Here is a 144179-nt window from a genome sequence, read left to right as displayed (position 1 = left end):
ATTTACACTTAGGTAGTGTTACATTACACTACCTCAAATTTCACAAATTAGGATGCTAAAATCTCTCTAGGCAGCATCGTCTGACTGTTCAGCAGCAACAAATATTGATATAATCATCTCATCTTATTAAAATAAGCTCCAGGGAATTTATGATTTATGGACATTTTGGCAAGATGTTCCACTGGCACCCCTGAGAGGATCAGTCTGTTAATCAGAATATTTCATGTCAGGGTGTGATTTAGAGTACTTTGTATATTGAATTTTAACTCCCTCTCCTTCTGTTCTGTGTTGTCATTAACAACATCTGTAAGTTACAGCTGTATTTTTTGCGTCCATTAGTTCCTGTTATTTTTTATAATCGTTTTGATCGCATTCAGGATATGATACAGATTAGGAACTCAATTATTCATAATCTTGTGCGATTCTAAGATTATCTGTGTTAGATTTTATATGTGCAGGAGTATCTTTGCTGCCTCCACATCACAGAAAGTATGTGAGCAGATGTTATTTAGATTAAACTTTCACTTATAGTAGTACTGTCCAATATATATCTTTACCTTTTTTATTTTCTTTAATGGTATACTATTTACAGATCATATACTGGCCCCCCACAAAGCTACAGTGGAAAGGTTAAGCATTAAAAAAAGAAATACACTGGTAACCTCCTGTATTTTCATTAGCATCCGTATGATTTTGTAGAATGTTTACTGATAGAGGATGTAAGTGTAAATCTGCAATATTTTTTTATGTTTCGTGTTATTTAGGGAATAACAATGAGCAAACAAGACCGAGATTTTGATAGAGGTGGACATTGTGATTTTGTAATAATTGCATGGGTTGCTTAGTGACCAAAAGGAATTCTGCTTATTAAAATTACTTCAGTAAACCGCTGTAAAGCCATAGCTTGGAATTTTTAGCTTAAAAAAATGCTTGCCTTTATTATTGCTGCTAGGCTAAGTTATTTTGAATATACAATTTATGTGCAAGGGAGATTTTGTTCACTTATGTAAATTTTCAGATTCTGCAAAAGTAAACTGCAGTCACGGTTTTTATGTCAATCTTCTCAATAAACTTAACAAAGAATTCTACTTAAAATGCTTAACTATGCCTTAAAAAACAAATCTTTCTTCGCGTTTAGCACAGTTTGTCTGTAACTGGGACCTGTAGAGAATCCAAGTCCAGTAAATAGTCGCCTATGATTGGCCGGTTAGACTAAACTGTGCTGTGATTGGTCAGATTATCAAAGGTACCGGGGCGGGCTCCACAATGCCTTTTTTTATGACAACTATAACTTCGTTTGCTGGTTAATTGTTCAACAGCATGTTTATCGGTTTTCTTTACTTAAGAGACATAGTTTTAAGGAGTCCAGTTGTCAGTCGTCTCATAATATATTTTAAATGAAATGTTACGAGACATTTACTTACTGTTGTAACAGAGTGAGCTTTTTTAGCTTAGTTAGCTAACTTCCCACTGGAATCACGGCTAGTTAGCGTTAGCAATCAGGAGCTACAACAGAGGCAGCAACTCCAAGAGACAAGGTATTACTAGAGGAATTGAGGAATTTTTAACTTAGATGCGGTTTAGTACCTGCTTCGCTGGTGTAATTAACCCTGGGACGTTAGTGTGACTATTGGTAATTCACATAACCTGTACAGGGTTAGTCTAACTAGCTGGTAACCTCCTTTTAGCTTAAAAATGACCTAACCTGATCTTCTTGAAGACCTTAAATGTCACTCAATAGTGTTTATGATCAGAAAGCAAGTCTGAGGTGATTTGATTTATGTTGCTGTTTTTGGTTTTAATTATTCAAGAGTATAAGTCAAGAATATTTTATTTGATGGGAATCACATATGTATTTTAATGTTTAATAATTTAAACTTTAATATTTAAATTTAATCATTTAAACCTTTAATATTTCCTTAATAAATTATTCGTCAATTCTACTTCAGGTTGGTTTAATAACCTTCGGATATTGTGATAATAATAATGTTTTGTAAACAACTTAATGAAATATCTCTTCAACCAATAATATATTTGTAATGTGATATGAACAGGGTGACAAATCTTTTTATCATCTTATGACAGATTTTGAGTATTTTAAAAATACACTTTTTATTGCATGCCTGCTGGTACAAATAGCCGTTTGTGAGTGACTAAAGAGATCTTTGCAACTGAAATATTTGGGACAATTCCCATGGCAACATTCGTGAATTTTTCATCAAGCAAGTCATTCTTACAGCTTGGACATCAAAAGATTTCAATTTTGGTGGTAAATGGAAAGTTAGGTATTTGTGCAACTCTTCCCTTTAGTCAATAATTTCCAACACATCAGAGCTTCTGCCTCTGTTCATTCTGTTGCAGAAGCACATATATAGAGTGCATTTGTTAACAGGGACCTCATTATTTTGTTAATAAAGCAACAACTAAGTCCAAAATTATTTTTATCTTATCCTGTTCCTGATGTAATGCAGAAACCCAAGTTTTTAAGAAACCTCTGCTTTAGCTCCCATAGCAAGTAATTTGTACAAATATATTCTGTCATAATATATTCAAATCAGTTCTAATTAATCTTGTAATCCATCATCACAGGCTGCATTCATGCAGTTTGCTTTTATTTGAAATGGCTAATGGATTTATGTAGAACATGCACATATACACATCTCACCCTAAAGATGTAGCCTTTACTATGAGAATATCCAGTCAGTTATTTCTGAGCTTTTAGTACATGACACTTGATCAATATGGGTAAAATTATATAGTTAGAAATTGTAGACCAGCAGGTATTAGGTTCCAATCAGTTTTCCAGTTAGTTAACCTGCCTGTGCCTCTGCTCTTGTTCCCTCTCAGCATGAACCGCCCCCCTACGAAGCGCCTCAGAGGCCTGAACCAGGATGTTGTGACAGCGGTGGCCTATGATGACCCTTTTGCGGATGATGAAGAATTCACCCAGGATGACTTGGATGAAATAGACATCATCGCCACACAGGCTATCACCTCAGCAGCAGGAGGGGCAGGAATAAGGTCTAAACCAGGCACCAAACCGAATGAGGCAGCCCCTGGGTCCAGCTGGTCATCGTCCGCCGGGCAGAGTAAACCTTCGATCAGAGCTTCAGCTGATCAGAGCAGAGAGAAAACATTTGGGTTCAACAGGGAAAATGCTGGGAAACCTAGCAGGGAGCCTCTTGGTGAGTCCAGGGCAGAATGATTTATTTACCTACTTATATCTGCATTTTGTCTGCTTAATTCCCTCTGTTAATGTACCAAGTAATCATTTTTACAGATTAATCTTTGTAGGCTGCCATAGAGTTTATTTGATTTGTATTTAAATTAAACCCAGAGAACATTGTTTCTACCCAAACTATCTTGCTGGTAAACTAGAAGACAGTAATTTAGGTAGTCACTGTGAAGCACATACCTAGTTACCCTTTTCAGATTTCCACATAACTATGGATTCCATCTCTTCTGCCCCTGTTGTTTTTTGTTTATCACATTAAGTAAAGTACAGAATTCCAACTCTTTTTCTGGCACAGAGTCTTGTCCTTTGTGTGTGATTAAAAAGCCTTTGTGGAAAACACATTTGCAAACACTAGCAAGTCCAACGTCTTTTCATGGATAAATAATAGACAGAATTTTTTTTTCTTCACTTTAATCACATTTTAACATTGTACAAACACCGTAGCTGTCTAAAAATGTCAGTTTAAAAAAAATTAATGAATATTTCTCTGAAACAAAATTATGTGAAGATTAAGGAGTCATAAATCTGTCATTTTTAAAACAGGATCTGAAAGAGAAGTTTGCAGAAGGCAAGAAAACGAAAAAGTGTGTTCCTGCTCAGTTTGTAAATCACATTATATAATGATAGTAGGGAAAGTGTGTTAAAATGCACATAAAGAGCTGCTGCATGCGTAAACAAGCAGATGTCCAAGTGAACATCCAACAGATATTGATAGTTTCTGTGTTTAACATGTTGGCAAAGTACTGTTGATTTTTTTTTGTCCAGGTAACATGCAGCAGCAGTTTGGGCCTGACAGAGAGGACTCCTACAGACTCCTGGAGGCCCAGCAAGCAGAGCTGAAGAGAAAGGTGAGACTCACTTTATTAAACAAAGAGTCCAACAGCACATCAATAAACAAAATTTGAATTTAATGAAGTTCATTAATTTGTATAATCCCACATTCCCTAATCTTTCTGTTAGCAGAATGTTCATATTCAGTATGGCATAGTTGAAATATATATAATATAATTTTTTTAAAAGTTGGGTAATGCAAAAAACAAACAAAAAGGAATGGAGAGTCTGCCACATGATAGGGTTAACTGGAAACAGTGCCCATGTCAGTAACATGGTGGCATCTAAAAAGGGCATCCCACAGAGGCTGAGTCTTCTAGTAATAAAGATTTAAAGGACTTCACTGTGTGCTGTGTGTCTGTTATTAGCTGAAGGAGGTGGAGGAGGTGATTTTGTTGAAGAGTGGGGAGATCCGGGTCCTCAGGGACTCTCTGAAAGCAGCTCAGCAGGAGAAGGAGGCCCAGAGACAGAACCTGATCCTGCTGGAGACTCAGAGGCAGAATGAGCAGAGTGACAGGGAGAAGGAGCTCAACAGAAAGGTGGATGGAGATAACACACTCACACAACGTACACAAAATGCTAGTAATCCTTTAGAATAACTCTGACTTGTTTCCTGCACACAGGTTCAGTCTCTGCAGTCTGAGCTGCAGTTTAAAGAAGCAGAAATCAATGAGATCAAGACCAAACTTCACAGTTCAGACAAAAGCAAGACAGCTTCTCCACTGCCAAGAACCAGGTCTGACATCCTCAGCATTAATAACAGCAGGTTTAATGGTCACTTTTCTGTTGCTTATCTGCACAAACATGGAATTTGGTTGGATTGAACTGGACCTCACCTTGAACTCTGTGAACTGGTAAAATATGGTTCAGTCAGACAGCCACAGATTGGGAATGTTTGTCCACTTGAGAAAAGCGATTCAGAATGACTTATGACCTAAAGGAAATGTCAGGTATTTTGTATTTACAGTTACAATTTATTTCAATTTTCTGTTTTTTATATCTTGACAGAACTTAGCTTAAGACAAAGGTTAATTAAAATGTGCTATAAGTACTTTGGCTAAAGTTTGACTGGGTCATTGTTAAAAAATACTTAATGTTTACTGTTTTAGCTTTCTTGGTAAAAAAGTTGGGAATTGAGAAACTGTTTCTATACAATATTCTTGAATATTGCAGTGACAGTTTGACTTGCGATTTATAAATAAATGCTTCAGACTTGTGTTCAGCTCAGGTGCATTAACGAGGGGAGCATTCAACGTCTGCATCCGTGCATGCTGGTTAGTTGTAAAGCTTTTGTTAAATGTAAGCACTCCATTCTTAAGTGTAGCGATGCCCTCATTAATTTATCTGAGTTTGTGCTACGATTTCAGCTCAAAATGTCTGCCGTTAGATAAGCTCTAAAGGCTGCCATTTACTGCAGTCTAAGTAATCTTTTACGATGCTGATATTGCACATGCTGATGTTGCGACAACTGTAAATTTTCAATATATTGTGCAGCTCTACAGGGAAGTCGCAGTTAATTTCATGTTGGTGCATATGTTGCCTAGCAACAGAGGGAGCAGGGTTTGCTGTAACCCAAGTGCACAGAACAGGAGAGGACAGCCAGAATGAGACTACTCCTTATCTGAATGCTTTACTCTGCACATGACACTAAATTAGGTCTCCAGCAATAATGTAAACTCGCCAAACTTGTAACAGATCAAAGGAAGAATCGAAGAACTGTTACTTAGAGATTCTGGGATTTATTAGAGTCATATATACATTTGGGCTATTGATGAAAGAAAAATGTATTCAATTAAATTTAAAAATACTTTATTAACGCCAAAGGGAAATTATGTTCATGCAGTAATTAATTATTTATTTTCATGAATCATCTTAAGCTGTCATCACTTATGGTTATTGCTGCTGGCAGGGATGACCTCCTGTACTATTGTGTCGCAGCAGAGCTGAAGAAGCCTCTGACTGAACACATTCCATTATGCTGTGTAGAGGGTGCGCAGTATCGTGCCCATTGTGTTCATCAACATTCTTCTTTGCACAATCAGCTCCAGGGTCCCCAGCACAGAGCCATCTTTTTTATCATTTCTTTCTTAAATAAGCCATGGAAGTATTTTTCACTGGCAAACTACAGTTTGCTAATAAGTGGAATTACTTAATGGTATGTATTATGGGGTATGTGGCCAAATGAGCATGATCGCATTCTAATACTGTCACCGAATTTACACTGATGACCAGTCAGTGTGTGTTAAGATACTTTTTTGGGATATAGATAATTAGATTCATACTGTTCCATGCGTCATTGCACCTCACAAGCCTGACATGATGAATGATAGTCTTAAAGCAAAGCATGTCATTTACAAATATACAGCGTTTGTCAGAGCTGCAAAACAACATCAAGACCCCTTAATGGTCAGTTTTATTATCTTTGTCTTTTCTTTTCAGCTTCCGAGCATGTTAATTGTAAATATTCAACAGCTAAAAATGATTAGTTATCCCTTTCAAAAGTTTTGTTGGAGCAGTTCCTCTCTTTATATCTGCCTTTGTCATGAGCTCACTCGTGCAATTAAAATGTGTCATGCCTGCAGTCTTTTTATACTCTTAAATCTAAAATCACCATCAAGTGAGCTTCATTCAGCTAAAGTCACACATATAATGTTATCTGTTCACCTCTTATGAGATTGGCCTCTTTCTTTCTCTCCTCTTAGTCCTAAAGTACTCAGCACTCTTGCCCAAATGCATCATGGAAACAGCAGTAGCTCCTCCTCCTCTCCAACTGGAAATGCTTTCATCACCAAGGAGGCCTTTGGGGCTCTGATATCATCCAGAACAACACCAGTGAAAACACCTGCAAAGACACGGAGAGATGGTGGGTCATGTGATAAATGGTGACACCATGACGATAGTTTAGGTGTTGAAACAGTTATTACTAAGGGCTACCAAACCCTTCTCACTGTTAAAACTCCATGTTTTTGTATGTAACCGTGTGTGTTGTAGCAGACAGAGGAGCGTCCAGCAGTAGGCATGAATTATCTCGTCCAGACCCCTTCCTGTCTGTGAGACCTGCTCATCTGCAGCACAGAGGTCAGTCACTCAGCAGCGTTGTGAAAGGGCAGATTTACTTGTGTTTGTAAACCTTCAGATATTGTTCAGGCTGTCTTTGACTAAATGTTAGTCTTCATTTCTGTGACCTAATTTCTGAGTCCCTAAAACAGTGGACATCTTTAAAATCCAAAGCAATTTTTTTTGCATTGTGTCCCTGATTCTTCTATCGTGGAGAGAGAAAAATGAAATGTGTGGGTCACAAAAAAAGCACCAGCCTTCAGCTTCAGTTGATAATATATCTGCTATCTGTAAACACCACAACTCAGGAAGAGCTTATGTTTTAATTTGGCCACAGTTAGGCATTGGATATGTTTACATGATAAAATGAATTTGTGTTATTCTGTGTTGTCCTGCAGGTGGTGTCCTGCTTGGGTTGTTGTTGCAGCAGCCTCTGTCTCCGAGCAGCCTCGGCCTGTCTCACCTGCTGTCTATGAGTTTGACTGACTTCAGGTACACGTGTTGCATTGTAACCATGACAGCATGGACAGTAGCAATCAGTGTGCTTTACAAAGCTGTAGTATTTACAGCATTACTGTATTTATTTTGATATTTTCAGGCAACTTTCAGCAGGCTTTCAGCTCCACTCTGATAAACTTGCTGCTGCCAGCTTTGATGGAACTGGAGCAGCTTCGAGTCTGGTCCAAAGTTTAGCTGTGAGTGGACTCAACATGCTGAGTCAGAGCCAGCCAGCATCTGCAGCCAGCAGTGGCAAAAAAAGGTAGACCAACAAACTCTGACCTCTACAACCTTTTTTTAAAAACGTCCAACTGGAGAATCCAGAGCAGCAAGCACAGACACAGCTCAGCAGTTCTGTGGACTGCAGTGTCCTCTAGTGGTCAAGAATTATAACAACAGCGTTGAAAGTACCAACATTTTACAGATAATTACCGCATGAATCTTCTCTAATGATTTGTCAGCTTGTTGTAGCCTGTAACACCACCAGATTTTAAATAAAGTTGTCCTAGAAAATGAACACCTTCAAATTAAGAGCACATTGAGCTGTATCTTTCATAGTAGGTTCCTTAAGGCTGGGCCAAAGATGCCACACTTTTATATAGGTTTTATTTTTGTATTTGATTGTAAAAAATGCAAGTTTACGTCTACGTTGACTACATTTGTATGCTTTACATATCAGCAAAAAAAGAAATCCGCATACTCCTGAATATTGATTAAAACCCATTTTAAACTTCTGTTAGATTTGCTGTAATTTATTAATGAGAAGTTTAGGCACTATGTATGATGTGGGCATTGATATGGTGTTACATAACATCAGAGACCACCATCTGAGCTCTAAAAAACGCCCTGTGTGTGCAGGTCATGTCCTGGAGCTGTCCTTCTCCTGCCTCTGTTGGACCTCCACCTGTCCCAGCTCTGTCGGGCTCTGGACTCACTCCGCTCCTCCTCTACTGGCCCCAGTAGGTCAGATTCTAAAGCTACCAGCTCACTCCCAACAGGTAGTCCTGTTTCTGCCTCTTCTGGGCTGGGGAAACTGGAGGAGGCTGGTTTGTCTGGTTTTAGCATGGAGGACACGGGTTTGGCTGCTCTTAGGATCCTCTATCTCCTGCTGGCCCACAGTGATGAGGTGATGGCAAAAATAACAGAATTCAAGGGTTTATTCAAACTTACCAAGATCAAGGATGTTTTTTTCTGACTGAATCTCAGAGCTGTTCAAATATTTGTGAACAGATCATTTGTTTTTGAGCATATTTTGAATCTGCTGTTCAGGTGGTGGAGGCTGTGTTGTTAAAGGAGAATCAAAGTACACACAACAAGGTACAGAGACACTTCTCATCTTGTTTCTCTCACAAATAGTTTTTTATTATTGCAGAGAATCATTACAGTATCTGCTCAGAGATGTAAATCTACACATAATTTATGCTAATCCTAACATCACAATGATCTCTGAGCAGATCATTTCACTGTTTTAACCTAGCATGACATCATTTGTGTGCCGGTCTCCTTTCTCATTAAAATCCTCCATGTTGTAGAACGACCACCTTGCTGCACATCTGGGTCTCTCCTCCCAGAATGCATTGCTGCAGTCAATGCTGCGGTTGTGTGACATCCGGCTCATTGGTAGCAGCTCACAGTGGGAGGAGCTTGTCCACTATGCAATGAAGACACTTTGTGTCCTAATTGAAAAGACGCCACACACACATTCTGACAGGTACGCACACGTTAGATTGTTTGATGTTGTTGCCAATGTGATATTTAACTTGAACTTTTGTGTGATTCATTTGTTGAAGACTAAAATTGTCATTGGCATCTTTGTTACATCACCATCAGACTGCTGATACTAACCTCTTAGATTTAATTTTGTATTTTATCTACTTTTAGATTATTTATTTGAAATTAACAAAGAGTTTATCGTGTCAAGCTCTGACATTAAAAGCATCATTTTCAAACTCATGATAATATAAATGTAGAGAAACCAAAGACTTTTTTCTTAGACTTCTGAGACAAGCAGAGGAAAACATCTGTCAGCAGATAAACAGCCATATCTCCCTTAAAATGTTTAAACTTGTGTGATGAAGTGATGTTGACTTTTCACATCAGCTCACATGAGTCTGTGTTACGTTTTGCTATTTTCATTCCACAGTTTTAGGCCCTGTCCACATTAACTTGGCTATTTTTCAGAATAAAGTCTTTCCTCTGTGCTTACACTTATTCCAAAAAACAGCTTTTTTTTTCTTAAAAGCTTCCCAAAGTGAAGATCTTTTAAAAACTCATTTTCAGTCTATCTGTGTGTATGTTACAGACCAAGATTTTGGGCAGCTCAGCCTACTTTGCGCATTCTCTGCTTTCTCGTCTGGACAGAGATATTTTTCAATCGTCTCAGTAAATTTTCATTTAAAGAATATATATGTAGCAGTGTAGCCAAGATTAGTTTCTCCCCTCTTCTCTGTTTTACTGTGGGTTTATTATTTTTTCACTACATGTGAAAGAGCGCCTTAGCTCAGCAGATAAAGGCAGGTCAGGTGTAAAGTAGATGTTGTTAATATGTTGTCATTACCTGACATGGGTCACTGCCTGATCTGAGACGTGCACAATAGCATGATATGATAACTTAGATCTGTAAAACCTAGATACTGGTTACACATTGTTATTATATTTGGTTACTAATGGTTTTATTGATATAAACAATGTTTGCAACTTTTTTTTGTAATAGCATCTTTCCAGACTGCAGAAATGAGTGTTGGGTGTTCCGATTTAGTTGCTGACTGAGCAGCCAGCTGGTACACTCTACATATTTGAGGGAACTCCCTGAAGAGCCCGAATACTAAATAAATGCTGTTACGAGCTGAGCCAACCCACAGATGTGGTTATTAGAAGGTGTATTGGATCCACCCACAGTAAAGGGAAATGACTACAAATCATAACCAGCATCATCTCCAGTGTCTGATATTCATAATAATTCATGTTTGATTAAACTCTGTTAAGAATTAAGAGAGCTGTAGTTTAATTTGGGGACTAGATGCTGAGTGTTATTGTTTTTTTTTTTGTATTGTTGTTGTCAAATAAATTTAGCTCAGCCACCTTGTCCTACAGAGGTTAATCGGTGACTCTAGATTGACCCTAGGCGTGAGTGTGCTTGGTTGTTTGTCTCGTTTGTCTCTGTGTGGCCCTGTGATGGACTGGCGACCTGTCCAGGGTGTAGCCCGCCTCTCGCCCAATGACCGCTGGGATAGGCTCCAGGCCCCCCTGTGACCCTTAGTTGGATTAAGTGGCTATAGAATGGATGGATGGATGGATGGATGGTTGGATGGACCTTGTCCTACAGTCTTAACCAATCAATAAACTAGCTCTAACCTTTCCTCTGAGTGGAGGGGGACAGGCCGTTTCGAAACCTTCATTTTCCTCCAAGGTTTCATGAAAATTGCCTTTTCATTTATTTTTTAAAAAGAAAAACTTCTGCTGATATGTTTGGCATTCTCTGGATAAACAGAGGACCATTAGTTTCCCTCTGTGATTGATGAGTTTAATGAGCTGATAATGAAATATAAAAACCTACTAAGAGTGACCTTCAGAAAGTTTAGTTGTAGAGGTTTTTGTGGGAACTATTAAAATCTTTTTTTTGACAACAACTCCCACCGCACGGGGCTTAATCCTCTGAACCCAATGTAACGTATTTAGTTAGAAGTTTCATCACTTCTGAATGGCGGTAAAGTCTAAACAAATTTAATACACGAACTGAAAGTCACTCTCATGACTGCACAATCGCAAGTATTTTGAGGATAAATGGACATGGAAGTCATGGTTGTTATATTCATTAGACATATTATCAAATTTCGGCTAATGCCACATGACTCCACTTAATACAGAGTAAAGACTTTGGTTTCTCCTGCAAAAATAACTGAATTATTTGATCATTTTTAGAAGACTTATCCAATGTCTGAAGGATGTTTGGACAGCACTGACTCAATTTAAGTTATTTTATCTTAAATATGATGCTACAGTTGTCACATCTGATGATTGTATTGTCTCTCACTTTCCTTCAGGTTGCAGTGTGTGTTTCAGGTGGTGTGCATGTGTGTGTCAGCAGACAACCGGCTACAGACAATTTCAGAGTGCGTTTCTGTCCTCACGTCGATGGCCGACCATCAGACACTGGCCAAGCAGCTCTGCTCGCAGCACGGTGAGGCTCCGCCCCCTGCCACAGCACAGTTAATACAGTAACTTCTCTGTGATTTGATTTTAACTAATCACTTATCTACTGCATAATTACCCATTTATGTTTGTTGCAGTGTTTCAGTTATTTTGTCTCAACTGAAACGGCTGAGATTCTGATTCTTTCTTGTTTTTCTTTAGATCCCTGTGTTTTCCTGAGGTTGTTCCAGTTGATTAAAACCAAACCAGATAACCAAGCAACACACACAGACTGGATTTTACTGGACCTGCAGGTAAAACACACAGATATATAGATTATGTCTTTAAAAATGAGCAGTTTTTTATGATTCAGTCCTCTTTTGAAGGCCAGATTAGGAGGCTGGATACAAGCCTCGACCTTTCTCCACATAAGACTTCACATTCTAACCTAAGAAAATAAACTACAACAGATGAACCCACATTGAAGCTGGTCTCAGTTAAAACGATAAGGTTACCTGTCAACAAAGATGATCCTGATGATCCAGATAAATGAAAGAACAGGACTGTACAGTATGACGTGTCTGTTGTTTTGATGAAAAAAATGGGTTTAACGTGTAAGTTGGACTTAAATTATCACATAAACAATTGCAGGACAGGTAAGAATGAGCCTTTCTACACACTAGTGCATCTAATGTTTGGTTTTTATTTGAGAATTTACCGTCATGTTTTGGTCTCAGGTGGTTCGATTGCTGAACAAACTGAGTCAGAGGACAGAGAGCTGGACGGCCAATGTGCAGATCACCTGTCAGTGTTATACTGAGGTAAACTCCTCTGCCTGTCTCTTGTAGAGAAACCAGGCTTTATATTGCGTCTCAGAGCATGAATATCTCTCTTTCTTTAACAGATGGTTCAGACTGTGGTGATTATTTTCCATCGCCAGTGGCTGGATCTCCGTGGTTCTCAGGACCCAACAGACTCAACAGGTCAGGTTTCAGCTGTTAAGTGTATCTCAATAAACTGTCAATAAAATCACTATTCAACTCCCAGAATTGGTTTGTGTTATTCCCCCAGGTCTGTCCACATCCCCGCAGCAGTGCTCCACCTCCTGCTCACCGTGGTGGAGCAGCCCGAAGGCGTCTCTGCTCAGGGAGTGCCTGCTGCTGCTGCACTGGCTGCTGCTGCATCATGGCAGCTTCTCAGAGAGCTGCCGGCCGCTGTTGCACATGTATGACCAGGTGATCCCAGCTGTACGAGACACACTGAGGAAGATCCCCGAGCTGAGCGAGAGCGAAGGTACACGCATACAAAGATCCTTAAAGGTCATCTTGTGATTGCAGTAGACCTTGAGTAGACGTGGAATAACATTTACAGCAATGGTTGAAGTGCTATGCTAATCTCTGATAGTACAGTTTGTTTTTTTCTCACACTCTGATTATGACCAATTTTTATTAGAGCACGGTTAAAAAAAAGAATAACGTTCATGTCTTGGGATGATAAAGTCAAAGTCTTGAGCTTCATACAAGAATGGTGTGGAAGTGAGCAGTTTATGGGTGGAAGCCCTCCAACTTCCCTGAAGTGCAGCTCCTGTGAATGTGCTGAAATTCTTCCAATCAGATATTTAGGACTCATCAACGGTTACTGGGAATTTTTTTAGTTGGACATTGCAACTCATAACTCAAAGAGCTTATGTCAAAACCTGCTGATGATTTTAGTCATGTTTATGCATAAATCCTCAAGCAGCACCTGTTTGTGCAGTCATTATAACAAAAAATGTCAGATTATTGTTGTTGGCTTCATGTCACAAACTTTTACATTTTCTCTGCCAGCTGTATTATACTGTTTTGATATAGAGTGACATTACATCTTATCCAGATTGTTTGTGTCTGTCAGAGCTGGCCTTGGAGGAGATCTGCCGCTCGGAGGGCGATGACACTGATGACATGGACACCGACACTGCCTCCTGATTGGCTGTTATTGAGTCCACCAGTGACGGCTGAGCAAAATGGTGCGAGAATTTACAAACTGCTGATACGATATTTCCGGAATGAAGACAGAACAATGACTGTTTCTGTCAAATGTTCATTGTAATTGGCTGAAATGACAGTTTAAAGGTGAGTCAGAGGTCTGACTGAAGCGATGGACACTGACACCGGAATCATTCTGCTTTCTAATGACATTTAACAATAAAACATGAAGGTGAGAAAACTGAAGCTGTCAGCACTCATGGGTCCACTGTTTTCTCTGTCCTGTCCCCTTCATTAACAGTCACGGTTGAGGTTTGGAGTGTTAGTAACTCCACCGACAGCTACAGACTGTAAATATCCCAGAATAATCAACAGCTGTATCAATTCTTGGAACATTTAAGACGCCATTGAAATTTAATATTTAATGAAAAAATGTCATGGTACTTTGTTCTTTGTATATTAATAGAAAACTGAATAAATAGAAAATATTCTGTGCTGATGCTGCTATTAACTTCCTGGCCAAAAGTTTGTTGGCATTCGGTATGTGTGTGTCGTGTCTGTAAAAGAAGCTAAAGCCCAGTTAGCTTTGTGCTAACTGAAACCGGTGGAATGGCTACTTTCCTTCCACCAGATGTCTCTAATTCCTACTAATTTACTTGTTTGATTTTTGTACAATTTAAAACAAACATGTAAAATCAGAAACTGGCCATATTTTAAACCATTTTAATCCCAAGAAAATACTTAAGTTATACAAAAGTGCAAAAATAGATGACATACACAATGTTATTACATTGTTGGCATGTGATGAGCTTTCAGGTCAAAACACAGCAGAAGTTTACAATAATGCCAATTAAAACCATTTTTATTAATCCCCCAGCTTTAACCGAGGTCAGAATCACATGGTACACTAGAAGGCATCCTATTGGCTGTCTTCAGGTTTGTTGGATAGCGCTCAATTAGTCAAGTGACTCAAGACGGAGTGTGAGGAGTAATTTTAGTCCGGTTATCTCCAGATCATTTACTCATGATTATAAGTCAACAAGTGGTGCTTATAATTCATCCCTATCCTGAAATTGAATTATACACTTACACTAACGTACCAGAAATAGTTTTCTCGTGATCAGAAATAAACTGCTGTCATTTCTGGATGAAGGCTGAGCCACAAGTCTTCAGGTTATACAATCCATCATTTAGGTTCCAGGACAAAATGTCCCAAAATAGATAAGCCTGTTACTGCTGATGTAGCCTCTCAAGAAAACTATTCATTAATACCATACTTGTCTTTATTCAGTTTATATCCAAGCAAACCTAATTAACAGAAATTCTGAAAACTTTTTTATGAGAGTCACAAAAAACCAAAAGAAATGGAAATCACAAAATTAGTTTTGATCTTGAGATAACGTGTTGCTTTCTGCTCGTGTTTGCACATCGGAGGAGGATGGGGATGCCTGTATTTTCTTTATGGAGTCATCTTCGTTTTTTTGCTGAGTAATTTCTCTGGTTATTTCTGTTTTTCTGAAAGACTCCCAACAGTGTTTCACCACTGCTGGTGACTCTTTCATCACTGCAAGGAACGAGAAATGTAAACACTGTAAATGTAAAGGCTCCTTCTGCTTCACAGTCTACATTATTTATTTTCAAATCAAATGGTGTGTTCAGGTGGTCTTCGTCAACTTCTTAAATAAGCATCATTAAAGCAAAAATATTGAGGGCTGACTCATGTTCACACAATAGAACGTACGTCGGGACATTTAAAACATAAACTCACTTGATTTTGAAATTTAAGAAATCAGCCAACAGGGGAAAAATGTTAACTTGCTTCTTAAGTACAAGTAAACACTCTGACTGCTTGATGTCAAATTAGCAAAGTTACCATGACGTACCACTCTGAATGTTTAACTAGACACTTCTGTGTTATATTAGTTGACGTGATGCACCTGAACACATATGGACGTGTGAATCTTTTGCATAATGTATGACGCGTGAAAGCGAAGCAACAGCTTCAAGGTGAGTCAACTTCAGAGACCACACAGTCCAAAAGAGGCGGGGCATAAATGGAGACAAAGCTACTGAGAGGAGAAGGCACCTGAGGTTCAAGTAATCCAGGATTATACTGTCTGTGTTGTTTATTTGCTCTTCTATATTTGTGAAAACCAATCGGTTCTTGACTGAGTGGAGTAGCTACTTTTTTCTGAGCTTTTTATTTTTTATGGGCCATTTTATGTTTGAGATGTGCTGTATGTTTGACTGATGCTGTCTATGAGGATTTAATATGTCAGTGCAGGTTCTCACAAGTATAGAAGCACAAATGTTAACCATTAGTGTTTTTCAGTCCATGTCGGCACCACTTGATCATCGTCCTCTTGTTTCTTCTGTAGTGTTATATACTGGTTGTCATGCGTTTTGTGTATATTGTGGTGCGGCATATGGAGATCGGTCATCCAAGGGTGCATCTGCAGCTCGGATGCCTTCAGTCTCTCAGCAGGCGACTTCCTCAACATGCAGCAAATCAGACACTTAGCCTGCGGTGACAGCCAATCAGGCAGGCTGAACACCCCACGTCGGATTTTGGTGAACAGCGCAGCAGGCTGTGTGTCCTGAAAGGGATATCGTCCAATCAGCATGGTGTACAGAGACACACCCAGGCTCCAGATGTCTGCAGCAAGACCTGAGTAAGACCCACGTCCATTGGTTAGCAGCTCAGGACCGACGTAGGCGGGACAGCCATGTCTGTCTGTTAGAGAGTCATCATCACGGTCACCTTGCAGGACAATGCAGTCATTGAGGCCGAGAAGGGCAAGATGTGTCCTGGGACAAAAAAAAAAAGAAAAGACCACATCAATCAGACTATACTTTTACTGAAGTTTTTCGGCAGTAGTAATTTTACTAATGGCAAAGTCAGGGGAATTGTAATGTTTGAAGTAATGTTTATCTGTTTTGTTGATACTTCCATTGATCATATTGATGCTGCTACTTTTAGCACTGTTGTAACATTCATTTTAATTTCAGCAGCACTAGCAGCAGAGTATTAGTATATCTATCTGAATCTCACTTGTATCAGTTTTTTAAGGACAAGCTTTCTGAAGCTTTACAGTATTAGTAGTATTTGTATACCCGTCTTCCTTGGAATTTGTTGTAGTACGAGGTACTACTATGTTATTACTGATATCAGAGCACTTGTTACTGACTCTCACCTGTATTTGTCCGTAAAGACGAACCGGCGAAGCTTCAGGTCTCTCAGAATCACTCCGTGACAATGACAGTGTGTCACCGCATTTAGCATTTGAGCGAACAGACGCCCCGCCTCCTCCTCATCCAGGCGCTTCCTGCTGCGCACATATGCATGCATGTCGCCGTGGTGAGCGAGCATGAAGACATACACTTTGTCTTGTTGGGTCACAACATCCAGCAGGCCGCAGATATTGTCATGTTTCCCAATGCGGTTATAAGCTGCCAGCTGTTCCTGGTAACCATGCAGAGACAGCACCTGTAACCATGACAACAAGATTGTATTGTTTATGTGAATTTAGCAATAAAAGAAATTCATTGAGCAGTTATTTATAGTACTTTTTACAAAGTCAGCAGCATTTTCAGCACTACAGGCATTATTGCCAACAATATCAAACTTACCTGGCAGGTGTACTGCTGCTGTGTGTGCGAGTGCACAGCCCTGTAGGTCTCTTCCCTCTCACAGCGTTCAAAAAGAAGGTACGGTCCAACTCTGGACGGGGGTTGGCTCTGGCTGGACTTGGGCTCGGAGATCGCGGGCCCAAGGCAAGGTGACAGGCCGGTGGAGGGAGGAGGCGGTGCCAGACGAGCTTGTTTACATTTCAGTAAATTGTCTTGAGGCTCATCCAACAGCCTTTTAAGACTTGGTTGAGACCTGGTTGTAGCCACACCCATACTCATCTAAGACAGAAGACATGTGACATCCGGTTAGTTCATGCTTATACATACTGTTACAGGTTATACTTTACTGTTTTTTTTTTTTTGGGGGGGGGGTTCTACTCTTTCCTTGGATATCATTAGTACTCATTGTGCATGCAAAAGGTCTGTAAAGGCCACACACTCCTACAGAGCAGACAAACACCACTCACATATAGTCTAGGCTTTTTCCCCACTGGTCTACATCACATTGAATCATAATTATTATGTCCGCATAGTGGCTAATATTAGGATTCCTTGAAGAGTGAGGGACTCCCTCTCTGACCAGCTGTCCAATCGGCACCTCTTCTGGTTTCAGAAGAGGCGCCACACACACATTATCACACATCAGCACCCTCTGTAGGTGACACCACCGCTCAGCCTCCACCTTTCACAAATCCTTCTTTATTAACGTTCTCACATATAGAGCTGTATTAGTATCACATCTTACTGTGTTCTGCATCCCTGCTGCTCACATGTTACTCAGTTGGCGTCTATAGGCTTCATGATGCAACTTCCTGTAAGCTGACAGGCTCTTCAGTTTTCAGATCATTGCATCAGAGCACAACAGTTTATAGTTTAAAAAGGCTTTAAATATCGTCAACAACTACACACACGCTCTCAGGGCGTGTGTGTAGTTGACAAAGTTTTTCATGACTTGTGGTCACCTTGGTGATACTTGGTGGAAAAATGCTGTGAGCCAACCCCGCTTTCACTCCTGCTGAAACACCCTGAGTCACCGTGTCACCACAGCAACATCAACCACCCCCAAACAGTGAATCAGGCCTTTTTGACACCCTTGATTGGGAAACTACTACTTTCAATAAAACTATAAAAGGAATCCTCAGATCTGATAAGCAGCTTAAAATAAACAAACCTGAGGGCAGTCCACTGACTCCTGAGTGATTTTGAAACTTAAAGTGAAGCAACCTCTCATTGGGCATTTCATTTGTCTGTCTTTGAGGACAAAAGAAGCTCCATTCGTGAAGTTGACACTTAGTCTTATTAAGCAAAATTAGAAACTAAAACCAATTGTTCGTGTCCATGACTTTCCTCAGTGCTCTTACATCCTTTCTAGTTAAAAACACACACACCGTAAAAATAGAGCACAGAAGACTTGGGCCTGTGGGAAATTAAGTTTCCTCAGCAATTAAAACAAATACACTGATAATAGGTCTTTTTTAAGAAGAATTACTGTGCCGGTCAAAGCATCTGGTTAAAAATAAACTCAATTCAACCGTTGGTGGGATTCTGGATGTGAAAGTTAGGAGTTATGCTTTTACCTTAACAAATTCAAAACGTTTCAAACTGATATGACATCCGTTGCAACGCCTCGCTGTAGTTTCACTTTCAAACAGATCTGGCATTCATGGGGAAATCTGCTCCCTGATTTTACCGTTGCCGCAAACAGAAAAAAAGCAAATATTCTTCTGAACAGGTAGCTAGATCCAGCAGATTTATGGCACATTACAAACTGATCATCAAAATAATGCTGTCACACTTTTTGTCAACCAACTCACACTTATTTTCAAACTCTCAGCTCCTTTTGATCTTTTGATGAAGACCGACTGCTGCTAACATTTATTAAAATGTTGTTTTTTTACTCCTAGTTCTTAGATTTTAGTCTGTCAGGTCTGTCTAATTGTGTCAGAACTGCTTCATCTGAGTCTGCAATGTTTTTAAGCTCTCGTGCACACTCAAGCTGCTGTAATCCTACAAGTATTTAAATCAGTTTGTAGCCTCAATTTCAGGGTAGATAATCCATCTATGCACCTGACACTGTTTAAGTGAAGCATTCAAGGTCCCCTTGTTGACTTTTTTTCCCGGAACCTCCAACCATGTCACATGATGTTCATCAAAGCAGATCAACCGTTAAAAAAGAAAAAGAAACTGTCATCTTATGGAGAAAGCAAGCAAGTGGACACTGAGTTGGATTTAAAAAGTTACGGATGAAGTTTGCTTGAAGTGGAGTCACTTTCAAACCTAACAAAACTAATTTTACTGAGTTAAACTTCATGTTCAGTTATCAGTGAACATATTTTAGGTACATTTCAAACTTTGGTCTTCCCTGCATTAGTCTGATTAGTTTATAACTCTACATTATTATTATTTTTCATCGTCTCGGGACAAGAACAATTAACGTACAACAGGTACAACGTGAGGATGCTGCTAACACGTAAATGCACCAGTAAACGTCACCCATTATTTAATATCCACATGTTCATAAGACACTTGAAGAAGTGGGTGATATCAAGAGTTGCTAAAGTTACTTTAACATTCATTCCATGGTTGTTTAAAACGCTTTTATCCTTGGACCAGAGGACTGTTCTCAGGTCAGTTTCTTACCTTCAGAATGAAAGTGATCCGGACCGCAGGTCAACAGGAAACCAGTAGAAACCCAGCAAAGTGGAACCGTCGATCACTTCTCTGCGTGTGCAGGAGACGTTGCCTCGTAATTAAAGACGGTTAAAAAACAAACCCTTTTTTTTAGGCTGAACTGGAGTGGGACCAGTGGCTGTGATACTGGGAGAACTGGTGATGACGTCTTTGCTCCTTTTTATTGTCCCGGTTGCGCAACCTGTCGTCAGTCAGTCAGCTGGTAGTTTTTAAAAGCCTCTTCTGTGCTCTCAATTAAAGAGACTAACACAATAAATCGACAAACAAACAACTTGAAACTGCTGAGTAAAAATGAAAATGGAAGTGGGTTTTTTGTTGTTTGTTTTGCTCTTTTAATCCGGAGATAAAGTGAACAAAGCGAGGGTTTGAAGCGAGTCCTCCGGTCCGTCCGTCTCCGGGTTGAAATTGAAATAAAGTCGGTCTGTTTTTAGTTTCCTTCTGGTCTCCGCTGGCCCTGCTGGTCTCCAGAACTTTCAGCCGGACTGAGGACTGACTCCGGGTCTGTTTTCTTTCGTTGTTTCCTCTCGAGCTGTCGTCATCCTGAGGGGCGGAGCTTCGGTGTTGCAATCCTGTGCTGATCAGTCGTCAGACAGGAGCCGAGGTTAAGGGTGCGGGACATACCTCACGTTTATTTATATGTCCCACAAAAGTAAACACAGCCTGAATGTCAGGCTGCATTGGTCCTGACACATTTCCTCAGCTTTCTTAAAGGAAACATCTGGGTCATAACTTACATAAACATAGTTTTAAAGTTAGTTTCACTAAAAGTTCCCTCATTCGAACGTAGCAAAACATTTTATGATACGACAGTATATTGATGGATCATTTTATAGGTGAAATTTTGCTGTTTTCCTTTTTACCTTGCATTTCAAACAATGTCTGTTACACTGTGAAGAGGAGATAACAAAAAGAGCAAGTTAATAATCAGTTATGTAGCACAAAGGCTGTCTGTGTCATGTATTTATATTTAGACAATAATGTTTGTCCAGAATTACAGGATTGATTGTGTAAAGTCGGCTTTTTTTAAGACTAACTGTCTAGAAAATCCTGCAAAAAAGTTTATTTCATTTAGTTTACTTGGCATGGCATAAAAAACAATGTTACAAGTTACATGCAACCATTTTAATGTATGGCTAGAAACTATCTAGCCAAGACTAATTTGCAGACTTTGTCCCTAGTAAGGCTTTTAAGGAAAATATTCTAAAACAAGCAAAATAACTAACAATAAAACTGTGATGCAAACCATCAAGTTCACAAGTAAAGCACGTTTAAAACAGCTAACGATGACCAAGGGACTGTACATTAAAAGTAAGAGGTAAGGCAATATAGAAAGAAATAGAAATATCAAATAAAAGACCAGAGCTTTAAAACAATCAAATAAGTGAAAGCAGTAAAGTAGTCTCATACAGAGCTGAATGCTAAGAAATGGAAATGTGTTTTAAGAATAGATTTAAAAACAGGTGTGCTGGACCAACCTAACATGTGGTGGCAGTTTGTTCAATAATTTTGAGGCTACAGCAGCAAAGATCCAGATTCTACTGTTCCTCAGCCATGACCTAGTAACAGCAAGCAAATGATCAGCAGGTCTAAGTCATCCGGAGCAGTCTTTTCCAGCCCTAGTCCTTAGTGCACACATCCCTGCATGTTTTCCATCTGTCCTTGCTCCAGCACACCTGCTTCAAATAACTGGATCAGTTCTTTAAGCTCTACTGAAGGCTGATGAAGATCCATTCATTTGAATCAAGTGTGTTGGAGCAGGGAAACATGGAAAATGTGCAGTGTGCCTTGAGAACCAAGGTTGGGACATACTGATCTAAAGGGCACATATACAGTAGAGTAAGAGTGAGGTACAACAAATCTAACCCTAATAATAAGCCAACAATAAAGATCTGTCCTAAAACGTACAGGGAGAGGGTGGAGAGAAGCAAGAACCCTTCTGTGTTTGTGTTAAAAGACGAGCTGTGGCGTGCTGAACCGACCGCTTCTGCCACCGGGAGGCCTGGCTAACACTAAGGTACAGGGTATCATAACTGTCCGGTGGGATGTGACTAAATACAGAGTGGCATTATAAAACTAATAACTAATAACAAAGACACATGCAAAGGAGGCAAAAAAGCCAAGCTAGGTTCAAAGATTTTATTTTGTAAACTCTAGTAGCTGCTCTTTTTGTGGAGGCCTATGTGCCTACAAATTTTAAAATAATTTGGCAAACTTACTCTAGAGAAAGGCCATAGAGACAATTGTTTGTATAATATCATTAGAGGTTTTAAGACTGACTGGTCTGCATAGCCCTATCATTACAGTGAGAAAGGTGTGAAATATTCAAACTGGGTGGCGTCAACAAGTAAACATGATCTTATTGAATGGAAATTACTAAGATTGTTTTGTTATGGTTCAGGACACTTTTAATGTAATGTTGGAGTTGGGAACTCAAAACAACACCCAAATACTTTTTTCAATTCCCCTCAGATCAATAACCCCTCCAAATCCAACACATTTTGCATCCGATTGTAAAGCACACAGAAACCATTTATGTATACTTCAACAGGAAACAGGAACAGGAAATTTTCCCCAAGTTCCCTCAGAAACTCCAAACATTACTCTGCAACTTCAGGCTGTAAACCTGACAGTTTGAATTAAGAATCAACATTAATAGACTGCAGATCTGATTGATATCAGGCATCTTGTTTATAATTCAGTTGTCATTCAGATTGTTATTCTTGGAATAAATGTAATTCTTGAATTCATAGAAAGTCACTGCTTTTAATATGACAGAGTGAAAATGTTTGAATCTGATTTCTCTTTATTAATATTGGTTGCAGTATACTGTATGCATCATACTGACTTTGAACCTTTTGTTTTTAGAGGGTGTTGGTTAGAAAATACGTATGACACAGCCGCATCATCTGTCAATCATGTATGTTTACTTTTGTGTAAGGGATACACCTGCATGTCCTCATAGCGTCCCCGACAGCGCTCCTCTCTCCTTCAGGCACATTTTGGGAACTGAGGCATTTCTGTGATTTCTGTGTAACAGGCAGGTTGACAGAGAAGAGGAGACATAAAGTGGCACAAAACAGAGGAATGAGACCAATGGCAGTTGCTTCATATTTACAGACATGAAAAATGAGGGCAGCCAAGCAAAGTCAACATCAGCCAGAGCAGTATGTGTTATACTGCTGCAAATGGAAGGTTTATCTCCAACGGAAACAAAACAACAGCGTGTCCGCTTAATTTAAACTCATTCAGACAAATATAACTGCAACCACCTGCTGACCTCAGACCTTAATCTGTGTTCAATCTGCAGTTGGAGGCTCAGCAGTCACACCTCTTCACATCTGTTCAACTCAGTTTGTTCCGTATTCAACCACACAAGATGCCTGTCTACCCTTTGACCCATTAACATCCAAGGTGGCCTTTAAAAAAGTACGATGAAACCAAGACAGATTTTAAAATGGCCTCCTCACACCGAAGGGCTTTCTTAAAACTTGACATAACTGTTATAGTCAACTAAACCCTTCAAATCTCAGCCTCTAAAGAGGTTTAGAAACATGAAATGCAATCTTTGTAATGCAGGAAACTGCAGCTTTTTTTGTAAATCATTTAATTTTCCTGTATATTCATTAATATTTTAAAATCTCTTTCCGTGTGTATTTATATCATATAATTCATATAATTCTTGTTACATTAAGCTTTTAATGGGTTAATGAATGAAATGATCATGACCCTCACTTTTGATAGTAAAATTCTACATTTAACATCTCAAGTCTCAGGTATCTTCATCTAAATGTGCCATTACACTTAAAATGAAAAACCATTGATCAATATTCTGGAAAAGTTATGAAGACAGAAGATATTTGAATCATGAGGTTGACCTGTTTATAAAGTATTATTATGCTAAATGTTTCAATTATATCATACAAAAATATTTTTCCCTCATTTGAAATCTGTAAATTTTACAATGCAAGACAGGCTTGGGGAGAATAAAATTGGTCAAAACTTGTCGGAAAGTAACAACGGGAACATGTCTATTTTTTGTGGATTGATTAACAGTTAATATGTTTGTCAGGTAATCAATATTTGTCTAAGAATAAAACTGCAGTGCTTCTGGCCTACTGGGTGGAACACGTGCCCTATGTATTGGAGTCCTAACTGCCGCACTTTTAAAGTGCCCTTGGTGAAGAAGTTCTGCCGGATTGAAAAAAAACAGCTTCCCCCTTAGCTGTTACACATTAACATGTTCACACCGAGTGCAGTACTGCAGCCAAACATGTATGTAAACCTGTGAACCAACAAATGCTCTGAGTTCTGCTAAAACAGAGGAACAGTTACAGTCACAAGTGCACCTCTGTGTAAAAAAACACAGAAACATAAAATAGTTACATGTAAATTTTCTCAATAACTGCATTGTTTTTAAGTCTACAAGTGGGATATTTCCACTTACAATCTTAAAAGGGCTTAATTGAGAGCAACAGTTTTCAACAAAGATAGATTAGCTGCATGAACCTGGATCACATCTTCACACATTTGATAACCAGACACTTCTGGCTTATTCAGGTTTACGGTTTCATGCTTCAACTGCCCGGCGCCACTGCCGTCTACATCCTGACAATCAGCTCTTAAATGGGATTTTCTCAAGTTGTGATTACTTCTGTCCTCAGAAACACAGAGGTTCATTTTAGGGCTATGAAATGTAAGACATTTTTGATCATTTTCAACTACTTTATGTAAATACATATATATTTTTATACAGCTGAACATCTCTCTAGAAATGTGTGCAACAGCAGTGTATTTTATACTGAAGAGGACCATGAGTGATATTAAAGATGAAGGCGAAAATAAAGAATCGGGTTTGAATTTCAGCTAGAATTTTGGAGCAACATGGTAAATGGAATTAAACTTTTATTTCAGCAGATACCCTACTGTTCAACATAAAAAACATGCATATGGTGTAAGGTGATGCAATTCTGAATTATTTGACATTAAAGGAATATTGCACAGCGGTGGGTTCTGATATATACTGTAGCTCGACACAGACTGAACTGCATATGATTTGAAAATTAGTTTCTCTGCAAAGGCAAAGTTGAGTCAGATGCGCGTGATTGTTGCTGCTTACACAAAACCACCCAGCCAAATTTAATCAAACACTTCAACTCTTTCTCAGGAGGTGAATTAAATGAAATACTGTTTTGTTGCAAACAACCAATTATTCATAAGAGCATACACATTATAGTGGATTAAGTGGATTAGGGCACAGGCATCAAGACATAGCATAATACAGTTTTTTTAAATCTATAATTTCTCAATTCAAATCCCAGATTTTAGATTATTTCTAAAATGATTTTGCACACTGCCTTCGCTTCACAGCCAAGTGTGAACAGGACAAACAGACACATCCTGTAGGTGAACTTGTCTTTTAATCCATGCAGGAGTCACAGACAGACATCTGCTGCTCCACAGGAAATGAGGTCACATCTTCATTATGCAGATTTCCTGTGTGTGTCGTGACCTTTGGCCTCTGCACGCACGTGTGTGCATCCAGCACTCCTGATTCTAAGCGACAGGTAAAGAGCCTGACTGACCTGGTTACACACACGTTCACACTAACACACTCACAGCAGGTTATCTCCACATGGTTAGCGTGTTTTTACGCCACATGATGAAATATTGAAGAAACAGAGTAGGAGGAACACTGTGCGTGTGTATGCAAGCATGTGTGTGTGTTAAACTTTACTGTCTCTTTCATAACCGATGTGATGAAATCAGAGGCCAAGTGTCTGACTCAACTACGGCCTGCCTCGAGAACTCACACAGACTGAGAGCAACACTTGCAGCACACACACACACACACACAGTCAGAGTATGCACATTTGTTCCCTCTGCTCTCACACTCGTTGTTCTCGTTCTCAGGATAATCACCTGTCTTCTGTCTTCTGCTGCTGTGACACGGAAGTTCTGATCTCCACCTGAATCTGCAGTCTGGCACTCTGAGTGTGTGTGCACGTGTTACAGCTTTAAATCCAGTTCCTGTATTCCCGACCTGCTGTCTGGCTCAGGCTCTGTTCCGGTGGTCTCTCTTGGCTCCTCTGCGTTTCGCTTCAGGGCATCCTGATCCAACGAGCCTCGGGGAAATGCTCAGTTTAAAGTTTGTCAAACAGTGGGAGTTTAAGAGACTGTTAAAGCCCTGCGGTGGTTGAACGATGAAACACCCTAGAGCATGTTCTCTGCCTGATCCTGCTTATTCTGTGGTCTGCTGTAAGTGCTGATTATATCAGTTAACCTCGTATGTATTTAAGAGCTCCAGTATTCCTGCAGGTTAATGTTCGCATTGTCTCTGGTCACTTGTTTGTCTCCACACACACACATCTTGCAACTGTTTCTTCACATTTCTCAAAACTCATATGGTTAAAATTTACTTTAACTTTAGTTCTTTGGGGCTGGGAGTTTTTTTTCCACCTTTGCTTCCATCTATTTTGGATTGAATTACAGTATGTAAAATAGTAATTATATGAAGTCAGAGAAGATAGTTATAGCAGGTGAAAAAAACAATGGTGCATCACAGCAGCAAAGCTGAGGCTGCCAACAGTATGAAAATATATGGTGTCCTGCACATCATACTGATTTGTATGCATCACATACACTGCTGTAACACTGTGTCCATCAAACGATGATATCATGTGCACAGAAAGCACTAGACATAACATTTTCCAATATAGCTTATCTGAAAAGTGACAAAATAGAATTAACAAAGAAATAATAACAATATTAACTAAGCTGGATGCATAGGTGTTAGGCAGATGAGACCTTTCAAGACTTGTAAGATTTAAGAATTTTTAGATAAACAGGTGTAAACAGTGAGGATGCTGAACATCTTATTTTAAATATTGGTATTTTGCTCTGAAGAGTTAAATATTGTAAAAATTCCTTCCGCACAGATTCAACAATAAGCTGAAACACTTCAAATCAAATGAATGACTAAGAGACCCATGATACAATCAAACTTTTTGCTGTGAATAGTCTACAGCAGGGATGTATACATCTGGTCTTCGAGGGCCTCTGTCCGGCTGGTTTTAGATATTTTCCTGCTTCCTCACCTGATTCAGATCACAGTATCAGCAGGCTTTTACAGAACTTAACAATCTTTTGAAGAGATCCATTTCATTTGAATCAGGTGTGTTGAAGAGAGGAAAAATCTAAAACCTGCTGAAAAGCGGCCCCTCGAGGACCGACTTTGGACATCCCTATTCGACAGGGTCACAAAAGAGCGCCTGCACAAGAAAAATGTGAAAACGACTAACAGAAAACCTAAGATGAATACACTAAAATTATCCCATTATTCTTAAATGTTGCCTCAAATATTCAGGAACTGCAACGCACTTGAAGTTACCAGCTGTACAAGGAGTCGGGTGCTCAAAGACATGGCCACTGTACAGAAGGTTGAAATGTGACCTCCACTGGGTCTAGATATTTTTCAAACCCATAGACAATCACAGAAAAAAACTTTTACTCTTTTCACAAAAAAACACCCAACCTCACAGCAAAGTGTTAAATGCACCTTTGCAACAGTATCTAAAAACACTCAAACACAATCATGTCACAGTGGATGAAGTTACTGCTTTTCCATCCAAATTGCCTAAAGCTACAACAAGCATGCAGCTTTAATTATTAACAGTTCATTCATTCATTTAAAAAGCACAGCTTGTGTATGTTCAAATGGTGTATTACTGTACTTTCAAGGCTAAATACATTACAGAAATCATGTATTTTTTTCTGACTTTCTAACTTCTCCGTCTCTTTGTAAAATACCTTTTTGGTGGTTCCAGAATAATGCTCCAGCATGGCAGGGCCCCACATACACAAAAATGCACACTTCATAGCACAGAGCAGAGAATCTCAGATCAAAAGACAAACAGCAGGAGTGTGACTTCATTCTCTGGTAAGGAGGTCATCATTCTGCCATTATTTTAGCTGCCTGGAGTTTTCTGGAATTAACTACAGCTAAAAACATTAAAGCGCCACAATTATTAGCGTTTTTCTGTTAAATGAAACCTGAGTTTGCCTCAGACTGGCTCACTGTAATCCCCAAACCACACACACATATACAACAGACACTCTCAGAGGTCACCAGGGATGATGTAAAACTGAGATAAGAAGACACTTAAATACTGTATGTGTGTGTGTGCGGGTGTTTGAGTGTGTGAGAGGGGATAGCTCGATATAAACACACACACCGAGGCCAGCCTGGGATTGTCTCCGTGATGAAACCAGCAGTAATGTCTGCTGTTGGCATGACGACTCCATACTGCATCCTGTGTGACATGACGGTGTGTGTGTGTGTAAGTGTGTGTGTTTAAAGCATTGTTGAGAGTGGGGGAGGGGCGACCTTTGACCTCTAGAGAGGTCCAGGAGAAAAGATGCAGAAGATTCTTTTAGAGTTAACTTAATATACTTTATATTTTATCAAATCAGCTGCGGATCAGTTTTTTCCTTTTTCATTAAACAGAAATCCAGTGATTACACAGTTTTTTTAAAGTTTTGTTAGAATTTTTTGAGAGTCAAAGATCATCATCACGAGCAACAATATAAAGATTTCACAATTCGCTTTTTATTTGGGAGTGAAACTTTATTTAATGTCCATCGCTATATTTTTATTTGATTCTTAGGGAACAGGGACCTATACCATTATTAGCTCAACATTAATTCATGCTTGTTATCTGACATGACAGTAATACCTTGTTTCCACATGGGTGTCAGCCAGAAGTCCATTCATTTCAATGAGAATCCCCGTAATCTCAGTTTTCTTCAGTTTTTGCCCCCTTTATTGATTTTTTAAAAGTTTTGTAGAGTAATTTGGAGAAAGGACTGCACTTTGTGCCAGGAATTTGGATAAACAAAATAACAAACAGGTTTACAAACTTGCAAACTTGGCAATGAAATCAGTGCTGGTAAGAAATGCTGGCAAGATGAGTAATGTATAGAGTATTGTGGTTCATTCATCTTATAACAACACCTGTGACAAAAATGACTACCATGTAGACCAACCTTTTTTTTAACGTTGCTCTGCTGTGGTCATTTCATGTGGAAATGCCTTAAAAGTGGATGTGACAACTACTCAAATTGGCTAAATTTTTTTGTTTCCTTCCACCTGAAAAAAAATGTTTCTTTACGTGAAAAATTTATCCGTTTTTCATATAAGATTTCTGACAAAACACAAATGTATGTGGAACTGAGGTGTAAAACCTGCATGTCTGCCGTTTCTGTCTAACCAGAACCGAAACGTGTGCAGTTTGGTCTCAGTTTATGATGATTTTTGCTCAAGTAAGTAGTAAACTTTTTATTTATATTTTATTTATAGGTCATTTCACATTTGTTCTTAGTTAAATATACCTTTAATAAATACATTTTAAACAGTAAATACATGTATTTATGTATTGGTTATATCAACTACATTCAACAATGGTGGGATAAGGATTCAAATTCTTCCAGTCGAGGCATTAATACAAAACTATTATCGAGATGTTTAAAAAACATTTTGTCAGGGGCAACAAAATGCTGGAAAAGTTATTTATCAAGTGGAACAACTAACGATCAGTTAGGCCAATGAGTATCAGGTCATTAAATCTAGTACAAGTATAAAACGAGAATTCAGAAAGGGTGAAGTGAATATCAGGAATGTTTCTCAGTGTAAATAAGAACAATAATAATACGGTCACCTACCGACAAATACTAGCAATAATAATCATAATAATTTTATTTCTAAAATGTATTTTAAATTAAAACGATCAAAAGACAAACATATAAATCAGACATTTATGGAGAAGTCAGTGGTTCATGTTCAGTGCATTATTCACAAAACTTTGTCTCGAGCTGCTGCTATATAGAAAAACACTGTTATCCCTAATGACATGTACCTAATAACTGTAAGCAATGCAAGGCTTCCCACACACATCGGTGTGACATTTGTGCTGCTCGTATGAAAAATGATAAAACAAATGGGCAAGTTCAAAACAGTCATTCCTGATTTTCTATGGAAATCTGGGAAAGTTGGCCTCTATATCTGTCATTTGGGGGCATCTTGCTAAAAGAAAGATAGGTGTGTGCTTAAAGGCGAGAAAGAAGACAATTATTCCTATTTTATCTTTTCCAATCTGTTGAAAGTTGAATTCCAGCGTTCAGTGTATCCATTTTACATTTTGAATGGGGGATTTTATTCCTGATAAATGATCAGTTATTTCAGAGATTGTACAACTCTGAGAAAAGTCAAAGCCATATCACAGTTGAGCCAGTTATTCTGGTGTTTGAACAGCAGTTCTATGACAAATATATATATATATTTTTAATAAAAACATTTACTGTGATTGTGCTTTATGGCAGTCCTCTCAAATGCTCCCACAAATGATGATCCGATTAAAAAGGACCAAGGAGAAGTCAACAGAACGGTCTGACCCATAAATTTCAAAGTCCTCTGAGCTAAGGATGAGTCCACCTGGTTTGTTGTGGTCTTGTTCGTCTGGCTTGTTATCTGCATGCAGTTCAAAATCTGCCATCAGTGAAAGTAATTAGTGCACATGAGTAACTTACATATATTTGAAGGCAACAACAAGGTACATTATGAACAAAAGAATACAGCGTAAAGTTTTGTGTAGCCAGAATAAATTAAATCCGGAGCCTTTAATTTTAAGTCCAAGACAATGAAAGAAACAAATGAAGAGCTCGTCTCCCCAGGTGTGTTGCATCAGAAGCTAATTAGGAGTCTGACTCTTCCTCCCACAGGACCCTCAGATCTCTCTTTCAGTTACCAAAGTAAAACACGATCATGGAGTGAAAAACAGCAGAGAAGGAGAATTGATGTTTATCTAAATGATTCAGATTAGCACTCTGATGTTTTCACAAGAGAGCTGATGGAACTCAGTTGGTGTTCAAGCTGCTTCCTCACATGTCAGAGCTGCTTTGGTAAGTCTCTGATGAGATTTTTCCTTTTTTTCAAACCATACTGACTATGTTTGAGTTATTCAATAAAGGAGATCCATGTTTGGTATATTTTCTATTTTTGAATTATTAATTTGTGGTTTTGAAATAACATTTTAGGAGAGGACCTTGAATGAGTTCTTTTCATGCAAGCCTAACAAGAGCAGAAGAAAAGATTTTGGGTATAGAAAGGGAATTTTAGTGTTGTTACGCACTTGAAACTTAATCACAGAAAATATGTTGTTTTGTTGGTTTAATAAGCTGCAAAAACAGTGTTACACGACAGGTTCACTAGTTAAAATGTGTGACTAAATTCACTGTATCATAAAATACATAAGAGCTAAAGATGCATATGAACGCTAAGTGGAATTTATGAATCACCAACCCGCTTTATACACATCATTTTGAGTGGGATATAACTGACAATATCAAAACACTCAACAATGTTTATAAATGTAGCAAAAAAATGCAGCTTAAACAGTGTCTGTGAATGTCACGCTATACGGTGCATTAGATAGCATTCACAGACATGACTGGTCATATAAAAAGAAGCAGGACCATGAGAGCAACACCAAGCTGATGTGCTTACACAGCTGCTTCGACCTCACATCCACATTGCAGCTGATTTTCAGTTATCTCTGAGGGAGACTCCTTGAGTAACTAGAACTCCCTTCCAAAATGTTGTCAGTCATCCACAACAGTCAGTCTTTCAGGTATCAATGCAAATGCGTGTAACTTGCCTCGTGTTTTCATATTGTATACTATAAGTTGACTGTTCATGAGAGCAATTTAAAGCACGGGGAGGTTGGGCTTTCACTGTGGCATCACCTCAACTTTGGAACAGCCGGCCTCTTCACATTAGCTCTACAGCATCACTTTGTATTTTCAAAACCCACTGTAAAGCTTCAAATCGGAGAAGATCTCAGCTTGAGCCTTTTTGTACAGAGTTTAGAGTTCCTTTTTCATAAATAACAGCTAACATCAGCCTCAGAGTAAGGGGAATTAGGAGTTTCTCACAGTGAAATCATTCTAAAACCAAATATCCCAATATTATCAATATGCGAATCAATCCATTCAGCTAATAGTTAGCTAAGAGTTACACACTGTTTAATAACTAGTCTCAAAAGTGTAGCTATTCTGTATGAAACTTCATAAGAGATTCTAAACTCTGTAGAAATGTGAGAATGAAAGGGAAGGTTTGCCCAGATGTACTGCCTCCTCGCCGGGATTAGCAGGATGAGAGAAATCCACTGAAATTGGAATGTGGCATACATGACGCTCAGGGGACACTGTGCTTGGTCAGTTGGACTGAAGGGTAGACTGTCATTTCATGAAGCTGAAAGGAAATGTCGACTTCTAGATGTTTGGTTATTTAAGAGAAAAAGAAACATTTTACAGAAGTGTTTTTCAGACAGAAATTACATGATAAATGTTTGAGGTGTATGAATGTTAAAGTTTTCAGCATCATGGAAACTAGATTAAAAAGGAGCTTTAAAAACCAAATCAAATATAGATGTATATGTAAATATAGAAGAACCTGTAAATATCTATTCTTATCTCTTATGTTAACCGTGTTAAAGTGTGCTTGTCTGTGTCCGTGGTTTCATCGCTCTCCTGCGCAGCTATCAAATGCAACTTGAGGCAATACCCTACACACACACACTCTACACACACACTCGCCCATCCGCCTTCGACTGAAACAAACAAAACAAACAAACACGCGCCCGCTCCATCACCATCCGTCTGCTTTCTGCCGTAACGAGGTGCAATCAACACGCAACGCTGACCAACACACACACTGAGGCTGGTTGAAGGATGAAGTCAGCCTCTGATTGCAGAACAGTTACAGAAGTGTTGACTTGTTTCTGAGCGTCTGTGTTGACCTCATACTGCCATGATGTCACATCTATAACGGTTGCATTAATAGCAGCAGAAGTCTTCAATTTAACACACTTTGAAGTTTTGAACATGTAACCAAAATATCCCTTCAAAGGTAATCAGGCTTTTTAAACATTTTCCAAATAGTTTAAATTATTATATGTTCCATTATTTCTCTTTAGCTATGAATAATTTTCATGGGGGGGGGTTAAGACTTATTAAAGAGTCTTAAACTTAAACTAAATGTACAAAGTTATTACTGTGGACTCTGAAGTGGTGTTGTTCTGAGGATTTGCGGTTAGTTCTTTGTCGATACATTCTAACATCATACAGCTTCCCCTAAACTAAACAAATTCAAAGCTGATCAATATAAGACCAACAAAAGCAAATAAAAAATAGTGTTTACTATATGTTCAATTTCTGCTCAAAATGCACATAAAACTTGTGCACCGATGATGGTAAATGCTATTCCAACCTTTAGTCATTCACGGGCAGGTTAACTTTACATTGGGTAGCTAAATAGAAGAGAAAAACATGCACGGGCCATGAGTAAGCTGCAATTTGATTAGATGTTGCGACATTTATAGACCGTTTAAACCAGGTTGTCTGGAAGCTGCTTATCATCGCACCAAATGTTTTAATGACATGTTTCTGTAATAAACCATCCCAGTTATCTCACACCTGCTGGCTCTTCTGTATGTGTGTGTGTGTGTGTGTGTGTGTGTGTGTGTTTGTACCACTGAGATCTGTGAAGAATGTCAGCATGATGTAACACATACACAATCGCCGAAGTGGTGATGGATCAGGGGAGAATTCCTCATTCTGACACTGAGACAGTGAAGAAGTGCAGTCAGACAGGGCAGACAGTTAACTGACTCCCAACACTGTCTCTTAGACTACAGTGTGATGTCAGGACCCGGCTGGTTTATTGTTCATCTGCTCTTATGTGTCGCAGGTAGGAAAAAGGCAGCTGTATGATTTATTGTTCACAGGCAGTTTGTTGCTGTCATCAGAGGTGATGAACAACCACTTCTAGCCACCAGAGGGAGACAAACTCTAACTCACCTCGTCTGTTTCATCCATTATCTGTCATGCTCTATCAGTTGAATTTTTAAATGTACTTGTATAACTAACAAAATGGCTTTAAAATGCCCTAATTTAGATACTTTGTTTTACTGCAGTCAAGTAGTTTAGGTTGTGTTTAAGTGTCCACTGAGCCCTGTAAAGTCAATTATTATTTGAGTTTTAAAATGGAGTATGAATTCAACTTAATCTCATTTTATTTCACTCCCAGGATAAATTATATCTGACAATTCCTTGTCCTTATTGATTAATTTGGCCACTTAAAATTCTCAGTCCAAAACTCAGAATCATATTACTAAGTAAATTTGACATAGTTTTATTTCTGTTACAGTTGTAACTGCTATACCTTAGGAGCATGTCACTCGGACAGCAAAGGCCTTGTTGAGTGGAAAACCTTGTGCTTTTTACTGCGGTGAAATCAGAGGCCAGCTGGTATCCAACTTGTGACTGTAGGCCGAAAGTCACAAGTCACCAGCAGACGTAATTTTGTTTGTGATATTGAGAAGAACCTGCAGGCGTGAGGAGTTTTATTTTCAGGACAGATGAAGGGTGTGTAAACTAAGGGAGATCTCCGGGAGAGTTCTTATATTGGAAAAAAGAGCCAGCATGTAACCATTAATACATGTAGAAATATATTAAGATTAATTTATTCATCCAGGGAGCAACTTCTGTAAATGGACTGCAAAATGTGGTATGTGGTCTTCTTATTATGCTGTCAGATGATACTGGTTTAGACCTAAAAAGTTCAGTTCCTCATTTATTCACAGAAAATTCTGTTCTCCAGATTGAAAAAGGTCATTTAGAGGTAAAATTCTATACTATGGTTTATTTTCTCACATGATAACACCATCAAATTTCAGCATGACATAAGACTTTATCTACCGTTCCCTAGGCAACAACAATGAACCACACCAAACTCATAAACCACCCTGTGTACACTTGTCTATGAATATGACAAGGTTTGTTAATCGGTGAGCTTTAGAAGTAGATTTTGTCACCTCCAGACAGACATTAGCTGTCTCATGTCTTAATGCTAAGATATACTAACCACCTCCTGGCTGCAGCTTTATATTTAAGATCCAGGCAGTGCTGACGGTGTCAACATTTCCATCTAATTCTCTACAAGAAAACAAGTGTTGAAATATTTTCATTCATTCTTTTTGCTATAGGCTTCTTCTTTCTGAGATTGTGTCTTACATGCAGTGCTTCGCTGAGGTATGTCGACAGATTTTCAACGAGGAGGTCAGGATACCGTAGGTCAAGACAAAAACTGTCGGCTCAAATCTCTTGAGCCCCTTGTGGGGTTGTGAGATGTGTTTAGGACCATGTTTTGTTTTTCCTGTTCCTCAGGAATGTTCCAAACTTAGTGAAATAAGAGCTGGTTGAGTTCTACAGGATGGGAGCCTTAGTTTGTCCTCATCACCTTTTCAGCAAGAGGAACACTAGACCATCCTAAATGGAAAAAAGAGACGATAACATCTCATTTCTTTTGCACACAATTTTCAAAGTGACACTTGATCATCTTCATATGGTTGTTCTAACTGGGATTGAAAATTAGTATTAGCACAGGAAATGGGTTAGTTTTTTTATTTCTTAACATTTTTTAACATTGATAATGACATCAATATATTTTATTTATAAATTTGTCAACCAATGTACTAAAACTGCAAAAGACAAAGTATTAAAATTCCTTTTTAAGTCTTTATTCATCACCTGAACCTGTAGACTGTAGCTGGATCAGTGCTGCAGACCCACATCACAGCTGTGTCTAAGAGCGGTCAGAATGTCATTGCAACACAACTGTCTTTTCCAAAGTCCTTACAAAGTTTTCCTTCCATCATTCTTAAAACCCTGTGTTTTCAGATACAGTCAAAGAAAAGAGCTTGGGAAACACAGAGGCAATTTTGAGTATTTAACCACATCCCTTGTTTGAGTTACTGGTTGCAACACTTGCATTTTTTTTTTAGTCATTACCTCCCTTAATTTAGCTTTCCTTTGTTCATAGGGAATTTGCTTGTTTGTTGATTTCCTTCAATGCCCTGTCAAGACCCCATCTTCTCTTTTTGGGATTGCTGGATCACCTGCCACAGTAGCACCTCAAGTTTGTTTTTTGTGAGAAAGGAATAAAGTCCATTTTACTTCTTGACTCTGCCTGTGAGCCCACAGTTGGGTCTACAGCTGAAAATTCTCACACGCCATGACACATAGAACTTATTTATATTTAAATGAATTATTCTTCTGTTCTGTACTATTCTGTAAAGCATGTGTACTGTTATATAAATCAAACTGCATTTTGTTTTCTCCTTTATCTTGCATTTGATACATCGGTGGAGACAGAAGATCCAGCCAAAAAATAGAATCATCACAAATACTTGAATTTTCAACCAAGCAGTTGGGTTTGTAACATATGCCAGATATCAATTTACTATATACTCAATTAAACTTTAGAAAAAAAAAAAAATGGATTCTCGTACCAAAATACTTGGCTTTATGCTAAATGAACGTGCAATAAAACTAATTGTCCCACAGATGCAGCTGAGGATCCCTGTGACTCCATGGGAACACAAGACGTTATGAAGGAAGTCCGTTTCACTCACTGGTGCGTAACCTCCGACCCTTGTCCACCCCTGTAGGTCGACCATGTCTGAGCATCCCCATGGCTGATATGCTACAATCACGGAGACATTACTTATGCCACTGAAAATGTTTCCATGGTTTTCCAAGAGCTGCAGATGGTCTTGTCTGAAATGAGATATACCTTTTTTTTTTTTTCTTTTTTTCCTCATAGAACTGGAAAAGAAGCTTTTCATTGAAAGTGTTAAAGCACTCAAACAAAACTTTATTCAAAAATGAACAATGCATCACCCCTACACACATATCGTTCACCATTTGAGTTGGCTCATGTGGCATCTCAAGCTCATGACTGTCATCGAGTCTTATGTTCTGAGGGGGGTAGAAAACTCTGTTTAGCCACGTTATGTAAGACAGCACAGACATGATTTTACAAATCTTCTCTGGCTAATATAATAATCTGCCCTCGGATGCATATAGACATGGCCATCATTCTTTCAGAAAGGCTATGTCTCTCCACAACAGAGTGAGAATGGAACTTTTTTTTCTGCTCTGTGAATTTATAAAGGGAGGGAAAATGGGCTGAGGTGCAAGAGTTGTAGTTGCTACCCATAAAAAGAGAAGCACTAGATATTTTAAATGTCACACCTTGAAGAACATGCTTAAGTATTTGGCCAAACAGCCATTGCTGTTTTTCTCTCTGCTGTGACGGTACAAAAATGGTATGATTTGAGCCTGGTCATTTAGCCAAAGCATTTATCAAGACTATTTGTGCATCACAGCAGATTTCTAGAACTTTATTTTGTTTTCATTATCAGTAAATACTTAATCTTCCCAAAAGGTCCTAAATTCAGTGTGCGAGCAGTCTGTTGTTCTGATTACATTTTGAAAACCACAAATTGCATTTTGATGTTTGCTTATTCACCTGCAGTGTGTAGGAATCTGAGATTAGTGATGCTAATTTCCTGTCCACGCATAAACATTAAAGTCAAAGTCAGTGAAAACCTGCATTCTGGTAGGCGAAACAGTTTTATCAGGCCAAGCCATGTTCATAAAACAGGATTTGTGAAGCTTTCAGGAAGCTTGGTTTAAGTGGTAATACCATTTGGATGGAGAATCTGTGTGGTTTTACATGCACGGCACATAAAGTTTCTTTCGTGATCGCACCAGTGTGCATGCATTTCCCGTTCACGTTAGGTCATGTCTGTCTGTGACCAGACACATCATCACATGGTCCGGTCCGCACAGCATCTCTCCGATTAGTGTTAACTGGGCACATCACTTTCACACTTTTACGCACCCATCAGTGAAACAGTTTGGATGAACTCTAGCTTTTGGTACACAGGATTATGTCCTGACTTCAGTTTTTAGATTTGACTCCTACACACACACACACACTGTATCGTGGTTCCATGATTTCTTTTCCTGCACGTTGGTTTTCAGTTAGATCTTCTAAATCAAATCACCAGCGGCATGCTGCATGTTAGTAAAACTCGGGCGGAATGCAAACACACAAAGAGGCACGTGAACATTAAATCACATAATTACCGTGTGTCTCTCTCTTGCTAATGATGGTTTCTGTCTATGTTGCCCATTTCAGAGAAGAATTTAAAATCTGAATAGGAAAAACCCTGATAAATAATAGGAAATACACTGAGACCCTCCTCTGTCAGTAATTCAGATCTTTTCAGTGTCATATCCTGCCGCATAATCCAGAAGAAAGTCTGAGTCAACTCACACAGACTGTGAAATATTCTTTACACACTCACTTTGTGTTAAGAGAATGACACACCGCTTTGGGTACTATTATTCTGACACAGCTCAATGACGACTAAATCTAACTTTAAAAGAAATGGTTTTGTTGGTTATCTGACTAAATGTTATGTAGTTTATTGGAAATGTAATAACACATTTTCAGGGTAATAGAAAATACATTTAAATTAAGGTTTTGGCTGGCCTTGAGAAATTAATACGAAATTGTTTGTGCCTTCATCTCACAGCAGTTCACCAGAATTTCCCAAACTTAATCTATTGATTGGTGCTTTAAGATAACACTCCCTCTTCTTTGTGTGTATATAGACATTAGAATGGTTATCTTTAGAAATGTAGTCTCTTTGTATGTAATATAATGCTAGCAAAAAGACTAACAGTTTCAAACTATAGTTTGAAATGGGTCTTTTTTTTTTTTTTTAATGTGAGGTTCAGTGAGTCATATGTATCTTTAGTTTGGAGTACAACCCGATTTCAAAAGAACTGACATACCCCATTATTTTACAAAGGGGAAAATATGGCCTGATGGTGGCATTAGATAGACGATTATTAATGTGTCAGATTTTGTTTGAGTTGTACTTAAACATCTACTAGTTCAGACATTTCACTAAACCACTAACATCACCCTTATGGTGCTATAGCAAAAGGCAGCGTTTCACCAAAATTTCACCTTGTCAGCAATATGAATGTGACTGTGGCATCATGCAGCAGTTATTGAAACATTTAAGTCTGTCAAACTGGTTTTCTGCTACTGATAAAGTTACTTATAGTTATTAAAGTAACTATAGGTATTTACCAGTATGTCACATTATAATGAACAGGCAAACACTGATAAATGAATAAATGTGTAGTTTGATCTCAGCATTGGACAATAAGCCACAGTTGCTTACAAGGTAGTGAACAACACTTAAACAAAACAAACCTTTCAGACATTTTTGGGCCTCACTGCTAGAACAGCAGGAACGAAAAAGGCAGGAGTGGTTCTTGTATGTCACATATGTCCAAGAATGCCAGATATCTGAATGACGTTTTAATGAACGGGGTCACATTTTTCACATTTTGACTGAAGTGAAGGATCGCTGTAATGCTGAGCGTTCAGCTGATCATTAAAAGCTGGGAGGTAGTTGGATCCTGACCACAGAGTAAAAAAGGAAAATAAAAGTGGAATATATCAGTAAATTCAACATGTGACAGAAGTTAAGAGTCAAATGACACAAATTTGCCAGTTAAAACCTCTGACAGGAAGAAAGGAACAAATCTTCACCTTGGATCTTATTATTGTGCAGAGTGAGTCCATTGCACCAAAAATAATTGAATAAATGTATTAAAATATAAACTTTTCACACCTACACGATTCATGCTCAGTGTGCAGTTTTCACTCGGCATGATGAATCTTTCTGAAGGGGGCGGTGTTCCCAGATTTATTTTCATTAATTAGACTGTGACTGCACCAAGGCCCAATGATAAACTGCAGCCTAATCAAATACATACTACAACATGTTAGCGATGCTGAAGCCACCTTAAAATATCCAGTAGTAGTTTGGATTGTTTATAATTCTATTGTAATGTCCAGTATCAATAAAGCGCCTTTGAGATTACCATTCCTGCTACTATTCAAGAGTCGGGTCAAAATGAGGGAAATTGTTTGCTAAATAAATGCTCAGTGATTGGTCCAAAAACAATAAGGTAATTGTTTTAATGATAGAACACCAGAACTCACCATTACCACAAAAAATACAAACAAAAAAATATTTTTTTTAACTGCATTTCAAAGTTTATTTAGCTTATAAGTGGTGGAAGAATTACAATTAGGAAAAATTATTCTCATTCCTCTATCACCACCAGCTTGTCTGTTAAGGCTTAAGCTTTCCCATCAGTGGTGTAATCATCAAGTAAAAAGGTCCTTGAAGGTCTTTGGAGAGCTCCCCAGACTCCAGAGCAACATCTTTCTCTCTGGAAATATCTACTTTGACGTTAGTGCTAAATGCAGCGCAATACTTGTTAAGGTTTGTGTGTTGAGTATTTTTAAATGCGTTATCGTGAGTGGCTTAGGTCGTCCCCTTACAATATTCCCATACTTGCAAACATGTAAAGTCAAAACCATCAGCATTGGACTTGGGTCTGATTGTATTTTAAAAAATGATTTATCTATATTTTTTGCCTGCAACACTAAAAACTTTAGCTGTCGCCAATTCATTATGCAGGTATGTGCAGAAATTTTTGTGTATTATTTAAAATTTCTGAATTTTTCCTCAGTATCGAATAAAATTAGTGTGTCCCTCTGTCTTTGTCTCTAACATCCAGCTTTGCTCTCTTCATTAACCTGTTAATCAGTGTCCACAGGGCTCCTGTTAAAATAACATGTGCACATCCACACATTTAGTGGCACATGTCATTAAAAAAAAAAAGACAGGAGGTTTGATTAATAAAGGACAGAGACAGACAGAATAATAGGTTTTAGTTTCAGACAGGACACCAGTCATGTGACAACTTGTATTTCTGAAATATGTGGTTGTTTCTCTTTTTTTAAAGTGAATTTTATGTTTAATTTTGGGAGGAAAATTTGTTTTTCAATTGGTCCTTTGAGGTTAAAAACAGGCATGTTTGCAATTTAATATACTCAGATACACAATTATGCTGTGGACTGACTCCAAAGAAGACCTCGTTAAAGCTCCCCCTCAGTCAGTTCACCTGGACCCTCTGATCCCAGACCATCTGTGGCCTGCTGGTTCTAGTTCAGCTCTGGTCTGCATCCATTTAACTCACATGAGCCTCATTAGCAGCAGCTGATCAGCACAGTAGTGGAAGAACATGTGAAGTGTGTTAGCGTTCATGAGTTACTAGCTGCTGCTCGTTAAACTGCCAAATCTCCGAACTTCCGGGGCCTGGACCTGATCGGGTTTAGATGGACAAATGTAACCTCGTAGTTATATTCACAGACTGCAATTAAAAACTGTCTGTCTGGAAGAAAATAGCCGACTGGAAGTTTTTACTAATTAATTGATATTAAGCTTCATCTGAAATTAATGAGATATGTTTGGGATTGTAACTTTCTGAGTAGACATGTAAACATAGTTTTATCAAACCTCCTCTTCAGCAACCTTTTAAATGTAAAGGAATGCTATGTTTAGCTGCGTCTGTCCAACGTTGGTATGTGTCACGCACCTCAAGCACTTATTAGGCTACTATGTTCACATCAATATAACTACAAGCTCATGCGTCTTTTCATATGATCTTTTAGATATGAATGTGGTTTGACAAGTTTCTGTACAGTATGAGTGACTTTGCTTTCTTCAGCACACGTCCAATTTTTGCAGATGATGTGGTTCTGTTAGCGTCGTCGGGCCGTGACCTTCAGCTCTCACTTGAGCAATTCGCAGCCGAGTGTGAAGCGGCGGGGATGAGAATCGGCGCCTCCAAATCCGAGACTATGGTTCTCAGCTGGAAAAGGGTGGAATGCTCTCTCCGGGTCGGGAATGAGATCCTTCCCCAAGTGGAGGAGTTCAAATATCTCGGGGTCTTGTTCACGAGTGAGGGACGAATGGAGCATGAGATTGACGGGCGGATCGGTGCAGCGTCTGCTGTGTTGCGGGCTCTGCACCGACCCATCGTGGTGAAGAAGGAGCTGAGCCAGAAGGCGAAGCTCTCTTTCACTGGTCAATCTACGTTCCCATCCTCACCTATGGTCACGAGTTGTGGGTAGTGACCGAAAGAACAAGATTGCGAATACAAGCGGCCGAAATGGGTTTCCTTCGCAGGGTGTCTGGGCTCCACCTTAGAGATAGGGTGAGAAGCTCAGTCATTCGGGAGTTGGCTCGGAGTAGAACCGCTGCTCCTCCGCATTGAGAGGAGTCAGATGAGGTGGCTCGGGCATCTGGTTAGGATGCCCCCTGGACGCCTCCCAGGTGAGGTGTTCCGGGCACGTCCCACTGGGAGGAGACCCCGGGGAAGACCCAGGACACGTTGGAGAGACTATGTCTCTCGGCTGGCCTGGGAACGCCTCGGGGTCCCCCCAGAAGAGTTGGAGGAAGTGGACAGGGAAGTCTGGGTTTCTCTGTTAAAGCTGCTGCCCCCGCGACCCGACCTCCGGATAAGTGGTAGATGATGGATGGATGGATGGACGTCCAATAAGTACTGCACCATACAGCAATAGTATGTAGGGCTTGACTAGTTGAACCGCCCTAATGTATTCCACAATGGAGACTAAAATGGTGAAAACAGTTATCAGGCTAGCAGGTACAATTTAGAGTCACCAATTAACCTAACATGCATGTTTTTAGGCAGTGGGAGGAAGCCAGAGTACCCGGAGATAACCCACGCATATATGGGGAGAAAATGCAAACTCCTCACAGAAAGGACCCAGCTGGGAATTGAAGGTATACTATACCTTCTGCCATAATTGTTTTTTTCTTTAGTGGCCTGGCAATGAACAATAAACATTCTTTTCTGTGAGCAGTGACATTTCAGACTATTCGGCCATATTTAGTATTGTCACATATCTTCAGCTTTCTGACATCAGAGTTGACATCAGTACAAAATTAATGTCCTAAATCTCATGCTCAACCCCAACAAATCCATTCAATTGAGGTAACCAGTATTGTCCAGTAAGAGACAAAAAGGGACTGCTCATTCCTTGCCATTCTTGAAAACATTTGGACTTGCGGCACATGGCTGAATGTGATGTAAATAAGAGGGGTTTCATTATTCATTAAGGTTTCATTCAATATATTCAGAGTTTCATTCCATATATTCAAGGTTCATTCAATATATTCAGTTTCATTCCATATATTCAAAGATTAATTTCCTTAACGGCATGTCATAAAGTATCTATAAATAACTATAAATTATACATATTTACATGGATTTAAATATGTGGTTTTTATTTTTTTGTAATGTCTACAAAAAAAAAAGTGAACTACCTGGAAGCCGGACAACATTTTTGGCCAACGCAAAAGAAACCACTGACATTCAAGTGAGGTGTCACCTTCTTATAACCTTCAACCATTTACAACTTTTTAAACAGTAACATTTTATCATGCAGTTACACTGTTGTTGTGATGAAGACTTCGGCCTTTAGTGGGTGATATCAGTACTGCAGAATGATGGTTGTAGCTTATACTTGTCTTCAAATTTGTCATACAGTATTCATAGGGTAAAATCTAACTGTGTGAGTCTGTGCTCTGAGGCTTGGGAATTAATTCTTGAATTAAATAAAAAAACTGAGAGTGGGCGTGATGTGAAACCAGACGCTGGTTGCACAACTAAAACTCGCACACACACGTTTACAACACTATGACGCCATTGGCTGCTGCTGATGAATGGACAAGTTGTTAACCAATCAGGAGCATGTGACTAGTGAATAAGTACGCTGATCAGCATCGGCCCGGCTCACTTGCACTCTCTCCTCATCTAACGCACATACGCACACACATCTAGGAACCGAGGCTGCTCGAGAAACACACTCACACCAGTCAGCTTACATTCTCTCTATCATGCACAGCAAAGAACAGATCAGGTAAGAAGATGTCATTATTGCATCCTGCCTTATTCTAACATTTTGTTTTTGTTGGGGATTTTTTGTGTTGTAACTGATTTGAATGAATTTTTCTGAACATACAAGATCAGTGTTTACTAATTTTCTGGTCTTACCATTGTACATTTCTCCTGTGCATTATTCTATGTTTTTGGATGCCTGAAAATGTCAATTTGTTCAGTAAATTAAGGTATTTATTCAGATTTTCCTGTTTACTTGTCCTTTTAATCAGCTTGCAGCCACTTATTGGGTTCTTGACCTGAATTGGACTTTAGTAACACTTGATAATACAGCCCACAATTCACAGTGTAACCTAGTTGCGTGAAAATTAAGCCCACCATGAAATACAAACCAGTGCCCTCAGCTGCTTAGGATGTAGGTACAGTGGAACAAAACAAGTCTATAACAACCAAAAGAGTATTTTAGAGGAGATGACAAACAAATGATACAATATATTTTGTACATGCTATAAGAAAAATGGCAAGGTACAGTAACAGGAAACTGGTGTTAACAACACAAATAAGTCCAGATCATTTCATTCAAAATGGTCGTTATCATCATGGTCCAGCTGGTCTTTGGCATAACAACCTGCTAACTGTTTTGTATTTGTTCATTTGTTTTGTCTGCTCTGAAAAATCACATTTCTATAGTAGTTGGTATGATTAAGGTGTATTGCACAATAGTTTCTTATAATTTGTTTATAGTTAACTGTAAAATTGTATTTTTCCTCATGTGTAGCTTTCCTTTTTGTCTCTAATAATTCCTGAGAGAATAATTGAGGGGATTTTTTGTTTATTTTAACAGCTTCTCCTCAGTTATGTTGGTCAGCTGTTCTGTTGTAAGAAATCAGGAGTTTTCTTTCAGAAATAGCAGCCTTCAGCAGTCAAAGTACAAGAGGTTGGAGGTTACACAGAAGTTTCTCTGAGAATTAAAATTACAAATGGTCCAATCAAAATTTGGTGAAAGAGAAATGTGTGGGGGATTTGAAGCTATTTATAATCTACTACAACCATACCTTTTATGAAACATTAAATTGCTTATTTATGAAAAAAAATGTCTGAAGAAGAGTCAGACCTTGCCCAAAATAAACTTTATGTTATCAGCTACAATCAGAATGTTTGGAACTCCAATAGAATCAAACTGAGAGAAAACAGCACTGGCATGAGGTTCCAGATGCCTGAAAAGATGTGATGATGGTGATGCTACACGATCAGAGGCAGCTGTTTTGCCCAGAATGAACTCCGCCTGATAACATCCATTGCGTTAAAACAGATTTTGCTATTCATTCAAGACAGATTCTCTTCTTTTATTCCTTCTTCATGTTGGTAGTCATGACGAATACCAGAAGACAGCTGATTGGTTGATGTCTCAGACGCAGCACCGCCCTCAGGTGGCAATCATCTGTGGTTCTGGACTGGGCACGCTCGCTGACACTCTCAAATGTCAAGACTCCTTTGCTTACTCTGACATACCGGGCTTCCCTCAGAGCACAGGTATAGAGCTGCTAACTACTCATTTTACATTTGATTTATTTGCTCAACACAAATTAACTATCTGTTTGTACATTAGGTTTCATTTAAGGGTATTGTTTATAATTTTGGATGAATTTTTTGGTTATTTATTGACTGGCTGATTGTTCCATCTCAGATTTTTGTTAGCATAGATTTATTCTAACAGTCATATTTAAAAAAAAAAATAAAACAAAATAAAATCTTGGACTGAAGTATGAAAAAGTTCAAATACTTTTAGTTGTCAAACTAATGTGTGTACAAATTATTGAAATTAAGCCTTTCACATGGACATAGCAGTCATCTTAAATGCCCTCCACCAGGAATCTAGAAAGAAAGTGACTCTATAACTGGAGTCTAAATTACCCAAAACAGAGCACAAACACATCAGTGCATGTAGCAAAGCTAAGATATTAACTGAGGAACTGTTTTTTACGTGGTGTTTTTTCTTTTTTTTTTATTGATACACACCGTGTTTTTACATATACGTCAGATTGTAGATTTACAATTGCTTTATTGATAAAAATGAAAATTATATGCTGCTCTTATATGCTGAGCAGAGAAAATTATTTGAGACAAATAATACGATATTTCAATGAATCACTTCCTACAAAAAAAAAAATCAGCGCATTATACACTCACAAATCAGGCTAAATTCATACAGTGTCTGAACAGCTAATCAATCTGAACATGAATATAAACTGGCAAAACAAGAAGAAAACACAAACTTGTTGTCAACTTATAACATCTGTGTGTGTTTATGTTGCAGTTCAGGGTCATGCAGGCCAGTTGGTTTTCGGGGAGCTTAAAGGGAAGTCATGTGTCTGCATGCAGGGTCGCTTCCACATGTATGAAGGACACCCACTCCTTAAGGTACATATACGTTTGCACTGTATCGTGCATCGTGTCAGGATCCTCACTGACACGATGCATTCACTGACACCTGGATGTGACATTACCCTTAAACTCAAAGGAAATCTAGATCCTCTAACTGCTCTGTGATAATTTCCCAGATGTTTATTGTAATATTGGTTATATAATGTCATCTTTTTCAAAACTTGGCGTGAAGATTCCATTTCATAGTTTGTCAGAATTAATAAATGTGTGTCTAATTTTATAGTAAAAGCAAAAGGAAAATGTGAAGATTGGCATCAGTTCTGTCAGGAAATTTATGAACGAATGAGTGTGACCAAAGGATGACATAAACAAAAAACTAATACACTGAGTGGAGATAGGCACACCAGCTGATGGGCAGGAGTTAATATAGCCAATTCTACTCTGCTCTGCTCACACACAGCGAACCACGGCAAACAGGACCTGCTTCCGTCACAACCATAAACACAAACAAATTCCACTGTTACACACACAAAAACACATACAGAGCTGATTAAAAAAAGCTCAGTCACGCAACCTTGATACAACACACATATGACTGTAATCATCAGCATGAGACTGAACCTGTGTGTGAGTGGGATGTGTGTGTGTGTGTATGTGAAGCAGCTCAGGTCATGCATTGATTCAGTCACATGCAGCCTTTTAGCAGACGGTTCAATGCTGCCATTGTTCCCGTCTATATAAGAAACATTTGGTCACACACAAACGTACTGTCAAACAGAGGCTGCCTGACTCACCTTTAGGTGGCGCTCTGTTGAAGCTCCTTCACAACAAAACCTCTAATTACAAAACCTCTTCTATTTTTAACCCATTGCAATAAATCAACATGACAGGTCGATTATGTAACTATCAGCTGACACAGCCTGAGAGTTTTATCTTTCTGGGTCACCTGACCAACCACCATACCCATGACAACGGGATGTTTCTTCTGTTTGAAATCCAAATGATTGAGGTTACCTGACTTTCTGTCTGTCCATCAGACAACATTTCCAGTTCGAGTCTTCAAACTGATGGGGGTGGAGACACTGATTGTGACAAACGCTGCCGGCTCATTGGCTGACGGACTTCAGCCTGGTGACATCATGCTCATCAAAGATCATGTCAACTTCCCTGGACTGGTCGGTCTGAACCCTCTATGTGGACCCAACGATGACAAGTAATCACAATAGTGTATACATTGTTTTTGTATTGTTGTTGTTGGTGCTGCTGCTGTTGCCTCACTTGTTGGTCATTTTGGTTATTAATGCTTTTTGTTTGTTGTTTACAGGTTTGGGCCTCGCTTCCCAGCTATGTCAGGGTGCTATGACAAGGGGCTGCGTTCCCTGGCAATGGAGATTGCCAAGCAGCTGGGCGTTGCTGACCTGGTGCAGGAAGGCGTGTACGCCATGGTAGGCGGCCCCAACTTTGAAACCATCGCTGAGGCCAGATTGTTGCATCGACTAGGGGTGGATGCTGTTGGTACGAGACGCACAGACACTATACTTACAGTCTTGCTTATACTTAATGCTCCAGGGTTCAACATCTAAGCCTCAATTTTGTCTTATGAAAAAGTGTAACTCAAAAAACCATCTTTTTCCTAATGAAATATAACGGGGTCATTAGGATCTTCTTGAGATCTGGAGTTAGATCAGTGCTTTCTGTCTGTATCTTGACTTCAAAACAAGCACTTAACAGGTCCCGGAACTAGTTCTTCTTATAGACTATACATTAAATAATCAGATACCTTGGAAAAACCCCACTTCCCGTCACCTTTCAGCATGAAAGCAGTGTTTTGTCTTACTTTTTCTGTAAATTTCTGAAAAACACTGTGATGGTCCAGCTGTGTAGACAGAAGACGGATTTACTTCCTCTGAGTAAGTCGGAGAAATTTTTCCCCACAACTCATTGTGTCGTCAGCCAGATTAATTCCTTCTAATAAGAGTGCCTGTTATTTTTAAGAATTTATTTTTAAGAATTAGATAATTACTCGATGTTGGGCTTTAAAGATACATACTTTTGTCCATCTGAGTTTCATGTATCACTCTCTGAGTTCCACCCAAATCAGCTTCAGGTTCCTAAAAGACCCAGACGGTGACAGCCAAATGCCAAAATTTCAAAACAGCAGCTCAGAAAACAATGAGCGATGTTTTCCATCTTCTATATACAATCTATGCTGGAAGCTAGGCATTTTGATACTAACTTAATCAACCTGTATCACATTATATTCATCAGATATTAGAGTTACATAAGCTGAGGAACTAGACAGTTCCCCCTGCAAAAATGTGATTGGACATTATAAGTCTGTGTCTAAAACTAAAACTGTCTAGTCTAAAACTGTGAGCAGTCCATTGGTTAGTGTAGTTTTATCAGTTTGCATGATCAATACTCCACATGAACAACTCTACCATAGCACCAGCAGTATCGGTAGTGGTTCTGATTTGACCCACTCTGCTCTGTTTTCAGGTATGAGTACGGCTCCTGAGGTTGTCGTGGCAACTCACTGTGGCCTGAGAGTCTTTGGCCTCTCTTTGATCACAAATAAGGTAACAAAAATAAGACACACTGATCAATACATCCATTTGTTAATTACATTTGAAAGACTGACTGGCTGCTTATTGTTGGATTGCTTATTGACTGATTTAGGATTGACATTTTGATTAAAAGTGTTATTGATTAGGTGGCAGATTTATTGAATGTTTGATTTGTGGATTCAGTAGTTGGATAATTAGCTTGATTTGACTGGTTTAAGACAGGTTTAAAATATGTCAGAATGCACTGACTGATTGATTGACTTATTGAATGGTCTGACTCAGGTGGTGAAGAGTTATGACGACTCTGACAGCGTGAACCATGAGGGCGTCCTTGAGGTCGGCCGGTTGCGTTCTCAAACTGTGCAGCAGCTGGTGACCGAACTGGTCAGCAGGATGGAGATCAATAATAATGACACTAATAATGCTGTCTGAACACACACAAACACACACACACACACACATACTCAGTGTACATATCTGATTGATGTGTTTACATCAGTTTTGCAGCTTTCTTCTGTGTTGTTTTACATCTTTTGTATATTTTTTTAATCTTTGCTGTACTGAAAACTTTTATTTATATCACTATGGTGCCTAATTATTGTTATCAGGATAAATCGGAATGTAAGTATTTATTTCTGATATTTCATGTTAAACGTAGAAATTTATTTAACAATAACAGCTATGTTTGATGGTGCTTTATTACAAACAACATATGACCAGTGTGTACATTGGCCATGTTTAAGTGTTATATTATTTTGTAAAGGATTTCGCTGATTTCCTGATCTGATTAAAACATGCTGCCAAACCTTCTACTTCCTGTTCCTTGTTTTTGTTGGTCATTGTTTAACAAAAATCCGGCCCCTTTTTCATTTACCAATTTGCACTTTGTTGATTCCTCCCCTGGATTTCTCCTTTTGTCCTAATTTCTCCCAAATGTGATGTAAGCAGAGGAGATGGGACAAGGAGAGAGGAGGGAAGGCAACAAGCATTTAACAACAAGTTGTTACTTAGGTAAAGGATACATCTGTGCATCATTGCTTCTCTCCTTGCTCCTCTTGGTGCATTTTAGAGCTAAGAAGTCTTACAAAATGTGTTATTGGCATCAAGTATCAGGTCACAGATAGGAGGATGACCAGAGAGGAGACCAGGATACCCAAATTAGACAAGTGGGGCGACTCTATTAAATTCTCCTATTGTCTGCTAGATACTCTTGTGAAAAAAAAAAAAAACTCTGATTGAACTGAACTGAAAACCACTGGAACTCTTATTCTTCACTAAAATGAAATAAGAAAATGGATGTTAAGTTTAAAAAGTCAAATAATGAAGTGTTAAATTCAAATTAAAGGTATGCATGATATAAAGATGGAAAAAGCAAATGATGATGAAGCATTCAGAAGAGGTTTTATGGTCAATACCAGGTTTTCCAGGAGGAATCAGAATCCTTTAGGAGCAGGATAAGTGAGAAGAACATGTAGCTAAAGGTGGGATTTTTATTTCTATTTACAACTGTACAACATAAGAATGTATTCTAACTGAAGACCCTTAAGAAATTATTTGCCAAATTACGGTAAACTTAAGACTGTGTGAAAATGATTTGCCTCCTTCTTTCTCAACAAGTGAGAACAAAAATGAGCATTTATGTATAAAATGTGTACAAAATAAGTGTGAAATAAAAACTTTACCCCTAGATGATGATAAGTCAATTTCAATATGTGTGATCACCATTTCAAAATCGCTGAGCCTCAACATATGCAAATATCTAATGTTAAAATGACAAATATTCTTGTTTAAAAAGTTCCAGCAGAGTGTTTTCTTTCAAATTTCTGAGAATCAGAAGGTTAAATGTTAGTTTTTGAACAAACACTAAATTTACAGTGAATCACAGAGGCAGGTATGTGATATTAACTCGTGTTTGAAAACTGAATGTTTTAAGAACTTTGTTAAATCAGACTATAAACAGAACATTTTGTTCGCATCACCGAGCAGGCTTAGTTACAGTAAGTTTATTACAGCCACAATAAGTTTTTTTCTGGAGTTTTATTATCCTCAGGACTCAATCATAACCAGCTCATGAGAAATTAAAACAATGTGAGAAAGTTAGTTAGAATATAACAGAGTCCTTAAAGCATGTTTTTGTTGCCATAGCGATCTCCCTGCTTTTGTGAAAAAATAATTATTTCTTCAAATGTCACCACCTCTCTGATTTTTTTGTGTACCTATAATCAGTTCTAACAATCTTTATCAGTAAACAAACTTTTGTTAATTGTCATGAATGATGTTTAAATTTCCTTTCCTTTAAACCTCTCATCTTTCTCACCTGTACAGATGTGTAGTGGAGAAGGATGCTGCCTCAAGCTACATTTCAAGGATCTGTTTGAAAATGCTTGAGCAGTTGTCTTTTCCCCTCTTCATTATATCACTTCTGGTTCTGGTGGTGGTTCTGGTGGTTCTGCTGCTTCTGTGCTGGATTGTCAAAAACAACAGAGACAGGTTAACCATTTAATGACAGTTAACGTCTGCTTTTTAATCAATTTCAAACAATCTGTCCATTCTGTGGAGACTTTTGCCTGCAGTCAAACCATAATCTGACCTCTTTGTTTGCAGCTGACTTGCCCTGAAGTATGTAGATGTACAGTTTTGAAACATTTCTGTGCCTTCTGTCCCCTCAGAGACTTCACCGAGCTTCAGCTCTTGTCAGGACAACCCCCAAGGCGACTGACTATCACAACAAAGTCAGACAATGCTCGACAGCTTCTTGATCACCTTCTGAATAGAGTCTTTCTCCTGGAGGAAGCCGCACCAGAATCTGGAAGGAAAGCTACTGAACAACTTGAACCAGAACTTGCAGAACAAAATTAATCAGATGGTACATCACCCCCACTGCAAATTCAATACTCTGACAAAGGTTAAAGATAAAAACAAAACCTCTCAATCAAACCTAAGCAGATGGTGAACAAATCAATAGTAATTTTTATAGAGAAATCTGCTCTGTATCAAGTGGGCAGACTTGTTGTTAGTGCAATCGGAGCATCGTTGTGAAAACTGCCCTCTGAGTAGTTTTTGGTGTTTTAAAAACATTTGAATTGACCATGGTCCTGCCTCTACAGATGGCTGCAATAAAATATCACTTTCCACAGCAAGCTAAGAGATAACGCTGTATCCATCATCTTGATGCAGACATTGAAAGACCTAAGCCTCTACAAAACACAATGCTAAGACTGAAAAGAGTTACTCATCAGTTGATGTTTGCGCACTGTCATTGTAAATGCTTTCATTTGAGTCCACATGACATAACAGAAAGAAAATAAATGCAAAGATGAGGCGAGTAAAAGCAAAAATACGAGTGATTCATAAAGAAATGTTAATCTATATCTACACAGGATAATGTGGTCCTTCTTTAATGCTATTTCTTTATATCTTTGTCCCATTAAGACTTTTTGCTTGTTTGTTGTTTTTTTTTGTGGACATTTCTGTCATCTCAAGTCAACAGACTTCAAGATTTAGTTGTTCAGCTTTAAAGAACTGAAACAAGAAAAAGCTCCTTACAACAAAGTGTCCCAGTCAGTGCTAAACAGTTCCTCCTCAACACCAGCAAGAAGGGAATTTAAAAAGTCTGGATGAGAAACCGTTGAGATTCATTTAAGTGTGTTAGGGTATTTTTCAAATGTATGCAATTATTGGCTTATTCTTCTTATATATACTTATATTATTATTTTATCACAAAACTAAAGTCCTTTTATGTTCATATTCATCTCTCCAGCTGCTCAGGCTCCTCCCACCAGTCAGGATCAAACTGACGACCTCCCTCCTCAGCAGTCAGATACATCCCAGCATTCCTCAACCACCCGTCAGGAAACATCCAACTGCGCGTGAAGACAACTCGCAACATAAGACACATCATTGAAATAAATAAATAGATATTCAATATTATCTTTGAGGAAATCAAACTTTTCTTTAAATGTAAATAACACCTTCAGGCTACAGACTGACTGACCTCTGTAAGATGAACCATTAGATGAAAGAAGTTAGGAACAGAACATTTTGTCTCTACTTGTGTACTTTTTTTTTCTACATCTTTTTTTTTTAACCATGTAAGTAAAATTGGTGATTTTGTTTAGGTTTTCTTACAGATATGTCCACATATTGTAAATGTAGCGGCAGGGAGAGTTATTAAGCTCCTTCACTTGAAAAAAAGAATTATAAACACACTAAATAGTATAGTTATTATTTAGTATCATATGTATAAATATAATTCTACCTGCCTGCAAATACATTCAGACGCATGATAAAAAGGGAAATTATAAACAGTTATGTACCAATCAGCGATAACACTGTAACTGTATAGAAATGCAACACATTTTCTTAATTATGATCAACTTACTGATTGAATTTGAATTTTCAAAAAGATCAGACATGTCCCCAGTAGGGTCTTCACAATATTTTTTTCAACCAATCAACATTACAAATTTTAAGGTTATTGAAAATCATATAAAATAATTATAAAGAGAAGCAGCAAATTGTTATTTTTACTTTAGATATGACTTATCATCTTTCCACTATTCATTTAACAAAGTTTTGTATTCCTCATTTTTTTAAGAGGTATGCGAGAAAATGAAACATTGATTTGAAGTAGTACCTTGCCCTACAATTAAAAAGGTTCTGTTCATTTTAAAATATTGGCTCCTTTTCAAGTTTATTCTGTTTTTCATGTTTACTTAAACACTTGTTTGAAGTATTTAGTTACATTAAGTAAATATTAAGATATTTGTATATTTTCAAAATTCATTGCTGTATTTACGATTGCTTATTAATTTTTCTGAGGAATTTGAAATGCAAACACTCCACAGTCACAAGAGATGAGTTCTGAGCAGGTTGTGAGCATTATGAACACGAGCATTTCAACACATACCTTATCCATAAACTGGAGATTTTCAGCAGGTAGATTTTGGTCATCAAGGAATTGGACCTTCGTATCCTCAGTGAGGATGACTTTATGACTGCACCACTGGAGAGACATGTCTACGACACACCTTCTCACATGTTAAGGCAACAACATCACACGCACAAAAAAAGGTATTATTGGTGTTTATTGCTATAAAAGTTTCACAACAATTAAAATGTTGGTGATAAAACTCAATATATATTACACATCATAGCTGCTGGTTTTGTGAGTGTTGTCAAATGTTAATGAAGTTTGATTAAACATTTGGCCAATTATCTATAGATATTGAATACCAATGTGTCCTAATGGTTTGACACGTGAGCACCATAAGAAATATCTGATGGCTAATATCCAAAGAATATCTGTGTGAGATTTATCAGATTGTTACGTTTTTCATGTTACCACAAGGGGGCAGAAGTAGTCAACATTATACATAATACCACAGCTTGTGTGGAGACAGTGGCACAGAAACATGCTTGGACAAAGCAGAATGAAATTTAGAAAACTAAATCTATTCATTTAACGGATATTATAAACAAAAATCCTCTATCACCAGAATAGCAGCAGGTTTTCTTATTGTACCGTTAGAGATTATTTAATGTTCTGTAAAAGCTGTTGAATTAGCTGTATTTAAAGTTCAGAATAAGTATCTTTGTTTGTAAGTGATGACATGTGGATGACATATAAAATATCTCTAAAAGACAAAACAATGGAGCGAGCTGTATTTCTGTTGTCTCCAGTAAGTTTTACAATAACAATAATAATAATAAGAGTTATACGATGAACAACTTAAAAATAGGCTACCACAAAATGACACGAGCAAATCTTCGGTTTGTATTTGATTTAGCAAAACAACAAGGAGATCCAATAAAAAACGCATGATTTAGGTTTCACATTGAAATGTATATTGGAAGTGTGATACGTCATGCACATACTGTTTATATACAGTAAATCATTGTTATATGTTAAATTCCTGAGGAAGTGCATACAAATTGCGTACACTCCAAACTGTGCGAGGAATGATTGGCAGTTTTTCTTGAAAAGTTTATCTAAAGTGCACTAAGCTCTACATACTGCACTCTCTGAGGGAATGAATTAAACACAGAGCTCCGTATATCAACATCTTTGTCTAACCTACTTACAAACAATTAAAGCAAGCATTACTAGCAAGACCTTGGCCCTGGTGATTCATGTGGGATTCACTCTTTCTTAGATTATTGGATTCGATTTGAGGAATTCCTCAATCCAGCATTTACTGTACGACCCTTAAGCACTTTCTGAGAAAGCATTCATTTGCCTCAGAGACCCTTTCACTTGTAACACAGACACTGAGACATACTGAGCAGATCTTTACAGGCTAATCAAGCAGCTGAAAATGATTATATGATAAACTGAAGGCTCTTATGTTTCCCTTTAAATCAAGTTTTATTCTGCAGACAGTATCATTCTGTCTTTATTTCCATGGTTTGCATATGGATTATAAACCAATAAGGATGGTGGCTTTTCACATTTATGTATGCTTTGGCTTTTTATGTGACTCACCTTTTATGTTTTTGGACCAATGGAGTTCTTCTTCAACAAGCATTGACAGTTCAAGTTTTAAATCAACTTTTGTACTTAATTAGGTTGTCAGTTGCAATTTTAGCAAGCTAAATCTGAATAGAAAACAAAGAGCATGTTTTTTGTACATATATGTAAGATTAGATTGATGTGAAGTCATGATTATTCGTGATTAGTTTCTGTGACACTTAAGAAACTGTATTTCAGGCTTAGAGATTGTAGATGGAAACTCCTCCTCTTACATTGAAACCTTAAAACTGTGGGGGTGGAAAATATTTAAACATCTGTGATGTGTTGAGTTTCATTCAGGACACTCACACTGACACAAAGGAAGTGATGTGTGCCCCTCCATAATCTAATTTTCCATCACAGCACATGTGTAAACTATGGAAATCCATTTGTGCCAAAAAAAAAATCCCATAAAAAGATTTGAATGATAAGCAGAAAAACTCCAAGTCAAAATTTAAAAGTCACATTGTCTCCACCAGCATAAACATGTGGACTTAAAACCTCATAGTTTTCTCTGTGTTTTCATTTGCATTATCTTAAGAAATTCTTTCTTCTATAGCAGAATAAATCTATTGATAAAACTGTTTATATACAACAATACACATTCAAAAGAAAACATTTTGTGAATATATATGCAGCTGTTTCTTATTAGATTAACCAACTCGCTCGTTGCACCTCTTTTGTTCACAATTCGGAGTAAAACAGACTTTAAGGGAAACCATTGAAACAATGGAATTGTCAACAAAATGGATGATTTAAAATGTAATAACCTGACAGTATGATTCGCTCGATTATGTAAGGTTAACTTATGTTAAATAGGAAACAACAGTTTACATGTATGATATCAAGAGCTTATAAAGACACTGACCACCCTCATTATTATAACTCATGCTTCCTGCTGCCAGGCTATGCAACTAACATAGGGAAACTAACAACTAACTAACTTGGGAAAGTCTTAGTGCAGCCAACAAGCTGCCTCTGAGCAGCATGAATAAGTATATATTTCAATATTATGGATTTTAGGATATCTCTAGCTTTGTCTTTGGCTGGTCTCAGAACAGATGTGTTGCCTCTTGGTCAGCTGGCTTGTAATTAAACTCTTAGGGAAGAATTTGAACCTTGATAAACCCATAAGAGTTTGTAATATAAATATCAATGTATTTTGTGAACCAATAATAAGCTCAATAAATCTAAAACCCATTGCATATACAACAGACGTCTTTTACACAGAAAAACTATGAAAATATAAACAAACGATTAGTCAGGGCATTTGATTGGCTGGCACCTTCACTGCCACTGGAAAAGTTTTAAACTTACTTACTAGTTGTAAACTTAGAATCAGTTCACTAGCAAGTACTTCAGTTTTTAATCTGCTGTTAAGAATCCAGAATATCATTTAGAAGGTAGCTTATTAATTAATATACTGTTGGTTAAGAAACAGGTTTTTTTAATGACCAAACTGGAATATGTTTCAGTTAGTTTGTCTATCTGGTGTCTTCAGTTGCCAATTAAAACCTGGTAGTGACAACAAGATATTTCTGGTCCTTTGTTCATTAATTCTTTGTGAGCTTTAGTTTGTAAAATGTACTCAGGTCTAATAAGCTTTTTAATAATTTAATCATGAAATAGGTGCTTGTGTTAATGACAATACAATTTACAGTTTAATCTCACTTTAATCCTAAACAGACAGTGGAAAAAACATGTTTCCATATCATATCTGAAGCAGGCTGTCCGAAGTGAGCTGTTTCATTAGGTTAAACTGTGTCTTTTAGGTCAAACAGGAAGTGACCAAAATGTTTCCTCAACCAGCTAGCCCTCCACACTGATAAAACTCACACACACACAGACTCCCTCCTCAGATATCTGTTTCTCCTCTGCTGTCGCTCTGACACACACACTGCAGGGAGGTAGATAACTGTGATTCCACTGCTGAATTTTTAACGCTGTTGTGGAACTTTTTTTTTTTTTTCCAGGAGGGTTACTGTGGCACCAGGGTACTGTTACACTGACAGACATAGGGAGACAGGGTTCAGTTCATTTCTGTTGTTTACTGAGGCTGGTGAGAAACAGACTGCGCGTGGCATGTATGGTAAGTCTACATACTTATCTACAGTATTGTATATTTTCTATTCAAAGCATGAAACATTTATGTTTTACACTTTTTAAAAATACACTTAAAAAACACATCTATCAACATCATGTCAAATTACTAAGATATTATCAAGAAAACTCATGTTTTTGCACGTTAGGTATAATATATTTTACACAATGTCAGTTCATATTATTTATGAAGTTTTTATACTATTTATACTATTCATACTTTTCTACACAGAAACTTTTGAAAGACATTTTTAGAGATTTCTCATGATGTGACGAGATACGTGTCTTAGGTACTTTAGAGAAGTGAAAACATGCATGTCTCATCTTTTTTCTTCTTTGCTGTTGCTTTGCTTTGACTGAAACTGAAAGATGTGGTTCATTACGCTTTGGCAGCTAACTAAGTAGGGGTCATGTACAATATGGTGTGTTGTATCAGGGTGCTGTGCCTGCTGATCCCTTAGAGAATGTCTGATGTTTGTATTTCTGTTGTCCAGAAATAAACCAAAATTCCGTAAATCACAGCTAATTTTGAAGGATTTTGTGGGATTGTTCAGCCTTTGCCTTTTGATTGTAACTATGAGCTTTTAGCTGATCTAACTGTCCCTCCCTAACCCCTCAGTATCATTTTTGGCAGCTTTAAATGCTTGAATTATTAATTGCAGGAGGTTTGTTTGGGTGTTGTTGCTGTCTCACACATAGAAAAAGTATCTGCAGGTACCATTAATTTACTTCTTACTTCTTTAAATATTTTTTTTATTTCAGCATTTTCTCATTCTTCTCTGTTTTGTTTATTATTCAAACTGAATTTGTTACACTACTGTTGTTTCTACAGATAAATCAAACTATAAGAGGGCATGGGTTGTTTTTCAAAAAGGACTCAATTTTACACTAAACAGACATGAGTGGATGTTGTGCCCTGAGGTAGCGCATTGATTGAGGACAAACTCTAACAGACTCCATTAAAATGTAGTCAAAGTTTATATCATGGCTTAAATTTCACTGTGTTGTCATATTAATTAAATTTTTATTATTAGCTACAGTATGTAGTTTGTTTTCTTGCTTCTTAACTCAGTTGTTGTTTCTGAATATATCATACATTATCACGCATCAGCATTAAATCCGCCCCTACATGTAATGCAGATTCATACTGCCATCAGTATGAGTAGTATGAAAAGGAAACTCATTAAAATAGTATATTTTCCTTTCCAGAGCACCGTTTTCTGATGTAAATATCTCAGCATCAATGTGTTTCCAAACATATTGATCACATGATTGTTTCTATGGCTTTGCAGTATTTTAATAAGCTCCATCTCCAAGTCCTTCTGGAAAATAAACAATCTTCATATAAATGTTTCAGAATAAGAGAGGGTAGTTACAGAGCAAGACAAACCTAAACTGTAAAATTTGACACCATAATAACCTTCTCAGCTGTTGACGCTGTTGACGCTCTATATGCATGGTGGAGGTCAGCATAACCAAGCACAAAATCAAGAGAACGCAGCAGTTCACTGTGTTGGAAATTAATTTAACATTTATCAAGGAAATTTCTGGAGATTTTAACTGGACTTGGACATTCCAAAACTGTAGTGTGGAGAAGTCACATAAAAATAGTTGCATTTACATGTAACTCAACAACAGCATAAGTAGTATTGTACCTATACTTATGGTTTCACTTCATTCTTTGGTCAACCGTCTGTAAACACACCCAGCAGTGAGATTACAGCATGCTGACATCACTGCAGCAAGGACTGTTTGATTGTCTGGTGTACAGTTAAATCATCTCGCTGAAACAAGTTAAACTTATTATATTTTTCCAGACTCATTCCGTAACCAAATTTTTTGTGTTTCTGCCCCTTAGGCCGGCCCTGTCCTGATGCCGTCACGATAGCAATATGACCCTCAACACCCAGAGAGAGAAGGAGCCCCTGCAGCGGCGAAGCAGCACGCCGATTTCTCCCCTCTACCAGCACCCATCCTGGACCCAGGACGCTCGAAGCTCCAGCAGCACTCAGGCTGACCCGGAGCATTCTCGTCCACTTCGCCGCCATCCTCCTCTGGGACAGTCAGCGTCCTACCACCCGGGAGACACATCCCTCCACTACTGTGCCCATTGGAGCTCAGACTCTGATGACGATTCGCAGAGTGACTCAGACTGTGTTTACAGAGTGGTGTTGCTGGGTGACCACGGTGTCGGAAAGACCAGCCTTGCAGGAATCTTTGCTGGAGTCACAGAGAAAGATGAACAACCTGGAGGTGGGATGTTATTTGTGTTCCTCTTTCATGTGTTAGTTCTCAGCTGTCTTTTATGTTCCTACCAACTTTTTAACAAATTGCTTTTTCATCAAAGTTCAATTCATTACACTTTTTGAATGCTTCTCTGAACTCTGGATTCTATCAGTCCTGACAGGATCCAACTTTCCCAGCATTGTTCAGATTTAAAGCAGGGACAGGAAATGATACACAGTGGAAACAATGAATGTCTCATTTGCACAAGAACACCAACAATAAAGAAATCATTTTAAACTAAAATGATAATCCTTTATTTGAATGATGAAATGTGCATTTATACCATCAGTCAACATCATACAAAGTGCAGTGATCATTAAAAAACTGAGTAAAATCAGTATTTTGTCCAAGAAACTTTTGCCCATTAAAAAAAAAAATCCTGAGTACACGTTTTTTTTGTCAAGATTCTTGGCAGGTAAGTTGCTCCCATTATCTTGGAGAACTAGCAGCTCCTCCTATGAGGATTTCGCCTGTGTCAGCGGCCTCTGCTTTCTCATGCATTCCCAGACTGACTCCACAGTGTTAAGATCAACACTCTGTAAGCCGTTCTTACCACTTATGAAAGACTTTTTGTTCTTCTGGCTGAGTGTAGTTTGTCATGACACCTGCTCTGGACCTGTGTTTCGACTGGTTTTATTAAAAGTTGTCATGCAGGTTTCAGAGTGTTGAGATTTTCTTCACTGTATGGCGGATAAGAGGTCAGCATATCTCGGCCACTGTTTCTGTTAAAAGTCTGCAAGTTATGGAAAAAGAAAATGACAAAAAAGGGTAGGGATGGATCACTCCCATCTGTTTCTCTTTTTTTTTCAAAGTTATCCTAAAAGTTGGGATTTCCCATCTACAGCAAACATGATTCAACATGATGACAAGCATGATTCAAATATAGTCTGTATTTTAAACATATTTCTTTCTATGCACGGTATCTTTGACTTTGTTGTGACATTGCAACCTTGACTGGCTCACCATTATTGATCAGCACTCGTGTCACGTGATGCTTGGCCTCTGGCCATGATTGGCAACCTTTATTGATCTACTGATAGTCTGTCATGCTGTGCAGGCAGGGTCTGTCTGCTGTTAGTTTTCAGCTTGGATGAATTCTGTCTGGGTTTGCATGTTTTTATTCTTGCTGTTTACTCAGAGTCTGAGTGAGTTTGTGTTGTTTTTTGTCAGTGGTCTGTTGTTGGCCACAGTTGTAACAGCCATTGGGATTTGGTTTTAGCTCTCCATGCTGTTTGTTTTTTCTAGCCTGTGCTTGAAGAACATGGCTTGTGGGATCAATGTTGGTGTCTTGGTGGTTCCCTCGTTTTTGCCAAAGTGAAATGTCTGAAAAGATTATTGGATAAATTGCTAATGAAATTGTGAATGTACTAATTATGCCTTTCTTAATAGTTATGATGATAAATGTAACAATGATGATAAATATTGAACAGTCACTCAATTAGTGTGCCAGATGTTTATCCATTGACTTATTGACTAAATACTATCGTCTGTTGTATTTGTCTGGTAGGTTCCCAAAATATTTATGCATTTTTGTTTTATTGGTCCATCTGTTTATTCAGGCAATTCTGCTACTTTGTTTTGCACTCCAATTCAAATATCTGAATATTCGGAGGAATTAATTAATTATTTTTTGAATGGCATCCACAAGATCATGACATTAAGGAAAATTTTTGGAAGTCACGCAGTGTTGTTTGTTCTTGTGAAAAGAAATTTATTAGGCTAACAGTTTTCCCTCAGTGTGCAGCAATGAAAAGATAATAATATGTATATCAAGAGTAACTTTGTTACAGTATAGAAGAATATGTAGACAAAAATTTTGAAAAATGTGGTTTAATTTTCATGTAATCACCTGTCAGGGAACTAAAATGTCTTGTTCTTGTAGGTTGTGAAAGCTCATGGAAATGACATCATTGGACCATGAGTTTTGAAGAAGTTTTGAAATTTCCTTTGTGGGGAACTCAGTTTGAAAGGGTGATTTATTTAATCAGTTATCATAATTATAATGTTGTTAAATTACCATCACATCAATAGGATAAAATAGCCTTAAACTGACAACAATATTGCTTATTAATGCATATACCATCCAACATATCTAACATTACATGTTGAATAATAACTTTCAGATCTCCTGACATTTCCTCCACAATCACAATCAGTTCAAACTTTAAATTTCCTCAACAGTTTGACTCCAGGTAACATTCAAGCAAAGCTCATTTCTAATGTCTACATGTTAGTGCTGTCATAACACAAATAGTATTTAAGACATGAGCAGAAGAAACACAACAGGTAAAGCAGGCCAAGACACATAAGAAAATCCCTCCAAATCTAACGGGAAACACAGATTGATAGCTGTAAATGCAAAGCTGAAACCCAACAGCATGACACAGCTGGGCCTAAGCTCCTCCTCATAGAGATGTAAACGTGTCTGGAACATGTTTATTTGTCCTGTTGCTCAATGTTTGGGTTTATTATTTGTTACAGAGGACACCTATGAGCGGACACTGACAGTCGATGGAGAAGAAACAACACTGATCGTCATGGATACGTGGGAGAATGACAAACTGGTACAGTGTGTCTGTTGATGGGGTACAGTGATGGAGCATGAGAAGCTGATTAGTTCCTGCTGATTGTCATGTTTAGGTCCATCTGAGGAAAAAAAAACACTGTGTTCTCACTGCCTTTAGTTATTACAACAAGATTATAATTAACAATAATCATATGGTAATATACATCCTGATCAAAAGGTACCTTTTACCAGAACAATAATGATAATTTTCTCTGACAAACATGCTATTTGTATATAGAATACAGTCATGAAGTTTGATAGAAGCTCTAAGTTTGCCTATTTTTTATTTCTCACAAAGCACCTAACAAAAATGTTAACGGTTCAACAAAAATCAGATCAGACTTTAATGTCTTCATATTACATGTTGTGTTTCAACAAAAACTTTTTGGATAATTGCAGAAATGGTGTTTACATATTTACAACTTCTTCTTAAATACAATTAAGAACAGAAATTTTGTAGAAGATTTCTGATGGTTGCATATGGACTTATGTATCTGTTAGGCATTCATTAAAAGTCTGTCTACTTGGCTGTAAGATCTTTCAGTTATATATAATCACATGATCCAATGTGAAAAAATGGATATAGAAAATAACTTATTTCTACTTCAAATTATTTTATTGATATTGTTTCTACCAATGGGATTTTATAGATTTTTACTGTATATTTTCATCCATCTTATTCAGAATTACTGGCTCTGTTCATCTGCTTAGTCACGGTTTGACCACTGATCTCAGCACAGGCCTAAAACTCAGTGAAGAGACTCAATCTCTGGCAAGCCATGCAAAATGAAGAGATTTTTTAATTAATCTGCTGCACAACGTTGATCGGGGCAAACAGCTTTAGAAAATGATATAATCAAATCAGTCTATATGGCTCTAAGCTAACTTTTCCTAAAAAATTAGGAGCACCACAAAATTTTGAAACATCACTTTAAATTACTTTTAAGACATCTTCTTTTACTAAGAATATGTAAATTGACTTAGTTCCTTTAAAAATTCCTTTTTAGTAATATCTCTGCCCAGGGCTGCTCTGGCGTGCATCTGTCCATGCAACCTATGGTCTGAAGGCCTTACAGACACTGATGTCAAAGTTTCCAATTATTCAAACAAATTTCATACTTTGAGGAAAGGTGATAGCCGTAGCTTAATCATTAACTACTTTACATGAGCCAGTCTGAAAAAGGTATTTGCCTGCTAATTCCTCATCTTAGCCTTTTCAAGAACAGTTGTCCAACAATTGGCAATGTATTGATCGAATACAAGTAGCTGACAACCAGTGCAGCATTGTTTCCAGTGCCCAATGGTATTTTGCATCAGTGCTCCTGTTGTCTTTTATTCACACACATACACTAGACATGAGCACAAACATTCCAACTCTTTCTGTCTTATTGTTCACATATGATATGGTAAAAGATGGGTGCTACATTTGCAAGTTGCACTGCTGCTCCTGTTTATAAAGGTTGGTCACATTCTCCACAAAAAGTGCAAAATACAACAAAATGGTCCCAGTCTGAAGTACTAGATAGCAAATCAGTTGGTTCAAATTTTAATTCATTTAAATTAAGATGTTTCTCCTTCTGTGTTCTTTAACAGGAGGGGGAGGACCCATCCTCTCATGTGGACTGTCTTAAGGTGGGGAGTGCGTATGTGATCGTCTACTCCGTCACTGACCGCTCAAGTTTTGACTCTGCTGCTGAGCTCCGCATCACACTGAGGCGCACTCGCCAGGCCGAAAATCTTCCCATCATCCTTGTTGGAAACAAGAGCGACTTGGTACGAGCCAGAGAGGTCGCTGTGGAAGGTGGGGTCAAAGGTCACAATGAGGAAAATACACAGTACCAAATAGTGCAGATGATCATGTGATGTTAGTATAACAATTATCTATTTGACAAATCTCTAGAAGGCCGAGCATGTGCAGTGGTGTTTGACTGCAAGTTCATTGAGACGTCAGCGTCTCTGCAGCACAACGTGGCCGAGCTGTTTGAGGGCGTGGTACGACAGATCCGCCTCCGCAGGGATGGCAGCGAGGTCTCCAAGCGCAAACACTCCATCTACAAGCGCAAAGAGAGTCTTACCAAGAAGGCTCGGCGCTTCCTGGGCAGACTGGTGGCGCGTAATAATCAGCGCATGGCGGTCAAAGTGCGGTCCAAGAGCTGTCACGACCTTGCCGTCCTTTGAAGATATGAAGAGTTTTTTTGTTTTGTTTTGTTTTTATTTTGACTCCTTCAAGTTTTCTCTGGTTGTGATATTGTGGACAATAGGGTCTGCTTTATCTATCACAATCAGCGAGATGACAAACTCAGATGAAGCAATCAGCATTGAACTGAGTAAACAAACAATACGTTCTCACTGTGATCAGTGTGACCAACTCATTCCAGTGTTTTACTGTTTAATTTTAAACTGTATGTGGTTTATTTCCTCCAGATGTCCTGAATATGAATATTCCAGATGAATGTAAAGTATCATCACTGTAGGGTTTATAAGTTGTATGAGTGCTTAATTTTCCGTGTCTATGGGTTTGTGTGCGCGAATGGCTGTTGATACTCTCCTTCATGGAGGACGTCTTGTGGTTTTCTGAGTCCACTGTGTTGTTGTCCTGAGATTTCTACTGTTTTCAGCTCACTAAGCAAAATAAAGTTTCAAATGAACAGTCATCTCAAAATCATGTTTCAATGACTACCACTGTGACCTATGTATGTATATACTTTTAACTTCTTGTACTTTTATCATTTATTGTTGTGAAACTGAAATTATTCTCATTATTTAAAACTAACCATCTACTCAACTCCTTCAAACAGTTGTTGGCAAACATAGCTAGGGCAGATATAATATGATTTTTTCTACATTGAAGCACAGTACACAACGTTTAAGTAAGAGATTGGAAAGAAATAACTAAATCTCTTAAATTGAATAAATATTAGATATTGATACTCCAATGTAAGCCACTAACACGTCCTGCAAGCATGGCTACTAATTACAATAACCTACCATAAGGCCAACATTAGCATAACTAACCGATCCTAGCTAACGTTTGTTGTTCTACAGGTTTAATTATATCCTACAGAAGAAGCTCCAGGTCAGCTTCTGAGCAGGTGACTTGTACTACCTTTTCATCCAGGAATACTGGTTATCATAGCACCGATTCTCCTGGTTTGGTACAAAGAGCCACTTTTGTCAGGTGCTCTGGATGACACTATTGAGCGAAACCTAAATATTGTTATGTGTCTGTTGTTTCCAAAAAAGAAGAAATAAAAAGAGAACTTCTGAATGAGAACTTGACATCAAATTTGGTAGGTTTAGATGTCAAATTGAATTCCTGGTTAAGCTGAGGGTGTTTTTTTGTATGCAGAGACCCTGAATTAAATCTTCAGGATAGTGTTTTGACATTTAAACTCTGAATCAGCCTCTAAAGTCTTTACTGCAGTCTATTTCTACTCATCATAACCAAATGATAAATATGTATGGCCACTAATCCCTAACCCTAACCCAAGTAAAGAGAAAAATAATAAAAATGAATATATATATATGTATGTTTTAATAAGTTTCTATTATGTCACATCTTTAGTATATTTAGTATGCATTCAGCAGTTAAAAGTTCTCCTGGTCAGGTTCATCTCCTTTCATATTTGCCTTGCTCCATCTCTTCCCTTCTCCCCGAGATTTGGCCTTTTTTGGCAAAACAAAATAGGAACTATTAGGGAAAAGCTGTAATAGGCAGAGGAAGAACAATCAAGATGGCCCTCTTTCCCACCATGCAACATGGAATGCCTTCACATTCTTTATTGGAGCAGTAATGGATTGTACATATACAGCATAAACACCTTTATTTTATTTATTTTTATGTGATTTGATTTAGCTTATTAATCTAATCTTGTCATGTGCTTTGCTTGTTTTATTCAGTTTTAATCTTCTCTCCACAGGAGCTGAACAGATCAAACACCTCTAATCCACTTCACATAAACACACTGTCAAGACTCCTGGATGTTTGTTGCCATGGTGACTTACGGTCCTAGCTACCCTTAAAGAAGAGGTTGTTTACTGAGCGGTTGTAATGACAACACAGTCCCATGCTGACACTTGTGTGTAGTTGACAGAAAACAGGCAGAGTGTTTGGGACAGTGTCTTCTGATGGGGCTTCCCTGCCGTGAGTTTGGACCCTCAGGCTGCAGACAAACTATGATCATAGCATCTGTAACAAATGGAACTGTTAGTGTTAGTGGCTTGAAGTCTACGCAGCCAGAATGGTCATGTTACTGGATACATGCTAATTCTTTAGCAGGTAATGTTCACTATCATTGTTTAATGGGATTGTATGCTAACATCTTCTACTCCGCACTAAACACAAGTTATATTTCAAACAAGATGGCGTTACAATGCCAAAGCATCACCAGTTTTTACTCATTCTGTGGGCAACGTGAATGTTACATGTCATGGCTTAGTAGTTGTTGACATTTCACTCAAAGCGGCTGATGTCAGCCTGCTGGCGACACTCGAGGAAAAGTCAAGAGGAAGAACTGGTCGCAGATTCTTTGAAAGCAGTGCAATGAAGCTGAGCTGCTTTAAAATAACTGATTCAAATCAACAGGATTTATTGTGAGCCCACATCAGACCGCCTGGTTGCCCCACTTTTTAACAGATCAAATATCCTATCTGTTTATTGATCAGACATTTTGGTGACACACATGTACAGGCACATTCACACAAACACACACAGACACGCACTGTGCTTTTGCAGAGACAGTAGATGGAGGAGGAGTGTTGAACATTGATTTGATGAGGGTAATGGAAAGAATGCCTGACTCTGCTCAACCCGGATGACACACACACACGCACACACACACAGAGTGATGTATAAACATCCTCTCAGTGGAGGAGGACCAGAGACTTAGAGCTGTGAGTTCAGCTCCCTCCTGAATTTGTTAAGAATAGCAACATTAGAAAAATCACTCCTCTGTGATTCTTCTTTGAATCTGAGGTGTAAAACTTGATCAAACTAAATTTTACAATAAGTGTTACAATAAGTACAATAAGTTTACAATCACCTTTGGGGGGCAGGACTTTGGGCTATTCCTCTAAAATGTAGTTTAGCTCATTCCAACTTAAGTAGTGATTATTTTAAGCAGGGGATTTGTAGCCATGATGGCTTCAAAACTGGCTAAATAACTGTTCTAAATAAAAAAAGTGAACTATTTTGTTAAACTATGCTAATGAAAATCATATAAACCCTGGTTTTCACTTAATAAGGGACTCCTATAAGTATCTAAGAGAAAAAAATGTTTTTGTAGGCTTCATTTGAAGCTAGCATGAGTTATCATCTTTGCATCAGATTTTACTGTTGACAACATCCATTAATCGACCTGAATTGTTTGGTTCAGTTCAAGCTATCATTGTCTGGTGTGAAATTTGTAGTTGTCATTTTAGTGAGGGATTTTGAAAAAAGCACATGAGAAAACCTGAAAATTATATATACTAAAAAAAGTTTTAATAAGTTCAAACGTTGCCAACAGTATAGTGTCCAACATACTATGGTGAATAATGTCATATATGTTTAGTAATAACTACTAATTATTCCAAAAGGCTCCATAATACCAGATTTATAACCTTTTAGCCTCCAGCCAATCAAAATTGTGTCATTTCTGTGAAAGCAAGGCAGACCAACCATGAGTTTTTATGATGTGAAATTCTAGTCGGTAAATCATGATCAAATCCCTTCAACTGAACCAGATGTGTGATTAACTCACCTAAGCCAGTTAAAATAAAACAGTACAAAATACCATTTTTCCCTGTACATCCCTGTTTGGAATCCTTCAGGTGGAGCATCAGTCAGGTCATCGGGTATTTCTTTATATGTATTTATCAGTTTAGTAAGTTTAGTTTTAGTCAGTTTTAGTCAAATATAGTCAGTTTAGTAAAGTGTTGCATATGAATTATTAGAATGAAGAGGCAGAACCAAAATGTCATTATTTTATTCATTCATTCATTTTATCCAGTATGAACATGAGCTAGAGCAGAGCTAACAGGCTAACTTGTCTTCTTCTCATGTTAAATCCAGCTCAACACCAGGAAAATAAGTTCCCATTTTAAATCTTTAGAAACCAAGATTATATGTCATACGCACATTCCTCAGCCAAAGGTGCCCAGTGTGTCTGTCACTAGGTCACAGTGATGGTTTGTGATTCAGGTTATGTGAGATGTGTTATTTTAATGCGAAACCAGCAAATATTTCTATTTCCTTATCTTACCCATTTATCTATGTATTTTCTTTTCTAAATCAGATAGCTTTTGTTTATCCAAAAAAGCACAGAGACTGAGTGAACCAGCAAGCATTTTTACATGGCACTCAAAATAACTCATTATTGTGTTAGTCCAACCAAAACTGTACTTTTAAAATGCATGTCAACATATTAGTCTGACTGAAATCCTATAAGTAGTAATGGTCAAAGGTAAAACATGAGGAGAAAACAAGTTACCTGCAGTCACCTGTTCTACCCTTTAAAAAATGGCTGTTTGTGTTGGTTTATTAAAACAACTGCTGCACGTGACTGAAAAAGCAAACAAGCAAAAAGAAATGTCCAAAGAGAAAAACCTTACAATAGGTATATGCATCCTATGTCTTGCTACTGTAGGTCATGCATCGTAGACACAGTGAAAAAACAAAACAGTTACATAAGGTAGTAGACACTGTGTGTTAATCGTGTTTTCCTCAGAATGTAAAATGTGAACATATTTTTCTGTCTTATACCATCCATCCATTTCCTATACAATCCGTCAGTCGGGTAGCGGGTGGGCTGGAGCCTATCCCAGCAGTCATTGGGCGAAAGGCGAGGTACACCCTGGACAGGTCCTGTCTTATACCTTTTCCTATAAATAAGTGAGAAAAAAGCAACATCCATTCATTTTCTATATCCGCCTAATCCAACTCAGGGTTGCAGGGAGGCTGGAGTTTATCCCATGTGTTATTGGGCGGGAGCAGGGTACACCCTGGACAGTTCAAAGCAACATACAGGTTATCAGAAACTCTTCTCTTTTTTTCAGAGTTATTTCCATGTAGCAGTCTGGATCATTTGAGCAAAAAGTCCAGAACAAATTATCATTTCTGCATGGTTTAAGAATGCGGTTACGTGTTCTCACATGCAGCCCCTTAGGAAAATGTTGGTAAGTTTCAGGGCTGAGCTAAAAACAACTTAGGTGAAAAACAAGGGTGTCACATGGGTGTCAAACCTGGAGCGACCAAAATGAAGTCCATAGATTTGTTCCACTGCTGCCCCTTCAGCCTCCTAATGAAGATTTTTGTTCATGGGTTCATATTATAATTCTTGATTTCAGCACAAAATACCACTTTGGCTGGGGCATCACAGCACTTATATCAAATAACAGTGTATGTGCATCCCAGTGATGCAACTGGCTGTGAAAAAAAACAAAACAATGTCAGTATTTAACACCCTTTAAATTAAAAGGGATTGGGTGAAATTGATTCTTGCTCAAGGCTAGAGATTTCAGCTCTTGTAAGAACTTTTTTACCTACATATAAAAACATACAGTGATTGTGCAAAAAATAGTAAACGCTGAAAATACTGTATATGGATAATTGCTGAATTGTAAACAAACCAAGAAGCTTCAGGCTGAGAGAAAGCCTCTGTAAGTCGTTCTGTGCCCGAACACACCATCACTGACCTGAACATTATTCTTAACAACATTTCAAACATTTCAGCCCGTTTGAGATGCGTTTGATTTACGGGCACAGAGCAGAGAACACGGAAAATCAAACACGCTGCTGTGTTTATTTAAACTGTGCAGTCTTTTCTCTGCCTGTCTCTGTCTCTGGTTCATTGTTCAGGCATCAGTAAATCTGCTTCTTTATTCACAGTCGGACACCACCCACATGAACAACAATGTAAACTCACCAGTTTAACTGTGTGACGCACTGGTCTATGGCTCCCCCTGCTGGACGAATGCTGTCTACCCAGTTCCTCCATAACATGCTCTCTTTAAAGAAAAAGCTGTAAACTTTGTCTTTTCTCTACGAGATTCAACTTAAGGAGACATTTTCTGTGTGAGCACAACATACATAGGACATATTTATACACAATACTTCTCTCATTTCTTTTAAATGAGAGGAAAAAGACTTATTATTTTAATTAAAGTCTTAAAAATATACAGCTTCTATGTGTGTCATACAAGCAAACCTTCACATTTTTGTGTATAGAAAGAGATACCTGGCTTTGTCATTGTTACCATCTTGCGGCAGCTATAGGCTGTGAATATGACAGGCTATTTCTTAAAAAAAAAAACTAGTTTCTGCTTTTTGGTAGCATAAGAGATTAGGTTCACCTTAATGTAGGACTTTTACAGTTACTGATCTAATTCAATGCTTTTCATACCCAGAAGATGAATAGAAAAGGAAACAATGAAAGATTAAAAGAAATAGCTTGACAAAAGAAAATAACCAGCATAAAGAATGATGACTCAAAAAACATTTTAAAAAACGGTCATGTACACATAGAAAAAAATGGAAACAAAAATGTTCTTGCAATCATCATTGCATCCAAAGTTTTATCAGATTTTACTCTGTATGGTAACATCCTTTTAATGAGCCAAGCACAGAGCAGAGGATGAAGAGAAGCGTCTCACATGGGTGAAAACACACGTTGACGCAGCGCACATTTGGAGATGAAGGTCAGGGCTTGTACGTTTTCTTAATTTAACAGTGTTAGAAATCTACAGTTTAGTTGAGGATTTCTTTTGGGGGGATATCAAGTCCTGCTGCTAATCCCAAATCAAAAGAGAAATTGCTGCTACTACTGCTCAAGTTTATAGCAAATTGTGGCAGCCGTTTTTGAGGTGACTGGACATTCACTAAAATTTAGTCTCGAACCCTATTTAAAACCCATTTTCACTTGTTCTGGGGTTTCGTTAACAGCCACAACATCAGCCATAACACGAAAATTGAAGCCCCACCACCTTCACAGAAAGCTTTAGACACTGTGACGCTGTCAATATTACAAATATCTCACTCACATAACAAGAGCAGGTATTGATCTGAAGAATGCAAGTTGCTGATGTTAACATGTGTGAACATTTGTTACCGAAAGGCTCCGTAATATGTACAAGTGATTTGACTTTTTTTTTTTCCACAAAACAGTGGACACATTCTGTGCTGTATTTTTGTTTAAAGTGTGAAAGCTTCGACCTTTATTCTAGATCACATTTACTTCTCTTGACCTGCAAATAAAAGCTTAAGATATGACCTATACCTCCCGCATTCCTTGGGGAACAAACGGAAGGTACATGACTGAGCTGGTCTGACATGAAAGCGCAATCGTCAGTTTCTTGTGGTTGACCTGGAAAACATTTACCTGGAGGCGGGAGAACAGCTCTGGTCTTGTTGAAGTCACCACGAGACCAAGATTTGTAAGACGCTGCAAACCACAGACCCCCCCCCCCCCCCCCTACCCTAACCTAACCTAACCCTTTTATATATATATATATATGTGTGTGTGTTTAGTTAAAACACAGGGAGGTTCAGTATGTTATTTGATCAAGAGTTAAGTTTATTTATTTTATTGGTTTTTGCTTTGTTTTTTCTTTTCGTTGTTTGTTACAGGAGGGTATCCACTACTCAATAAACCTTTCCAGATGAGGCATGGTCGACATTCCTGAGATTAAGTTACCGGAGTCTTTTAGTGCTTCCCTTCAGAATAAAAGCCTGCCTCGTTCTGACATCCAGTAACTTTACTTCATTTAATATTCAATTGCTCCTACAATGAAAAATAAATATAAATACAAAGCTATACCCTAAGATTTACCTGCACAATCTGCTAAGATGACTCTACTATGAGACTTTCTTCGTTTATCTGCTTTAGTGTCTCATAGTTTAATGTGGGAACAGGCAAGTGTTCAATAGATAATGATGGACATAGCTAAATTTATATTGATAATCATCACATAGAGTTGTAGAGTTGTACATATTAGGCTTTAATTTTTAAACAACTCTGAATCACATGGTTACTTGCTCAGTTACTTTAGACCAGTGTTTCTCAATTCCGGTCCTCATGACCCACTGCCCTGCATGTTTTCAATGTTTCCCTCCTCCACCACACCTGATTCAAATGAATGGCTCCTTCTCAGGCCCCTGCAGAGCTTGATGACGAGCTGATCATTTGAATCAGGTGTGGTGGAGGAGGGAAACTTCGAAAACATGCAGGGCAGTGGGTCATGAGGACCGGAATTGAGAAACACTGCTTTAGACATATAACCCAGAGTCATAATTTAGCTTACCAATAAATGTGAACTAAAACAGGAATGCTAAAAACCTGCCTGGAGGTAGGTTTGGACTTTTTTAAGGAAAAAAATGAAAGCGACACATGAAAACTCTAAGACCAAAATATACGTTAGAATTATTTTGCTCGTTTGTGATATGTAACATTCAATTCATGTACTGCACATCATGTAAAGTCTCTTTTAGTTTAATAGGTTTTTGTTATCAAGTCAGATGATCAGACTTTATTCAACTATCAGCTCGACCTTGACCTTTGCAGCGACCTGTACACCCATTTCAAAGACGTTTCGTTTATTTTAAAGGTTTTCCCGGAAATAGATCTTACATATATCGACGTTGACTTCATTGAACGTGTTAAAACAAAAACACACATAACGGTAAACTCGTGTTGGTTCTTCTTTAGTGGGACTGATTCACCGTGTTTGACGTGCAGCAGGATGAGCAACCCAGGTAACAACTGGCACACGAGGGGACACATTTCTAACACAAGTCTCCAGACAATAAGTGGAACCTAACTGGACACAGACAGTCGACACGCCTCAGGGGCTGCCTGTAAAAACGGATTAAAAATCAATGTTCTTCAAGATTCTTAATCCAAATCTGCAGGCTTTTGCGAACATTGTAGAAACATGAGCTTTTAAAGTTGTTTTTGTGTTTTTTTTTCTTTGCATTTACACACACTCAGTTATTTGAACACACACACACGTAGGCTGTAAAAAATGCTTTGAGATGCTTTTTGTATTCCTCTCGGATTCATTTATGGCCAGAATTTACAACCACGGTGGTTATGCCGGATGTTTCTTCTACATGCATATCAAATTGAAAAAATCAATTTAATTTCTAGTAATAACCGTGCATAAAAAAGCGTACATATTTCCATCCATCCATTTTCTATACCCGCTTAAAAGAATCCGTCGTTCACACGCGTTTTCTCCCGAGAGGGCACTTTACCACAGGTTTTGGCTCCGGAGAGGGCAGCCAAAAAAAGGTGCAACATACATAAAGCAGCAGCAGAACTATGCAGGTAGATGTGATGGGGTTGAAAGCAGAATACAGAACCAGCGCTGTATGTAGTTCTTTAGCTCATTCGAGTTAGTGCTCAGACTGTTTCGATGTCCATTTTCTGTTTGTATTGTTGTTGGTTTGGGGAGTGGGCTGATATGAAAGTACTCAGTTCTCCTACAGCTTGAAGCTGACGTGAATTAAGAGATGTGAAAAGAGGACCCTAATCAGAATCAGAATCATCTTTATTTGGCCAAGTTTGTGCACACAAACACGGAATTTGGCTCCGGTTCCCTTTGCTCTCTGCATGCAAAACCCCCAAAACGCTTTGGATAGGGAATATAGACACAAGGAAAAACATAAATATGTGAAGAAGATAAAAGTAAGTCAAATACGTTACAGAAAACAACAAGCTCTTGTTTTATTAGTGAATGACAGCCAGGGGGAAGAAACATGGTGGCTGGTTTTTGCAAACAGCACTCTGTAGCGCCTGCCTGAGGGCAGCAGTTTAAAGAGTTTATGTCCGGGATGTGGGTGGTCTGCAGAGATGTTTGCTGCCCTTTTTCTGATCCTGGACCTGTCCAGGTCTTGAATGGAGGGAAGATCAGTACCGATTATCCTCACTGCAAACCTGATTGTCCATTGTAGTATAGCCTTGTCCTGCTTCGTGGCTGAGCCGAACCAGACAGTGATTGATGTGCACAGGACAGACAAAGTCTATATGTGACGACTACTTCGAACCCCGTGAAAGGGTGGATCCTAGCCTAGGATTCCTAGGCATCTGAAGTGATCCACAGTAGGCACTGTATTTTTGAGGATGGTGAGAGAGAGGAGGGTGGGCGTTTTTCTCTGAAAGCCCACCATCATCTCCACAGTCTTGAGCGACTTCAACTCCAGGTGGTTCTGACTGCACCAGTGGACCAGCTAGTCCACCACCTGTCTGTACGCGGACTTGTTATCGTTCTGGATCAGACCAATGACAGTGGTGTCATCCGTAAACTTCAGGAGTTTCAGAGAAGGGTCCCCTGAGGTGCAAATGCAGACTCTGATGCATACAGGTGGTTGAAGGAACTTGACTTAATTTATCAAAACTATAACCAAAAACACGGCTTAGCCAGGAACGCCATAAACAGCATAAACAGCATAAACATTAACTAGAATGACTGACAAGACCATGAGGTAGTAACAGTGAGGATCAGACAGTGACTATAACAAACCAGAGAGGGAACTGATGATGAAGTATTTAAGGCTGAGGACAGTGGAGCTAATGACCCAACAGGAGGGAACTGAGGAAAACTATGCATGGAAAAGTGGAACAAGAAACTAACATAACTGAGGCAAGACTAACTGACCCAAAGTAGCAAAGACAAACCATGAGTGGAACCATAAAAAAACAACTAAAGACTAGACTAATACAAAGAAAGGAAATCCTGATAAAAAACATTAACTCCAAAACACAAACAAACTATAAGCTTAAACAAAATGCCAACTAGGAAGACAAAATGGCATGAAATGATGAACCAAGGAATAGTCAAACCATGAGAAGACCAGAAACCAAGTACAAGAAAATCAAAACACAAATAGCTATGGATCATGACAGAACAAAAAGTAGTAGCAAACCATGTGGTGCGGGTCCTGATTTAAAAAAAAAAAAAAAAAAACCCAGTCTGATGGGTGAGAATTGTTCTTCATAATCTCAGCAAACATAGCGTGCCTGACCCCTCATAGCCATCCTCACTAGGTGGTGAAGTCTTGTGCTTCAGTTTTGTATAGTTCCCAAACCGTAAAGTGACGCTGGAGAGGAAGCTCTCCATGGTTTCTTCTGCAGAAGTTGGTGTGGGTGGGTTGTGGAAGTGTCTGAAGGAAGTGAAGACATTGTTACGCTTTCTTCACAGCAGAGTTGGTGTTGATGGACCAGATGATCACTCTGAGAAACGTAATGCTTCTGACTCTCTCCCTCAGAGCAACAGAGCTTCTCTCTGTAGATAAAGATTAGCCTTTTTTTTTCACTTTGTAGTTGTTTCTCACCAGTTGTTCCACCTCTTCTCCCCGTGGTGTTTTGTTGCTGTTACTGATGAGGCTCTCTACTACTGTGTCAAAATGAATGGGTGAGTGGCGTCAGCAGCAATTTTGGGAGTCTCTGTACTCAGTATGATGGTGCCTGATAGCTGACAGTTCAACTTTCTTTACCTTTTACATTCTTTCTGTGAGATAAATGTATCAGATTGTGTGTCGGTACCATAGAGCGGAGTCCAGGGCGTCATTAGTGGAGTGGTTTGGGTGGTGTTGACATTTTGAAAGTACATCATTGTATAGAAATGTGTCTTTGGGGATATGATTATCCTCACCATCAGTATTTACGTAGAATTTATTGGGGATCCATTACTACAGATGTCATGCGTAATGGATTTGATCCAGCTTTACTTAAAGACTGCAGATGTGCAACATGTTCGCTTTAGCGGTGCTTTCAGCAGACACTGAGATGTCTCTGCTACTGGTAGAGAATCCAGGGATCTAAGTGATCTAAGAATGCAAGTTTGCCATTATGTAGGCTTCTTTATGTCTTTCCACAGAAGCTGCCTGTTAAATGGCATATCCTGCAGGTTGTAACTTGCCAGAAATTCTTTTATGGAGGCTTAAAACAAACTTATTCACAAGCCTAAAATGACAAACCCTAACCAGAAAGCTAGGCTTTAAAAAAATGTTGATGCTTCATGAAAAACAGAGAAGATTCATATTTTATTATTAGATCTACTTTAGATTTCTGTTAAAAATCACCTCAAAAACACATTTAAACAATAAATAGTATATCATAGACACACTATTACTATTACTAGCATATTGTGTTTTTCTGACTGACTCTTTGTCTAATGTATATTTATGATTTAATGATTAATAGATTATTAAAAATCGATTGGTGTGATGTTTTTATTTGATTAAAAGACCCTTAGTTGGTTTGAAATACACCTGAATTTAACCTAACAGGTGATCCAGAGGACAGAGGTGATAATAAAGACACAGATAAAAGCTCCATAAGGTTGGTTTAAAGAGATTGTCTTTGCTGGTTGGTTCACGGTGAAACTGTGAGTGTCTGTCACTGCTTCTCTTTGTTAATTTGTAAAGAAGTCTGTGAGTTACAGAAAAAAAAGTGTTATCAAATAAACTTAAACTGGAAAAGTTTCTTGCAGATGAATCACCAAATCACTGTGATGGAAAATACACATTGAGAAATTCTTGCCCTCTCTCTTAGGAATTCCTGGTGTCATGTTAACCCACCACCATTTCAAAGAGGATTTACTGGAACAGCTGCAGGATATGTGAGAGGGGCGCCATAGTTAGGAACTACGAGGAATCAAATTCATTCTGGTTCAACTGCAGCAGTTTTCTGTTAAGATGAAGTTAAAGTCTGTTGTCCCATAAGATACTAAACAATATGTGAATTAATCCTCAAAGACAGGAAATCCACTTTAGTAAAAGATCATTTTGACAACTTTTCTGTTGTTGTTAAACTTCACCACTTCAATAGAAATTACAAAAGTTGAAGAGCAGCTTGAGAAGGAAGTGGCCAAGTTATGCAGACAAGAGACTAGTTCAATGTATGAGTTTTACTATTTGAATTTAGATCAATCCGCTGATGTGGACTGGTTCTGAGATCAGCTGATGTCCCAGTATGTGAGCTGGCCTAAGGCTGTGCTCGATTTACTGTAAACTGTTTGCACTGCTGCATTACACTGCGTCAGCCACTGGGCTGATTCCCCTTCTCCCCTGCTGGTGTACTCTTACTGCACTGATGTATGTTGGCTAATTTGCAGCTACAATGTACCAGGTACCAGCGTACCATGAGCATTAATTTCATAGTTTTGCGATGTTGGTAATTAAGTCTACAGCTGGAAGGTGACCAAAATGTTTGATATCAGCAGTGTCCGTCTGTGATTTCACATCTAAGCAGTTTGTTTCAGTTAAAATGAAATTTGTTCTGTTTGTGCTGTGTTTCAATCGAGCTGATCTCAGATCTGTCAGTCAGGGTGTTTGCAGACATAGCACCACTAACTCACTCACTTTACTGTAATTTTGAGACCTATTTTTTTTAACTTGATGATTGTTTTATTCATTCATGTTTGTCCGATTGGTTGACAGCATATTTGTCTGTGATGTGACAAACTTAGATTATAGTCGTACTTCTTCTTTACTTTGATACATTAGATATATTCAACAGATCAAGCAAACATACAAATCTTTAGACCTTTTTTTAAACTCTGAACAGAGCCAGGCTAACTGTTTGTTGTTTATTCCAGCTGTGTATCCCCCTCCCTCTGCCCCCCCAGCGAACATGTTCGGCAACGTACCCGGCTATGAGGGCATTGCGGCAGGAGGAGGTAAGAAAAGTTCAGCTCAAGTCCTTACAGAACATAAATGCTGTTGCATACTTAAAAACCTTTTCTACCTCATCGTTCCTGCAGGAGGTTACCTCCCACCTCCCATGCCTGCAGAGCCTATAGCCCCTCCCCAACCAGGCCCTGCACCTGATGACTGGAGGTACCATCACCTGTGTAACAGTCACAGTCGGCATGTTGCTCTGAGGCTGAGGAATATTCTGGTTTAACATGATTTGTGTTTGTGCGTTTTCTAGCATCCCCTTACTGTCGGAGGATGTGGCTCGAGAGGCGTTCATAAACTTTGCATCGTCTCATTGCTGCTACCGTTCGGATCCGGCAACGGATGGCGTCATCACAAACATGGAGCCGTGCAACACTTTCAGGGTGATTTGGTGTTCACGCTCTGTGTTAAACTGTTACCTGTTGGTGTTTGCAGCTGTTTCTGTCATTTAACAATGCTCAAGATTCCATCTGAGGAGCTGAGGACTAACTCACCATCATGTCTGCCTGGTGTTACCATGGTAACCAGCTACCAACCAAAAAAAAAAAAAAAAAGCTAACTCAATAGACTTCACTTTTCAGATTTTTTCAGAAAAAAATGTTATATTTGAATGCAACTTTCCTGTGTCACTTTTTCCTAACCAGTCTTGATTGCAGCTGCATTAACTATTCCTTTTGCTGGTTTTAATGATATTCCGGCAAAATCTGCATAGCTTAAGTCAAATTTTTCCCATTGGGCATAGCCAGTCAGCAAAGACGGTGACAGGTTATCCAGCTCTTCACCCACATATGTGCAGTTTGATTGACAAATAAAAATGGCCCACATAATGTGAACCTTTCCTGATTTCTTCTCAGGCATTTGGTATAAGCCAGATCTAACAAAAGCATCTTTCCTGCATTGTTAACGTTTGAAAAATGGAGCCGATCAGATTGCATTACATCATCTCAATTTATGGGATATGGGCAAGAGATAAAAATGCAGTGCATTCCAACACTAAGCCGGACAGCTGGTCACACTAGGTGTTAATCAGTACCCCACTTTTCAAGCACTGGAAAACATTACACAAATTCAAATAACAAGCTGGAATTCAAAGTTATACCTATCAGACCTTTTTGAAGTAGTTTGCATTTTAATCCAACAGAGGTCACCTGCCCCAATGATGATTAAATGTTAGTAATAATGGAGCAGGGTAATAGAGAGCAGAGCCATGTCAATCACATAATTACAACATTGAGGCATTAGAGAAACTGTGTGTTGTCTCACTGTAGAAGGCAAAATTAGCAATAAACAAAAACTTATTCTTAGCCTTACCTGTAGCATCAACAGTTCCCAGGACTAAAACTGCTTAGTTGCCACCCAGAGCAAAAAGGTCAAGCAACATAAACTGTGCAGTCCTGTCAGACTGCCTTTTCTTCACCACACTCATCCTCAGGACTCTGGAAGCAGCTCAAAAAAGGTCTTCACGTAAGGACATGACAGCAAGGTTTATTTTGCAACAATATCCTGTTACAACCTAGTTAACCATGTTAACCGGGATACAATATACATACAACAATACAGGAGTAATGAAGGTTAACGTTTCTGTTATAGAATTAACCTGTTAAGCCCCAGGAGTTTTTCTGGGATTCCTGCTCGAAAATAACATGTTGAAAAATGAATGAGTATTTTTCTGTAATTACAAACTGCTCAAACCATCAGCAGCATTACTACAAAGTCCCTCTTATTGACTCTCCTGTCCACCCTTGATTAGCATGTAAAGGGAGATATGTGTCCACACAGAAGAATACACTTTACTCTCATGACTGGCTTGTGAGCTCAGACACACTCAGGTGACATTAACATGTCAGTAAAAGTAGTGGTGTAAATGTCACGGCTGAAAAAGCATCTTCATGTTTTAACAGACTTTTGGAAGATAAAATATGTGTTTTCCTGTGTCTCCATTAACTTAATTGTTAACAGCACTTGTAGAATTTCTGGTCATCTTGTGTTTTCTTCTCTGTAGTATCGTCTGGAGACGTTTACTGAGTCCAGATCGACTGAGTGGGCCCACAAACCTCATGAAGGTAATCCCGCAACTGAAGGCTGATCAACCCAGCCTTTATTCGGAGCCTCTGAAATTATTGTTGTGTTTCAGTCCTGTGAGTTTAGTGAGGTGCCAGCTGGTTATAGTGGTTAGGATGGATTTAGATATGATAAGGCTGGCCACTCTGTTTATTGGACTTTTTGATTACAATTACTGGTGCATCACATGGTTAAAGATTAAGATTCTTTCAGGTTCCCATTTCAAATTGTTGAGCACAAAAAGTTTTGTTGATGCATGTAAACAAAGTCATTGAGTTGGCAAACTAAGTTGGTTTAACAGGCTAAAAAGTTATTTTAAACAATTTTTTACACAAATTATATTTGCATTGGAATGTTTGAGAGAATTTGTGCTCATTAAAAAAGGCATCACCCTTGAATTTCACAATCAGTGCGTCCCTATAAATGGTCATGATATTAGCTTGCTGTGATATTTTCTGTGCACGACAGGGGAGCAACCTGACTTCTACACCCAAACAGCCCCCCAACCCTGGGACGTCCAGGCCACGCCGCCAAACCTTTTCACCAATCACAAGACAGAGATCCGTGTGCCCTACACCTCCTCCCTCAAGGTGATTTCTTAACAGAATAACTGCTTTTTGGTTTCCAGATCCACATTTGGTGCACTTGATGTGGTGCTGCTCAGCATTGTCTAGATGTGAAGCGTATGGATTTGAAGCAATGTATGATGGTTAGAAATATTATCCATCTTTCATCAGTTGTAACAGACCATATGACATTAAAGCTTTGTGTCAAGGTGGTTACTCAGCAGCTTAAAGGTTAATTTTAAATTTATTTAATCAGACTGGATTGATAATACTATACATGCAGCTTTTATCAGTTGGTGACCATTAAAATTGCAGTTATTGTTTTCTTTCCATTGATCTAGATAGGGACCTGACCTTGTTAATCCAATAATCTAAGGGAGGATCCAGGGGATATTTAAATGTAAAATAGGTTCTTGAAGTGGTTTCAACAGACCTTCAGAACCTTTTGAAATGTTTCAGGGGACCATGAATAGCCTTCTTGAGGTCCCCGGGGAGATTACTTGTATCTGTTGAATTCTATTTTCTGAGATTTTTGTGATGCCCTGCGTCAGTTAGCTGCTGATACAGTATATAGCATCAGTTTTGTTGTCATGGTTACCTGCTATGAGCCACAGTTCAGACCAGAAGTTAAATGTAAATATGAGCTATGTTTGATTTTAGCACACAGTTGTCAGTCATGATGACAATTATATGTGCCTCTTATAGTCAGTGATGTTATTTTTAACTTTTGTGTGTGTGTGTGTGTGTGTGTGCGTGTGTACATGTATGCATGTATAGGACTGCCACAGCTGTCATGGTCAAGGGACGATGCCGTGCGAAGAGTGCCAAGGAAATGGATATGTAAGAAAACTGTCCATCATCCAACTAATAAATCAGTGATAGTAAACTACATAATGAATATAATTTGGGAAAGTTTTCTGAATGTATAGGATTAGAAACTGTAGTAGATTATTAAACAGCTAAAATCAGTCAGAACTCATTTGCAGTACAATGAAGTATTTGTTTTCTTTCTGTCTGTAGAAACCATGCTTTGTGTGTAACGGCACAGGGGCGCAAAATAATGAAAATTGCTCTCGCTGTAATGCTTCAGGAAAAGACAGGTACTGTATGGGGGTCAAGGAGTCCTGGTGTCAAGGGACATAAGCATTAGGGGACATAATAGGGGACAATGACATAATAGAAGTTAGAGGAATATGAATATGTAAATCATGTCTGTATACTCAGTTTTAGTAAAGGTTACTGACTACTACATGCTGTGAGGTAATCAAGTAAAAAAATATTACTGAATTTGGCCTTCTCAGCTGTTTAGTCTTAAATGATGTGATGGTCACACAATCACATTGTTCCTGAATGCTCCATCAGAGAAGTGTGTGTACTTGTGTGTTTAGGTGTAGAGACTGCGATGCTCGTGGAACAAAGAAGTGCGATACCTGTGATGGGAAACGACAATTGCTGACCTACATCCAACTCAAAGTGGAATGGTGAGTACTGATAGCACAACAGCGCAGTTGATCCTTAAAGTGTTCTGTGGAGTCTTTGGGAAGATTTGAATGATTCTTGAGTACATTTCAAAGCTCTAGTAGAGTCTGGGCTTGAGTCTTTAAAAGAACTTGTGCTACAGTATAGTCATCCTTGAAAAGGTTCTATGGGAAATTATACTGAGCTTCAAGGGGTTACAAGGAGTTCTAGGGTTTTTTTATCCATTGAGTTTTTGAAAGCTGCTCAGTGGTTACTGGAGAGATTCAGATGATCCTTAAGGAGGTTTTAAAGGCTCTTGCAAGGTTGAGGAAATTTGGTCAGATGGTCAGGATATCACAGTGGCCTTTGAGGAGGTTTTTATGGAACTTAAAGAGCTTTAAGGGTTTGCTTGAGAGTTTCTTAAGGACATCTATAGAGTTACTACAAAAGATTTAGTGACTCTCAATGGGACATTGAGGGGCAGCAGGAAATTTGCTCGGTCTTTCAGATCCAGGTTTTGCAAGATATTGCTGGCTGTCTTTTGTGGTTAAATTGTCCTGGAGGAAGTTCTAGGAGTAAAAGAGATGTTTCAGAGGGCCTTTAATAAAAGTCCATTTGATTCTTGGTTAGGTTTATTAGTGGGGTAAATGCTTTGATGGGTAATTTGGATTTACACGGAGTCCTTGAAAAGTTTCTTGAACTATTTTTAAGATTCCAAATATCATTGTGGAAATGGTAAATTGATTTATATATATCAATATATAATCTTGGTAGCCTTGATATTCCAGGGATTCTTGAAAATACAACAATGGATGCTGAGGTTCCGTGGAGCTTTATTGAGCTCCTAGCTGTTGTTGAGGATGCAAAGGAATCTTTAGGCAGCTCATGAGATTGAGTTATTGGTTCCCTCCTGGAACTTGGTCCAATGGTTTTTAAAGGAGTTTCACAGGATCTGGGAAATTATTTCTTTAGGATGCTATATTAATCCTTAAGTGTTTTATAGCTGAAGGACTAAAATAGACTTTTTCCTTTATTGATTAATGGGCTTTTTAAAAATGCCTTGTCCGGTCAGTATTATTAAGTAACTGTGCTGAGAAATATACAGAATAGTATTTATTGCTACTCTGTGTAGATTATACTTTGCTGTCAAGACCGTTTAATGTTCACTGCATTGAGTTTGTGTTTCTAAAACTTTTTATTAATCTTTGTGTAGGTTGTGGGTTGTATAGTGTTGAAGATTCTGCTTTGTGTATGTGGTGCACTGTATTTTTTAATTTTTGTGTGTAAAACTCTACTTAGGACTAACCATGTGGAAGACCACTTGGTGGAGCAGAACTCTGGTCTGACTGTTGATGATTTGCACTCAGTTAGTGGCAAGGAGCTGTTCAAGAACAACCAGTACCTGGTACAAACACACGCAAGCTGCATGTTGTCAGATGAAGGAGCTTTGTGTTAGAGTTTATGCCTGTCTCCTCCCAGGTCTACCCGCTGCTCGGGTTCCCAAACCCAGTCATCGCGCAGGTCTCCGAGCGTCTGGTCAAAGAGCATCAATCCAAACATGCTCAAAACTCCAGGATCCTGCAGCAGGTAGGAAATGAAAGTAAAAGCAGCAAAACTTCATCTGAAATGATCAGTTAATGCTGGACAATATGGACCAGAATTCATATTTTGGTATCTTTTTAGACTGAAAGGCAATACAAATATCACTATTTTTGACAAACACATAGAGTAATAATTGTTTTGATCAATTATATTACTGTCAGTCAAAGGTGAAGGAGGGAGATTAATTTCATTTTATTAGAACTGTATGCTCTAAAAGGAGGTGAAGTGTCATTGAGAATCTAATTTAAAGATCTTTCTTTGACAGATAAGAAAGTAGGTTTGAAATTAACACAATAACATACAGTATTTAGCACTAACAAAAGTAATACCCTGTTGTTAAGTGTCTGAAGGTTAGCTTAGGAGTCAGTTCCCACATACATGTGGTGATGAGTGTGGTGAAGTGAACTTTTGTTTCTAAGATACTGAAAAACATAACAAACACCAAACAATTCTACACCGATGAAGACATAGTCACAAATTATATTTCAGTTTTACTCTCTAGATCTTTAAAGTTATTGAGGTGTCATGTAAAGTTGAATGGCTTGAAATTAAAATTCACACTGAAAGGAGCTGAGGTGTTGTTAACTGAAGGATGAGAGAGGATGAAAGTTCATATTTAAGTTAAAGCCTGTGCTCTAAAAGCAAGTTACGTGCCTTTTAGAATTAGAAAACCGATACAAGTTGTCTCAAATGAAAGAGAGGCAATAAAAGCTGAAATGTTGTGAATAAAACAATAAAACAGAGGAGTTGTTGCTCTTTTAGTACTTGAAGTATCACTTAGAATAGATTAAGTAAAACTAAGTTCATACAATTGAATAAAGGTAAATGAGCACCTTCATGATAAGAAATCAACAACAAAACACTTGAACTACCTTTTGAAGAATGGCAAACTCTGGTAAAAATGATGGAATCTGCTGACAGCTTCCCAGGTGAGGTCATGTTTCCTGTCAGGGCAAGAAATGATTTAGCTCATTAAATCTCATTTACATATTAAGATGTGCAAGTAATTGTTTTAAAAATGTAATTTATTTAGTGATTCCATATTTTTCCAAAATATCCAAATCAAAATTTTTTTTTTTTTTACTTTTATAAAGAAACAATGTTCAGCTGTTAAATAAAATTGGCTTTTTGTTATTGTTTATTTTTTTACAAAATGAATATACATTCTCAAAGTGTAGTGATTCAATCAGTTTTTATATGGGTCGTAGAAAAAGTTGTAGTTCGTGCTCTATCAGTAGTTGAAGTGTCAATGAAAGCATATTAAGTGACATATTAAGTAGAAGAAGGAAGTTTTATTTGTAACTTAGAAAAAAAAATAAGACCAGCTGATGGTTCAGTGTATGTATAGGGATGTATTTGCAAGGAAAGAAGAAGAGATGAAAGGTTCAATTCCCCTGGATACATAAGAGACATTTAAGGTTTGTGCACTGAAGATAAAACTTGGACCAAAAAGTCAAAGAGCCTGAAAACAAGCCCTGAAAAAGGGGAACAGCAAGATAACTACAGCTGTAGAATAAGAGATAAAAGTTGGACATTCCTTAGTTGAATGATACAGATAGTTGTTGCTGAGTTTCAGAGAGGTTGATAGTTGCATTTATTAACTTTCCTCCTGCTTACAGTTTCTATGCTAAGCTAACATGTCCTGATGGCTATAGCTTTGTAAATGCACAATCATGCACTTCCAGAAAAGTTGACCCTACCCCATTAACATTTATTCTGTATCTGTGTCTCAGAGGCAGACTGTCGAGCTGATTCCCATCACTAAGGTAAACTACAAGTGGAAAGCCAACATGCACGTCTACTTTGTTTATGGAAATGAGCACAAAGTCAGTGCCAGCGACTATCCAGCTACCTGCTGTTGTTGCGTCATCATGTAAAATCACATCTGAAACCAAACTGCTGTTTTATTCTATTTTTCATCATTAACTTACTTTTTCTACATCAGACTACCTAGTTAATGTAATCATTGTATTTCCAGAGCCACCACATGGAGCTCAAAACAAACATGTACAGCCCTGTCCACAAATATTTGAACACTGACACAATTTTTGTTATTTCATCGACAAAATACAGTTCTTTAATTAATACGGGCATAAATAAGAGTCAGTTTGCAAATACGAACATTTTTCCATTTAAGCTTAAATAACAAAGATCTGTCACTGTCCATATATTTGCAAACCTTACGATACATCACGTAACTGTGCAGAGAAGCATAGATTGTTTGCTGTGACCTCCTTTGACAGGATGAATTCAGCTTATTTCTAAACTACTTTTGTTCCATTCTGACCCTCATTCTCTATCCTCTGTTAGGATGCTGTCATATCTATCATATCAATGATTCTATCATATCAGTGAAGATTTTCTGTATTTCTCTGCTGAGTTGTTGATACCCAAAATTAGGATTCTATCCTCTTATAGGTAAAGCTGTCATAGAGTCTGTTTTTGCCTTTCTGTGAACACTCTGGGCTACTTAAAAAAAGTTATTTTTCTGTCATAATGGTTTACTGAAAACACGTGCCAGTATGTGCCACCTTAACGTCCTTAATGTTACGTAGAAACCTCACATATCTGAAACATTGGGGATTCAACAACAATGGGGTGCTATTTTTACAACTGTAGTCCTCCTGACCTCTGAAACTAGTCTGCAACTTTACGATCAGACTGAAGCAAATAGATTAAATGTGACTAACATGTAAGATATTAAAATGTTAGAGGTAGTCAGAGGATTGAGGGGAAAACAGATGATTAACTGAATCTGGTTCTCCTGGCTTCTGCCTGTGTTTCTTTTTCTGTGGTGTGTTTATTTCATGTGGATAGAAAATGCTGTGGGGATTTGAGGGTTTGTTAGAAATAAACCAGGACTTTCTGACTGCAGGTCATTTATTTGATATTTGTCATATTTTGTAGCTCTGTGACACAGTTGGCCAACTGTTCAAGGCCATTAAAAAACCTCTCACAACATGGTGACAAATATTACTCAGAGTTTTCATGTTTTTCCTGATTGTACTTACAGATATATAGGAAGAAATAAGTCCTAAGAGTTATAATGAGCTCAAGAGTTATCATGAGTGCATTTATTGTGTGCTTTGGTGCCTTCAGCTACTCTCAGCCATTTGTAAACTATGTCTATGTTAAGGTTCACTTTCCGGTCCAACAGTCAAGGATAAGGTACCGTCATTTTTTCTCATTTGTTGGATGGCCTCCCTGATGCTCCATAGATGTTCCTTTTCAAAATCTTTCACATCTGTGTATTTCAAAAAGAAACACCATTATAACATTGGGATACATGTAAGCATTAGTTATTGCTAAGCTCTAATTGTGATGTGTTTTTTGCCTTATATGAGCTCCATTAAGCCGTCTCCGTCTGCTTGTAGGAAACTATAGTACATGCAGTACAACATTTATTGGTCTTTTTTCTCTCTTGTAAGAATGTCTTGCAGCTTCTGATGTCCCTCTTTTATACTCATTCTGTTGTTCTGTATTGTGGAGCTCCTGCAGTGGCCGGGCTGTGTTCAGCTAAGATGTTTACTGCCTCTGCTGCTCCTGCTGGCTGTTTTTGGTACAATCTGTGTGTTTGTGATTTAGAGGATAAAGCCATCTCAGTTTTGTCATTTTTACTTTCAGCATTTAACCAGCTATGTATGTGTTTTGTTATTTTTGTTATACATCAACCAAAATCTGTTGTATGATGTCACATGATGTGTTCTTACTATGTCTGTGTTTCAAAGAACTGATTTGTTTTTTGCTTTTGAACCCTTACCCTTTAAATGGTGCAAATAATCAAGTTAGCATTCTTATTTTCATAATGTCCATGTCGCTAATTGTGGGGTTTTTTTGCTTTAAATTGTTAGTGGAACATTTAATGCTTAGATGCCAAAAGTATTCTTGAACACGGATTAGCTGTAGGTGCTTAATATCGCAAACTAAAGTAATGCTGGAATGTGATAAGCCTTTATTAAGTAGAATGTCTCTTTAAGTGCAGTGTAAATGCCTTAATACAGGGGGTTTTAAAGTGTAAGGCAGGCCTTCCCACCGGGGCTCAAAACCATTACAGGCAAGGCTCAGTGAATAAAGTTAAAGTTAAAGAAAAGAATCATGCAAATGTTTGTGTGGTGTTTGAAGAGCTCAGATGCATAATTTGGAGTCAGAAAACTAATGCTACCATAGTTCAGGCCAGTTGAGAATTTTGAGCAGTCTGATTAAGTCAAACAGCTTTATGTGGTTATTTTCACCCAATTGTTATGTGCATATAAGATTTAAAAAGATAATCATGATTCTATTGGCACCCAGAAATGTAATAAAACTAAACACAAAGATAGAGGGAGCATGGTGTCATATTGCCAGACTTTATCTTGGGTGAGGCCTACTGTCTTAGACTTTGAAAACCTCTAGCTTTATACAAAACTGTCACTAACAAACATTTCTGTTACTAACCTCTGATTCTGTTGTTGCTGCAAATTAATAAAAAGTATACTCTTAAACTCTTTTGCATCTAATCACTCTCTTTAAAGTCACACAAGAGAAGTGGCTGCAGAGCTCATTCTGGAAAAGAAATGAAGGTGATGCGAAGACATCAAACTGTGTGATTTGCTTAATAAAACAGATGAAAGATAAGTCAAAGTTTTCTCATGGTTATCAGGGAACTAATTGTGTGTTCCTGGCAGGAGTGGTGAGGACGAACAGGATGCATTCACATTTCTTATTGTGTAGATCCTGCAGTGTTGTGTTTTATGTGGCTGCCAAGAGAAATAATCTGCTTTCAGGAAATGGTGGAACTTAGAATACAACAGTCTTGTTACATAATGTCAATTTAATGTAGTTGATCTTTGAGTTTAATTCCAATAATAAGTAACTCTGACAATATCACTATAAACCGGACATTATACCCTTTTGAAAAAGTGTTTTGCAGATATGTTTCTTTTGGTTGCAGTAGAAAGTATTAAAGGAAGATACAATGTGGAATTCTCCTAAATGGTTGCCTAACAGAATGAAGATAGGAGTTCACCTAAATCAGAAGTGAGCTTCTTGTGACAGAGGAAGTATACAGGGGGTTAAGAGTTTAGAAAGTATGATTTAAAAAGACAGTGTACAAGCTTATAGAGCTGCTGCACAGAGACCTGGTCTGAAAAAGTTTGGTCTAGAATGTGGACTTGAACAAAACCAAACATTGACATTGGTGGCAGCACAATCCTCTGCCAATGAGCAGACCTTCAGACATTGTCTTTTCCAGGAAAGGCTTGAGAGTTGTTCAGTTTTAAGACTATGGACATTTGTGTCATAAAACCTTTTTGCATTTATGTTCTGGACTTTGACATTAGAGGGATGATCCCATTTCAACATGAGAATAAAATGTTCAGGATTTACATTGTGAGTGTGGTCTGATTGATTTGGCACAATGTGACTACAATTCTTAAATTTCAGCTTTCAGCAAAAGACAGAACTACATTTATATCAGCTGCTGTGAAAAATAAGGTCAATCTTATTACACAATTGTTATAAATTAGGTAGAAAATAGACACACTATGCTGAATTTAAAAAGAAAACATCCTCATTTGGGACAACTGGGAATTTCTTGACAACATCAGTGAAAAAAATCTGCATATTTTCTGAGGCAGTGTGGTTTTTCACAGACCTCTTTCAGTCAAAGAGCCGTTCACAGCTCATACATGATATCACTTTTCTTTTCACCTCACTCTGCAGCCTTCAACACCATTGAGGAATTATTCCTCTCATGCAGCAATTTGATTGGACACAGTGCAAAACCAGCTGGGAAAAATGTCCTCTCTCAGCAGTGGTGGAGGGAGAACTCCGATTTTTCTTCATGAAGTAAAAGAATCAATGTGTAAAAAAAAAATACTCTGTTCCAGAGGGCACAGTATTTGGAGGAAAATATACTCAAGTGTCGTTTTTAATAATACTCAATGTAAATATTGTATAATGTTAAAAGAAGGGATTTGAAGCATCTTGCAGTATTTCTTACTTCTAAAAGGAGCACAGACCAGAAATGTGAATTTTGATTTAATGGAACCATAGGTTCCTAACAAATACATGAATGAGGAGTGAGGAGGACTTACATGAAAAACAATCATGAATGAGAAAATCTTTAAAAACAGTGCATTTAGAAGTCATATGAATGACCAAAATGATCTAAATAAAAGAAACATCTAATAGTGACAAGTACAGACAACAGGTCGTTAGTTTTCAGAAAAGTTTACCGAACATTAAATAGATTGTTAGAAAAATGTATTTTATGACATCTAAACAGGGGCTGCACGGTAGTGTGGTGGTTAGCACCGTCACCTCACAACAAGAGGGTTCCAGGTTCCTTTCTGTATAGAGTTTTAGAGTATAGTTTCCCCGTGTATGTGTGTGGGTTCTCTCCGGATACTCCGGCTTCCTCCCACTGTCCAAAAACATGCATGTTAGGTTAATTGGTGTCTCCAAAATTGTCCTTAGGAGTGAATGTGAGCGTGTGTGGGGTTGTTTGTCTTAATCATCTCTGGATGGATGAAATCTAAACAATGTAAGGCTACACTAATGTAATGTAATTTACTTCTCGTACAAGCAACGGGAACATAAAGAAAGGTTGAGACTTGAGCTGTGTCTCTGTTGCCTGTTAACATTAATTAGAATAATTTGTTAAGACTAAATCCAACAATGATATCACTCCATGCTGTCTTGACATTGCACAGATGGTACAACACCCTGACAACACCCTTTCCCTGTGCAGATTAACCGTAAGCTGCTCACCAACAAGTAAAGCACGCACAGAAAACTAAACTTGTAACCTATTTGACGTTTCCTCTTGCTGCTTGTGTAAGTATTGAGTTGCATGTCAGACTTCCTGTCTCTCATCCTGTCAGATAAGAAAGACAAACTCTGGTCTGGATGTGTTCAGTCTCCATCCGTCACAGGCGACCTGAAAAAGATCCCCTGATTTAAAGCAATTCTCTCATATATCTTAGATATTTAAAAGACAAGAACAGAGACACAGGAAATGTGGACAGCAGCTCTCTCCTCCTCCTAACCTGTTTAACCCCAGTTAAACCTCAGGGGTCTTTCTGGGGTTCCTGCTCAAAAATAGAGAGCAGAGCCTTGTCAGTCACATAATTACAACATTGAGGCATTAGAGAAACTGTGTGTTGGGACAATTTTTGATGTTTCACTGTAGAAGGCAAAATTAGCAATATAAAAAAACCTATTCTCTGACTGTGTAACATTTAGCCTTAACTGTGTAGCATCAACATGTCATCACATGAGGGCATAACATAATTATAGAATTAACCTGTTCAGCCCCAGGAGTTTTTCTGGAATTCCTGCTTGAAAATAACATGCCCAACATTAATTGAGTATTTCTCTGTAATTACAAACTCTGTGTAAACCATCTTGGTATCAAAATATTCCCCTCTCGCTCCCAGTACCGGGGACCTGGGTTTGAAGAGATTAATTAGTTTGTGTGAGGAGTAGGGATTTTCTATTGAACCGAAGGTTATAGTTTCAGAACCACAGCATCAGGAGCCTCTTTTTTTGCATAACTACATCGGACGAATTAGTAAAAGATAGAAGCTTCAATTTTTATCTGAACCCTAATTATTTTTGTGTGTTTACAATGTGAAATGACAAACAAAAAGTTGAAAATGCATATAAATGATTCGCAAAAACGTGCAGAGAGTTGCTTCTTAAATGCATTGCCATGAGATCATGTTGAAAAAGAGGGTCATAAAACTGCTGTCTCCAATACTGCATAAACCCTAAATGAACAAAACCCATTTCCATAGAGTTCCTCTCTGCACAGTGCAGTACATCCTGTGCACTCTACCCTGGTGCCACTCTGGAGTATTTCCAGTTGTGAGAGCTTATCTCACTTGGAGAAGCTCCGGCTGCCAAAGAAAATGTGCAAATGAGCAGCTGTATAGAGAATCCGAACCTGATTCTGATTCACATTCTCCGGTGTTATCGTTGATAATGGCTTCACTGACAAAAAAGATATTTGAAACTGGGCTTTGTACAATAATGTAGTCATTAGATGAGATTTATCAGGCCTCATGGTATAGAGTAAATTTGAAGTCTTCCTTGGTAACCAAGCCTTGCCTTTGTGAACAATGAAACTAAGAACAAAGAGTCAGTACCAATGTTCAGCCCAGATTATCTGATAATGTGAACTGAATAATGGCGAAATCAATTTTTATAGCAGAATTTGGTCATTTAGAACTTGTAAGCATAACTTTTTGACATGTTTTATGAAACTGTCATTATGCCCTGACAAACAATATGTAAAAAAAATTTAATTAATTCCATTCTATCAGTAAGTCACAAGGAAGCTGATGGTTCTACAGTTTCCATGGTTACTCGCCTTCAATTTAATTACAGCTTTCTCTGCAGAAAGAGACTTTGGAGGCAGTGCTTAAGCACAGCAGAGAGGCAGCAGGAGAGATCTGCGAGTTAAATTCATTCAAATGTTCCACTTTTATGTCAAGCTCTACTTTATATCTATCTGAAATGTTGATAAACCCATTGGGGCAGACAAAATAGCATCAAACATATTAGATTTTTCAAAGTTCAAATTAGGAAATTTAAAAACTTGAGACTGTACATATGCTAGCACTTAATGTTTGGGAGACTGGATGGTGTAGTGGTAAGATTGCCACCTTCCATGTGGATGACCTGGTTTCAAATCCCCTACATGATACTGCAGATACTACCTCCAGTAGGGGTTCTTAGGTAAGACCCCCTTACCCTATCTGCCTCCCTGTAAGTTGCTTTGGATAAAAGCATCTGCCAAATGCATAAACATATTAAATAACTTTTTTTCACTGCTTCTCTTTAACCATCTTTACATCCAGAATGGTTTAACCATCTGGTTTCTGTTGTTACTTCAGCAAAGTATGAGTTTATGTTATAGGCTGTATTGTTCTTTGATTCATCCTTCTGGCTTTATAATCTTTAAAATATCCTGGACTTTGTGATGTGCTATTACTACTAAATCGTCTATGCATCTTTGAGATTAAAGAGAAGATCATCTGTTTCTTATGTGCACGGTGCACGCATTTTATTGTTCTATATATTAGGTTTGAATTATATATTTGGATTAACGTATTTGAAAAAAATACGGGGGAGTTCCTTCTTGCCTCACTATGGCCAGCTTCTGTTCTCCTAGTTTATTTAAAGGATTAGTCAACCATTAACCCAACCACAAATGTCTCTCCAACTGGCAAAGTTTCTAGGACACCAGCATCTGCAATCCAATAATAAACCTAAAGCAGAATCCAAATGATCTTCCACTGAGTAACGTAAAAAAAATCCGCCAACAAAACTGAAATTCAGCTTTTTAAACAGAAAGACCACAGAAATTAAGACATTCGTGTAAATTGTGTGTTTATTGCTGTAAGTTTTGATTATATGATCCAGAATGACTTTGACTTTGTCAACGGACATTTTATACCACTTTGGAGTTATGACAGTCTGACAGTGACAGCTATGGCACCAACACACACGTACACACATGTTTCCACCCCTTCAGAAGACATTATCACAGCCCGAAGAGACAACGCAACAGTTTTTCACAGAACAAATGAACTTCAATCCATCCATCCATCTTTGGATTTGCATGTTGCAGACCATTGCAAAATGTTAATTCTTAAATGTTTTGGGTTCGCTCTTGTTCTGTTTTGCACGTCATGTTTAAAATCTGTTTAACCAAATCTTACCAAACCACAGCTGCAACTACCGCTTTCCTAACTGTGACCGCATCTCACAAATTCACCCCCTTTAGAAACTCGATCTGTATGGAACCGTAAACAGACTGAGCCTCCATATGACAAGCTTTAAAAGTCGGCAACACACACAATATTATATACAGCCTAATCTGCACTGATGATAAGTAAAACTAATGATAATAAAATTGAATGAAATTATCATAGTAATGACAATCAACCCCTCTTCCGCCGTGCCCCCCACCGCCCCTGTGGGCGGGGCTTCTGGTCTGCATCATCATGCAATCTTCAGCACCGCAGCTGAAGAAACGAAGAAAGACCAGCCGCTATCTCCGCTGTAGACTCATGTAAGTTTCTCATTTTCCGTTTGTTCATAGTGGTATTTCGGGCCGTATTACCAGCCGTTTACGTGGCCAGGTTACGCCTGGACCCGGGCACAGCTCGCCGTGGGAATCTGTGCGTGTGTGTCGCAGTGTGTGGTGGAGACTCGGAGCGAGCAACTTCGTAAAGTTTTCTATCAAACTTTTCAATTTTTCTACGGTTTGTTTGCCCACGTACTTTGTAGTTGTGTGTGTCTCTGCGAACAAAGAGCGAGCGTGACACCGAAAAGAAAGAGGAATACTGTGTGGGAGGCTGAGGGGAAACAAAATGACCTTTTATGTCTTCAGTTTCTTAAACAACTTTCTGTAAAAACGGTAAACTGATGGCGACTCGCGCAGTGTACCGTTACGGTTGGGCAATAGTTTGTCATGGAAATCTGTTTTATCCTTATTATACTTGGCTTCATGAAGTTGATAAGTGCTATAAGATTTGATTGGGTTGTCTTTGGGACACAGTTGGCCTGTATTAACCTTTAATGTGTAATATTCCATGTGTCATGCATGATGTAAATGGCAACATCACCAAACTGGATACTGACAGAAATATGTGGTTTGTGGTCCATTTTTTTTAGCTTTTGCCTAATGGTATCGTTGCATATTGTCTGGTCTTTCAATGCGTTTCCTTGCTATGTTCATATTCCTACAGAGTAGGCCTATGTATGTTTTTCCTATAATATTCATCTGCTGGTAGCCTGTAGTTTGCGTTGCTGTTGTCCCTCAAAACAAAAAGGGCTTCTTCTTTCTACTCTCCTGCTCTATTCTCTGGGTTTCTGTTTGTTGAATTACTCATTTAACATCACAGAAACTATATTAGTACTATATTTCCTCAAAAGTCCGTTGCAATTTGAAAATAGTGTGAAACTTGTAAAGTGCAGAAGCACAGTTAACTGAAGGTGGGAAGAAAATAACTAGTTTGCATCTAGAGGGAAGACTTTACCAGTAGATGTTTTACTCAAGATTACTTCATTCTTTTATAGTTTCATGATAACAAAAATACCCAAAATAGAAAGTTTAGCCACTCTAGACTGTCAGTACACTATACAGTAGACCCCCTCTGGAAAGTATTGCAGCTTGTTAAGTCTTTCAGTTCTTGTTTTTCAGAGATTTCTATTCCTCTGAGAGTCCCGGGTCGTCCAACGTCAGGGAAATGCTTTTGTTTGAATTTTGGGGCATGCTTATCTTGTTTTTTGCCTGTGTGTTGCTGTCTGATTGGGGTTTGGTTTTGCCTTCATTAATTTCTCTATTTGTTTTCTTGGGGTAGTTATTTCAAGCTGTTTTTACACACAATGTAGCCCAGTGACTTCCTATACAATTTTCTGTAGGGACTATGTGACAAAAATTTGTGCAACATTTGACTCTTGACTTCCTTGATGTGCATGCTGAGTTAGTTGTTGCCTCTCACGAATAGATTGTCTAGATTACATATCTTGCACACTGTGCAAGTATACTACAGCGAGAATCTCCTACCATAAAGCACGTGTAAACTGCTACTGTGAAGAAAGTCTGCAACCTAATTCTCCAAAGACCGTTTCCAACGCTGCTGTGTGAAATCTGGTCTCCCAGACTTCATCTTGACCTTTACTGATTCTGCCATTAGTTAATTACATTACGACATAATATTACCTGATGTTATCTTCTTTTAGTCTCTTGCTGTGTGGGCATTTGTTATTTTCATTGTCAGAGTGCTAGGAATCTGCTCCAAGGAGTTGGTGCTTATCAAGCTTTGGAATTCAACTTGCCTTTCCTGAAAATGACTATGACAAAGTCCCAGGCCTAAAAAAGCTTTATCATGGTACTCCTTTCCTTTTTTCATCGGGAAATTGTACAAAACAAAACCAATACCTCTAGCCTTGCTTAACATGTTAAGGCATGTTTCATCTTTAGGCCTTTTTGAGGAATACCACTGTATGGTTGATAGATTAATAAAAGATTATTGTCAAAATCAATCAGTTCTGTTATTGTAGTTTGATCCATTTAGACTCCTCCTTGGTCCCCTGTTGGTAGAATGACCAACCAAGTGCCACCAGAGCAGAGGGGCCCCCTCTACCTTCAGGAAGCTCTTGTAAGCTCTGCTTGTCAGAGATTACTTCTTATCCAAAGCTGACCTCTAACTGCTTTTTTTTTTTTTTTTGCTTTCGAACTGCTCTTAACTAACACATTTATTGTAAGCTACTCTTTAAAATATACACAGATGTTAATTCTCCTCTTTCGTCTTCTAAATTATTAAAAATGTAAATGTAACTACCATCTACTATTTTATTATCTCTAACATTAATCTGGTATTTGTCAGCTAGTATTATCTGTCTTTTTGGCTTGGCTTCTGTTTATCATTTTAAAACTTCTTTATTAATAAACTAACCATATATTTATTTGTGACTTCATTACCGGTATGTATATATTATCCTATATATATATATATAATCCTTTTTATTGCTGGTCCTGTTCAGATAATGTTTTTGTTTATCAGTTGAGCCCATAGCTCTTCGTGGGTGTTTGTTGTATTCTCTTTGTGTATATAAAGAACCTGAATTTGATGTGTGTGACTGAAACTGGACACTGAAATGTTTAACATAATTATAGATAGAGAGGGAGGTTGTGTGGTAGGAGTCAGATGTAATTATAGAGGCCTGACTCTATATCTGAACTACAGAAAGTGATTGTTAGAGACTCACTGTCTGCTTTTTGTTGGTATCATTTCTGTTATTTGATATCACTTCAGAAGTGTGAACAACTTGACAGTGACTGAATATAGCTGCACAACGGCAATATTAGTATAATGAAATTGTATAGCACTGTTTAGTCAAACTTTAGTTTGGGGTTTTACAGTTTCAAAGTAAGTGTTGGCATCTGTCTGTGAGTCAGTAACCTAACAGGAAGTGACTTGTGTTTTTTTTTTCTTCCATCTGATGTGTTGCTAAATTCACCACTTCAGCATTTCTGAGAGCATGTTTTCCTCTCTGTCTTTGCGAGGGCTGATTTCTATTTGTGAATTAGGATATTTATGTCAAAATGACAACATTTAGCCTATCCTGAGCTCTAAAGGACTGTTGGATGGTTAAGATTTTTATTTAAATTTAAGAAGGGGCTCTAAAATGCAGTAAAAATGTTTAGGAGTTTGATTCCCATTACTGTTTTTCACACTTTCAAAGGACTGTTTGACAGTTTAGATCAGGGCTGCATAATGCAACATGTGACTATCAGGGTGATATTAAGGTTGCAAAAGACTTCCTGCAGTAATTAGGAGGCTTTAGACCTTTGTCACAACAGACAAGCATATGTGTATTTAAGGCTTCATTCCACTTGGAGAAAGTTCTCCACCTGTGCATGTTCTTCAACTGACAGCGCGCACAGACAGGGCTGGTTACCGAACTTCGTTTCTTTTATGGCACTGAACGAAATGTTTCGGTAGTACCGAGTATCAAAACATGCCTTGTCTTTCGGTGCCAAGTTTCGGTACCCAGAGAATAATCACGTGATCAAGAACTGATCATGTTACCCTCAATTGGCTGTATTAACGTTACACTTTGCCACATGCAGGAAAATGTGGAGAGAAGGAGTTCACGTGTATCTGCGTTGGGAACTGTAGTTGTGTGTGTGTCGCCGAACCGCGTAAACAATGCCACGAGGTCAAAAGCGTGGCTCCATTCCACCAAGATTAATGCCAATAGTACGCAATGCAATATATGCCAAAAGGTCATCGCTGCCAAGGACAGCAACACGACTAATTTAATGAATTATTTGACCGTGCACAAAATCAATTTAAGAGTAGAACGTTGCTCCGTGTTTTACTGCAAGAAGGTCGGACCGCAACCATCCTCTCTGCATTCAAGTCAGTCTGTGGATGCTACAGAGCCCGAGCGGCATAATTCAAAATCTCCACCACTGGACTCTGCTTCATCTGAAAGTACCGAGGACAGCAGTGTGTGGCATTTTAACAGGCAAATTAACGTTCAGCGAAATGTGGCAGTAATCTCAATGTTACTGCAACTTAGTATGTGCAGAAAGCAGACATGTTGATTTTTCAGAAGAAAAACTGGTAAGTGAAAAGTATCCTCAGTAGTAATAGTATTAGACACCAACCTGTCACTTGTTTGCAACTGTTTTGCTCTGGAAATTATTTGTTGTTAATTTTTTCTGTAAGAAAACTGCTTGGATTGGAAGAATACTGAGCTGAAAAATAAAACTTAAGATTTGTATTGTTATGTGTAATGTAATTTGCTTTTTGTTAGAATTGATATGATAAAATTGGTACTGAAAAAAGTATCGCTCTGGAACCGGTATTGAAGTGAAGGTATTGGTATTGCTAACGGTATCGAAAAATTTTGATTGATACCCAGCCCTACGCACAGATGTAGAATTTGAATGCAGCCCACAAATATTTTCCATGCAGCCCTAGTTTGTATGAGTTTTACATATTCGGCACCAACTCACAACAAAAGTAATCTCAAGGCTCGTAAAGGTACAGTGAAAGTATAATCCAGGTCAATCAAATCAATTGTAATCCACTTATAATCAAATTCAATACATTTAATTAAAATCTAAATTAGTGAAATTAATTTATTGGCAATCCGCAAAGTTGCCCAGCTCCCAACGGATTGCATCAAAGCTTTTCTTTGATTCTGCCCTAAGACTGTATGAGGTGACAGTTGACTGGAAAACTCCCTTTTTACAAGTCAAGTTAAGTTTATTTGTATAGCACATTTCATGTACTAAACAATTCAAAGTGCTTTACATAAAATAAAAGCATTGCAGCGGGGAGTGGAAGAAGCATTAAAAGTACATAAAAGAATATCAAGAGAAATAACTAAAATAATTCAAATGAAATTAAATAAAATAAAAAAGATTTAAAACAAACAACAGTTTAGATAAACTAAAAGATACCGTGCAGATTTCATGCATAGACACATGAGAAAATAAGTGTTTTTAACCGGATTGAAAAATGTCTGCATTTGACAGTTTAATCTCCATTGGCAGTTTGTTCCACTTGTATGCAGCATAACAGCTAAATGCTGCTTCTCCATGTTTAGTCTGGACTCTGGAAGAAAGAAGAAACCTGAAGCAGAACCATGTGGGCACTCTTCCATTCAAGCGTGGGTCCTCTAGCAGAGGCATGGGAGCTTGAGGGTTCTAGAAAGTACAGACTGAGATCTCTGATGTTGTTCCTGGGATCTGTTGGAGCCACTCTCCCAGTTTGGGGAGGGTCACGACCCCAGAGTGCTCTGATTACAACTGACACCTCTATTGCTGTCATTGTCAACATCTTTTCAACTTCCTCCTTCTTGATATTTTTCGAGCTTGTTGTGTTCCTTCTCGATGTTGCTGTCACCTTGGATTGCTACATCTGTCACGACTGCCTGCTTCTGTAGTTTGTTGATCACTAAAATGGTGATCTGAAGGTAGATCTTAGCTCTGTCCTTTTTCATCACCTTTGGAGGTATTTCTCACTTTGACAATCGGCTTTGTATTGGCGACTGAGGTTATCTTTCTTAGTCCCACTGAGCTCGTGATTCAGGCTCTTTGTATTGTGTTGATGTTATAAAGTTCCAAGCATTCCAGTATCCATGTGTGCAGCATTGAGTTGTAGACTTTCTTATAGTCCATCCAGGCAGTGTACAGGCTTGTATGTCTGATCGTACTGTCTTGGGTTTTGTTGATCAGCAGCTGGTGCTTGGATCCTCTGGTGTTACTTCCAATTCCCCTCTGGTCCCTCTGATGCTTTACTGGAATTTCCTTGTGTACAGAGGCAGATAGCTGGAAGGAATTGCCCACCTGGGGATCTTTTATGATCAGAACTAACTGTGTTCTTGGTGCAGTCCAACTCTTCATACTCTTCATGCTGAGGCTCTTTCTTGGATATCAGCCACCGTGATGGTCACTGGTTCTTGGTCTGACAGATGCTGGGTCAGCTCTCAAATCCATTAACCATGGAGCATTAGTGTTATGCGATGCCTCTCTCTTCCATATGCTCTTCCTGTAGCATTCAGTCTCATCCCAGGGTGAGATCTCATGCTATTACCCTGTAACTGAGAGTATGATTTGGAGGGTTCAGTGCAGAACATCCTATTTGCTCTCCAGACTTCTGCTTCTCTAGTGTACCTTTCAGGTGGGCAGCCAGAACTGTGACTCTTTGTTTGGCAGTTTCCAGCACCTTTCTATTTCTTAGGTTCTTTCTTCAGCGCACCTTTCTGCTCTTTAATTGCTGGCTAACCTCTCTCCAAGTTCCCTTGATCGTCTTCTTTTTGTCTATCTTTACATTCATTCTATGTGTGTTGGCTTTTGACTCCATAGTGTGCGAGGACTGTGTGCTTTAAATGTCATTATCAGCACCAGTCTGCCAGGGTGCACAGTTCCCCCTGCGGCCATTTTTGTGACCATGCAAACTATGCATTTTGCAAGTGTGTCAACTACCCACAACTACCCCTTCAATTCAAGAGGTAGTTAAAAAACAGAGCAGTCAGAAGATGACAACCAGAAGAAGAACAACGTGTTCGATCATTTTGAGGAGAGACGTGTGAAGAGACCATTATTCCACATTAAACTGAACTGATTAATGTGCATTCCTAGAATGCTTTGGTGCCGCGGACCCAAATGGTATGATAAATGGAAGCCAAGAAGCTAACTTTACAGTTATGGGGCTGATCAAGACTTTATGCAAGATGTGTTCCTTAAAAAAGGGTGAGCCATAACAAAACAAAACTGTAACAAAACTGAACACATCTTTCTGTTTTCCGCATCGAAACTCCAGCACTCATGAAGTTTTGGTATCAACCAAAGTGCTGTTCATTTTGCTTTGTATTCATTTATTCCTCTATGCGTTTCTAAGGGGAGTGTGCATCACAATGACATTAAACGCTCCATTGGTGTCCATACATGTTTTTTAGTCCTAACATACCAACTTCTAAAATACAGCAGTGTAGAATGGATTTGGATCACAGGGCAGGCTTGTTGTGGAGCAGTTTATATCCGTACAGGGGACCTTGAATACAATCAGTTGGTGCTGCACAGCTACTGAGCTAATCTGTTTGTGCAGTTTTGGACTCTGTATCTCTCTTCCATCAAAGGTCAGCGCTATCAGCTAACTTTGCTAATGGCCTGCAGCACAGTGTGGATCAAATTTCAGCTTAATGTAAAAAGCTGGAAAGAGTAGGTTGGGGCACTTAATTCTTTAGTGATTTCTAGTTTAAAGCTGATGTGACAGTTATTGGAATGAACCATTGTTTAATATCAAACTTTTGGTTTTATATTGAAAAAAAAAATTCAAAAAAGGGTTTGAAAATAATGAAATTCAGCCTTCAGTGTGCAATGACTAGTTCAAAGTCAGTGTACATAAGTCTGTGTGTTGGATCTATAAAATAAATATGCCTTTTAACTTTAACTTGTCACACGGTAAGCCAACACAAATACCAGCACCAGATGCTGGACTGAAACAGGTGTTTTCATAGAGGTTTTTTTTTTTTTGTCAATCATGATTTGAATCCTATTGAATCCCCTCTATTCTGCTATTTATTTGTTTAATTTTAATAGATCCTCAGTATTGTTGAAAACAGAAATTGAATACAACTAAATATAATATAGTCGTGTGCTTTATACAATAATACATCGGAAAAGTAAAAAATGTCTTTTCAATTTCAAGATTCTAAATAAAAAATGACATCTTCGTAACTCACCCTTGTTCCTCTTTAGTAATTCCCCTCAGAGGTGTTTTAGCGGCGGATCAACATCCTTTCACTCAAGACCCCAATACCCAACACAAGCACGTCACTCCCAGCTCAAAAGTCATATGTGAAAAGGCCTTTAGACAGCGTGACCCTGATGTATCAACCAATTAGTCGACATACAAATCAGCACAATAGTATTTAGCCCACATTAACAGTGTTACAGAGGAATACAAAACATTTTTATTTTAAAAGACAGGATTCAAATGAACTTTTTCTATAACAGCGCTAACATTTTTCCTGTTGATCTGAAACAAAAAAATTTTGGTATTTTCAGTATATTGTCTATTACTTTATCATTTACTTGTCACTAAAGATATAAAAGTCATTTTAACTGGAGCTCCTGAATCTTGTGCTGGTGCTCCTATTTTAACATCTGTGCAACTGTTGGAAAAAGTTAGTCTGGAACCCTTAAAACAGCTGTTAGTCTCACGGAAACTCGCTGAACATTAGTCACAGGAAATTGTTTTTGGAAAAGCACCTACCGGTGTCTGCAAACTGGTATAAATAAATACACAACCGGCTCAATGGTCAGACTGGAGTAAAGAGATGGCGTGTCCCTACCCCACAAAAACATTTGGTGTAACAAAGCCTTAGAATATGTTTATTAAATCATCAACAGTACAAAACTTTCAAAGAAGACGGATTATTCCTGTCAACTTCTACCACAAAAAAAGATCTCTCCTATTTCCTGTCCACCATCATGCACAAAAAAGCCTTCAAATAATTAAAACGGCATCAAATAATCAGTCGCTTGACTGTAAACAGTAGATAAAACTCAGTAAAGTAATATTTTGCCTTTGTCACTATGACACTGTTAGAGAGCTGGCGCCGCTCTTCCTCTGTGGTGTCGCCATTATCCAGCTGGTCACTGTTCTCCATCAGCAAAGCAGCTGCTTTCCATCTGGGTATTAAAATAGAGGTCAAAGCTCATGGAGAAAGACTGGAAGATGTGCAGTCACAAAGTTTTCTCAGCACGGGAAACCATGTGACCTCTAACCTTGGCGCCCTGTTCTCCTCGCTGCAAACCCTAAAATAGCACACAGACTGTGATAGACAGACAGCTGATAGTTGTTAAGCCTCCACTGTCCTTTTAACTCAATCTGTTGGTGTTACAGGCTCTTATGAGGATGTTTTCTTAGCCTTGAGATGAGCAACGGGGCCTCTAATGAGCAGTTGCACACGTGCACGAGAAAGACTACAAGCAGGAAAAGAAGCAGTTTCTTCAAAATGCATTTAATTGTTTTTAATAATCTCACTAAACCTCAAAATAAAAGTTAAAAGTTGCCCAGGCTAGAGCTGAATGATATGGACTCTTCATTTAAAATTGATTGGTGTTGCACAATGTGTCGCAGTCTCAAGTTTGGACTCATCGATTCATTCAGAGTGAATTTCTCTGGTAATGAAAATGTAAGAAAAGTCAAACCTGCTGCTTCTTACTGATGTTGGTGATTAAGTCACAGCTTTTAAACCATTTTTACTGTCTTATTTTTTGTGATTGAAGTACATTATAATAAGACAATCCTACATGATTGATAGTATGTCGATGTACTGTAGTGCATGTTAATATCTGCTTGAGTTTTTCTCCTTTCCTGGCACTGCTTTGGATTGAAATGATTGACTTTTTAAACTTATTTGTGAAATTGCGCAATGTATATTGAATTGATGTTCGATATGATTGAAGTGTCACTTCTTTCTGTGTGGGCTTTAGGCTGGATATTTCTGGACATCTGATTAATTTACTGTGGGCTGCCTTTGTGTTGAAGCCCTTTGTACCAGGACGTGTTTGCACTGGGAAGATGACACAGTCAAGCTCTGTGCTAGCATGCTAATCCAGGAGCTTACTTTTCTGTCGAACTTTCTAATGAGAGCGTTGCCCTTCCCAGCAGGGGAAGCTACAGAATACTTGAGAAGTTATAAGTGTGTTGATGTGGTAACCAGTATCTGTCCTGACTTGTATTCCCAGGGAGTGTTAAACAAAATCATTGGTACTGTGGTTGAAGGAGTGTTGTAGTAATTGTAATAATGTATTAGTGGTTAAAGTGGTACTGACCACCTTTTAAAACAGGACATTACATTTATGTCTTCAGTCAGTAATACAAACTGACTGAAGACAGACATGACTGTTTTTTCAGACATGACATTTCTGCTGCAGTCAAAGACGTTAAGGTTCCAAAACTTTGGAGATTTCATTATTCAGCAAGGTTACACGGACAGTTGAGTCGAGCTATGGTTATACCTCAACCTGGCCATTTAATTGGACCAACATCCATGTCTCAGTATACATGCATGGGAGTGAACTCAAGTTAATGATTGATGAATGTCCAGGATTTGTATGGAGAGAAAATCGACTCAAAACATCTGTGCGTGCGTAGCACTTGACTTGTGTGTGCGTTCAATCTGATTTGTGCGTGCTACTTGATTTGTGCGTGTGTAACTTGCTCGAAGTTACGGACAAAACGATAATTAGGAATTGAAAAAGTCTCCTACACACACACATCGTTAAATACGCATGCATGAATCGCCTGATACACACGCACAAAGCTATAGATCAGCACGAAGGGTTTTGAGACTGTTTTCACGCCTCCGGGAGGCCTCACAGATTCGTCCGTGCATGGTGCATTTAAGTACTGGTGGAAAGCTGGGTCATCTGGATTTTCATCTGAGTCGAGCGTTATTTCCCTCGATACTTAGTTCCCTCTAAACTTGTAACATATTGTGAATAATTGTGGTTAGCAGGAGTTAACAGAGAAATGTGTGGAGGACGCCGCATCAAAGTACCAGACACATAAAACCTTATCTGAAATGATCTGAAATACTGGCTCTCATTATAATCGGATAGCAAAGCGAGCAGATTTAACTTTACTTCAGAGGGCAGACCACCGTCATGCTCCGCCATTACCGTCATCTTACCTCCCGATTTGACTGTCAATTTTTCCCAGCCAAAGAACAAGTCCACCACCAAGCGGTCGTTGCTTTAAAACATCTAATTACATTTGTAAGGCTCATAAATGCGTATCTGTCCATATAAGGCATTTTAGAATATTGCAAAGTAAATGTGTTATGGGGTGCTGAGATATTCTCTTTTACACAGATCCACAATTATTATTATCCGCACAAATCAGATGTTTTGAGCCGATTTTCTGTGGACTTTGTAAATAAACATTGTAGACAATTCTGCCACTTCTTACTTTCTCTGTGAGATATCGTAGTACATGTAAGTGGGTCAAAGACGTGGCATGTCAATTCTGGTGTCCGAACCATATTTATAATATTAAAAAGACATAACATTTTTAAAACACTACAGTTTGTTACTCAATTCTCCCCACTTTACTTATTTACATGAGCATTTACTTTAAGAAATTAAAATTTAAGGAGCTATTTATCTCAAAAGTACAAAACTGTCCTTCCTGGATAACGTCCGGGCTTAAAATGTATGCACAAAAATATGCTAAAAATTTCAAAAATCCTAATTAAAGCATCAATTATGTACTTTTATGTATCAATTATGTTTTATTCAAGAAATACTTTTGTCCCTGCTTTTGGAGTCCCAAATGTCCTTCCTGGGTAACACACATAAAGTGGCTACATATGCCCATATTTGGACATGGACTGTCATATTGCAAGGTGTTGCATCAGCCAACAGACCCTGAAGGACCCCCAAGACAGAGCAAAAGGTCAATAGGTCTCTCTTAAAATGTTGATATTTTACCTTTTCGGTCGGTCGTACATGACGTCCACAAATCATGTGTCTTTCTGGATAACGCTAGTAAAACATCTATAATTTTTTTACTTTTTAAAATCATCTATTTCATGTCAAATATGACATTGATGTGTTGAAGATTAAGCTAATATTTTATTCAGTAGACCCAGTTAGTGCCTGATTATAAAGGAAATGTAGTTTTTTTTGTCCTTCATGGATAACGATATGTCCTCCCTGGATAACAAAGATATTCTGTTACCCAGGACATGTCCTCTGTTATCCAGAATGGACATGTTTTTAAATTCAGATTGTTATCACTATCTGTAGCTTATTAGGCATCGATTTGATGTTGTAATGTTATATTAATGATAAATTAAACGATTGAGGAAATATTATGTATTTTTTTACTTTTATGACATTTTTTGTTATCTTTTTCAAAGGTAACACCACAGGATATTTTCCGTTTCCTGTCTGTCTCAACTATGCTATCTAATAAATATCTTATATATATATACATATACTGAGCTAATCTTTATGTTTTTAGGGGTCTAGCAGCGAAGCTGCAGAACCCTATTGTTTTAGTAGCTTTTCTTATTAGGGGTCTAGCAGCGAAGCTGCAGAACCCTATTGTTTTAGTAGCTTTTCTTATTATTCTTCTACTTTCCGCTGCAATTGAAGTCTATGGCAGCCCCATTAACGCAATGGTAAAAAGTTGTGAAATTTGGCACATCTAATTAGGACAGTCCCATTAGCAAATTCAACAAATTTCGTGCCCAAATTCAAAACTCTCTAGCGCCACCAACACGTCAAAGTTTGAAGCCCATTCAGCTAAATAACTTTTGACTCGTTGATCCAAATTTCAAAAACAACATATCGCTGGAATCCTTGGATCATGACGAGTCCAACGCACCCTATGACGTCATTTTCCGTCTGACTAGATTTTCCGCCATCTTGGATTTTGTTGAAAACCTTCAAAAAGTTTCACAGGTCACAAATTTTGACCAATTCTCATGAAAATTGGCACACAGTATCTTTGGACGAATCCGCACAAAGGATACGAAGCGGATTTTTCAATTTCGACTTTGTTCACCCATTACAACCAATCAAAGTTAACGGCGACAACGCCAAAAAGGACGTGAGGCCATATCTCAGCAACCAGTTGGTCTTTTGACATCAAACTTATGACACTGACTCATAACTCGATCCTTAACAGGCCTAAGAATTTTAGTGATATTTGACCTATAGGTGGCGCTATATTTAGCAAAAATGCATTTTTGCTCATAACTTTACACCTGTTTGTCCAAATTTCACAAATCAGGTACCGTTGGAGTCCCTAGATATAGCCGAGATCAACCAATACGATGACGTCATTCGCGCCATCTTGGATTGTCCGCCATTTTGAATTATATCAAAAACCTTCAAAACGCATTACAGGTCACCCAGATTGTCTGATTTCCACGGGACTTGACATATAGAATCTTCAGACTGAGCCTCACATGAGCTTTTCAGTGATATTTTTTAATTCACTACCGTTTGCCCGTAGCAGCCAATCGAACTCAGCAATGACGCGCCAAACAGGACGTGAGGCCATATCTCAGCAACCATTTAATCTTTTGACATCAAACTTATAACACAGACTCATGACCAAGTCTTTAAGAGGCCCAAGAAGTCTGGTGAACGTCCACCCAGTGGGGGCGCTATAAGTAGAAAAACTGCATTTTGCTCATAGCTTTGGAGCCGTTGGTTCAAATTGGACAAATGAGGTACCGTTGGAATCCCTGGATGAAGACAAGTTCATTTCAAATACCAAACTTGGTCTATGGACTCATGATGCCCTCCTGAGCAGCCGCAGGCTTACCTGCTGTTCTGCTAGACCCCGCCATCGCTGCTTGCAGCTATATTTATTATTCTTCTACTTTCCGCCACCATTGAAGTCTATGGCAGCCCCATTAACGCAATGGTAAAAAGTTGTGAAATTTGGCACATCTATTTAGCACATTCCCATTAGCAAATTCAACAAATTTCGTGCCCAAATTCAAAACTCTCTAGCGCCACCAACATGTCAAAGTTTGAAGCACATTCAGCTAAATAACTTTTGACTCGTTGGTCCAAATTTCAAAAACAAGGTATCGTTGGAATCCTTGGATCATGACGAGTTCAACGCACCCTATGACGTCATTTTCCGTCTGACTAGATTTTCCGCCATCTTGGATTTTGTTGAAAACCTTAAAAAATTTTCACAGGTCACAAATTTTGACCAAATCTCATGAAAATTGGCACATAGTATCTTTAGACCAATCCGCACAAAAGTTAGGAGATGGATTTTTCAATTTCGACTTTGTTATTTAGCTACATCAATTCAAAGTTGGCGGCGACTACGCCAAAAAGGAGGTGAGGCCATATCTCAGCAACAGTTTAATCTTTTGACATCAAACTTATAACACATATTCATAACTCCATCCCAAACAGTCCGAAGAATTATAGTGATCTTTGACCTATAGGGGGCGCTATATTTAGCAAAAATGCATTTTTGCTCATAACAATGGACTCGTTTGTCCAAATTTCACAAATAAGGTACCGTTGTAATCCGTGGATATATCCGAGGTCAACGAATCCCATGACCTCATTTGCGCCATCTTGGATTGTCCGCCATTTTGAATTATGTCAAAAACCTCCAAAACGCATTACAGGTCACCCAGATTGTCTGATTTCAACGGGACTTGACATATAGAATCTTCAGACCAAGCCTCACAAGAGCTATCATGTGGATTTTTTTATTTCGTTTCCCTTTGCCCGTAGCAGCCAATGAAACTCAGCGATGATGCGCCAAACAGGACGTGAGGCCATATCTCAGCAACCAAATAATCTTTTGACATCAAACTTCTAAGACAGACTCATGACCAGGTCTGTATGAAGCCCAAGAAGTCTGGTGAACTTCCACCCAGTGGGGGCGCTATAAGTACAAAAACTTCATTTTGCTCATAGGTTTGGAGCCTTTGGTTCATATTGGACAAATGAGATACCGTTGGAATCCCTGGATGAAGACGAGTTCATCTCAAACACCAAACTTGGTCTATGGACTCATGATGCCTTCCTGAGCAGCCGCAGGCTTACCTGCTGTTCTGCTAGACCCCGCCATCGCTGCTTGCAGCTATATTTTTAATAAAGTTTTAGTATAGCTTTTGATGTTTGAGGGTCAGTTTTGTCCTTGCAGATGCCACTGTCTAATAAAGAAAGGCAGAGACTTTTCAGGGCCAGGAAGAATGCTGACCCACAAGCTAGGGCTGAGTATCTTGAGAAAAAGAGAGAAAGGTATTGTGATTTAGTAATGAAGAGATTATGCAGATCAGTTAAAAATGATAATACGTTAGTTAAGCAATGTGATGTGATGTTTATGGTAGGGCATATTTCTTCTGGAGCATCGGCATCTTGGTAATTAATCAAACCTGTACACCATGTAATTTGTTTTATTTCTAGGTACTACAAAGATAAATCCAAATCTCAGCCCAAAACACCTATTCAGCTGATGACTCCTGCTGCTGCAAAAAAGAAAAGAGAACAATAGAGGAGTAATAAGAAGAGGGTTAGGGTTAGACTGAGACAGTCAAATAATTCAACCCAAATTTCATATTGTATTACAGTATTGTGTTTTTTGAGTTGAGGATACAATAACAACCCTTTTACTTACACTGTAAAAAAAAATAAGACATTTTCCATCTTTTTTTCTCTTTTTGGCACTAAATATTGTGTGACAAACAGGAACGAATGAAGCCATTTCACTATAAATGTCCAAATATATTACATAATTCTGATAAAAATGGGGTTTTCTGAGAAGTAATTATTTGTTGAGCTCTAACTATAATTATACAAAAACTTTTGAATACCAACAATGATAGAAATTTGAATTAATTTTGAAAACCATTTACGTTACCCAGGAAGGACATTTTCCATGGGAGAAATCATATAATTCACTGAAAAATGTTTATTACACTCTTAAAACAAATTCCTGTTGTTGAGTGATATACAAAACACCCTAATAATGATAGAAAGTGACTTAATGGGTATTTTTAGCCATTTTAATTTTTTTCCATTTGTAAAATCCTTATTCGTCTTTGACCCAAGTATATCAGAATTCACTACACAGATGTTATACTATACAGTTGGACTTTTCTAGGTTTTATAAGTCTGGTTTGGTCAGACTAACATGTTTACATGGATTTTATAAGTCTGGTTTTGGTCGGTCTAACATGTTTACATGGATTTTATAAGTCTGGTTTTGGTCGGTCTAACATGTTTACATGGATTTTATAAGTCTGGTTTTGGTCGGACTAACAAAATGTTTTTTGTTTTTTTTCCCTCGTGTGTCATGTAAATGTGTACGCTGATGTTTGGTTATAAATCACTATACGTTCTCACATTGTGATGACTTTCCCATCTTTTTGAATGTCAAAGGTTTTCAGTCATTTAACCTTGAATTGAAGTTTAAGGCTTCGTTGGGATTTGACAAAAAGTGATTTTGAAAAATAATGTAAAAACTGTCGTTTCGTATGAAGTGAAACTACGCTTTTTGTACGTGTGCACATTGAACCATTCTGTACAAATATTATAGACTAAACTGTTAAACCATCAGTCACACAGCCATAAAAAAGAAACACACACAGGACAGCTGACAGACTGCACACAAACACACACAGTCAGAGGGAAAAAACTGAAGCAGACGAGAGGTGAAACGGGAGAAACTGAACCAAATCCAGATCTGATTGGTATTCAGAGACCGAGTTTGTCTGCAGGCAGACATTCCTGCAGGAGCAGAGGGGAGGTGATGTGGAGGAGGAGGGAGGAAGAGGGTGACTTCATTCTTCAGTAAAGATCAAGAGCTGGGGCTCTGCTTTTCTTCCAGTGTTGTACAAGGTAGAGGGCAGTGTGTTTGTTGGACGTTGTTGATGATGCCACTGCTTTGTTTTTCATTCATTGGTATTTTAAAACTTGTAAGTAACTAGATTGTTGTTGAAAAAACTAAATCCTCTTAAATACTTATGCTGACTTTGTAATATTGTGATAAGTTTGTCATCACTTAGTAAAATTTAACTTTAAAAATCCTTTTATTGAAATATTTATAATAATACTTTTTTTCATCTACATTTTGGTCAATGATTGTATATTAAAATAGTTTATTATCATACGTTTCTTTCAGACATTTTAACTTATTGCTATGGATTGTAGATTAATTATATATTTAGTTAGTAAAAACTTGGAATAGTTTTGAATATTAAGTTTGTTTATGATTTAAATTTTTTTTATTTTTTAGTTTGTTGCCTTTGACATTTGATCTATAACCATATTTACAGAAACCATCAAATTAGTCTTTTATTAGATATTAAAGTGCAATTGTTGAAAGAAGTTACTGTAAATTTGTCACATAATGTGTGTCTTGCAGAGCATAGTTTTGTTTTGAATGAATGTTATGGATACTGGCTCTATCTTTAGGCAGTAGCTGCTATGAGTAAATGTATGTATGCATAAACATAAAAAAGTCGATTACGTGTTCGATTATCCCAATTATCTTGATGTCTGTAATGAATGATCTGTTATCTGCAGGAGCCCAACAGCAACATTAAACAGGCAGCATGCGCAAATATAGTTCTTCAAAATGCTGTGATCCAAATTATTAATAACAAGCAGCTCAGAAACAGAAGTTCTAATCCATTTGTTTATGATTTAACCTTGTATAATTGTTCTTCTGTTTGCAACCACAGATCCTGTCCTTACCAGTGGAAAAACAGCTCTGGAATCGAGCTTAACAAAGATTAAACTTATCGGAGAGACGACAGAACGTGGAAAATGTACAGATGACAACAACTGTGTTGACACAGCTAGTCAACTGATCTATCAACAACTCCTCCTTCCCCCTGCTGACACGCTTCCATTGGCCGTCCAGCCATGTTGCTAAAGAGGAAGCTGTGTGCCGCTGTGGTGATTGCTACCGTCCTGTTCCTTATGCTTGCAAGCCATGGCATCCAGAGGAGACATTTCCTGCTAACGTCATTAGTCCAGCTCAACAGCCGGGTCATGCCTACCAGAAGAGAGACGGGTAAGAAGGTGGTGTAACATACGAAAGCAGGAACAACTTGCGGGAAAACCACTGTAAAAGTAGTTGTAGTAGTTATTAACCTTAAAAAAAGCTGCATGGTACTTGCGGTATACTAGGAGTAGCAGCTTTGGTAAACATTAGTAAGAGCAACGGTAGCTATGCCAGTTGTGTGACAGAAGTGGCAGTTTGGCGGTATCATACATGCTATTTATTTCAAGAACAGTATTAGTATTAGCAGTTTTTGGCATTCCCAGATCTGCCACAATATTAAAACCACCTGCATTATAATGTGTAAGTCCCCAAACAGTACAGACCTTAAAATATGGCGTGGACACGAGACACCTGGGAGTGTCTTCTGGCGTCTGGCACCAGGGTGTTGGGAGCAGATCTGTTAGATGCAGATCAGATGTCACATGCATTCAGCAAATACTTGATTACATTTTGATTCGGGGAGTTGGATGGACTTTATGTTCCTCACAGTTCAAGCCTTTTTAATTTTCAGAGTAGTGGGACCATAGATGCATATACATGGGTTTGCTCTTTAACAGTGTTGGTTGGGTGGTACATTTGAAATGTTCCCCCACAAGAATGCCTAAGACACGAGGTCTCTCAATAGAACATTGCATTGCAACGAGACGATGAGATCACCTGGTATTGATTGTGGCTGACCTGCGTTGTGGTATACAATCACATTGTTATCTGTGTTTTTCTTTGCAGTGATTCAACCCACAGTACCTCCTGCTGTCTTGACCCCTCCTCCTCCCAGCATCACAGAGTTTGAGTCTGAAGAAGAAGAAGAAGATGAGGAGGAAGAGATGTCAGAAGAGGAGGAAGAGCCTATACAAGATTTAAGGTATAGGCAATGCACTGGAGGTGATGAACTCTGTATCCATTGATTCTCTGCTCAGCCCTTGTCTGACTCCTCTGTCTCATCCTATTTCAGGCAGTGTGGTTGCTCAGAGTCTTGTATTTCAGACCGAGAGACGTCGGAGTGGTTCAGCCAACGCTACGACCCTAAACAGCAACCCATCCTCAGAGACACCAACAGCGACTTTGACTCCAGTGCCCTTGCATGGTGGCTGGTGAGGGCAAAAGGCAGTGAAATTTCCAATGGAACAAGATTTAAAATTCTATATCTGCATATCAAATATTCTGTCTGAGGTTTAACATCCAAATTAAAAAGTGAAAATTGGATTGTGTTGGATTATAACTAAGATGTTGTTCAGTGAAAATATACCCACAGCCTTCTGCCACAAAAAACACAAACAGTGTAAACTGCTTGTAATCTTGATATGAGTGTTGTTACTGTAATAGTTTAGGGAATCACTAAAGAGGTATTTTTTTGTTGATTTCTTCAGTAGCTGAATGTGGACAAGGAGAAATGATAAAATCCTGATTCATCTTACAGGAAATCATTGCAGGCTGGCCAGTGGAACCGCCTGCAATCATGTGCCAGCACAGACAAGCTGTATCACAAGACAGATTCAGTTTTATTTGAAGACCACAAAGACTGTAATGTAATATTCTGCTTAGTGTTTCAGCATATAGTCCCGACCAGTCATGAAAATTTCAGAAAATGCCTCAGGCTTGTCCTTATGGAAGTTGTCAGCAGTCTGCATAAGGAGACAGATGTCTTGAGTGTTTTTTTTTTTCTGCATTTATAGATTGAGCCTTGCTGCAGAAACCATTAGTAGATTAAAAAGAGGAGGGGTAGTAATGCTGCAAACATCACTCTGGTACACAGTTTGCAGTGTATTCCCAGCAGTTGTGTGTGTAGAACTGTACTGCAACTGTATGTGGTTCACTGAATTTAAAACAACACAAAGGACTGAGTGTCATTATTGCACATTCAATGAAGAGGACCTTCTTGTTCTGGTGTAAACTTCTCTTACATTCCTGGAAGGGGGATATGTGTATTTAGTTGATTGTAATGTCTCACATTACCGTTGGATGCCCTTAAATCCTGCATACAGATCCTCTGAGTGTCATTATAGAATAATTTCATGTGTTCCACAGGCTCTTCAGCGCTCTGGAAATGATCAGACATTGGAAAAAGTGATGTCACAAATGTTCCGGGTTATTTCTCCGCCCACTGTAGAGACCAGGCCAAAACCCTCCCGCTGCCGTACGTGTGCAGTTGTTGGCAACTCTGGCAACTTGCGAATGTCCAGCCACGGCAAACTAATTGACTCTCACAGCTTTGTAATCCGGTGTGTATGTCCAGACACATGCAAACACTCTCAGACACAGACGTGAGCACACAGTTCTCACCTTCCTTATCATACTCCCTTTTAGAATGAACAAGGCAGTGACTCGAGGTTTTGAGAAAGATGTTGGGAATCGAACTACACATCACTTCCTGTACCCGGAGAGCGCAGTGGACATTGCTCATGGTGTCAGCCTCGTGCTGCTGCCGTTCAAGCTGAGAGATCTGGAGTGGCTGACCAGCGCATTGTCAACTGGCCAGATCAAAATGTATGACATATGAATACACACGTACTTAGTATCTACGAATAATTAATAAGATAATAATTATACTCAATTTCTACAGTTCTATATTTAAGACATTTTCCCACTGCACTATCTCTCAAAGTGCACTTAATTAACCAGAACACACTCACGCTCTAGCTGCCTCTTGACATTGTAAATGGTTCTGTCATTTCTCCATTTTCCTCAGAAGTTGCTTTGGATAAAAGCGTCTGCTAAGTGCATCAATGTAAATATAAATGACAGGGTGAAAAGTAATACATTTAAAATAAAAAAGACCAAAAGTTTATGAAGTTGATTGATTTAGCTTTTTTTATTTTTTAAATACATAAGTGTGTATGAATATTTTTAGAACTTAATGTTAAACTTAACAATTTTGTCATTTGTAAGTATGGACATAATGTGAACACATTTAGAAAGAATAAGAAGTAGTCAGTACAGTACTTTATGGTCACCAGGAATGATCTTGCCCTTCTATCTTGATCATGTACTCTGAATTAAATATACATAAATTCAAATATATGAAATAGATTTGAAACACTATATACTCATAAAAACCAGTACGGTAATTGGTATTTTGTGTTTTCAGGACCTACATGCGGGTTAAAGAGAGAGTGAAGGCTGATAAAGACAAGGTAAATAAACAGTTCAATATGTTCCTCTCCCATTGCACCATCAGTGTTACTTCTGCTCTCATACTCAGTTTTTGCTGCCTTTTCATCAGTTGAGTTGGTCCATTTATAGAGTTAAGCCATGTTCACATGGTAACATCACGTGTCTGTGTTCAGGTGCTGGTGGTGAATCCAGTGTTCTTTAAGTATGTTCACGATAGTTGGACTGAGCATCACGGTCGCTATCCGTCCACGGGCATGCTGGCCATCATCTTTGCCCTGCACATCTGTGATCAGGTAGGAGGTTCATCTTCATTGAAGTGAATTACTTTCTAAGGCTGTGTTTGAATTGTTCATTTTGGAGGTGTTTAGCCATTTTTTAATGCTGTCGGAATTGTCAACTTATTCATCAGACACTGATCACATCGATCAGTAGCTGTACGCCACACTACTTAAACTTTGAACATGCTTCTGTGACCTCTGCATTGCGGCTCCACAAACACACATCTGCATGTTGTATTGTTTAGCTGCCAATTGGGGGCAGCCTCATAAATATGTGGAACAGTCTGAGCTGTGAGCTGCTCTTGGTTGTATTGGTGCTGTTGTTGATCCTTCCGTCTTTGCTTTGCCGTGGAAAACGCAGAGATCATATTGGACAAAGAATTCTGTTGTGACAAAGTGAAACTTGTGTTAAGATACTGAAGATTAGGAATAGCTGTCGTCAGAGCCTTTCAGCCATGTTTCTTTGCTTTTTAATGGTTTTGGTGCTTCATCCTACGTGCTGCTGTAAAGTTTTTGGAAGATAGCATGATGAAATACCCAAAATCCTTCATTCTACAGGGGCTTTTAGTGACACTGACAGTAACAGTGAAAGCAGAAATGAGCCCTTTCCTCTTGAGAATGCAAACATTTCAGCCATGAAAGTTCTTTTTCTGCCTGACCCATAGCATTTTAGAAATTGTAAGTATTATGCAGAAAACATGTGAAACTTGAGTTGTCCTGTGTAAACGGTAAAAATATGGATGTGTTGCAGTATAACTTTTTTTGTTTTAATCTTTACTCACAAGCTTCAACAATGGGCACACCATGTCTCCAAGAACATTTGTATACCTCCAGTTATTGTTTTCGTGGGTAATGTTAATTACCGGTAAGTTGAAAATTGTAATGTTGTTACAGCTGCAGGCAGGTGAATATGGGACAATTATGGTGCATTTTTGTCATAAAGGTTTAGCGTATCACTATCCTACCAGCATTTGTTTATGTGGCACATAACAGATTATCTGGTGCATAATTTGAAGCACTGCTTTCAAGTGGTGTCCAAAATACATTGGCAGCTGTCTGTCCTCTTTATGTAATGAGCCTAATGCAGTGCATGAGTGAACAAATGGACAGTCCAAACACAGCCTTTGTTTCTGAAAGGCTATTTGAATGTGAAAAGTGTTATTGTGATTAGAATTGGCTCTTTGTCCGTGTTTAGGTGTCTGTATTCGGCTATGGTGCTGACCAGCAAGGAAACTGGCACCATTACTGGGAGCAGAACCGCTATGCTGGAGCCTTCAGGAAGACTGGAGTCCACAGCGCCGACTTCGAGACAGAAGTCATCCATAGGCTCGCCAAAGAGGGCAAGATAAGTCTACACCTGTGACAACCACTCACCAGATGAGTGAGAGATCTTCTGGCTGGACTGCTGACAGATTTAAAGACCTGCTGTCTGATGCCTAATGTCAGATTTACTGACTGACACACCAATAAACCAGCAAACGGTCCCACAGATCAGCTAATTGACTGGCGTTTCTACTCCGCTGACCTTCAGCTGGGTTTGGTTGATTGTTGGCACATCCATCTGTCCTCTGGCACTGAACAACTAAATCTGAGCCAGCTCTGGACTGAATGTGGTTTTTTTTGTTGTTGTTTGTTTGTTTGTTTTTTCTTTCATCAAATACCACATTTGCCTTGAGTCAGGCATGCTGGATTAACAATGCTGCTTCGCCTGGACGTTTTTAAATGCCTGTGGACACAAGTGTGGAAGGTGGAGTCACTAACCACGCCACCCAGTATCTGGGTTTATTCCCTGTGTGGACATCTGCTGGTTTAAACAAGTTCTAGCTCAACTTGAGTAATCAATATGTCTGTCTTTGGGACTTTTTACCGACCGTCCTGCTGTCTGCGACTGATGGGATTGACCACAATAAGTTTTGCTCTGAGTGGGGAACAACCACAGACTTTTATATCTTTTTCTATTAGATTTTAAAGACGATATACAGGTATAGCCTGTTTTTTTTTTTTTCTTTATTAAAGCACTTTTTCTGAAGAGGAAATGGTAGGAGGAGGTCATAATATTGCTTTTCTGTCCAACCACATAAGACTGAATTTTTTTTCATTTTTTTTAGATCATTTATAATGTATCCATTTACTTTAACTGTATCTTGACACAAACCATCCTGCGCAAGAGGGTCCTGACAGGAGTTGGGATCGGGATGAAGGTTGTCTGAATGTAAGCAATGATATTTCCTGTCTCAAACCTGTGTTTGTTTCTCAGTCTGTCTTTTGAGCATTTCCATTGTTATTCAACAGTCTGTATTTGATTATTTTACCCAAAACAGGAAAGCATATTATTTGTTTTGTGGGAATCCTGATTTATTAAAATGTTTTCTACTCAACCATCACGGTAAGCAATAGATGTTAGAGGAACAGATACTTCTGTAGCAGATCAAGTTCTGAGGAAAGAAACAATCATTTCTGTATCTCCAGCAACATTAGCAACATCTGCGGCTGCTTTTGGCTGCAAAAACAAACAAACTGAGTCGTGTTTGGAGACTTTTATTGTTTGAGTCAAATGATCAGAGAACAACAGGGTCAGACATCCTGTATTCCTCTGAACAACATATCAGCTGAGGCGACTAACAGATATAAAGGAGACCACCACAACTTCCAAGATTCATAAATCAAAAGTTAACAAAGAAAGTCAGTAAGTAACATGACCAGTTTGTGTGCCTGACAGAGTAGTGGGAGATGTAGCATGGCTGCAAGTTCAACCAAGAGTGAAATGAGCAGATAAAGACTGAATATTTCAGCAGGAAGCCATGACAGCGGTACCACCTGCTCTGTGAATGTAACTGTTGACGATTGTCATTTACAGTCATCTGAATGTTTGTGTCTTGTTTTACATTACAAGGAGTTTCAGGACGTTTTCACACGAGCTTGCAAAAAACCCTTCTTGAGTGCTAATCTGATTTTGAACTGTTCATTTGTGTGTGCCTTTTACTGCAGTGGAGGAGTGTTGAAAATAAAAGAAACCTCTGTGTATTATATGCAGGGGGTTCATAAGGATGACATGGATAGTGTATAGGGATTTACTTGAACTTCAGTCTGCATTGAAAGGGTATTTAGTTACATTGACCAAATATCAGAAAATTGTTTTTCCCTTTTCTAACAAAAATTGTAAGAAATTAATCGTTTCAAAAGAAAGCCTGTTAAGATCACCAACTTACCGTTGCTTTTGTAAACAAAAGAAACACTCAAGATATTGCACAATATCTTAACATAATTTTTTTTTTCAATAAAGAGATTTGGAATAATTGGATAATCCAGCTGGATTGCAACCAATCTGAACAGTTTGAGCCAAGACTGATGCTCAGGTTGAATCAGATACAGGACCATTTAAAGGCATTTACAGAATTCTTTAGAGTAAAGCCCCCATACCAGTGTGAAACCGCCCTGAGACAGATGCTCAGTAAGGAGCTCCATCTGCTTCAAACAGGCTCATTAGTGCAGTGTATTCCAGCAACACTCTCGGTCAGCCTCTCCTTTCAGACGTTGAACTCGGTGCCCTCAGTTGTCCACACAAAGAGACGAGCGTTGTCTTGAGAGAAAACTTCCAACCACTTCTGCTTTGCAGATCCATCGTGCCCTAAGATGACGTGATTGCCAGATAATACATTTTAAAAAGTTCAAAATAATCGACAGATGCACTTCTCTGAATTATTTCAGTGAGCACTTTGTTTGAAGCAGACAGTGAACTCTCAGATATTCATCTGAAGGCTGTTGCTCTGTTGTTAACTTGGCTCCAGTTAACCCATTTCTCTGAACAAGTCACATGGTTTTTTTTTTAATCCAATTGCTGTGTTGCCAGAGGCCTTAGTTTAATATGAAACATCTGGTGGAGGTTTTAAATGTTTTCATTCACTTTAACACTTTGCTTTGTCCTGGAAAACTCCTGAACTCCTGCCAGTAAACTGGGAAATGATCCAGTCTAACATTTGATGAGGATCTCATGAGCGTGCCATAAACCTGAGTTCAGCCTCTTAATGACAGAGTTAGAGGCCTTGCTGAGTCCTGAGCTGGATTTAACATCCGGATTCAAGCATTTACTATTGACAGGCCAAGTTGTTGTGTACAGTTTTAACTTTCTCACACTTACAAAAAAAATATATATATATGTTTGTTGTGATTTTAAATCCAAAGTTGTGCTCATCAAATTCCCTGCTGCTTGGGAATGTAGAGTTTATTTACATCAGGGATGCAGGAAAGTACAGATTAAGATTAACCAATCAGTTTCTGCCTAAACAACGTGTGTATGTCTGTTCAGCTTTAATTCAGCTCATCGTGTTCAGATGGTGACTCTGATAAAAGGGTCGGTGTAACTTTAACTTGCTGAGCATCAGCTCATGTGTAGATGCCAAACAGACAGGAGCACTGTGATATTTGAACCGAAACCACAGAAAACATGATCCCACCACTGTAATTTTAAATTAAATAAAGAATTGAAACAAAACAAGAGTTGTTTTTCTTTTATAAAAGTGGTAATGTTGAAACAATCGCGGTTAGATGGTAAAAAGTTCTGCTGGAAGGTTTTACGTCTGTAAAAGTTATGGCAGTGCATTTTCTGCCAGTGTCATCAAAAAACAGCTTGTTATAACATGCTATTTAACACATCAAACTAAATCTCAAGTTCTACTAAGTCAATGTGACAATATGCTGCATACATTGGCAAGTTATTTGATGTCAATTATTGTGACGCTGTTAAACAATCATGAGAAACTCAAAGATCTTTTAAGTTCTTAGGAGTATGACAGGTCAACGACATGATTTTATGATGCTGTTCAACTTACATTTCCTTATTAACATGTAATGTTACAATAAGCATCTTATGAAGGTCTTTAAACATCAGTTCAAAAACTTCAACCTGCATTCAGTTGAGCACCACATATAGATAGATTATACAGCTGAATGCCATTTTTAGGTAAGAAGTTTTGGTTTGATGATGATTAGTGTTGCTACATATGGTCTATGGAGTCTTTCATTAGTTTCTTGTTGGTAATTTCTGTTGAATTCTGGTAAAAACACTCGTAGTTGTAACATTATTGATAGTCTGTTCTGCAGACAAGCTATGGAGGTGGAATGTAATGTTGAACATAAGAAACAACATTTACCTCTTATGTTCGGAGTTTAATACCAACCGAAGCCCTTTGAAAGATATAAAGCTGTAACTTTTACAGAATGCTCTTCAACTGATTTATTTTACTTTAATGTGAGTGAACCTTATGAGGAGCAGTACAGTCCTCTTCCATCCGTGTTTATAACACGGATATATGTAGAGTTTTCTTGTTGAAATGATGATTTTGTTATGTGGTCGTGAGAAAAACATTCGATTATAATATGAAGAATTGGAATATTTTAACAAGACTCTGAGTAAACAACATTTTTTGTGACGGGAGGCAGCAACAAGCTGCTGTGCTTCCTCATTGAGGTGTTGTGATATGTTGGGACCCAAAGGCAGCTGGAAGCATCAGATGTGCCTCATCTCAGGCTTCGCCTCCTCTAAAGTTCATTTACAGACCTGGAAACATTTGAAGTCTGGTCCATGTCTTTTTTCATGTCAATCCTGTAACTGAATTTAGAGCTTTGGTCTTCAGTATCCCAGAATCCTCTGGAAGGGAAGCCTGAAATGCGGCAGCATTTGCTGGTATTGTATTTCACAGAATCAGTCACATGAAATAAATTCAGATAAATAAACTAGAATGAAAAAAGTAGTCCATCTTAATGTCAAATTAATAGCCCACGAAACTTGAACTAACTTCATGTAATCTGTGTGCTTAAGTATTTTTTTTTTCATTTTAAATAAATAAATACATAAATAATGGCATTAGAAACATGAGCCTCAGGTCATAGCTGATCTGTCTGTGTGAGGCCGTCTCCTTGGCAACATTACCTGACCTGAGCCACATAAAAATAACTAGTAGCCTAGAGTCCTCATGCAGAGGTAAGCCATAATGTTCCCATGGTAACAGAAGGCATGAGAAATGTCGGTTGCTGTGACAACAGTGGCTGGACCGTGATCATGTGAACTTTCAGGATGCCAGAGGTGCACCCTCTGATTCTAGGGAGGTTGAGTCGGACCCAATCAGAGAGCCTGACCTGCACTGAGATCAAGTCTTGCCGTTCTCCTGAGCTTCAGGTTCAGGTGTGATCTGGATTTGGGCTGGCCTGGAGTGGAGCTGGTTCCTGGTCCGGTCCGGTCCAGGTTCACATCAGTCAGTGAGTAGCTGGACAAAGGAGGACGGAAACAAGCCTCTCTGGTCTGGTTCATCCTCTATGTAACCATGCTACACACACGAAGGATAAGCGCATATATTTACATCTGTGTATTTCACTCAGAATAAGGTCCGAAATATTTCAATTTCTATAAGGTTACCAAAGTGATGGTGATACGCACCCACCAGTCGCTGTCCTCCTGTCCCAGGACCACCAGCATTTGGCCCTCAGAGAAACTCAGCTCATCATGGTGGTCGGCCTGGCAGTCGTACAGCGCCTGAGCCCGCCGACTGGCTGATCCCCGAGGCTGATGGACGTTATCAGAAGATACCAAAAACGTCAATGCTAACATTATTAGAAACACAGGCTACGCTATGTCACATGAAAAAGTGTGCAGGACAAATTTCCTTCAAATTAAGGGAATTCTAGGGAAACCTAAAAATAATTTTCATTCATTCTTATGCTGAACATCTATCTAATTCTAGAAGGTAATGTTAATTTATCTAATAGTAGTATATCATATGAATCAACTGAATATATGTGTTGTACACAAGCCATATGGATTGCGCTGTATGCACTTTTCATCCATTTCTATTTATTTTGTAGGTTTTATACTTACTCTTTGTATTATGTCTTCATATTATTTTCTACGATTTATTTACATTTTCTCATCAGATGTGTCGGCTGTGATTTCATTCTTACTCATTATTGCTCTGATGGGAAGGACACATCTGGTTATAGGTCTATATCAAAAATATATTTCTTCCATGAAATTCCCAAACTCTTAAAGCAGTTGTATAAGATCATCTAAACAATCTCTTACGATTTTACTTAAATAGAGCGAATACACATCTTGGAATATGTTAACTTTCTCTTAATCAGCAAAATAAGTTGCTTGGAAAGTCGATTCCATTTGACCACAGAGAACTTCTTTATCAAATTCAATATTAAAACTCATGACAGATGTTTTTTTCTTTTTTGAAGATCTCACCAATGATCTGCGAGGAAGGGGCTGAGGGGCGGGGCCTCTGTTGTCATTTTCAAAGCTCTGAGAGCGGTGATTGGTGGGAGACACAGTGGGCGGAGCTTTACCGACCGGGTTCAGGAAGTAGCAAGAACTGCTGTCACTTTCTCCTCGTCGAAAACCTCAAAGAAAAAATCATTGTGAATTCTTCAGGTTATTGTAAGTAAAACTATAGCTCAGAGAAACTAAAGTTATTTTAGAATCAAATAACTTTTGTGTGAAGAAGGCTGGATTCATGTTTAAGCAACATGTTTAAGCTCAACAAGGTGATTTCATGTATTCACACTGAGAAAAAGCTGAATAATAATTTAATCATTAAGAACTGCAGCTATAAACAAATAAGGATCTGACTGAACCCACGGCAACTTTAGGTAAAAAATTTAAATGAATGCACGGGATTGTGGGGACATAGAAAACCCTTCAGAATTAGAAATTAAGGCGAGTGAAATGATTTGAACTTGTACAACTGGGTTACATACAGTTTAAAACATATAAGATTCACATATAAAGGATGGAAGTGACCAATTAATCACTGTATGTATTTAATTAATTATGATCATAGAGTGAATGATTGCTGAAGTTGGGTCACAACAGCTGTAATAAATGAGCATTTCCTAAACTCTTCGTATCAAATGAAAGCAGCAGAATCAGCGTAAAAAACAAACAATGCTCAAACAGGAGATTAAAACCTTATCTGGATTCCTTCAGGCTGCCTGTACATCTCACAATAACAGGGACACTTCAGCAACATGCCCTCTGGGCACATACTCTGTGGGATGATTTTTATCTGGAAAAACTTGTTTTAATCAATGGAAAAAAATCTAAAAGTTTGTTTGTTCAACATTGTTCACGTGTACAAGCATGCATGAGCATCCAGAGAGACTGCACTCTTTAACACTGTGATACTACTATATTCTCACACAGCTGCTCGCTACTGTATTGGTTCTAAAATGTTGGATAGTTAATCTTTAAACAGATTTGGTGTTGAATGCTTATGTGACTCCACAGTTTGGATGTGTTCAGTGTTGTTAAACATTGTAGAAAAATGATAAAAATAAAGAAAACCCTTGGTGTTTTCAACCTTTTGACTTTTGCTGTATATGTAGAATAATGTAATTTTGTTTAAAAGCAACAATAAAAAAGGGGAAAGGTAGTAATAATGTAAAAGAAAATGGGAAACATCACATGAACTTTTGAGCTTGTTTTGTCTATGAAAGCTGTAAGTTCAGGGAACAGTTTTGCTTTCAGGTTACAGCGAAAGCAAACTCAAATGAGGACAGTGGAATCCAGATCACACCTGAACCTGAAGCTCAGGAGAACGACAAGACTTGATCACAGTGCAGGTCAGGCTCTCTGATTGGGTCCGACTCCAAGTAGCCTGAAGTATCACAGTTTAAGTAATTAAGTAAACTGAATAAAGACAGTAATCAGTCTCTTAATTTCTATATTCATTATTTGTTTCTAGGATTGGATTGAAAAGTACAGCTGATGATCAGATTCTTTTCTGCTCCTGCACTGCTCACTGTTCAGAGCGAGAGTTCTCGCTGTCAGCGAACATTTGTCACAGATTGACCTGATAGTTTCAACAGACTCGAGAAGATGTTTCTGGACAGGAAGTACCTCTGTCAGGTCGTTCAGTCAGCGAGCTGAGAGGGGAAGCCGGCCTGGAGAGACAGAGACAGACAGAAAGGCAGAGATGGAGGAGTCAGGTTTACCGACTCAATACTTCCAACCAGTAGAGGTCAGTGCAGTCTCAGTTCAGCCGTAAGAGAGCTGCTCGAGCCTCTTTTAGAAAATTAGATCAAACTCTGAATAACCATGATTGAAATGTTTAAATCAAAGACACTTACATCAGTAGGAAATGTTTTACCTGTTTGTTGCATTAAATTTAGTTTTGAGAGTTGGAAATTTCAAGGAATTAATTTCTTTTTTTCAATTTAATTATTGTTACACAGCTTGTAACGACATCAACAAGAGTGTGTGAATCAGTGGTTCCTGCCAAGTTTAAAATCTTTTGCAAATTGTATCAATAGTATGGATTCATTAAATCAATTGATGCAAGTATGTAGAGACATCTGAAGCCTATATTTATATAAAAATATTACAAAGATATATTTAAAGGGTTGTTTTTCCAAAAAAAAGAAAGTCAATTTAGATTTAATAATTTTGAAAAAGGTTGCAATGTGTAACATTTAGGGTGATCAAATGCTAGAAATGCTGTATAATATTCATAATTTTGTAGAATTGCAGAAGCTCAGCATATTTCTTCACCTCAAATTGACTTTACTGCCTTTTTTGAGCTCCAACTGCTTTAAGATAGACTGAAGCAAAGTGGGAAATTGAATCTAAATTCTTTTTAATGCTGCATCATCCAGACTAAAGAAAGATGGCCCCTTCTCTTCATGTGAGGCGACGGATGTCTCACTAATGCTGGCAGGACCAGCGCTCCGCTTCAGTAATCGTAACTTCATTATGTTGTGTTGTTGTGCCCTTCTATTTGATATCTAACTCTTGTTGTGGTGTGTCTGTATGCTGACTGTGTTATTTCTCTGAATATTTCATGTTCTCTGACTTTGATAGAAAAAGAGATTGAAATCTCATGGAAATGATTAAACAAACTAAATAAAGTTAATGAATATGACTAAAAACTAACTGAATATTGATATGAAAAAGCCACTGAGGATGATATTAGGAAGTTTTCGTCATACCGTATGGAGTTTAAAGTCCACACTGTTTTACACGTTGGCCAACAAGACATCACTGATCCAACTATTAGTCCCGTTCCCCCTCTTCAAGCATGTGTTTCTAAGCTTGTCTTTGTGTTAAAATGCAGTGGGCTTTATGTCTGAGATACTCACACACACTTCTTGAAGGAGGAGTCTGGACCGCTGTAGATCCTGGGACTGGTTGGCAGCCCATAATCTGCACACACACACACACACACACAGTTAATCACAGTGTTACCATGACAGTTTAATTGCAGTGTGTCTCTCAGATATTACCGTGCTTATTAGACTCAGAGCAGGTCCTCTTGTGTCGGATGGCGATGGGAGGGGGAGGGGTCGTCTTTCTGTTTCCTGTCAGGGGGAAGAAAACCTCACCCTCTTCATCTTCTTCTTCTTCTTCCCTTACTCCATCCCCTCCAGCAGGAGGAGGAGGAGGAGGAGGAACACTGGGAGCTGGGAAGTAAAAGGGGTCAGAGAGTGATTTCTGATTCTTATTTTCAGATGAGAACACATGTGTCAGGTTTTACTGTATTTGCTCTTTTCCTGCTTGTTCCTCTTTTAATTTGTTGTTGGTTCTAGCTCAAAGCTTCACCGCAGATGTACCTGCTAAAACGAATTAGGACACTCACATTTGCTAAATAAAATTTTTTGATTAAATCAGTTGCTGCAGATGTGAAGGTTTTATCTCTCCATGCTGGCGCGGCTCCCAATGACAACCATAAGGGAAAATCCTTCTGTTTTCTCGTGATTAAACAATAATTACAAAAACTGGTTATCACAAAAAATATATTATTTCCTGTGCAGGGATAGCAACATGCTTCTACTTATCTTGACAAAAGCTTTTTATTTCATAATAATTAACTCCTGATCATCAGATAAGATCATAAAAGAATAAATCAATCACCTCCCACATGTTTTCTCTCTTTATAGCAGTTATTATCAAACGCTTCAGTGTTTTCAGTTAATAAGAGAATGAAATCAGCCTTCATATTCTCAGTTGAGTGATGGGTATTGATGGGCATAATTCTTTGGAAATGTACATATACATTAAAGTGTTTTAACAGGCTGTATTTAGCAAACAACCTTTAATCATTCACGTAATAATTCAAGTTTGGTTATCAATTAGTTTATTCGGGAAGTTCTAGAAGGATAGAGCAAGTAGGAGTGAACTAAAAGTTGAGGAATAGTTTTGTCTTAAATAAAACACGCTCTGGATCTGAGTTCACCTTTGACCCGGGGTGGCAGCGGGGGAGCAGGGGAGGATGGCGGAGGAGGAGGAGGGCTGGGGGCGGAGCCAGAAGGACGGCTGTGAAGCTCCATGGCCATAGCCAGCCTCCTCCCGACACTGAGAAGACCTCCACCTGGTGCTCCAGAGGAGGTTGGAGCTAAAGAGGTGGACGAGGAGGTGGACTGATTGAAGATGAAAGGACGAGAGGAGAAGGAGAAGGAGGGCGTGAAGGCAGAGGACGATGAGGATGAGCAGCGCTCCTTCTTCACAGGACCGTTCTGAAACAAGTGATGGTAGTTAACCAGTTAGAGTCGTCCCTCACACCAATAAAAGTCCCTATGAAGCAGCCAGCACAGCACCCATTGTCTGTGCATATTTCCTGTTTCACAAAAAATATGAAAGTAAAGGAGGCAGTGCCTGGACTCCTGTGAAGGAGAACTTTCCACATTTTGAATCTACGTGGAAAAAGAGTTTTAAAAAAACATACTTCTCTCAATTTGTGCTCTGTTTCACAGCAGACGGTGTATTCTTCATTAAAAACACTGTATTAAGAGTATTAAGAGAACCTGAAAGAGGGAGATCAATTCTGGAATCGATCACCGATCTTATGACTGGCAAACGACTGCTCCATTTTCTCCATGTCAACTTGTGATCAATGTAAATCCAATGAGGCATAAAGATTTTTTCAGTGGTATATCATGGGATTCTTGTTCTTTACTAATAGAATTCTAGTTTTTTAAGAAGTCTGTTTCAAGTTGAAGGAGACTTTAAACCCACGTGAGTAATATAAAAGTAATGGAGAGCCAATCTATATCTCTTAGAAATAAATTAAAGGTTAAAAGGATAAAAGGTTATTTGGTAGTTGACATTTGGTAGTGGTACATTCAACCACCTTTAGCTATTCCTCAGGGTCAAAATCAGAAATTAATCAAAGATAACAAATCTATGGTAATGAAGGACTCATTCTGAAATCAAGCAATTATTGTCATGACTGACACAATATCTACATAATATGCTCTCTTCAGATCTCAAGAATGCCAACTCAGTTAGAAAACACAATAGGTGACGTCACAGCAGAGATGTGTTGAGACAGCCGAGTGTGGAGGCTCTGTCCCTGAAAACAGATGGAATCACGCACTTTAATTCAGCAGGCACTTAATTCCCATGGTTACCTTGTCATCAAAGTCGTCATCACTGTCGTACAGATCGTCGTGACGAAGCCTCCACTCATATTCCACATGGACGTGATGGTCAAACTGGTTGGACTGAGCCTTCTGCAGCTGCATACACACAACAGTCAGTTATTTGTTTTTATAGGAAAATGGAAGCAGCAGCATCTCATCTGACATTAGAAAAATGTTCTTTTCCTTCATCAATTTTTTTCAAACTTGTTTCGTGTATTTGCTATTCCAGTTGTACTTTTTTCTGCTTCTCTTGCTTCTCGAGTGCTTTTTTCTTAAATTACTCTTTCCAGTTGAACCATCTTGAACTCAGATTGTCAATCAGTTATCAGTAAAGCACATTTAATCACTTTAAGATGAACAACAACAGTAAAGTTTTATTGATAGAAATGATTGGCTCAATCAGAGCGAAGACCTCACCAGTTCCTCGCAGTGGCTGTGCTTCAACCGGCGGCTCACGTCCAGAGCAGTTTCTCCTAACTCGTTCTCTGAAACACACAAACAATTCAGATTTACATCATCAACACAATGTGTGTTTAACATGTGTGAAGTCTTTCTAAAAATCTCATTCCTTTTATCCTAACTTTCTCCAAGATGTCCTCATTTTTTAAAATTCTCAATTTTGAAATTTGAATATTTAAAAAAATAGAACATTTATTTTCTAAATAAATCTTAAATGTTGCTTTTAAGAAATACCCAAGCTTTTCAACAAGACCATAAAAATAAATGCTTCCACAAAAATATCTTCACTTCTTCAGAAAAAAAGACTTATAAAAGTGAAATTTAGGTATCAGGGATGTACGGTGCGGCAATGAAATGTCAGTATATTACTGATGTGCATGTTGGCTCGGACTCTCAGCAGCAGCTTCACACAGTCGCTCTTGTTGTGCAGGCAGCTGTAATGCAGCGCCGTGTTCCCCGCTGACGTTTGCACGTCCACATTGGAGCTGAAAAAATTCAAACATTAGTAAAATAAAGTAAACACGCAGGTGTAAACATCAACACACACTGAGATGTGACAACATCATACATCATGGCAGACTGACCAGTTCTGAGCCAGGAAGTCCAGGATGTGAAGTGACATCCGGTCAGCCAATAGGACGGCTAAATGGAGTGCAGTCTCACCTTTTTCCTGTTGGCATGGAAACAAACTGCTGACTGTACTTTACTCTATTAAAGATGTTTACCATTGTATAGAGATGTGTGTGTACCTTTATTCTTAAATATGTATGTGCCTCTGTGTGTACATCTAATTGTGCATTTGTATTCATGTGCGAGTGTCTCTTTGAACACCTGTGAATACACCTGTGTGCAGCTGTGTTTACCTCAGTATATTTGTATAATTTTCTCATGTGTATGTTTTTACTTTTATGTGTGCGTATACCTGTGTGTGAATCTTTGTTTCATGTACAAATACGCCTTGATGCATATACATGTATATATGTATTCTTCTCTATGCATGCAACTGCCTGTGTGTGTGTATACCTGCCTATATACACTTTTATATGTTTGTTTTTCGATGTGCATTAAGTATATACATGCATATAATGTGTATATTTGTACTGTACGCATGTGTTTGTACAATTATATGTGTGTATACACACACCATTCAATAGTTTTGATACACCGACTGATAGAAAATGGATGAGTGTATGTGTATACCTGTATGTGTGTGTGCAGTGGCTGGCTAAGCTCCGCCCTCTGAGCGTACAGCTGGATCAGACTGTAGATGTCGCAGCTCTTGGTCGCCTCCTGCAGGCCGACTCGAAGCACTGCAGCAGAATTGTGGCTCCGCCTCACAAAATGAACATCCTGATACTTTGACAAGATGAAGTCTTTGCGCTCCGTCCTGCACATCATAAAATATCTTATTCACTAAATATTAACTTTTTTCTATATTAAAAACCTCAAGGTGAGTGTCCGTCTCACATGTGGCTGTGCTGAGAGGGCTTCAGTGATGGACTAAGCAGATTTGCCTCCAGTATTTCATTAAATCCAGAGTTCCCAACGTTCCTGGCCAACTGCAAGAGACAGATAACCAGAGTTTATATCTGTACCTGCTAAACTAATTTCATGAGGTGGGAAATGTTGGAGGGGAAGAAAATCCCAAATCCAAATCCCTACAAATTCAAGGCTGCCTGATTTACAAAATGTAACTCATTAAGTTAAAGGGTAATCCATCACCAACCTGGGTTTAGTTAAGTGGACTCAAGAGATCACAGAGTTACCTTCTAAAGAGGCTACGTACCAGAGCTGTGAAGAATAATGATTAATTGAATCTGTCTCTGGTTTATTTAGTAACAGTCTAATTATATTTGAATCCTTTTCAGATGTCTGACAGCAGCCAAACATAGTGTCATGTCTGAATGTGCACTCCTGTGTTCTTCACCAATGATTTATGAAAGCATGATTATTTCATTTACAATGTTAGACTTTATAAATGAGATAATAGTTCCACCAGCCTGAGTATGTGATAGATTAGGTTAAAAGTTTAACGGTCTTACTTACCAGCAGGTCTGAAGTCCCCAGACTATCCAGGCTCAAGGACTGGATCCTGGAGACGTGGACCCCCATCTCCCTGTGGATACCTGAACATTCAATACAGGTCAGGATCCCCAGGTTTGTTGAAAGCCATCCAGGATCTTCAGACAGAGACGATTCTCAAATTAAGAGCTTACAATGAAAATGATTTTTTTTCAGATGACTAATGAATAAATCCAGCACCCATTTTAAAATCCATTTAGACTTATTTTAGGGCTGTTGTGGTCGTTTTTTTTTATTGGAGAGCTGTAAATATTTTTTTGGTCTTAAGTTGAGCGTGGTCAGACAAATGTGGGCAAGCAAATAAATGAAAGAAAAGATACACTGATCGATCGGTTAATGGAGATTACCTGGAGCTCCGCAGTCACAGCAGTTGTTGTTTCCTGGCATCCGGCGAATGTCGTCAGTGATGGCTCGAGTCAGGTCCTCCACACTGCTTTCTCCACCTCCTCCCTCTGTCCTCCCTCCATCCAGGGCCATGCTCAGAGCCTCCTGCTTACTGTTACTGAGCACTGAGATCCATCTGAACACAAACAGCACCATTATTGCTTTGTTCTCATCTTCAGAGGATTATACTCCATTATCATTATGAGATTCATAAAAAAACAGCATAATCAGAGATATCTTCCTGTTTTTCCCTATGCATTATTTTTCCTCATCAAAAGCTCCAACATTAACAAACATGCAACTCAAAGCCTGAGTTTCAAATATGAGCTGAGACGACATCAGTGAGTATGTTTATGGCACATCTCCAGCGGCTCTGCTCAAAAAAATGCATGAAAATGCAGCCTTTTTGGTTTACTGGATAGCATCGTGGTTCCAAGAATTGTGATTAGAACCAGATCAAGAACTGGAGTGAATTTGATGGGAAAGGGGTGTCTGAAATTCAGTGGTGATGAGTTACTGTTGGCTCTGACTTCCAGCCACAAGCAGAGATGAGGAGCAGCCTCATTTCATTTCAGTTTGACAGAAAATAACACTCAAGTTAAATCTTTTGGGCAAATATTTTCAGTTTTTATCTTAACTGTTTTTCTTTCTTTTTATATTGCCATCAATGCTCTCTATGAGACAGCTTTAGATGTGTAGAACAAGTAACGATGTTCTGACTCACGCCACACACTCGGTGTCATCCTCAGCCAGGAAATGGTAGGTTCGGTTATCTGGAGGACAAATAAGTTTAATTATTGTATAGCATATACATTCATGTGTTTTTTTTTTGTTTAATGTCAATATATATAGATACTGTTTTCATAGTCTGATCAAGAGAATGGAAAAAAGAGAATTTAAGTGAATGTGTGTTTCACTTTAATCTGGAAATGAAGAAACACACTAGTCTGGGATATCGTACAGTATAAAGTTACTTAACTTCTCTTTCGCACTTAAGTATTTATCTCTGTGTGCAAATGTGTCTTACGAGAGATGAGGTCGAAGCATTTCTTGTCTTCAACACTTGGTTTAACCTGACAGGTGAGCAGGTTGAGCCTGGTAGGAGGTTTATTAGGCTGATAGAAAAAGAAAATGGTGGAAAAAGTTCAGTTAATCACAGCATTCATGGAAATAAAAACTTATATGAATCACAGTACTAAATCCTACATGATAAAGGAACAGCTAACAAATAAATAAAGCTAACAAACATAGGGGCCCTTATATAACAACATTTGACCAAAACGTTGTAACCCTGGTTGATTTAGCAACATCTGGGATTATTGGTGCTAATCTATGTGCAGGTGTGTTTTAATGCAAAAGTAAAGCTAAACATATTGTTGTATTTAGCAGACTGACAAAAATGAATGCAACTGCTGTATTTGCTGTAACTGCCTGCATTATTCCAGATTGACCAACATAAAAGAAAATGTTTGAAAACAGACATTTTGGATAAGCATCTCTTATTGTGGTAAAATCCTAACCTGTTCCTTCATTATTTTATTTTGACTGCTGGACACAAGATATCGGAATGGACCAAATGAATTACTTTAATCTTGAATAAACACGAAAGTGATCAAACCCAGCAGTGATGATCTCAGTGTATCTGATACGAAAAAAGAGAGATACATCTAAAAAGTTTTACATAAAAGACGAATTCTCAATAACTGGTGTTATATGAGTTCTTAATACAGTTGTTACAATAACAAGAATAATTCTCCAAACATTCACATGTTTTATCTTGTATCTCATTGCTTCTCCTTTTTCTTCTGTGTTTAATTAGATTGTGATGACTACATCATGAATAACGTTAGGAAATATGAAGCTTTTTCACACTAATTTGGGCTTCTTTGTAAGGTTTTATCTTGTTTGTAACCCAAATATGATATCCTTCATAACACTGTTTTCCTCTATGACTGCTTGGTTATTTGTGACTGGCCTAAAACCACTTAGCTCATCCGTGTCTGGGTGCTTTTATACGTGTGGACTTTAAAACAACATTTTATAGTAACGTAATCGTAAAAACTCTAAACTGCTCTAAACTCTTTACTTCAATGTGTTCCTGGAGGTTCTATCTCTTTAAAAGTTTGGCCTTTTCCATGCATCTGAGATTAAAATTGTGAATTACATTTGTGAAAATCAGAAAAATACAACTTTAAAGATAAAGATCAGAGGTCACAGCAACCGTGCATACACACACACACACACACACACACACTTACTGTAGCATGTGCTATGGTCAGGTAACAGTTGTGAACTGAACATTTCCTTTTCTGCCACATTTTCCTCAATCTGAAACAGAGGCACACACAGTTTTAGTATTACTAATTGTTGAAGGTTTTAATTTGTGTATATATCTATCTTTATGAAGACCAGTTGGAGTTTTGAACCTTGGGCATGTGGACATTATTTTCAATCCAAAGACTTTGACCAGATTTGACTTTTTACAGATCTATGAGGGCTGATTTTAGAGTTAGCTTACTGCCAATGTGTTAGGACTGAAATGTGACAGTTTTTAGCTGGACCCAAATGCACACGACACAGGCGGTAGAAAACAGGCCAGTGGAAAAACAAACATAACTTAGTAGATTTTAAGAAAAGTAAACAAACATGCAGATGGTAGACGCAGCTTTGTTGAAAGCCACGCAAATACCCAAAGAGCAAACGCAGTGCAAGAAGGCAGGACTGAGAGGAGAAGATTTATTTAGTGTCTACTCATTTACTCTATGCATACCTAAATATAGCTGCTTATACATACAGTATATGTGCTCATGCTTTGCCAGGCGCTGCAGTCATTCATCTTACAGTGTTTCATGTATTTTCAGGTGTTTTCAGTGTACAGAGACAATTGTTCCCTGACTTTAGCCTTCAAGGTTAATTCCTCCCAGGCAAAGCAAATATACTACAATGGATGACAGTTGTGGAAAACTACTGAATTCAGAGGATTCTCCCTCTTAACATTTCAGAACTCACGCAAATACAAATAAAAAGCAAATACATCAGATGTGTGAAAATGTCACATTTACATTAAGTGTTGTAGTTTCTCAGTGGATAATCATCTTTGATGAACAACATTGAGGATGCATTTTTCAGCTTAATGTGGCTGTGATTTAGTCATTTTTGACTTCATAATCTCTTATAATTTCCAAAGTTTTCAAATAATTGTAGGTGGGTAGTGAATTCACAGTATCATTCTTATAAAGTTGGTGCTTCAATCAATCATGTTTCACATTAAATTACAAATCAAATACAATCAGCGTTTGTATTTGAGGTTAGTTTGTGTTTTTACCCATCACTCTTCTTGTAGAGGAATCCCGTTCTCTCTGTTCCGTACTGTTTGTCTCCCAGCAGCTGATGCATACTGTACACCTGCTTCGGTAAAGAGTCCTTCACACACATAAAACACATTAATCTCATGTTGAACAGTCATATAATGTTAGTCAGCATCAGTGTCTCTGACCTGCTCTGTGTGGACGACCGGCCTCAGCTGATCTCTGAGAGCACACAGATGTCGCTTCTCCTCTTCCTGACGCTGTTTCACCTGCACACACACAAACAGCTCATCATCAGCCTTAAATTGATATGCACCGATCCATTTTCTATACGCACTTAATCCAGCTCAGGGTCACGGGGGGCCTGAGCCTAAGCCAGCTGCCATTGGCCGAGAGGCAGGGTACACCGCGGACAGGACGCCAGTCCATCAAAGGGCCACACAGAGACAAACAAGACAAACAACCACCAACAGTCACACCCACACTCAGATACAGAACGGCCCCCAGCCGGGATTCGAACCAGGAACCCTCTTCCTTAAATTGATATGAGGTGCAAAATAGATACTGTTTCAAATAAAGTCTGGACACTGTGTAAAATGTAAATTAAAGCAAGATGCATGATTCGCAAATCTCATAAACCAATATGAGATTTAGTTGGATGCTGCAGATCCAATGTTGATTTATGACATTTGCAAATCATTGCTTTCTGTTTCTACTTATATTTTACACAAATGAACATAGAAAACATGAAATGTTGAAAGTGAGACATTTTACTATTTCATAAAAACATTATCTCATCTTGAATTTGATGATAGCAACATGTCTCAAAAATGTTGGAATGGGGGCAACAAAAGGCTGCAAAACAAAGTACTAAAAACGAACAGCTGTGGGAACATGTTACAAATAATTGGTAACATGATAGAAAGTAAAAAGAGCACCTTAAAAGTCTCTCAGAAGTAAAGATGAGGTTTAGCAATCTTCAAAAATGTCTACAATGTGTAGAGAAATTTCAGAATAATGTTATTTTACGTAAAACTGCAAAGACCTTGAATATTCTACCATCTAAATGACATATCATCAAAAGACTGTAGGAAGAATGTAGAAAGATATCTCTGTGCACAAAAGACACAGCTAAAAAAATCTATATTGGATGATTGTGATCTTCGAGCCCTCAGGAGGCAAAAGCAAGCATGACTCCTTCATGGAAATCACTGCATGGGCTCAGGAGCGCCTCCAGAAATCATTGTCTGTGAACACAGTTCACTGTGCCATCCACAAATGCAGGTTAAAGCTCTACCACAATAACAAGAAGCCATATGGGAACATGACCCAGAAATGCCACCATCTTCTCCGGGCCATTTAAAATAAAAGAAAAAGATTTTAAAAGAAAAAATTTAAAAGAAAAACTGTTCTCTGGTCAGACGACTCAAAATTTGAAATTCTTTTTGGAATCACGAATCTCCAGTCTGCAGAGGGGAGGGACCATTCAGTTTGTTATCAGCACACACTTCTAAAAGCCTGAATCTCTGATGGTAAGGGTTGGCATTTCTGCCTTTGGAAATGGCTACTTGCACATCTGGAAGGTATATGCTGGTTTTACAGCAACATATTTTCCTATCAAGATGACGTCTTTCAGGGAAGGCCTTCCATATTTCAGCAAGACAATGATAAGCAACAGGTGCTGAATTGGTCTGCCTGAAGTCCAGACCTTTCACCAGTCAAAAACGTTTGGCTCATCATAAAATGCAGAATATGACAAAGATGAGCAGCTAGAGTCCTAAATTAGACATGGATCAAACAACATTCCCGACGATCCCGGACATTTACAGACTGTTCCTAAAAGAAGAGGGGATACTACACAGTAGTAAACATGGCCCTGTCCCAAATTTGTTGCCATCAAATCCAAGACAAGTTAATATTTTCCATATGTTTTCCATATATTTCACAATTTTAATGCACTTTATCCGTAATCTTAACATTGCCAGTTGAGCTTTCATTAGCTAATGAGTGTCAGTCCTCCAATCAACAAGGCAAGAGGGCAACATGTACACTTGCTAATGTCAAGAAGTTTCTTGAATCCAACCTAAATTATGTTTTCAAGCCTTTCATTTCTGTTTGTCTTTCATGTAAATAAGGAGCCAACAAATGGCTTTCTGAGAACTACTTGTGCATTAGCTTATATTTTGTCAAATCAACTAATTTTAACTATCAATTTATTCTAACAGCAAGAAAGCAAACTCTACAAAAAATGATTCCAAAAGCCTGCCATTGCCTTCTTCAGGCCGCAGCAAATATTGTACCGTGGTCAGCACTCCATTCAGCTCCTCAATGTACTGCTTCAACTTCTGATTGGTGGAGACGCATTCCTGCAAGAAACTAGACACACAAATACATGGTAAAGATGCAAAAAATGCATATTGTCATGAATGAACTGCCTGGATATTTGTTACTGTTAGAGTGTGTGTGGGTTCATACTTGTTGTGACTGTGGTAGTGTTTGATGAGGTTCTGCAGCAAGTCGACTCCTCTCTTCGTCTTTATCTCATTTACCTTAATGAGATACTGAGACAGATAGAGGGACGGAGGAGTTCATTTAGTGGACAGAAAGAAGGCTGCACATTTTGCAAAGGTAAGTTATTGAGGAGCAGGAAAAAAACAGATGAAAAGGGAGGAAGGATGACAAACAGGAAGAGGTAGAGTCACTGACTTCGCACATGCTCAGTTGGAAGGACCGCCTCTCCTTCTCGAGCTCTTCTGCGATTTCTCCTCCACTCACTTCGCTCCTCACCATCCCATACTGTCGTGCTAACTCCCTCTTCTCCTTCTCCACCTGCTTGCTGAACACACATATTCTGAATTATTAATCTGAACACTGCCAGTTTTACCAGCTCCCTGCTGCTGACAAGAGCTTATCCAGGTTTCTGAGTTATGCAGTAAGGGCTTTTTACAAGCACAAACATGCAAAAAGAATGCCCTAAAACCATTATGGAAGATATGTGTGATCATTTAAACTCTCAAATGATTCATGCATTCACAACTCACAATCTGCTTTCATAGTCTCTCCAAGCTCTGTCAAAAGGTTTCTTCAAATCCTACAGAGGAGGAAACGAACATCTTTACTGAACCCTTTTCTGAAGATCTCTTCCTATTCTTCAGGTGTTACACAATGTAAACACAAATAATCAATATGATCCACTCAGTATGAAAGCAGCAAAAGTCCTCACCCCCTTCACCTCCCTCAGGTCTCCTTTAACCAGAGAATCCAGGAAGAAGTTGATGTTGTGGAGCATGCTCTTTAACTGCACACACAAGCACATGTCATTACAGGCCTTACATGTCGCTTTACGCTATTTTAATAACATGCTAAACATAATGTTCATTTTTAAGCATCTGATTAACAAAAAACATTTAGGTACTTCTAGCAAAACAACACTCATTTAAAGATACAATACAAAAGGACTTAAAGGCAAAGGGTCTTGGAATATCTAAGAGCATGTGGTTGGTCGACCTCAGTGTTCTAGTTTAACCTCTTCAACCCCAGAGCCTCCGGTATCGGGAGCAGGAGGGGAAAATCCGGTTTGATCTTATGAATTCTCACAAGTGATAGCTTTATTTTGATACCAAGATGGTTTACACAGAGTTTGTAACTGTAGAGAAATCCTCAATTCATTTTGGGCATTTAATTTTCAAGCAGGAACCCCAGAAAGAGTCCTGGGGCTGAAGGTTAAACATGTAAAAGTTCCTTTGGATCTGCTGACACCAGCACATTTAGAGCCTTGAAAACCATCAATAAAATCTTAAAGTTGATCCTACAATGAACAGGAAGCAAATACAGAGAGGCCACCATTATATAACATACCGTTGTTATATGATCATGTTTTCTGGAGACTGCTAAAAGATTAGCAGCTACATTTTGTACCATTTACAGAGGATGAAAAAATTACTGATCCGAGAGGAAACAAAGGCATTTATTAACCATATTTTCCACCATCTCTAGGCCAGAGATAAGGCTGTACCTTGGCTAAAGGTCCTGCAAGAAACTTACAGTCTTACAGTCTGTGAGTTGTAGATTGCAATAAAACCTGTGGCTCTTATCAGGTATCAAGTGTTGTGACCCTTAACCTCTGTGATGTCATGCTACTCTCACTCACCAGGTTCTTCATGGGAGAGAGGAGATCTTTAGAAAAGTCGGCCAGGCGGCAGAAGGCAGAGCCAACCTCCATCTCTCCGTTTGAGTGACAGTTGACAGAGAGCTTCTCCATCGAGTTTATGTACTGCTCCAGGTGAGACACGTGGTCTGATAAAGAGAGGGAGTTCGTTAAGGGACTGATGTAATTGCACGGGCATTTGTGTGTACATGCATGTGTCTTTACCTTGCCCTGACATGTACTTGGCTTTTGCAGCTTTCTTCATCTTCTGCAGCACCAACCGGTCACTGTCCAGAGCCTGAACAACCACACGCATTAATCATATATGTGTTATCTGCCGCACGCATGTGTGTTTGTGTTTCTAAAGGGAAGTGACAGTAATTCATCTGCTGACTCAACACACACGCAGAGGGCAAGCTTTGTTATCTGACAATAGACGGCTACATTCCTGTGTGTGTAAACCATCATCTCATCAGTCAGTCTCCACATGAAGCAGCTCAGGTTTGGATGTTGCTGTTTTAAACTGAAGCTTTGGGTTTGAAAGATGAGGAGATAAAGAAATGTCTGTCCTCAGAGCTTTTTGCCTCATACAGCAGCTCCTACTGAGATGTCTGTCTTTCCTTCTTATTTATCTGTGTGTCTGAGCACATGCGTTTTTCTTATCACGTCAAAAGGAAAGCAATCATGGGGCAAATTACTACGTCAACAAAAATTGAAATCATCAGACAAGTGAAGATGGCAGCTTCCAGTGTTCCTGTGGTTGTGCTCCTCACAAATTAGCAGATATTTAAGTTGTCTTTAACAGTAAACACTACCAAATAAAGTAAAATCACATGAACATCTGCCTAATAACAATGAGTCTTGGTTATTTTACAGCAAAATTGGACGTTTGAGGGTTAAAAATACTGTTAGTTCAATACTAAACCTATCAGCTGTAGATCTTTCACAACTCAGTGTTTCATTTCCTTTAAAGCACGCTTTGTTGGGAAACATACAATGTTTGATTGATTTTATAAGCTCTCTGTATGCCAGATTCTCTCAAAGATAATGCTTACCGGTAGCTTTTTCAAATGTCAAATTTTCTGAAGTAGTAACTATAACTTGGAAATTGACATGATTGCTACACACAGTACAATATGATATGAGTGCAGCAATGTTCCTGTTTTACAGAAAGCAACTTGTCATAGCAGAAAAAGCAAATGTTAATAGACATTGAAATTGTCTTCATCTTAAGTAGCTAGTATTCACCCCTGCACGTGTTAATTTATTCAAGGATGAGCTGCTTGGACTCTTCATTTGTTTAATGTTACCAATATCAAATCATTGAAAAAAGAAATGAAACTTTCATAAAGTATTTGATGGGAATAAACAATTTAGCTGATGTGATGTCATGTAACCAAAACAAGGTTTTATGCATGAAACATTTTGTCATAAAAGCTGTCATTTACAACTTCTCAGCCCTCCTTAAATGCAGCACCAGTATGCCAGCTGCAGATTAACGAGCATCCTTATCAACAATCACCTCTCTGGCTTCACTTCGTAACCATTAAATAACATAACAAAGAATAATAATGGTGTGTAATCTGTTGTCATGGTAACATATGCCACTTTTGTTTGGGGGAGAGGTGGGGGGCACGGGGGCAGTTTGAGTCTGTTTTTCAGGCCATTCTTCAGGTCAGTAGCTCCACTGGGGTGGAGGGAGGGGGGGACCTGCTGCCTGCTGGTTTACAGAGGTTCGCCATCCAAATACACAGACCTCACACAGCAGCAGAGCAGCTACAAAAACTGTTTACAAAGATTAACTGGCTAACTAACAGAAAATAAACAAGCAGAAATAAAGGAAATCTGCTCTATCTGACCAGAAACTCTCACAGTGAAGTAAATCTGGAGACACTTTCACTGTGGCTCTAAAATTAAAGCATTTTATCAACTTGCTTGTCATTTAAATTTCCACAATCTTTGTTAATATATCTAAGTTAGCTCCAACCAGTCAGAAGATGGTGGAGACGTCTTCCAAACAGTGACAAATGCTTGGATTGGGGAGGTTTTTATTCATCATTATATTTTATTGAATAGATGTTTTTTAATTAAAAAACTACACTTTTTATTGCAAACTTTGTGCTGACAATAAAGTGTTCACCTCATATAAATGAGTCTCTTGAACCTGAGAATAAAAACAAATTCACTTTGTGTCACATATTAAAAAAACAAGCTGCACTTTGGGCAAATCAAAAGTTTATCTTTCCAATCCTTAATTCATTTGTTTAAAAGGAGAGATGAAATCTTATTTGAGAGACATGGTCTCCATAAATGGGGATATTCCAACAACATATTCCCACAAAAAATAAACAATATTTCCATATTTTTTGGACATTCTTGGCAGTTACATCCAAGACCAGATGAATGTCGATATTTGTCAATCACCAAAGCCAAATCTGGTTAGTCAAGTGCCTTAAATTAGAAATCATGTATTTTTCAATCATCCGAAAAGTTGTTCCATTCAACCAAATGACATCTAACAAGATTTACAATCAATACTTTTTAAAATAACAAAAATTCAACCCTCTGCCTGATGAATATCGCCTGCTTTGCTTTCATCAAAAGAGGCGGATATTATGTTACCTTGAATGCTTACAATGTATTCAGCTCCAAGTGGTCCCTTTATTTGAATAACTGGCCGAGATTTCGACCATTGAGGATGAGCAATGTTCTGCGTTGCACACTCAGCATTTGGACTGTTGCTTTTACAGTAAATGGAGCTCGTGATTTTAACAAGAATATGTGCAAATGACTCATGAAATCAAAGACTTTAGAAAAGCTTTCCAATTATGAAGGAGTGAAAACCACAAAGGGGGGTTTCACACTCATGTATCACTATTAACAACATCATTCCTTTTTGATAAATCAAGTGTCCCCCCTCACTTTCCCTGTGCTGAAATCAGCAGTCAACTCGCAGCAATCCCAAGCAAACTATTTGATCTATTTCATACATAGATAAGCTATAGTTTACCCTTGTGGTTTGCCAATTGCCAATTCTTATTTTACATATGAAGAGTGTGTTTAGTCTATTCCTAATACACAACTATCAAGCTGGAGTGATAAACTGACCAAAAATCAAATTTAATAATATGTGCATCTTGGCAGTAGCCATTCTGCAGATATGTTCCCTTCTAACATTATTTAGGTTTTGCAGATGTTTATCAGCAACCCTGCACATGCATACAGATGTTCCTTGCTGATTAGGCTGATTGTGGCAGAGCTGTAGTAAGCTGTTGCATGATGTCACCATACTCCATGCACCAAGAAGACTAGTACATGTATCGCTGTTCCATCCTGGCAGCTGCAGCACAATCCTGAGAGGAGCTGGATTCATATAAAACAAGCAGTATTACAGATGTGTTAACGATGTGCGGGGATTCGGAGTTGCTCACCAGTGAGAAATTAAAATAATTTGTTGGAGAAAGGGTGAAAACTGTTTATAGCAGTAAATTCAACACTTAACTATACACAAAGAACAGGGGGACAGGTACAGTGTCTGGTTGTAAAGGGGGCCACAGTAGCTCATTTAACCTAGTCAGACCGGGCAGTTTGACCATTAATCACTCCTTTAGTATATGTAGGTTCATTTCATTCATCAGATAAATGTGTCGTGCTGAGCCTGCCTGAATGACACTGCTGCCACTAAATGACTACTCCCCACCCTCTCACCTCCCTCTCTCAGGACTGACCTCCTCCAGCAGGTAGACGGTGTTCCTGCAGCTCATCATCTTGGAGGTGAAGGAAGAGGTGGTGGGGGAACTCCAGTCCTCCTGAACCTCCTGCACGAACTCCGACACCGATACGCACTCCGGCATGGTGCTCCTCTCTCCCCCGGTACACACTGGACAGGACCCGGGACAGACAAACGCAGTCCGGGACAAACAGTTCGGCTCCACACAAAGACCTTGGACACCAGCCGCAACGCACAGAGTCACTAGTTATATATGAATAAATTAAATATCAATAATCATTTAAATATCTACTACACGAAGGTGACAAAACCCATCAACATCGTGTCCACTCTTCCACGGTCACATGAAGAAAATTAAGCATTAACAGAGATGTCTACTGTAATTAAAGACCTGCTCAGTGATTCTTCCGTCAGTGTGGCTGAACCGCAGCATCAAGCGCCTCTTTTCTCCGAACAAAAGATGACTCAGTCCAGCATTAAATTCAACCCCAGCAGAGAAAACTTCACCAAAACCCTCAAATTAAAACGATGCCGGTTCGCTGGCGTATTAAAACTAACGACCCTCCCACTGGCGGCCGTCCTCACTCAAAAAAATGATCCACAAACGCGCCCGGCGGTTCTGCCGGCTGACAAAGAGCGGAGGTTCTGAGCGGAGAACCGGACCCACCGGACACCGGGACCGGATTCAGATGAAATAATAATACCGGTCACTGCTTTCCTGCACAGCCACAGCGTCATGTCTATTCAACACCAGCCCATTTTCTTTTTTGCTGCTTTTGCTTCTTTATTAAACCGCATGGAGATGCGCGTTCACGGTGTACAGCGGCGGAGCCCTGTGGCGCGGTGGCGCGCACTGCTGACCGAGCCCAGAGGTACGCTGGGTAGACTCAGACACACCAGCTTCTTTATAATAAATGACCAACTTTATAGTGCGTTTAGAGATGTAATAGTAAACGTAATAGTTCGCTTAGGTCTCTTGTTTTGCTCTGATTTAATCTGAATGTATTCTTTTTACTGTGCGTTGTAATTAATAAATTAGCCTCTTTACAATAAAATTTCTTTTTTTTTAATTGATTATCATAATCCTCTTACAGATACGCATGTGTATTGTAAAGCACAGCAGTGTAAACAAGTCCACGAGCTGATTGTTATTTGAAGTAATTATTTTTCACAGTTGGTTTCAGCAATACAGTGATGAGATCAAGAAAGTTCCAGGTTTTCTAAGGGCCTAAAAAGGGTTCTTAGGATTAGATAAACACAACCTCAGACTTCTTGAACAATGGCCTTCCAACCAATGAAGACCAAAGTGGAGATGTTTGGCCACAAAACACAAAGGTGGTGAAAACCAAACTCTACATATCAGCAAAAATGCTTTATACCAAAAGTGGTGGAAGGAGGATGACTTGCTTGGTAAACAGGACCTGGACACCTTACAGTTAATGAGTTGATCATGAACTCGTGAAGCCATCTGCAAGACAGCTAAAGCTTGGCTGGAACTGTGACAACAGGACAATGATCCCAAACACAGCTACAAATTAACAAAAGAATGTCTGAAAAAGAATCAGTGTGTTGTACTGGTTCAAAGTCCAGACCTCAGCCTGACTGATATGCTGTGTTGGAACCTTAAGGAAGGTGTGTATAGAAAAATATCTGCAAACCTCAGTGAACTGAACCAACATCGTGAGAAACAGTGGGCCAAAATCCCTCCACAACCATGTGAGTGACTGAAAAACCTTTTGATAGAACTAGAAAAAAATAAAAAGTCCACTTAGGACAGTTGATTCAATCTTTTGAGGAATATATGCAAAATAAATCTTTAAAAAAAACACTAAGAAATTCCAGACATTTAATTTTGGACTGAAGTGGTCATCCTCACAGTCATCCTTCTAGTCTCAGAGGAAATAATCAGAGTTGACTTCTGTACTGTAAACAAATCATTTGTAACTTCCTGTTACACAGATAGAAGATGAGGGTGAAGTCTGACGGCAGAGTACTGCTTTCCACTTAATTCTTCGGATCTCTCTACAGAACAAGAAAGGGTCAGCATGCCAAAGAGATCTCGTGGTTGTATCAGTGATGGATGGATTAAGATGGAGTGCCTTGTAGAGCAATTATGCTTGTGTCAAATAGTGGCCTTTTATGGTAGTTTCCTGTGAAGTACCCCAGCAAGCAAGGCAGTATGATGAAGCGCCAATAGGCGAAGAAGTGGCTTATTATTTGTCCTTGTAATACAATGAGATGGATGTTGTGTGTGGGTGCCCTACAACAGAATTATATTAATAAAGATTTAATTCCCCAAGTTCAACATGTTAAAGAGAACTAGATGCCCTTTTAGTGAAATATAAAGTACAGTTAGAGAATATGAGAAAAGGTGATTCAACAATCAGCGCCCTTTCACTGAACAAAACACATGGTGAAGTGTCCTCAGTGAAGGCCATGAGATGTGATGATGGTCATCATCAGGGATGCACCACCTGAGCCGATACTGATGTTAAAGTTAAAAAGATACTGACTGATTTGTAATCTATTTTCACTTTAATACTACTGAAACACCGGCATTGTAAAAAAAATAACTGGAGAGATTAAATCATTTCAGCCCCTAGTTACTCTAACTTCAAACAAGCACAAATTCATTCATACAAATGTATCAGAAAATGCTTCAACATCAAATTTTACAATGAAAAAATCTATGCAAAACAAGAAATATTGAGTTCAAAAGATCTGATAGTTTCTAAAACCTTTGCCAACTCAATGATCCTTTTCTGCTTTTATGGCCAAGCAAAGTTTTTCAGTGTTCAATAAGAATTAAATATGAATAAATCTAGTCAGTTTCAAGATGAAGTCGATGCAACACAACTAGGACACGCCAAATAAATGTTATCATTGACAGATGTTATCCTCTTTGCTGACTGAAGTCAACAAGCTCAAACATCTTTGCCTCCCTGGTCATTCTGGTAGAAATTAATATATACTTAATGTAGGCTGATCATCGGGAAGGTGAATCCCTTTTGAACGCTTTCCTGCCATGGTTTATGGGTTTTGTTCCTTCTGTCATAGTCCACGTGTTCTGCTCTGTTTTTGTTTCTAAGTCTTCATTTTGTTCTTTGGGTTTT

At 38.5% G+C, this 144179-nt stretch overlaps 7 protein-coding genes across 12 annotated transcripts; 5 read left to right on the top strand and 2 right to left on the bottom strand.

Annotated features, from left to right (window-relative positions):
* Positions 1-1276: 1276 nt before the first annotated feature.
* On the top strand, positions 1277-13962 carry atrip (ATR interacting protein). Of its 3 annotated transcripts, none has more exons than XM_072381580.1 (18): positions 1277-1538; positions 2848-3185; positions 4001-4083; positions 4435-4605; positions 4690-4802; positions 6769-6929; positions 7061-7144; positions 7522-7615; positions 7722-7883; positions 8480-8747; positions 8891-8938; positions 9154-9332; positions 11665-11801; positions 11975-12066; positions 12490-12573; positions 12657-12735; positions 12824-13045; positions 13643-13962. In XM_072381580.1, the coding sequence occupies exons 2-18, from the start codon at positions 2849-2851 to the stop codon at positions 13714-13716; spliced, it is 2388 nt and encodes a 795-aa protein (XP_072237681.1). In that variant the 5' UTR covers positions 1277-1538; position 2848; the 3' UTR covers positions 13717-13962. The 3 variants fall into 3 exon arrangements, with proteins under 3 accessions (XP_072237681.1, XP_072237682.1, XP_072237680.1); XM_072381581.1 differs by having other exon boundaries at positions 7058-7144; positions 9193-9332; XM_072381579.1 differs by having other exon boundaries at positions 7058-7144.
* Positions 13963-14425: 463 nt separating this feature from the next.
* On the bottom strand, positions 14426-20572 carry trib3 (tribbles pseudokinase 3). Its single transcript, XM_072381582.1, has 4 exons — positions 19987-20572; positions 17347-17625; positions 16911-17203; positions 14426-16524 (listed from the first exon to the last, which is right to left on the bottom strand). Exons 2-4 carry the CDS (start codon positions 17623-17625, stop codon positions 16035-16037), a joined length of 1062 nt encoding a protein of 353 aa, XP_072237683.1. The 5' UTR covers positions 19987-20572; the 3' UTR covers positions 14426-16034.
* A 23156-nt stretch (positions 20573-43728) lies between these two features.
* On the top strand, positions 43729-49562 carry pnp4a (purine nucleoside phosphorylase 4a). The gene is made up of 7 exons (XM_072383086.1): positions 43729-43822; positions 45170-45333; positions 46118-46221; positions 47223-47398; positions 47510-47700; positions 48685-48764; positions 49035-49562. Exons 1-7 carry the CDS (start codon positions 43800-43802, stop codon positions 49182-49184), a joined length of 888 nt encoding a protein of 295 aa, XP_072239187.1. The 5' UTR covers positions 43729-43799; the 3' UTR covers positions 49185-49562.
* Positions 49563-57146: 7584 nt separating this feature from the next.
* Positions 57147-64863, top strand: rem1 (RAS (RAD and GEM)-like GTP-binding 1). Its single transcript, XM_072383085.1, has 5 exons — positions 57147-57352; positions 59222-59616; positions 62131-62213; positions 63809-64016; positions 64116-64863. The coding sequence occupies exons 2-5, from the start codon at positions 59256-59258 to the stop codon at positions 64391-64393; spliced, it is 930 nt and encodes a 309-aa protein (XP_072239186.1). The 5' UTR covers positions 57147-57352; positions 59222-59255; the 3' UTR covers positions 64394-64863.
* A 7984-nt stretch (positions 64864-72847) lies between these two features.
* On the top strand, positions 72848-86435 carry LOC140303020 (protein SSUH2 homolog). The gene is made up of 12 exons (XM_072381593.1): positions 72848-72944; positions 77792-77872; positions 77957-78032; positions 78127-78256; positions 79876-79936; positions 80403-80524; positions 81278-81340; positions 81521-81600; positions 81889-81981; positions 83258-83363; positions 83438-83545; positions 85294-86435. Exons 1-12 carry the CDS (start codon positions 72932-72934, stop codon positions 85435-85437), a joined length of 1077 nt encoding a protein of 358 aa, XP_072237694.1. The 5' UTR covers positions 72848-72931; the 3' UTR covers positions 85438-86435.
* A 7090-nt stretch (positions 86436-93525) lies between these two features.
* Positions 93526-117375, top strand: st3gal8 (ST3 beta-galactoside alpha-2,3-sialyltransferase 8). Of its 4 annotated transcripts, none has more exons than XM_072381587.1 (9): positions 93526-93620; positions 110828-111162; positions 111880-112015; positions 112106-112244; positions 113179-113372; positions 113458-113637; positions 114239-114284; positions 114438-114557; positions 115738-117375. In XM_072381587.1, the coding sequence occupies exons 2-9, from the start codon at positions 111012-111014 to the stop codon at positions 115903-115905; spliced, it is 1134 nt and encodes a 377-aa protein (XP_072237688.1). In that variant the 5' UTR covers positions 93526-93620; positions 110828-111011; the 3' UTR covers positions 115906-117375. The 4 variants fall into 4 exon arrangements, with proteins under 4 accessions (XP_072237688.1, XP_072237690.1, XP_072237689.1 ...); XM_072381589.1 differs by lacking the exon at positions 93526-93620 and adding an exon at positions 93627-93968; XM_072381588.1 differs by lacking the exon at positions 93526-93620 and adding an exon at positions 109797-109982.
* Positions 117376-118377: 1002 nt separating this feature from the next.
* On the bottom strand, positions 118378-141837 carry unm_sa1614 (un-named sa1614). Its single transcript, XM_072381586.1, has 29 exons — positions 141458-141837; positions 141065-141216; positions 137562-137634; positions 137340-137485; positions 136413-136487; positions 136231-136280; positions 135896-136025; positions 135665-135750; positions 135490-135565; positions 133378-133458; positions 133207-133304; positions 132140-132209; positions 130909-130996; positions 130606-130654; positions 129845-130017; positions 129462-129595; positions 128883-128974; positions 128616-128802; positions 128000-128085; positions 127785-127900; positions 127374-127441; positions 126945-127052; positions 125771-126050; positions 124821-124997; positions 124677-124740; positions 123439-123482; positions 121786-121940; positions 120976-121101; positions 118378-120865 (listed from the first exon to the last, which is right to left on the bottom strand). The coding sequence occupies exons 2-29, from the start codon at positions 141188-141190 to the stop codon at positions 120791-120793; spliced, it is 3033 nt and encodes a 1010-aa protein (XP_072237687.1). The 5' UTR covers positions 141191-141216; positions 141458-141837; the 3' UTR covers positions 118378-120790.
* Positions 141838-144179: the final 2342 nt, after the last annotated feature.

Source organism: Leuresthes tenuis, unplaced genomic scaffold (assembly GCF_036924035.1).
Source record: "Leuresthes tenuis unplaced genomic scaffold, fLeuTen1.0.hap1 SCAF_3, whole genome shotgun sequence".
Lineage (NCBI taxonomy): Eukaryota > Metazoa > Chordata > Actinopteri > Atheriniformes > Atherinopsidae > Leuresthes > Leuresthes tenuis.
This window is presented reverse-complemented; position numbering and strand designations above follow the sequence as displayed.

Coding starts and splice junctions, on each gene's coding strand:
- LOC140303020 (XM_072381593.1), top strand. Junction 78,033..78,126: donor CCTGCACCTGATGACTGGAG/GTACCATCACCT, acceptor TGCGTTTTCTAG/CATCCCCTTACTGTCGGAGG. Junction 80,525..81,277: donor CCTACACCTCCTCCCTCAAG/GTGATTTCTTAA, acceptor ATGCATGTATAG/GACTGCCACAGCTGTCATGG.
- unm_sa1614 (XM_072381586.1), bottom strand. CDS start 141,190: ATGCCGGAGTGCGTATCGGTGTCGGAGTTCGTGCAGGAGGTTCAGGAG. Junction 127,901..127,999: donor GACTTCCTGGCTCAGAACTG/GTCAGTCTGCCA, acceptor GAATTTTTTCAG/CTCCAATGTGGACGTGCAAA. Junction 124,998..125,770: donor GCTGCCACCCCGGGTCAAAG/GTGAACTCAGAT, acceptor TTTACTTCCCAG/CTCCCAGTGTTCCTCCTCCT.
- trib3 (XM_072381582.1), bottom strand. CDS start 17,625: ATGAGTATGGGTGTGGCTACAACCAGGTCTCAACCAAGTCTTAAAAGG. Junction 17,204..17,346: donor AGCAGCAGTACACCTGCCAG/GTAAGTTTGATA, acceptor TCATGGTTACAG/GTGCTGTCTCTGCATGGTTA. Junction 16,525..16,910: donor GTCTTTACGGACAAATACAG/GTGAGAGTCAGT, acceptor TTTTTGTCCCAG/GACACATCTTGCCCTTCTCG.
- pnp4a (XM_072383086.1), top strand. CDS start 43,800: ATGCACAGCAAAGAACAGATCAG. Junction 46,222..47,222: donor AAGGACACCCACTCCTTAAG/GTACATATACGT, acceptor TCTGTCCATCAG/ACAACATTTCCAGTTCGAGT. Junction 47,701..48,684: donor ACTAGGGGTGGATGCTGTTG/GTACGAGACGCA, acceptor CTCTGTTTTCAG/GTATGAGTACGGCTCCTGAG.
- st3gal8 (XM_072381587.1), top strand. CDS start 111,012: ATGTTGCTAAAGAGGAAGCTGTGTGCCGCTGTGGTGATTGCTACCGTC. Junction 113,638..114,238: donor TCAACTGGCCAGATCAAAAT/GTATGACATATG, acceptor TTGTGTTTTCAG/GACCTACATGCGGGTTAAAG. Junction 114,285..114,437: donor TGAAGGCTGATAAAGACAAG/GTAAATAAACAG, acceptor GTCTGTGTTCAG/GTGCTGGTGGTGAATCCAGT.
- rem1 (XM_072383085.1), top strand. CDS start 59,256: ATGACCCTCAACACCCAGAGAGAGAAGGAGCCCCTGCAGCGGCGAAGC. Junction 59,617..62,130: donor GAAAGATGAACAACCTGGAG/GTGGGATGTTAT, acceptor TATTTGTTACAG/AGGACACCTATGAGCGGACA. Junction 64,017..64,115: donor CAGAGAGGTCGCTGTGGAAG/GTGGGGTCAAAG, acceptor ACAAATCTCTAG/AAGGCCGAGCATGTGCAGTG.
- atrip (XM_072381579.1), top strand. CDS start 2,849: ATGAACCGCCCCCCTACGAAGCGCCTCAGAGGCCTGAACCAGGATGTT. Junction 3,186..4,000: donor ACCTAGCAGGGAGCCTCTTG/GTGAGTCCAGGG, acceptor TTTTTTGTCCAG/GTAACATGCAGCAGCAGTTT. Junction 9,333..11,664: donor CCACACACACATTCTGACAG/GTACGCACACGT, acceptor ACTTTCCTTCAG/GTTGCAGTGTGTGTTTCAGG.